This window comes from Melitaea cinxia, chromosome 30, assembly GCF_905220565.1.
Source record: "Melitaea cinxia chromosome 30, ilMelCinx1.1, whole genome shotgun sequence".
NCBI lineage: Eukaryota > Metazoa > Arthropoda > Insecta > Lepidoptera > Nymphalidae > Melitaea > Melitaea cinxia.
Window position 1 is genome coordinate 6,951,997 of NC_059423.1, and position 123,576 is coordinate 7,075,572.

Sequence of the window (123,576 nt, forward strand, 5' to 3'; positions counted from 1 at the left end):
GAGTAGCTCAGTTACTAATTCGTAGTTTTTGCACTTTGCCAAGTCTGCGCCTGTCATCGAACTACACTTTTTCATCCAGACAACTTCTTCACATTTTCCAATGACGTCACCTTTGTTCAAGCAGATCTCGCGATCATCAAGGTTCAAAACCTTGACCACAGCGTTACTGCTTCCACTAACAAGGGTTCTCGCCGTCATCAGTTTTTGCGCCGATGTCTTGGTAGGTGTGTCTTCGATCAACACGCATCTGTTTGACTTTTTCTTTCCAGTTGTCGGTAGTTTCACCAACACCCGAGCTTCCGCTCTTCCAGGTAAAATGACTTTCTTCACACATGCAACTTTCCCGCAAGCACCACCAAGAATGAAGATTTCTTCTTCACCACACTTGAAAACTCCGTCAGTGACATTAATTCTGCAGTTGTGTTTCTTCATGAAATCCAAACCCAAGATGCAATCATCCATAATCTCAGCCACGATAACGTTATGAGAGTATGAGGACCCCCCTACATACATCGTAACAGACATTTCTCCCAGGACGGGTATTGGCTGACCGGAGGCCGTAAGAAGCCGACAGTTAATTCTCCTCTTGTGTCCCCTTGCGGCTTTTACCAGCTTTGGGTTCACTATTGTTCTAGAGGCTCCTGTGTCTAGAGTCATTTTGCAATCCGTCCCGTTAATAGTCCCCTGAATCGCAAGACTATTCCCTCTGCATGCCTGGGACATAACAGTTATTGGGGCTCAGCGTCAGCCAGTACTCGCCCCTTAGTCCTGGCTTTTATTCGTTTCCCTGCTCCCGGGCAGGGGACGAAGCCCCTTGTTTCTTCAGCTCCTCTATTTGTTCCTCGATCCTTTTCATCCTTGCTATCTGGGTCTCCTTCTGCGGGCAGTTGAGCTGAAGATGGCCCCTTTCGCCGCACTTGTAGCACATGACTCCATAGCTTTTCTTCGTAGGAGCCTTGACCTCCTTAACTTCCTCAGAGACCTCGCGAATCTTATGAGTCTGCCGTATGTCATGGCGAACAGCTTCTACCTCCAAAGCATGCGCCAATGCTTCCTTTAACGAGGTATGGTGGCGAAGCCTCACTGCAGCTCTGACCTCCAGGTCTTTGATTCCGTCGACAAATGCTTGAACAGTATTCGTGTCTACCATCTTGGTGTCGGCTCCTGGTGTGCCTTCCTGACGAGTTTTTCAATTTCCAACGCCCATTGTTGTAGTCCTTCTCCTGAGTGTTGGACTCTGTCACGCAGTTGGGCACGGAACACGTGTTCCAGGTGTCGCTCTCCGTATCGGGATTCAAGTGCCTCCATCAAGCCGTGGAACCCGTTTCCTGTATGTGGCAGTGCTTCCAGAACCGACAAAGCTTGCCCTCTGAGCGCAACAATGAGAGCGGTCAGGCATTGCTTTTCCGTCCATCCGTTGGCAGTAGCAACCGTCTGGAATTGTTGACGATAAGCGTTCCACGGAGTAGTGCCGTCGTATGGAGGCACTTTCACTCTTGGTCCTTGCGCCACTCCGGTGCTTCCACTAGACATCGCGACTCCCGTGGTTTCAAGGCGCACTACTTTCTTTTGTAGTTCAGTGAGGCCGGTTTTCACATTTTCAACATCCAATCCTAACCCGGTAACTCGTTCTTCCACTACGTCGACATCTTTTCGAAGTTTAGTCACCGCGTCACTAACATCTTTTACAGCCCAAAGCGTTTTTTCTTGGAGCTCTTTTTGTTGCTCATGTAATTCTTGCAAAGCACGAATTTCAGCCTTTTGTTGCTCTTGTGATTCTTGCAATTTGAAACTTGTTTGCTCTTGTGATTCTTTCAAAGCACTACGAATTTCAGCCCTTTGCAGCTCCATTAATTTAATTAAATTTCCTAATTGAAGGGCCACTTGAGGGTCTGTAGAAGTTACTGTGTCACTGGTGGGCGTCGTAAGGTGGGCGGGTCCGGTGGGCGGGGCTTGAGACAAAGTGGGCGGGGCCTGAGTCCGAGTGGGCGGAGCCTGACTCTGAGTGGGCGGGGTTTGAGCCCGAGTGGGCGGGGCCTGGTGGGCGTGGTCAGTGGGCGGGGCATGGTGGGCGGGGTCAGTGGACGGGGCTTGGTCCACGGTGGGCGGAGCTTGGTCCCCAGTAGGTGTGGCCTCCGCAGCTCGTTGCGTCCTTGTCCTGACGCCCTTGAAGTCCTTAAAGTCTTCTCTCGGAGTCAATGGCATCTCCAAATCCCACTTCTGACACCAGTTGTTACGTGTTAGGGCTCGAAGGATTTGGAGAGAAAGTCCTGCTGACTCTTTTCAAGACTTTATTCACTAGCACTAGGTCCAGCACAAAGCACTAGGTTCAAACACTAAGCACTATCGATGTCCTAAGTCGTAGCCAATGTCGTAGGTTTCGCTGGTACCACTCTTGATCACCCGTTTTCACTCTTGAAGTCGCCTCGAAGATCGCTCAAACTGAACTGAACTCGTTCGCCTCGCTGCGGCTATTTATATCGGCCGAGACGAGGCCCAGACCATTCTGGAAAGTTCGCGCATGTACCCGGTTTTCGAGACTATACTTCTATATAGTTCCACAGTAGTTCCTCTAACGCCATCTAGTATTGAGTAGAGAGTTTCATGCGGTCTCTGTCTTTGCGTGGTTTCAATGGTTGCCGCTAGATGGCGCTAGTTTCTTTGTGTGTTCGTAACACTAGTGTTACCGGAGCGGCAAAAGGGCTATATGACTCCTCAATTAAATTATGTTTTAGCAGTTTTGATATTTGATGTTCAATTTCTTTCATATCCTCAACAGAACATCTATACGGTCTTTAACTACAGTATTTATCTATTAACAAATCAATATGCGCTTCATAGCCTTTTACAGTACCTATATCATATTTATCTTTAGCAAATACTGAATTATATTTGCGTATCAATTTATTAATTTCATATTTCTTTTTTATTGTCTAAATTATTTAATGAAATATCAAAATTATCGACTATTATATTTTCATTAAAGTTTATTTTATACTCATTATTTATAGTTTCTTTTTCATATTTTTTTGTAATATTTACACCTTTTTTCTCATAAGATTTATCTTCTTTATTCTCTATATCACTGAACCTACCTGAACTGCCAGGAATTTCTTTATCTTTTATGTAGTCTTTATTATTATTGCTGATAGCATTTTGAGTTATACTTAAATTCTCATTTTGAGTTAAATGATATTGTTGTATACAGTCTAACCCAACAAGAAAATCATAGTCGAAGTTGTTTTCATCTACAACAAAAACATTAACATGTTTTTCAATTTCAAAAATTTTAATTTTTAGATTTACCATTCCTATTGATTTTTTTACGCCATTAATAGTTTTTAAACCTGCATTTTTATCATAAGTATTTATTTTTTTCAAAGATTATAACCTTGAATTAATTAAAGACACATTAGATCCTGAATCATATATTCCTAATGTTTCTAAAGTGTCATTAATTAGTAATTTAATTTTTATTAATGGCGGCATTATTAGTTTTTTTGATCGATTTCATTGAATTCTACCTCTAATTCAGAATTGTTAACACTCCTTATTTGAGCTTGTTTTGGATTATCGTTATTTTTATTTTTGAACCAACATAGGGATTCAGGATGGTAACGTATACCTTTATTCTCTTTTTCACAAATTTTACATGGGCTAACCAAGGGCTTCACATTTTTTTCTATAGTTTTATTTTTCGAAATTTCTATTTTTTTATTAAATACTTTTTTTTGTACCATATGCTCTAAGCTTCTTAATTTATTAAATAAGTCTTCAGTTTCCTTTAAACTATTCCTATCAATCATATCTGCAATAAAGTTCGGTAATCCGGTGGCAATCAGGTCAATTATAGTGAGTTTATTTATGGACTTATTTATTTCTAATAGTAGTCTCTCTTTCTTTAATGCATACTCCAGTAATGAGCCTTGTCTGTATTTAAATAGCATTGCATACCTGATCGGCGACCAACCTTTATCCGCATATGTTTCACAAAATTTCTTTTTCCACATTGCCCATTCTGAATTTATTGTATGCTTTATAAGCATGGAACTATACCAGTCTAAACAAGAATCTTCCAAAAATAACCTAAAAATTTCAATTTTTTTGATATCTTCTTCTATTCCTATACGGTTACATTCCGCTTCAAAGGTAGTCATCCATTGCGACACATTGGTAATCTTGCTATTAAATTTTTCTATTACAAATTTTTCTACCACTTTCCCCATATTAAAAGGTTTTACTGAATCTTTCTTCATGTCAGCAAATTTTTCTATGATTTTTGCTAGAGATTCTTCTGAAAACCCTCTTGTAGTTTGTGGTATTGTTTGTTCCTCCAGTATGAATCCCATAAATTGTTTATTTCCATCTTCATCACAATAAGCCACTTTCATCTCCGGATTCATGGATATCCATACCTGTCGTTTCTCATGCCGTTTTTGTAATGTGGACTTTACTTTCTGATATATTTGGGTATGTACTATTCCATCGTGTAATTTTACTGGTTGTAACTTATCTGGGATCGCAAAAGTCCGGCCATCTAAATCCGTGATTCTAGGTACACAAATAATATTTGTTTTCATATCTTCACTGGCTTTGACTATGAATTCGAATTTTAATTTTTCCATCTTTTCTGGTAACAAGTTGTAGAAATGTTGTTTTATAATGTTTTATTTTACAATTATTCTTGTATATTATGAACAGTAAAACAATAATTGTGTTGCTCTGAAAAGAGAAGTTTTTTATTTTAACATATAAACTAATTTTCAAAATATTATTTATTATTAAATTATTTACAGACTAACCTGAAAAGAGAAACAACATTTAAAGCTATTGCTTCACCAGTTCTTAATAATAACTATTATTTAAATATTTACAATTACAATATAATTCTTACAATCGTTTAATATGAAAAAAACAGCTTGTAGTCGATAAAGAATCAAACCACAAAAATGTTTTGTATAATAATGTTTTTTTATAGTTTTATTGACAAAGAATAATGATGTATCATTCGACAATCGACAGTTCCTTTCTTTTTTTTAAATCTAATTTTTTTAATATTCAAAATTGACAGTTCGTAGATAATCGCGGTAACGAGACGGTAACCTCCGTGGTCTCTGGCGAGCAGTCGGTGGCGCTCGCTCGTGTTGCCCGCGTTACATCCTCCTCCTCCAAATCACGATTTCGCCCCGAAAGTGAGTTGGTGTAAGTGTGTCGAGGTGGAGTGAGTGTGGATGGGTGAGCGTCTACACGAGGTGTTACGGGGGTGTCGGGTTGAACACGAAGGAGCCCACGTAATCGACGAGGCTGTACAGGAAGGTATTGCCCCCTCATGCCTATAAACGGAGTAAGGTCAGAGCTGTGGAAACGTCCTAAGGTTTGCCCCTGCACGTTGCCTATTTCGTATATGCATAGACTAACCACACGTTGTACCTTATATGGTCCATCGCGTAGAGGCATGAACTTTATTGTCACTTCTGCACGTTACTATGGACATGCGTCGTCAGTAATACGAGGTCACCCTCTTGAAAGTCATGCGACAATCGACAGTTCCTTTTTTTTTTTAAATCTAATTTTTTTAATATTCAAAATTGACAGTTCGTAGATAATCGCGGTAACGAGACGGTAAGCTCCGTGGTCTCTGGCGAGCAGTCGGTGGCGCTCGCTCGTGTTGCCCGCGTTACAAGCTCCATAGCAACCAATTCGCAGATCAAATGTCCATCAAAGAACAATTACAAATTATATTAATAACTACTTAAATTAAGTGTCACGCACTTTGTTTACATCACATATTGGACATTGTGTGATTGTAATTAGTTTCATTTTATTATTGTAATTGTATTTTTCCAATTGTCGTGACATTTATTAATTTTTTTTAAGTTGTATTTGATTATAAGAATTGAAGACAGTCAAATTGTTTTATGGGTCAAATTGTTGCCTGAAATAAAGAATTATTATTATTATTATTATTATTACTGTAATGGTATTAATTTAATAATATTAGCTAATTCCTTCTATACGCATTTTTTAAACTATTCCCGCCATCTAGTGTCATTCTACAAAACTGCTTGATGTCTGAACGCTATGCGAACAGGATTTTATTTATACAAAAATGTCACATCATTCTTTTTCTTAACACTAGAGGGCGGACCGATGTCAGTTAAAACTAATGAAATTATTAGTAAAACTAAAAATAAATAGCACATGTATATTCCGTTTTTTTTGGAAGAGTCTTATTTGGTAAACAAACCCCTGACAATCGTAATTCACGTTTTTTCCGCATTTATCACTCACTTTCACAACACATTAGATGACGGACACTTGTAGAACTCCATTTACTATTTATTTCACTAAAAACAAATATCAATTTATCATTTTAAACACATAAAAATTATATATATTTTCAAAAATGACATTTTAATATCTTTTTTTATGACGCAAATAGGGATGTGATCATAATATTTTTAGAGGTGAATGAGTATAAGAGAATGAAAGGCATGAGCGACTAAATGGGCCGTGTTTTTTACTTATATTTTAAATTTTCACGAATCATAATTTGTTAGTAAGTTATAAAACAATATTACCGTAAAACGATTTGTTATTATGTTTTAGATATTGTTTTTTTTTATGTTGAGCGTACTCGTAAAATATGCTGACAAATTATTCTGCTGATTCGGAATATTGTCTTGCAGAGGAGTAGAGCGTGCACAGCAGCCTCTAACCTTTGTTAGATGTATCTTATGTCTGATCTATGTCTGTATCTTATGTATCTTAGAATTATAATGTTAACCACTGACCAACTATATGAACTGAGTCGTTTACTAACCGTTAGAAAACTTTATGTAACGCACATTATTTTGAAAAAACAAATCTCTACCGAAGGACTTACATTTATAAAATACAAGTAGAAAAGATAGAATAGCATATACCCCAGGAAACAGAACTTTAATTGCTAGCATTCAATATGATTCACATTCATGCTTTTTTTAGAATAAAATAAATAAGATATATATATATAGGTCATCAGGCCATTTTATATCATGCATGCAAGATGAAAATATGACGACGAGTTGGCACATCGGTCACAGCACTGATTTGTGCCTGTTGCACATGACAAACAATACAAGTTGTTTATCATGTACGGGGCTCGAACCCGCAACCGCCAGCAACAAACCAGCGCTGTGACCGTTGCGCCAACGCGTCGTCGTATTACATTTACCTTGTAAAAAAGTTTCGTTCGAGACCCAAAAAAAAATATTTGATTGGCCTTTGAAGATAAGTAAACATTTCTAACTTCAAAGAATTCAAAATATATGTATAAAATAATCATCATTACAACTCTACATTGAACGTTATAATAAAACAAGAGGACAAGTTCTGTACATGGAACTTAGAAGATAGTTTGTAGTAGTATAGTAGTAGAAATGTATTAGAGTGTTCGATAATATTATTGAATATTATAGAAGTCAAAACTATATGATTCATTTTTATGTGTTTATCAATCTAATTTGAATGAAACTTGGTATAAGTAACCTAGTGGAGACTACCTGTTAGCATACACAGCTTAGGACGTCCCCCGGCGCGATGGACCGACGCGACGGTCTGCGTAAGATCGCCGCTGGAAGCTAGACGACGATTGCCCGGGATGTTTGGTGCGAGATTGCGGAGGCTTTGACTGGACTGTTTAAGTCCATAATTATTACGAGCTAGGTATACGAATTAGGCTAAAATATGCAATAATTTTACGCACACTGTGTAATAAGTTAATAAATGAATAGGACATTGATTTTATTTTATTTTTTTATTATAATTTTTTTTTTTGACCTTAAATGCTTTTCATCCTAAGATTTTGTTAGATTTTCTCTAAAAGAAGGAGATGGGATAGAATAAGTTATCCCAAGTGACGTCGCGTGTAAACCTTGTTATTTAATAAAAATATTAAAGATTTCTTGTAATATTTTCGAGACGTCACGTACGATAACTTCAATTTGACCTGAAGACTTTAAGATAAACTTAATTTGTAGCAATAAATTGTAAAACTATTTCATTCGTTGATTTATTGATGCGTAATTTCCTGTTTTTAACAGAGAGATTTTTAAAAATTTTAGCACACAATCTATGTGAACTGAGCTAGGGTACAGCAGGAATTTCCTGCTCAAAATATGGAGCAGCCCGACTGGGGTAGTACCTCGACCTTACAGAAGATCATAGCTAAATAATACTGGTTTCAAGCAGTATTGTGTTCCTGTTGGTGATTAAGGTGACCAGAGCTCGTGGGGATTGGGGATTCTTCTTTTGGTATTTCTTCTGGTATTATAGGTGTCTATAAGCTACGGTAATCTCTTACCATCAGGTGAGCCGTACGCTTGTTTGCCGACCTAGTGATATTAAAAAAAATGTCTAAATTTACTGTAATTTTTCATATTGTAACAGTTAATAACATATGTTTGCTACAAAACAGAAATAATACATATCAGATTGATTTTAACAGATTATCATAAGGTACAAAAGTCGGCCTTATCGCTAAAAAGCGATTTCTTCAAGACAACCTAGGGGCAGAGGAGATGCTATTGGGTCGGTGTAGGTGTACAAATTGTGACATGAACGTGTGAATATATTTACTCAATCATATAAGTACTACATGCATACATACAACATTCGAAGACTTTTATCCCCACTAATATTATAAATTAGACGAAAGTGATGGTGTTTGAAAGAGATGAGGCAGTGACAGACTGCAATATCGTGATTGGAGATGAACAGATTGAACAGGTGAATGAGTTTGTGTATCTGGGTTCAAAGTTTACAAGAGATGGAAAATTTGAGAGTGATATTGAAAGAAGAGTAGATGCAGAAAACAGGGTGAATGGAGCTTTGCACTCCTTTATGAGCAGTCGGAAGGTGTCTAACAAGGCTGGTTTGGCTGTGCATGAGGGGGTATTGGTCCCGACACTCATGTACGGAAGTGAAAGTTGGGTATGGCAGAAGAAACATGAAAGCAGAATAAATGCAGTTGAGATGAGAGCGTTAAGAAGTATGATAGGAGTAAAACTGAGATAAGAAATAGTGAGATAAGGAAACGTTGTGGTCTGAAAGAAGATGTAGTTACAAAAATTGAGAAAGGTATGCTCAGAAGGTTTGGCCATGTCGAGAGAATGAGTGAAGAAAGATTGACGAAAAAAGTATATAATGCGAGTGTGGATGGAAGGGTTGGAAGGGGTAGACTTAGACGGAATTTCCGAGACCAAATAAGGGACGTCTTGAAAAAATGTCAGGTCAAGAGTACCCTAAACCGAAGAGCATGTATGAAGGGAATAATGAAAGTGGACGAAGCGAAAGAAGTATGTAAGGATCGTAGCAAGTGGAAAGAAGTGGTCTCTACCTACCCCTACGGGAAAGAGGCGTGATTGTATGTATATATGTATATTATTAATGTGAATATAAGTTTGTTTGTAATGCTTTCACGCGAAAACTACTCAACCGATCATCATGAAACTTTGTATACATATTCTTGTAGGTATAAGAAGTAACATCGGATACTTTATATGAAAAAAAAAAAAGATATTTTACCAAAAAAAAATTGTCAAAAAATCTCAAAATCTAATTACTTTAACGCCATCTAGCAGTCCAGTAATGAGGTTCCAACCCTGAGTACTGTAATACCGTTGCACTGTATTAGCGACGGTCACGTCAATATCCAATCCCATTGACTATAGTTTCAGCTGTTTGGGATTTTTCTATATTTATTGTTATTTTTTTCTGTCATTATATAGAACATCAGCTCAGCCTATTGCAGTCCACTGCTGGACTGTATCCCAAAGTTCGCGCCAGACATCCAGGTTTTCCGCAATCCTCATCCAACCTACACCGGCAATACGGAAGCACGGAAGGAATTGAATTGTAATTCAACTGAGTCTCTAGTTGGACTGGCCAGGACAGGGTTGGATGCCTTTAAATCTCTTTGGAATTCGGCTAACTTAGAGGTGAAATGTTCCCTAAGGTCAGCCAGAATATTCTTTGAAGATTCTATTATGTGTATGTGTAGAATTATTTGCACAAATAGGCACAGTGATGCTGGCAGGTTTGAAGAAATCACAGGTACTAATATTATGAAAATTATTTTACGAGAAAAAATTTGCAACCTGTCAGAAACGCGCATTCACGCCGAAAAAAGTATTATTTTTAATTCCTTTTTTTAATTTCTTAAACACTTATAGTTCAGCTTATAATTTTTTTTCCAATGCGATTATAAATAAGTAATATTATCAAACAAATTAAAATTTAAAGTGAAGGATGATTAAAAATAAATAATCAACTTATTTACGTAATATAATAAAAACAATAATAAAATGTATTTATAGATTTATGATGCAAAAAAACAATAATTAACTGTTTATTATTGCTGATTATTTTTATAAAGTAAATTAATTTAAGAAATAAAAAAATTTGATTTTTTTTATACAACCAGCGTCGAAAGGGCGGCGTACGGTCCACCTTATGGTAAGCAGTTAACGTATTTTATAGACGCCTGCAACAACAAAACAAGTACGTTGCCGACCCTTCCTTCGACTCTCCCCAGGAGTTCTTTACCTTACTCTCCACAGAAACACAAATTGAGAGCATAATTAGCTGTGATATTCTCTAAGATTTTTAACCGACTATTAAAAAAGGAGGAGGTTCTCAATTCGACTGTATTTTTTTTTTAATGTATGTTACATCAGAACTTTTGACCGGGTAGACCGATTTCGACAAATTTTGTTTTAATCGAAAGGTGGTGTGTGCCAATTGGTCTCATTTAAATTTATTTGAGATCTAACAACTACTTTTCGAGTTATATCTAATAATGTGTTTTTACTTGACGCTTTTTTCGTCGACCTACGTTGTATTATACCGCATAACTTTCTACTGGATGTACCGATTTTGATAATTATTTTTTGTTGGAAAGGGGATATCCATAGTTTGGTACCGTGATAAGGAAACTAGGATCTGGTGATGAGATCCCAGAGGAATCGAGGGAAACTCTCGAAAATCCGTAATAACTTTTTACTGGGTGTACCGATTTTGATAATTTTTAATTTAATCGAAAGCTGATGTTTATCATGTGGTCACATATAAATTTTATCGAGATCTGATAACTACTTTTTGAGTAATCTTTGATAACGCGTGGTTGCTTGACTATTTTTTCGTCGATCTACGTTGTATCTGTCGATGTAATTGAAGTCGGTTTTTTTTTCGTTTGCGAGCAAACACAATTATGCTATATTTCTTTAACCGGGCTGTTCCAGATTTTGATGATTCTAATTTTGATTTATCCTGCTATGACCTACCTCAATTCTTGATAATGTGTGTATAAAATCTTATGTCTCAAGAAAAACCTCAACATTCATTTATTAAGGTCTTATTTTTCCATCTTTATTTATTTACATTAAATAACTAAATGCGCAATAATATTTTATTGCTTTTCTTCTCACAGCGCTGCTTTTGTAAATAAAGCGTGATATGATGCTATTAAGAACTTAGGTATAATTATGTAAAATATTGTGTTATAAATAGAGACAAAAAAATATATTTTTATATGAGAAGGGTTTTTTTATACAGCTAAGTCAGATGGTAAGCGGTTACCGTAGCCTACATAATTATGCCTGCAACAACAGAAGCATCGCAAACGCGTTACTTTTTCATCATAGCTTAGATGGTGAAGGAAGGAAGATTGATGAGACTTCGTTAAGCTAAATTGCTTTGTCTAAAAAATTAAAAGGATTTTGACTTCAACTTTTAACAGAACTTCAGCCTTTTTCAGCCCCAGCAGCCCAGAGTCACCTCAACTGCATGACGGATGGCGTACGTGATTTAGCGTGAAGATTATGTGTCTACACGCCGCCAGTTTTGTTTTAATTTTTTGACGAAGCGTTGGCGCAACGGCCACCGCACATCATATCATGCGTATCATGCACACCTGATAACAATCGTTACTCACAGTAGGAAATATATCCGCCAACATTGGAGTAGCGTGGTAGCTTAAGCTCTGATCCTTCTCCTACATAGGAAAGAGGCCTATGCCTAGCAGTGGGATATTATAGGCTGAAGCGTATGCCAGTTCAGACGCAGGGGGCGAAATGTGGTCCCAATAGTAGTTCGTGGGAACTGATGAAGATTGTGTTATAATGTTAGATTCAAATGTAATTTTGTATTTGTTAATTATGTATTGGTGTTTTTTTTTTTTAATATTTATATTTTTTTATTTATACAAAATATTATACATATTTACAATTCACAACTTAAGAACTAAATATTTACAGATAGTTTTGGTATAAATCATGTCCGCGTGGAATTGTGCCAAGAATGCTGGCAGCATTTCCCCGTTGAATCGCTATGCCGATTCTCTGGCCAAAAAATGCACCAGCCCTCTTGTCACCAGTGGAGGCAATAAGGCGAGGTGTTATCTCATTTAAAAATTTTTTAGCACTGCTACTCCAAGGTCCAAGTGTTTCGACTGCAAACGGCACAAAGATGTAATTTGGAAAAATTTATTTATTTTATTTATATTTCATAATAAAATATTTATTTTATTTATTTTTTTGTATTGGTGTATAATACTTTTTTGCAACCCGCAATGGAGCAGCGTGGTGGACTGGGCTCCGACCCTTCTCCTACATGGAGAAAGAGGCCTGTGCTCCGTGGATATTACAGGCCGAATGCCAGGCCGGTGGGCAGTGGGTCGGGGAATCCGTCGTCCGCATTGCACGGTCCCGAGGGGGAAGCCACACTTCGTGTTCGAGTGCGCCTTCTGAGGTGCTCTGCACCACGGCGTACCCGCAAGGGCAGGCGCCGGTGGGGTTTGCGGAAGCATGCTACAGCGTCCCCGCGACCCCGCCACATAGGCGCATCGGAGTAACACACGTGGCGGTTTTTATTCAGTACGAGTCTAAATCCCAAAAGGTAGTCCATATTTAAAGCATAAATAGTTTAAATGGAAATAAATTGTTAATTATCTCACGCTGAAATCGTATTAACAATCAAAATCAAACACGTTAAAGTGACAACGGGTCAAACATTGTTAGGAATGTAAATGGATGCATGTAATGTCGGTCACTGACCTGACATACATGCATAGGGGCAGGGGTGCTAAATACAGTAGGTCAAACATTTCTGACTTCATTTACTTAAAATAATTGTATCATTCCCAGTAACACGGGATATCACCCAATCAGGGTTTGATGAGTATAAGCTGTGTTACGTTAACCGCAGCATTTAGACTCCGTTCCGATCACATTCCACTTTAGACTCACTCAAGACACACTTCACTCAAGACAGACAGACACTCACTTCCACTCAAGACACCATCTCCGTTGTGTACCGAATGCGGCATAATTGAAGATGCAGTTCGCATTATGGTGGAATGTGTCCGAAATGAAGATATCAGAAATGATATGCTGCAAACAACTCAAAGTTTTGAAGAACTTGAAGGTTGTAATTCAATTTCGGCTTATCCACTCTCAGAATTGGCTAAACGATTGTACAAGATTCATTGTTATGTGACGACGACCTCATTAATTTTCTTGTGACATGTGTGATGCTCCTATTGAGTGACGTAGTCCTTATGGACTAAAACTCCTTAAATGAAGAAAAAAAACTCAAAACAGTAAAGTCTCTGGGTTCTTAACAATGGGTTATATTTTAAACTTAGAAATTAGGATTTTAGTCGGTTCTGACAACCCTAAATAATACAATTCATGAAACAAACGAATAAATTGTGATTTCCTGCGAGTTTTAATCTGGACGTAGATGGATTAATGTAATAACACGACAAGTGTTATTACACTTGTCTTGCCTTACAAGATAAATTCGTATAAAAAAGAGACCTCATAACAATATTCATATATGTATGTCGGAGACAGCGTTATTCTCACTATCATCATACATCGGTGGAACAGAGAGATAATCGAGCAAAGATGCTACTTCGTAAATGCTAAAGTCTTCGCTTTAATGATTTTCATACATTTCTTCTCAATCATGCGACGCGTCGACATCTTGTCATCTTGACCACTTAGCGCGACAGTGCTCCCACCCTCAGGGCGCCGCTTCAAACTTCCTTTCTAACCGACTTTAAAAAGGGGGAGGTTTCGCAATCGATATATATATGAGTTCGCGGATAACTTTGTTGCTTATGAACCGATTTTGATGATTCTTTTTTTGTTGGAAAAAAGATATGCCAAGGGTGGTACCATGATAAGAAAATCAGAATCTAATAATAGCATCCTGGAGAAATCTAGGGGAACATTCGAAAATTGTGGTGACGACTAGTGCTTTTGTTAATTTTTTTCGTTAACTTACGTTGTATTAAATATCTGTAAATTTTTAATTAGTAATAGCAACTTACTTTTACGTATGTTAAGAATTTTTGAAGAGACCGCGTACGATACACCATCGTGCTACAAAAATGGGGATGGCCACAGAGATACTTACAACCATAAAGAGGAGGAAATTGGAATATTTTGGACACGTGATGCGCAACACCTAAAAATATGAACTCCTTCAACTTATTATTCAGGGGAAAGTAGCAGGCAGAAGGAGGCCTGGCCGGTAGCTAAAGAACTTGCGCCAGTGGTTCGGGAAGAGTAAAAGATCACTGTTTAGAGCAGCGGTCTCAAAAGTTGAAATCGCCCTAATGATTGCCAACCTTCGCAAGGAGACGGCACCTTAAGAAGAAGAAGACCTTACTTTACTAGACTGTACCCATCTATACTGATATTACAAAGCTGAAAAGTTTGTTTGTTTCAACGTGGTAATTTCAGGAACTACTGGTTGGACAACAATATATACAGGTATGTACAAAAGGTATTGTTGATATAAAATTTGTATTTATAGGTAAGTATAGTAATACTTATTTAGTTCATTTGTTTAATCAAATAACACAAAAATATTACAACGAAATATTAAAATCAGTACCACAACCTTTGATAACACCTGTGCATAAAGATTTTGTTAACTGTTCGTCTCAAATGTTTTAAATTTTCTTATCAGTGAAAGAATCAAAATAATTTTTATTTTCAAATAGGCTTCTTCAAAAGCACATTTTAATCGTCATTTTTAAACGACTTCCAAAAAAGGAGGAGGTTCTCAATTCGACTATATTTTTTTTATGTATGTTTTTTCAGAACTTTTGGCTACCAACTAGTTTTCGAGTTATATCTAATAATGCGTTTTTACTTGACTATTTTATCGTCGACCCACGTTGCATTATACCGCATAACTTTTTACTGAGTTTACCGCTTTTGATGATTTTTAATTTAATCGAAATCTGATATTTATCAAATGGTCACATTAAAATTTCATCGAGATCTGACAACAACTTTTTGAGTAATCTTTGATAACGCGTATTTACTTGACTATATTTTCGTCTACCTACGTTCTATTACTTGTCGATGTAACTGAAGTCGGTTTTTTTTACGTTTGCGAGCAAACACAATAATACAAATTAATATTATATTTGTTTTTAATTAATTAATAATTCTTAAAGAGAAGCTCCCTCCGATTCGGAATGGAGTCTCTGGCGATAAAATGCGGCAAAAACCTCCATAATATCCAAAAAACTGTCAATAATTATAAACTTAATCACGTCTTACATGATAAATAGCGCCACAAGTCCACGCACATTTATCATTAATAGTATGCTTAAGCTAATATTTTTTTATCTAAATTTTAAATTTATTAAGTGCCAGCTGTATCTGCGACTTTGTCTGCGTGAAATTTAAGTTTTTGTGTTATACACGGTACATATACCAAAATAATATTTTTTTTACAATTTTTGTCTGTCTGTCTGTCTGTTTGTTCCAGCTCATCTCTGAAACGGCTAGACTGATTTCGACGAGACTTTTACTGGCAGATAGCTGATGTAAAAAGTAGTAATTTAGGCTAATTTTATTTTAGAAATTTATTTATTTTGTAACTCTGCGAACTGAACAATATTTTTTTTAAAATGCTACGCGGACGAAGTCGCGGGCACAGCTAGTTCTTAGTAAAAAACGTCTACAAACGTTTGTTATCAAAGGGATAAAAACATAAAGTGTTGTCTGCTATTGACTACGTTCAGAAGAATCGGAAGTCATAACGTTTGAACGTTCATCTTATCTATATGTTTTTTTCGTTATCACTATTAACTACCAACCCTTCTGATAAATGAATAAAAATAACGTCAATATTGTTTTAGGATTATAATCGGGAAAATGACGCCCTGGTGTTAGTCTATTGTTATAATTTTTTTCATAATGATAAACTATCGATTTGTAACTCTGCCATCACTGTATTACAGTATATATTAATACGCTTCAGCCTGTAATATTCCACTACTGGGCATAGGCCTCTTTCCTCATGTAAATGAAGGCTCAGAGCTTAATCCACCACGCTGCTCCAATGCGGGTTGGCGGATATATTCCCTACTATGAGTAACGATCGCTATCAGGTGTACAGGATAACAACCGGGACCGACACACAACCACACAACACCGGGGGACTGCACAAACACCCAGACCACAGCAAACACCTGTATGGCCAATACAAATGTTTGTCGTGTGTTTGCACCCCTTTTTACGAAAATTGCGCGGACGGAGAACTATGAAATATCGCACACTTATACTTTATAATTATAGAGAAGGATTGCAGAATGTTTATATATTTTTTTTTTAATTATCCAAAATAATACATTAATACAATTTAAAAAAAAACATTACACTAACATGTATTTGACACTCACACACATGTGTACTCATTTGTTTATTATGATAGAAGTATAGTCTTTGACAACAGACTCTTTAATAATGTTCGAACTTATAATTTAAATTAATTATGGTCGAAATTCGATCACTAGGCGACCGTACTTGTGACATCGTGGTTAATTTGAGGAAAAAACATACTGAAATATTATATAGCCTATTATAGCCTTCCTCGGTAATGGACTATCCAACGAAAAACATTTTTTTTCTAATCGAACCAGCAGCTGCTGAGATTAGCGCGACCAAACAAAGAAATTCTTCCGTATAATATTAATGTAGACTTATTTACGGTCATCTGTTCCTAGAGTAGGAAATGTGTATGTGTATACAATAAACAATCGCAGATACATCAAAAGAACCCAATTATAAATAAAAAATTAATGATAACAATTAAGAATGATTCGGAATATTTTTAGGTTACTCGAACAAAGATCATCGTACACAAAACAAATATAATTAAGATTTAAAAAAAAAACAGCCAATTTATCAATATCCTCAGTTGTTATCAATTAGTTATGATTCTTAAAACATCTATAATAATATGATAAAGCTGAAGAGTTGGTTTGTTTCTTTGCTTGAACGCGGCAATTTAATAATCTACTCCCTGCTGAAAGTTCTAGATAGATTTTAAAAAAAAAACGATGATCGATGGGAAGTTGTCGTACATTATTTGTGTATTTAAAACAGGGATTCAAATTTGATACGTTAAAATATAATTTTTATCTCAGCATTTTTCGATCCAAATAGATCTATCAGGATCCCCAGTGGAACTTAACATTTTATATCGGAGTTTTTCCACAGGGCTTGTTCGAATTTTTAACTGAGGTAGGGCACAGCAGGAATTTCCTGAACGAAATATGGAGCAGCCCGACTGGGGAAGTACCTCGACCTTACAGAAGATCACAGCTAAAACTGTTTTCAAGCAGTGTTGTGTTCCTGTGTGAATAAGGTGACCAAATTTTCTGGTAGGAAATTGGGGATAAAATCGGCAACGCGCTTGCGATGCCTCTGATGTGGCAGACGACTATAGGTTACAGTAATCGCTTACCATCAGGTGTGGCCATACAGTTGTTTTCCAACCTAGTTATAAAAAAATATTATTTTTGTGTTTGATAGTGTTGATGTAAATACCTGAATGCTATGGGCTATAATTATAATAATTTAGTATGTTTTCTTTTCAAATTAACGCGAGTGGAAGCAAGGTACAACTAGTATATATCAAATGTATGTATACTGTATTCATCCAATGATATGCAATCACTCAATCATAGGTATTTAAAAGGAGAGAGACTGTATGATACAAATTCTGAATTAAAAATAGTGTGTTCAACTCCTACACGTGGCTGGGGATTATTCTACTATAGGAATACCCTACCATACACCTATAGGCATATATATCCTTCTCTTACATGGGGAAAGAGGCCTATGCCCAGTAGTGGGATATTAGAGGCTGAAGCGTACACCTAAAGGAATAGCAAGCGTCGATTTATGTTTGGATTTTAAAGTTCTATTGTTTTAATTAATTATACTTTGATTAAAGGACGTCTTATTTTTCAAATCTCATTGTAACCGTTCTTAAGAAGTAAATTCCGATCAGATATCGGATCTGACACACACACACTTTTGAAGTGAACACTTCTTTTGGCGCACCGCACACATTTTTTTGTAGGTAGTAAGTTAGGCTGATCCGTCACGCTCTGAGATGAAAGGCTCGATCGGGTGAATTCGGTATTTATTGCGTTATTGCTTGATTGCGATTGCTATTAAAGTTTTCACGTCTGCTGTGCGGTTTTAAGCATGCACTCTAATTTTTTTTTTTATTTAAGTGTGATGTACTTTTCCTAAATAAATAAATAAACATAACGCTTGCAAATTAGTGAGAAAAGCCTTGGTATAGATAAGAAGAGAAATGAAAAAAAAAACACAATAAGTTAGTCTCGGATATCTGATGATCTATTTGTTTTTCAACTCGAAAAAATAGAGATCACATGTTACTACTCTAAAATAGCATGAAACAATTATTGTGTTTACTCGCAAACGAAAAATAATGGACCTCAATTAGATCGACAAGTAATACGATGTACCTACGTAATCGGTAGGACATTCAATTGAATACGTATTATTACGGATAACTCAAAAAGTACTTTTTAAAGCTTAATCAGATTGCAATAGGAACACATGACAAGCACCAGGTTTCTTTTAAAAAAATGAAAATTGAAATAGTAATAAGTAAAAAAAAAAGTCGAATTGAAAATCCTCTGTTTTTTGAAGTCGGCAAAAAATATTATTTATTAATTAGGTAAACACGTAACACGTACGTTTGCGAGTAAACACAATTATTGTTTCATGTTATTTTAAAGTAGTAACACGTGATCTCTATTTTTTCGAGTTGAAAAACAAAAAGATCATCAGATATCCGAGACTAACTTATTGTGTTTTGTTTCATTTATTTTTATACATTGTATTAAAAAGTTATGGAAAACAAGACAAAAGGATAAGCATATCTGTATCTTATAGGGAGGTTATAACAAGTTGAAGTGGCAGTGGACCCGTCATGTGTGTCGCAGGACCGATGGTCGCTGTTAACATTCGCGTAGATGACGGGTGCTCTGAATTTTTTTTTTTTAATTTTCTGACTAACTTTTTTTTTATTTCATTAGGACCTTCTTACAAAGAATTAGAGAACTAAAAATAAATAGCCAAATCGATCCAGCCGTCCTCGAGTTTTGCGCTTAGGAGATGATACTACATTTAGCGGTTAATTTTTGTTTGTAAGCAAGTAATTTAAAAAACTAAGCTAGTCTATGATTTATTTTTACTGTTTTCACATTAATTTAACGATAGTTTACTTAAAAAAAAAAAAAAAAATACTTGGGTAACAATATCTGATGTACCTATATATTATATATATTCTATTTATAATATAATTAGCGACCCGCCCCATCTTTGCACGGGTGCAAAAACTATCAGTGTTCCTCTACTATATTATGAAGGTATTATACATATAAACCTTCCTCTGGAATCACTCTATTTACTAAAGAAAACCTCATCAAAATCCGCTGCGTAGTTTTAAAGATCTAAGCATATAGACAGCGGGAAGCGACTTTGTTTTATACTATGTAGTGATATATATTCTTTTTATATTATATAGAATTATATAATCAATCAAAGTATAAAAATGAATCACAGAAATATACGTTCGCGCTTAACTTCCAAACGATTGTATCAAATTGAATAATTGTTTTGTTTTCGTATTTCAAAACGTGTTGGCGTACGTGACAGCTCTGGTTTTTTTACTTGCCGTTGCAGATTCGATCCCCGCTCATGACAAACATTTGTATCGGTCATATAGATGTTGGTCGTGGTCTGAGCATTTGTGCTTGTGTATGTTTTTGGATCCCCAACACAGCAGAAAATTATACTGGGGACCGTTGAGTGTGAAGCAATTATTGTCAGGACAAGGTAAAAAAATAGATATATTCATAAAAAATTGCGGTATAAAATTCACCATCTCAGCTACTTATTATATATTAATAACTAGCTGTGCCCGCGACTTCGTCTGTGTGGAATTTAACAGAAAAGTTATTGGTCAGTTCGCAGTTTAAAAAAAAAATTCTAAAATTAAAGTAGCCTAAGTTACTCCTTATGACATCAGCTATCTGCCAGAGAAAGTCCCGTCAAAATCGGTCCAGCCATTTCAGAGATTAGCCAGAACAAACAGACAGACAGTCAAAAATTTAAAAAAATATTATTTTAGTACATGTATCACGTATACCGGTATATATCCATATGCATTTAGTAAAAAGCGGTTATTTTAATATTACAAACAGACACTCCAATTTTATTTATTTGTATAGATATATATGAATATACGATGTACATATGTATCTTATTATTTATGAACTGATAATGTCAGTTCAGTTCAAGATGATATGACCCGATGACCAGTCTGCTTCAAGAGTCCGTCCCAATCGGACGCGTCGCCGGCTCAGAATTAACGTCATGATACAGTGATAAAAATGGAGCACCAAAATTTAGAAAAAACGACCTCAACAACGCCTATGTTATCGAAGGATGATAAGGATAAAATTGTTATAATAACGCCTAGTAATGGGGCGGGGAAGATATTGATTAGGGAGGACACGATTTTGGCTAATTTGCAAGGCTGTGCCGGTTGTGGTAAAACTCAGTTCGCGTGTGCTGGTGTCAAAAAACAGTGGTCTGCGCTTTGTTGGGGGAGACCATCGGATAGAAAATATTATTGCAGTGAGTATACTTGTAGATTTTATTTTATTTACTTAACAACCGCTCTGGTGTAGTGATGTGTGTGTCACGTACGTGTTGTACGACGCTAATTGCGGGTTCGATTCCCACTCGAGATGTATATTTGTATTTGTACAAATATTTCTTTTGGGTTTTGTGTCCGTCCTTGTGGGTCTTACTGTAGTCCCGATTGTTATCATATACTTTTTTTTTAATATATAGACTAGCGCTTGACTGCCATCTCACCTGATGGTAAGTGAAGATGCAGCCTAAGGGGGTGTGCGCTTGCCTAGAAGATGCCTATTCACTCTTGACTTAAAGATACCCAAGTTATAGTTAGTTGGAAAATAATTTTTAACAAAAAAAAAACCGACTTCAAACAGGAAACTAAAAAGTGTAAAATAAATTTACTTAGTACAAAGTAATTCGTATTTTAATTTAGTTAATCAGAAATGATTAAATAAATATTTTATAATTTTGAAGTCGGTGCCAAGTAAATACTACAACAACATTTCTGATTAACTAAATTAAAATACGAATTACTTTGTACTAAGTAAATTTATTTTACACTTTTTAGTTTCCTGTTTGAAGTCGGTTTTTTTTTTGTTAAAAATTATTTTATTTTACAATTTTTAGTGATGGGTAGACCTAACAAGGATGCTTTTTCTCTTGTGTCGGGGGTCCGGAAACATGCACAATACACAAGCACAAACACCCAGACAATGACAAACATCTATATGGCCAATACAAATGTCTGTCGTGCGCGGAGATTGAACCCACTAACGCCAGCGCAACAGCTGGTGCTGTGACCGCTGCGCTAACGCGTCGACATACTATGAGTAAAGTTCGCTATCAGGTGTACGTAATAACAAGCGGGACTGACAGCCTAGCGTGTTCTCTGAGGCTAGGTTGGAAGAACCATAAAGATTAACAACTAGACCGAAAATAAATATTTGTATAAACATAAATATCCTCTCCGAGCGGGAATAGAACCCGCGACCGTCGGTGTTTAGGCGCCGCCGACACGGCACATGCACCATTATATCAAAGCGGTCGTCAAACAGCAAAAGGTAACTGCTGTAAATTGTTGAGAAATTCCCTCGAGTGTTTATGGGTTCCATCATCAAACCTGGTCCTGCGACACAGATGATCACACAGCAGGTAATTGCTATAAATCGTTGAAAAGTTCCCTCGACTATCTTTCGTCTTCATCATCAGACTGTAATGGCACTTGTAACTCATATATGTGCAAAGTTCTCATCAATAGAAACGAATTAAGTTCAAACAGCAGGTAATTGGTATAAGTCGTTGAAGAGTTCCCTCGACTATCTTTCGTCTCCATCATCAGACTGAAATGGCACTTATAGCTCATACGTATGCAAAGTTCTCATTAATAGAAACAAATTAAGTTCAAACAGCAGGTAATTGCTATAAATCGTTAAAGAGTTCCCTCGACTATATTTTGTCTCCATCATCAGACTGTAATGGCACTTATAACTCATACAGGTGCAAAGTTCTCATCAATAGAAACAAATTAAGTTCAAAAAACAGGTAACTGCTATAAATTGTTGAAGAGTTCCCTCGACTATCTTTCTTCTCCATCATCAGATCGACTCCAGACCTTTATTAAATAGTAGTGCTTTATAGTACTTAATGAAAACATGATTAAATTTACTAGTCACCCTTACGATTTTTGAAAGTTTCCCTCGATTTCTCTGGGATCCCATCATCACATCCTGGTTTCCTTATCATGGTACCAAACTATGAATATCTCCTTTCCAACAAAAAAAGAATTATCAAAATCGGTTCATAAACGAAGAATTTATCTCCGAACATACATAAAAAAAAAAAAATATATATATACGGTCGAATTGAGTAACCTCCTCCTTTTTTTGAAGTCGGTTAAAAAACGGAAGCCGGAAGGGCATTCCAAATTTTTGCGGTGCGTATTAGAACGAGGAAGCAAAGCACTTAGTGCGAGATCGTGGGATTTCAACCACGTAGCGGTGTAGATTCATACGATGCCTTGCGGTTCGGTGGTAGAAAGGTGATATACACCTGATAGTGATCGTTACTCATAGTAGGGAATATATCCGCTAATCCGAGTTTAAAAAGCATGGTGGATTAAGCTCCGATCCTTCTTCTACTTGGAGAAAGAGGCATATGCTCAGCAGGGATGTTACAGGCTGAATGCGTAAAATACGAGCTACTCTGGCGAAGTACTTCTACAAAATCGTCCAATACTATTCTTATCTTATAATATTCTTAGCCCCTAAAATGTCGGTAAAGTGAAATATTAATAATAATTTAGCATACATATCCTGGGAGGGATGGGGGATAGGGTCGGCAAGGCGCTTGCGATGCTTCTGGTGTTGCAGGCGACTATAAGCTACGGTAATCGCATACCATCAGGCGAGCCGTACGCTTGTTTGGGATCTAGTTTTATATATCTAATACAAGTAAAGAACAATAAATATGGGAACAATTTTTTTTCTCGTATTTTATCGACTGTTTCTCGTTGTAAATCATCGCCGCGCTTACGCAGTCACGCGCTGCGGATCATGCGAGACTATCAAAGTGGCTCGTTGTAGTAAAAATGTACTAAAATTTAAAAAAGGGCTAATTTTTTTTTCATTTGAAACCCCACTGACCAAACAAAAAAACCCCCATTTGAAGAAACGCAGTTAGGAGACGACATCTATATATAATTTTTAGTCCCAAACTCGAGACAGGACTCGAAGTCACAACCCTTGTGGGAAAGAGAAATCACTGATCCAATGTGCCTGTCATCATTAAAACGGCATATTTGATTCTTCTCAAATCATCCAATTCGATTGTTAGCTTGTAAATTTATGTTTTAATTTCCAATAAATATTACCGCAGTTCGCTTAAAACGAAAATAAAAATCATCATAATAAAAATTTCGCTCTAGCGGGTACATCGTTCCATAGCTTAATTGGCTAGAACGCCGACACGGTCAGTCGGAGACGCGGGTTCGAACCCCGCTGGAGTGGTCAATTTTTGATATGATATTCAAAAATGTTTAAATATTACATATACAAAAATATTTTAATCATTCATTAAATATAAATTGTCAACTTTACTGAAAGTAATCATTAGTAATAACGGAAGTTTGTATAAAATATTGTTTAATTTACTGTAATACATCTTGTATTCGGACTTATATATATTTTAAAAATATTTTTTATTATCTGTTTTTTTTTATATAAATTTAACATCCATAGGCTCTTAAGTGCCAATGCCTTTTTTATTTACATTTTAATTTTCTAAGCGTTGAGGCGTATTATTTTCAACATTGCATGCTCAAATTGCGAACTAAAGCTTATTGTCTCTAATTCGATGGTGAGTCCAAAACTGACCGTGAGAGTTATATACACCTATATATACATATATATGTATATTATCTGGTATTTTGTATTAACAGTATTTTAAGTTCTTTGTAGCTCAATTTTATCTTCCGAGTGTTTTGATGAAAATATAATTTATTAGTCAGCTGAATGCTTTTATATCTTTCATTTTTAACCGACTTCCAAAAAAGGAGGAGGTTCTCAATTCGACTGTATTTTTTTTTTTTTTTTTTTTTTTTTTTTTTTTTTTTTTTTTTTTTTTATGTATGTTACATCAGAACTTTTGACCAGGTAGACCGATTTCGACAAATTTTGTTTTAATCGAAAGGTGGTGTGTGCCGATTGGTCCCATTTAAATTTATTTGAGATCTAACAACTACTTTTCGAGTTATATCTAATAATGCGTTTTTACTTGACGCTTTTTTCGTCGACCTACGTTGTATTATACCACATAACTTTCTACTGGGTGTACCGATTTTGATAATTCTTTTTTTGTTGGAAAGGGGATATCCCTAGCTTGGTACCATGATAAGGAAACCAGGATCTGATGATGGGATCCCAGAGAAATCGAGAGAAACTCTTGAAAATCCGCAATAACTTTTTACTGGGTGTATCGATTTTGATAATTTTTACTTTAATCGAAAGCTGATGTTTATCATGTGGTCACATATAAATTTTATCGAGATCTGATAACTACTTTTTGATTAATCTTTGGTAACGCGTATTTACTTGACATTATTTTCGTCACCTTACGTTGTATTATACCTCATAACTTTTTACTGGGTGCACCGATTTTGACGTTTCTTATATAAATTAAAAGCTACTATTCGTCACGTGGTCCCATTCAAATTTAATTGAGATTTGATTCGTAATTTGTGAGTTATATCTAATATTGCGTATTTACTTGACGGTTTTTTCGTCACCCTACGTTGTATTATACGTTATATCTTTTTACTGGGTACACTGATTTTGATCTTTTTTGTATAAATCAAAAGCTAATACTTGTCATGTCGTCCGTTTTAAATATGATTGAGATATAATGAGCAATTTTTGAGTAATCTTTGATGACACGTATGTATGACGATGTTAAGACGATTGTGGTCATGTTCAATACTTTGCCACAACGCCATCTATCAAAATGTCATGAAATTACTTCGTTCACTATCGATCAAATTACAATATTCCACTAGAGTAGAGAGTAGCAGTTTATTCGTTATAAATATATTTGAGCTTTTAATTTTTGAGTTATCGCTAATACTGGGTATTTACTTGGCTATTTTACGTCGACCAACGTTATATTAACCTCATTACTATTTTACTGGGTGGACCGATATCGATGATTCTTTTTTTAATCGATAGGTGGTGCTTGTCATGTGGTCCCATTTAAATATAATTGAGATTTGACTCGAACTTTTTGAGCTATATCTGATATGGCGTATTTACTTGACTGTTTTTGGAGTTTTCTCCTTAAGAATCGATTTTCATTTAAGGCCCCGGAATGAAAAAATTGAACAGTAAAATCTACTGAACGAATGACCTTGTTAGAGATGGCGTTCAGACGTTTTCTAATAACGCAATTAGGTTCCGATAGATGGCGTTATTGCATTCATTTATTTACAATTTGATATAGTAATAATATATTTCTTAGACTAGTAAGCCTTTTTGTGCCTATTTAGACAGTTGATCTGAAGGGGTAAACTCCAGTCGTGCATCGGAGCTGTGTGAAAACATGAACATTACATATTTTTAATAAAAAAGACATAAACCGTAATTCAATATAAATCCGCTTCAACTAAAAAACCCGCCGTAATAAGCGATGTCAGCGCTTCGCGCGAATCGACGACGGGCCTTTTATGAAATTTCTGCCTACAATCGCTAACAAAATGTTAGAAATAACAGTAGAACATTATATAATTCTACAATTTTATAATGTCGCGTTATATGGAATACGAACAAAGTATTACTATTTTTTCGTCGATCTACGTTGTATTACTCTTCGATGTAATTGAAGTCGGTTTTTTTTTCGTTTGCGAGCAAACACAATTATTGTTTCTATAAATAACGAGGGCTTCATCATCAAGTTGTTTCAACTAAAAATTGGCGTTAAAGGGCATTATAATAAAACTGTATTTGAAGAAGAACAGTCTTTTTAATTCTATAATACTACAAAAGTTGAAAGTATTTAACACGATCAACATTACTTTAAAACATGTGTTATTTAGATATTTATTCATTATGTATTTTTATATTATCTTTATTTTTATAAACTTTTAACCCCTGTTATCATCCCTCTTATTCATCGGTCACGGTTACTGACTATTGCGTTATTGGTCGCAGCTTGGATTCCCGATCATTCCAAATCTGTCTAAACCAAGTTTACTACGACGACTCGCGCTAGCTAAGCGGTCACGGCACTGAATAGTTGCGCTAGTAGTCGCGGGGTCGATTCCTGTTCAACGAAAACATTTTTACAGGCTATACTGGTGTTTTCCTTGGTCTGGGAGTTTCTTCTTGTGCATTGTGTGTTTCTGAACCCCAGACACAGAGGTATATCCTACTTGGGGCCGTGGAACAATCCAACTGGGGAAGTACCTCGACTTTACAGGAGATCACAGCTAAATAAAACTGGTGGCCAGAGCTCCTGGGAAAGGGTTAGGGGAGGGTTTTTAACGCACTTCTGATGCTTCTGGTTTTGCAGGCGTCTATAATGTTATATTTTAGGCGTCTATATTATAGTATTCAATAGTCGCCCAATGGTAATGACGTAGTTCATATTAATTGTTATGATATAGCTTAGTATATATATGTAATAATTTTTTAAATCAATATTTAATAAATCATTAATTAGCTCTGATTTGGCACATCGGTAAAATTGTATAAAAAAGGTAGATAATCATTTTAAGCGTTCATTGTTATTCGAGTTGTTAATAACGCTACGCTGTTCAAAAATATAGAGAGATTGTGATAATCGCATTGGCTATTTAATTTACAAACCCACTAGTTATTATTACAATAAGCTACGGTAATCGCTTACCATCAGGCGAGCGTGAGCCGTACGCTTATTTGCCGACCTAGTCGTATAATAATTGTGTTTACTCGCAAACGAAAAAAAACCAACTTTAATTACATCGATGAGTAATACAACGTAGATCGACGAAAAAATAGTCAAGTAACTTCGCGTTATCAAAGATTACTCAAAAAGTGGTAATCAGATCTCGATAAAATTTATATGTGACCACATAATAAACATCAGCTTTCGATTAAATTAAAAATTATCAAAATCGGTACATCCGGTAGAAAGTTATGCGGTATAATACAACGTAGGTCGACGAAAAAAGCTTCAAGTAAAAGCGCATTATTAGATATAACTCGAAAAGTAGTTGTTAGATCTCAAATAAATTTAAATGGGACCAAATGACACACATCACCTTTCGATCAAAAGAAAATTTGTCGAAATCGCTCCACCCAGTCAAAAGTAAACATAAAAAAGTATCATTAAAAAAAAATACAGTCGAATTGAGAACCTCCTCCTTTTTTGGAAGTCGTATAAAATACTAATATATAAGAGGTACTTATATATTACATAACATTTGTCTAATAACTACGATAGAGGCAAATATTTGTAGATATACGTATGTCATATCAATTTGAATGTTAAAATTAATGATATACCTTTAAAAAAAAAGATTATCTGAAGAGTACCTATGTATGTATTATTTATTGACCTACCAATATGTTTTTATGTGTATGACTTAATATTTTTGTACTGATGTACCGAATTTTAACCGACTTCCCAAAAAGGAGGAGGTTCTCAATTCGACTGTATTTTTTTTTTATGTATGTTACATCAGAACTTTTGACCGTGTGGACCGATTTCGACAAATTTTTTTAAATCGAAAGGTAGTGTGTGCCAATTTGTCCCATTTAAATTTATTTGAGATCTAACAACTACTTTTCGAGTTATATCTAATAATGCGTTTTTACTTGACGCTTTTTTCGTCGACCTACGTTGTATTATACCGCATAACTTTCTACTAGATATACCGATTTTGATAATTCTTTTTTTGTTGGAAAGGGGATATCCCTAGTTTGGTACCATGATAAGGAAACCAGGATCTGATGATGGGATCCCAGAGAAATCGAGGGAAACTCTCGAAAATCCGCAATAACTTTTTACCGGGTGTACCGATTTTGATAATTTTTAATTTAATCGAAAGCTGATGTTTATCATGTGGTCACATATAAATTTTATCGAGATCTGATAACTACTTTTTGAGTAATCTTTGATAACGCGTAGTTACTTGATTATTTTTTCGTCGATCTACGTTGTATTACACGTCGATGTAATTGAAGTCGGTTTTTTTCGTTTGCAAGCAAACATAATTATGATGATTCTTTTTATATTCGAATACTGGTTCTTGTAGTTTATGCGCACACTTTCAATTTGAGGTATAAAGTCCTTAGTTAATATGATAAAAATTAAAATAATTGTGTTTTCTGGCAAACGAAAAAAACCGACTTCAATTACATCGACAAGTAATAAAACGTAAGTAGATGAAAAAAATTAACAAATAATCCTGGTTGCCTTATCATGGTACAACCCTTGAGATATTTTCTTTGTAACAAAAAAAAAATCAGTAAAATAGGTTCAGAAACCACGAAGTTATCCGCGAACACATAAAAAAATATATATGGTCGAGTTGAGAAACATCCTCCTTTTTTGAAGTCGGTTAATAAATAGGCGTAGTCCTAAAGAACATCCTGTCAAACAAAACAGACAAACAAACTTCTTGAATTTATTATATATTAATTATTCCGCTCACCTTCAGGATGGTTAGGTCGTAAATCAATGTTTTCAATGTACTCGTATTGTGATAATGATTATACTTAACGGAAGGAATGTTTACATATGTACTATATACATATCTTCTATACTAATAAATGGTGAGCCGGTTCTTTTTTTTTGCTCGCTTATACTGCTAAAATTACTGAAGAATGTTTTTGTGTATGATATGTTTGTGATTACTTATCGTCTAATAATTCATACACATACTAAATACATATATATATATATATATATATATATATATATATATATATATATATATATATATATATATATATATGTATTTTATATATATATATATATATATGTATTTTATATATATATATATCATCATCATATATATATCATCATATATATATATATATATATATATAAAATATATGATGATATTTTAAATTACAAATAAATAAAAATACTATGATTCTATATTATACTAACTGCCCGGACAGAGTTCGTTCTGTTAAAAGTTAATAGTTATTAAATCTTTTTTTTATGAAATCCTTCCGTGGGACTTAAGGAACATACAAAAAATAAATTAGCCGAATTGGTCGAGCCATTCTCGAGTTGTGCGCTTAGCAACGTTCATTTTTGTTTATATAAGATTATTATTTTATTTATTTAATTTAAATTGACTCTAAGTGCAGCGTAGTCTCGATGGCATACCAAAGCAAAACCAGCAGTTATGTTATAGTAGTAAAAACAATAAATATAAAAATAACTTTTAGTACTGAAACAAAATAAGACCGACTTAAATTTACATCGACCAGTAACAAAATAAAAGAAATAAGAAAGAAAGAATAGTTTTATCTGTATCTGTCTGTTACGATGTTTTTAAACAATTTCACTTCAACCTATCGCAGTCCGCTGCTGGACATAGGCCTCCACAAGTTCGCGCCAAAAATGCCGTGAACACAATTGTGTGTTGTCCACAGTCACTCATAAGGTTTTAATATAAAAAAAATTTACTACCTATTAACTTTTGACAGAACGAAGTCTATCCGGGTAGCTAGCCTATACAAATAACTAAAATTGGAGTGTCTGTTTGTAATATTAAAATAACCGCTTTTTACGAAATGCATATGGATGAATACACGGTACATATACCAAATTAACATTTTTTACAATTTTTGTCTGTCTGTCTGTCTGTTTGTTCCGGCTAATCTCTGAAACGGCTGGACCGATTTTGACGGGTCTTTCACTGGCAGATAGCTGATGTAATAAGGAGTAACGTGGTTTTATTTTAGAAATTTATTTATTTTATAACTGCAAAATGAATAATAACTTTTTTGTTAAATTCCACGCGGACAAAGTCGCGGGCACAGCTAGTTATAATGATACAAACAACAAAAGAGTAATACATAAAGTAAATGAGGATATAATCGACGCATCTATAGTAGAACCTCCTAATTTTTTGGAAGTCACTTAAAAAACATTCAATCATCAAACCATATCAGCTCAATGCTGTGTGCGTTGTGTACATAGAGTGTTAATATAGTATAATTTAATATACACAATATGAGGTGCCTACATTTAAGTATGTTTTATTACGTAAAAATATTTGTAATACCTATATATATATATGTTAATAACACGAGTACATAAAACGTAGGTAAAATTTATTTTTATATACATACATAGGTATTATAATAGGTAGCGGCACCAATATTGAACGCTCGGTGACAGAGTGGGGGATCGCTTTGGGCAAAGTGCAGCGGTCGCAAACAGAAAATACTTTTATTCAAAACAAAATTTAATAGGTTCATTGCCGGAATTTAGCTTCATACAAAAAAAAATATCCGCGATGCCAGTTACTGTTTTTTATTTTAAATGTGCACCTATATAAATAAAAAAAGTAAAAACAATGTTACAAAGCATATAGTATATACATATAAGTTATATATATATACAAGTACCCACGAGGAGTCGTCGGCAGAGCGCAAACATTTTTCCACTGAGGCTTAGAAACGTAACGGCTAGAAATCCCCGCGCGGAGTCAACGGCACTGTAAGGGATTTCCCGCCAACTCCGCGCAGGGATTCCGGCATTCAACCTGTTAAAATAACTAAAACTATTCCTTAAACATCTGAATCTATATGATTAAACATTGAAGTATACTGAAGGACTCGTAGTAATAGCTCGGTTAGATCAGGTATATCTATACATATAGCTGTGTGGTTACGGCAGTAAAGAATGTAGCCACCCCTTCTCTTCCTGTGGGTGTCGTAAAAGGCGACTATGGGATAACACAGTTTCACTACCACCTTGAAACATATAAAGCCGACCGATGGCGGGATAAGCTGTGGGAAAATCCAACTGTTGGCTATGAAATACACAGTCCGAAGACGGGCAGCAGCGTCTTTAGTGCGACAAAGCCAGCCCTGTAGTCACCAACCCGCCGGCCCAGCGTGGTGACTATGGGCAAAACACATGAGTTCTAAGTTGGGGAGGCCCATGTCCAGCAGTGGACTGCAACAGGCTGAACTGACTGACTGACTGACTAAACTACTGCTTCTATCGACTGATATCTGGTACATAGCTGATAAATAGTATGTAGTGTATATAGTTTAATTTTATGCTTTTCATTTCTATCCATTATGTACTACTTCAGCCTATCGCACTCCACTGCTGGACATAGGCCTCCCCAAGTTTGCGCCAAACATCGTGGCGCGACATCTTGTGTATTGTGTGTCTGTCTTATTTGTATCCGTTATGTAGGTATATCGTCTATATATTAATACGTGAAGCAAAAACTTTGTGCCGCTTTTTACGATAATTGCGCGGACGGAGCAGTGTGAAATTTCGTACACTTATAGTTTACTATAGAGAAGGAGTGCACAATGCTAATATTTTTTTAAATTATCCAAAAAAATACATTAATACAATAAAAAATTACACACACTATTATGTATTTGACACACACATATGTATACTCTTCTGTTTATTATAGAAGTATAGTCTTTGACAACAGAACCTTAATAATATTCGAACTTATAATTTTAATTAATTATGGTCGAATTTTGACCACTGGCGACCACTGATAAAAGTTTAAATTGTAAAGGTAACATTAACATACTGAATAAATAATTATTGAATCATAAAACTTTTTAATAGTGTCAAGATGCAATGCGTCATAAAAACAACGTAAATTTCTACATTGTAGGTATAACATAAAAAATACTCGTGTACGATTTTAAACAACATAATGTTGTAGTTAGACTGGCGTATTAAAGATACATCAATCCGGGCCAATTAAGTTTGCCGCCCGATAAATTAAGGGAAAAAATTAAAAGCAGCAGCGCATATATTAGGGATGTAACATTCGGTAAAAATCAATTAGTAAGCAATCGATAATTATCTTTGGTAAATAAGTCGCTTTTATTGTCAAACTAGCTGTGCCCGTGACTTCGTCCGCGTGGAATAAAAAAAAATATTGTTCAGTTCGCAAAGTTACTAAATAAAGTTCTAAAATAAAATCAGCTATTTGCCAGTGAAAGTCCCGTCAAAATCGGTCCAGCCGTTTTAGCGTTTTAAAAGAAAATTATAAAACATGTTATTTTGGTATATGCACCGTGTATGTACATCATCAAATCAAGTATTACAAACAGACACTCCAATTTAATTTATTTGTACAGATAATAATCGATTCACTAAATTAATATATATATTTAGTTTATTTAGTATAATTTATTTATTTAGTTTTTTTTGAATATCATATCAAAAATTGACCGTTCCAGCGGGGATCGAACCTGCGTCTCCGACTGATCGTGTCGGCGCTCTAGCCAATTAAGCTATGGAACGCTTTTTTTATATAACTAGGTCGGCAAACAAGCGTACGACTTACCTGATGGTAAGCGATTACCGTAGCTTATAGACGCCTGCAATACCAGAAGCATCGCAAGTCGTCGCCAACCCAATCCTCAAGCTCAGGTCACCTTACTCACCAACAGGAACACAACACTGCTGAAAACAGTATTATTTAGCTGTGGTCTTCTGTAAGGTCGACGTACTACCCCAGTCGGGCTGCTCGAATTTTTAGCAGGAATACACCAGTTACCTTATATAATTTAAAAGGAAATATAAAACATACATATTGCTGAAGGTCAGCGCTCAATATCAATACCAATAACTATACGAAAATCTAGACTTTGGTCACTAGACTCTAGTGCAATAACATGATTCTTACGGCATATTTCTTTTTATTTAATATATATTTATCGAAAACAGCTTTATTACAACTATCGTAAGACATCATGGTGGCCAACAGTTAGATAATTGAGCAAAGACTCTACGTCATAAATGCTAAAATCTTCATACATTTCGTCTCAATCGTGCGACGCGTCGACGTCTTGTCGTCTTGACCGCTCAGCGCGACAGTGCTGCCAGCACCAGGACGCCGCGCCAAACTACCTTTTTCGTTCAGGGTATTACTTACTACATGACTAGGTGAACTTTGTAACGTATTTTTTTCGTGGATACAAGTTTTTTTTTTTAATTTTCTTTGTTCACAAACCTTGTGTCAAAGAAATCTTAAACAGTAAAAATAATAATTATCCAATTCGTTGCAGTTTTTCGGAAATTGTGCGTGTAGACACACGCGAGACGCGAGGTGGGGGGGGAGGTGGTACTCACAAAGGTGCGCCAAATGGTCCGCAAAACAAAAAATTGCTGGACATATTCGAATGGGGGAGGGCGCTAAAAAGATATTGTGTCCCGGGCGCAATAACTCGCTACGTCACTGCTATATATATCTGTAAGAAGTTTAAATATCGTTAATAACGATTTTTCCATCTGTTTGTTCGTAAGATTACATAATCACAGTTTTGTGTTTACACTTAGTAACAGTTTAGTCATTTTAATCAATACTGTTTTTAACCTTATAAGTTACAAAAACAGACATCGTACGATCACTTGTTTATGTATAATGAAGTATATAAATATCGAGATATTCTTTCATTAATTTTTATTTTAATTTAAAGTCTAATCGATTATTCATTTTTATAAATATACTAGCGACCCCCCGGCTTAGCACGGGTGGAATGATACTAAATATAAGATACTAGCTTCTGCCTGCGACTTCGTCCGCGTGGAATAGGAACAATTTACAACAACACAAACTTATTTTCCTCATAATGTAATCTTCATCAAAATAAATAAATATTATTATTATTAAAAAAAAAGTCAGTCATGCGTGATTTTTGCAAAACTTTTACTGTTTACGCAGGGCACGTAGCGGAAGCTCTCAAAAGGAAAAACAAAGCCGATTTTGAAACATTCTTGATTGGTGCCCCGCTCCTATCGATCATAGAGTATAGTTAAGAGTAGTTAGTAGAGTATAGTTCCTCGATAAAAGGGCTATCTAATACTGAAAGAATTTTTCAAATCGGACCAGTGGTCACTGAGATTAACGCGGTTAAACAAACAAACAAACAAACTCTTCAGCCTTATAATGTTAGTATAGATGAAATAAATATTTGCAATGTAAGCGCAAAAAATGTGTTTATTTACGACATCACATTAGAAACTTCTAAAACTATCACTGTTTCTCTACTATATTATGCATGTATTATACATATTATAAACGTTCCTCTGGAATCACTCTATTTACTAAAGACAACCGCATCAAAATCCGTTACGTAGTTTTAAAGATCTAAGCATACAGACAGCGGGAAGCGACTTTTTTATACTGTGTATAGTACATATGATTAGTATGGTATTTTATCTATTTAAATGATGTTATTTTTTTAAATCTGGGGAATCCCATAAATATGTATCAATTACGCGTCACGTTGTTTGTCCGCGATGGACTCCTAAACCACTTAACCGATTTTAATCAAATTTGCCACCATGTGCAGTTTGATCCAACTTGAAAGGTAGGCTAAATTTTACTTTGATATAAAACTATTATATTTGAGAAGAAAAAAGACGGTGGTACGAAGTCCGATAGGTCAGCTAGTCTTAATAATATATATAAAAGCGAAAGGTCACTCACTCATCACGAAATCTCCGAAACTATAATACCTACAAACTTGAAATTTGGCAGGTAGGTTCCTTATAAGACGTAGGCATCCGCTAAGAACGGATTTTACGAAACTCGACCCCTAAGGGGGTAAAACGGGGGTTGAAAGTTTGTATGAAAGTCCTATGTTTTTGAAGCAAGAGACTTGAAATTTAAAATTTAAGCTCTTTAGATGGTGAAAAGGTTTCCAAATAATGTATCTTTAGAAATCAACCTCTTTTTGGGGTTAAAACGGGGGATCGTAGGTTGACTCACTGATCACGAAATCTCCGAACCTATAATACCTACAAACTTGAAATTTGGCAGGTAGGCTCCTTATAAGACGTAGGCATCCGCTAATAACAGATTTTACGAAACTCGACCCTTAAGGGGGTAAAACGGGGGTTGGAAGTTTGTATGAAAGTCCTATGTTTTTGAAGCAAGAGACTTGAAATTTAAAATTTAAGCTCTATAGATAGTGAAAAGGTTTTCAAATAATGTATCTTTAGAAATCAACCTCTTTTTGGGGTTAAAACGGGGGATCGTAGGTTGACTCACTGATCACGAAATCTCCGACACTATAACACCTACAAACTTGAAATTTAGCAGGTAGGCACTTTATAGGGCGAAAACTATCGCTAAGAATGGATTTTACGAAACTCGACCCCTAAGGGGGTAAAACGGGGGTTGGAAGTTTGTATGAAAGTCCTATGTTTCTGAAGTAAGAGACTTGAAATTTAAAATGTAAGCTTTACAGATGGTGGAAAGGTGTCCAAATAATGTATCTGTAGAAATAAACTCCTTTTTGGGGTTAAAACGGGGGATCGTAGTTTGACTCACTGATTACGAAATCTCCGACACTATAACACCTACAAACTTGAAATTTAGCAGGTAGGCTCTTTATAGGGCGAAAACTACCGCTAAGAATGGATTTTACGAAACTCGAACCCTAAGGGAGTAAAACGAGGGTTGGAAGTTTGTATGAAAGGCCTATGTTTTTGAAGTAAGAGACTTGAAATTTAAAACGTATGCTCTATAGATAGCGAGAACGTGTTCAAATAATGTATCTTTAGAAATTAACTCCATTTTGGGGTTAAAACGGGGGATGGTAGGTTAACTCACTCATCACGAAATCTCCGAAACTATAACAGCTACAAACTTAAAAATTGGCAGGTAGGTTTCTTATAGGGCGTAAACATTCACTAAGAACGAATTTTATTAAACTCGACCCCTAAGGGGATAAAACGGGGGTTGGAAGTTTGTATGAAAGTCCTATGTTTTTGAAGTAAAAGACTTAAAATTTAAAATGTATGCTCTATAGACAATGAAGAGGTGTCCAAATAATGCATCGTAATCTATATATATATAAAAGAGAAAGTTCACTTATCATGAGAACTCAATAACCACTGGATGGTCCATCCATCCAGGATGGACAAAGATGAAATTTGGCAGGGAGGTAGATTATAGTTAGTAGACGTCCGCTAAGAACGGATTTTGTGATATTCCACCGCTAAGGGGGTTTAATTGGGGTTAGTAGTTTGTATGAAACATATACAGCAGCTATAAGTTCGCCTGATAGGTTATTTATACTGCAGCCTGAAAATAAAACTAAAAATGTGGTTTATAGAGAGGTGTTATAAAAATAACTATTAAATTATACTAAATTGCACCTTTTAAAAAGTTACTCAGTGTGATAAGCACTTCAAATGACTGAAATAAAAAAATAATTTGCGTTAAACATCTTAATAGTAATGCATATCTTCATAACCACGCTAACGTAGTCGCGGGCAACAGTTAGTGTATTATAAAACAAAGTCCCCAAAAGTGTATGTGATCGATTCCCTCAAAATCTACTGAACGGATTTTCATGCGGTTTCACCAATGGGGAGAGGGCTTCAAGAGGAAGGTTTACGGAACGGCTAAGCCGATTTTGACGAGAGTTTCACTGGAAATTTACCGGGAAAACGTTGTGACACACTGATTTACACGCGGGCGAAGCCGCGGGCACAGCTAGTAATATATATAAATGCGAAAGGTCACTCATCACGAAATCTCCGAAACTATAACACCTACAAACTTGAAATTTGGCAGGTAGGCTTCTTATAAAGTGTAGACATCCGCTAAGAACGGATTTTACGAAACTCGATCCCTAAGGGGGTGAAACGGGGATTGGAAGTTTGTATGAAAGTCCTATGTTTTTGAAGTAACTTAAAGTTTAAAGTGTATGCTCTATTGATGGTGAGAAGGTGCCCAAGTAATGTATCTTTAGAAATAAACTCCCTTTTGGGGTTAAAACGGGGGATGGTAGGTTGACTCACTCATCACGAAATCTCCGAAACTATAACACCTAAAAACTTGAAATTTGGCAGATAGGTTCCTCATAGAGCGTAGACATCCATTAAGAACGAATTTTATGAAACTCGACCCCTAAGAGGATGCAACGGGCGTTAGAAATTTGTATGAAAGTCCTATGTTTTTGAAGTAAGAGACTTGAAATTTAAAATGTATACTCTATAGATAGTGAGGAGGTGTCCAAATAATGCATCGTAATCTATATACCTATATAAAAGAGAAAGGTCACTGACTCACTCATCACGAGAACTCAAAAACTGCTGGATGGTTCATTCATCCAGGATGGACAAAGTTGAAATTCGGCAGGGAGGTAGATTATAATTAGTAGACGTCCGCTAAGAACGGATTTTGCGATATTCCACCGCTAAAGGGGTTTAATTGGGGTTGATAGTTTGTATGAAACATATACAGCAAGGTCGGTTTAAAGCAAAATAACCGCGTTGCAACCTTATGTGTTCAAGAAACATTTATATTGATCACTTATAAGTAGTACAAAAAAATATATTTTTTACAATATCTAAACCTTTACGTTGCTAGGATACTTTTTATTTATCCCTGTCGTCACGGAGTCACGGAAGAGAGTGTGTTACGCTATTCCGTGGCATATATAGTTACGTAGAACCATATTAAAAACTAAATTGCATGCAGTATATTTTAAACATATTTACACTACAATACTATATTATTACTACATTATTTCATACCACAATTCAACGAACGAATTCAACGAACCATTTTGTTAAACGCGACGCGCGCTTCACGCGGACGTAGTCGCGGGCAACAGTTAGTGTATTATAAAACAAAGTCCCCAAAAGTGTATGTGATCGATTCCCTCAAAATCTACGGAACGGATTTTCATGCGGTTTCACCAATGAAGAGAGGGCTTCAAGAAGAAAGCTTACGAAACGGATAAGCCGATTATGATTAGAGTTTCACTGGAAGTTTGCCGAGAAAACTTTGTGTCACACTGATTTCAACGCGGGCGAAGCCGCGGGCACAGCTAGTATTAATATAAAATTATGCCAAGATAAGACGCAAGCGAATATAATCTCCACTATAAAATACAATAACATTATACTACCTATGAAGTCAATCGTAGCGGATATATACTATTAAGTGGGGATTTTTTTATACAACTTGTCGGAAAACAAATGTAGGGCCACTTGATGATAAGTGGTTACCGTAGCTTATAGACGTCTGCAACACCAGGAGCGTCACAAGCACGATGCTGACTTTACTCCCAACACTCCTCAGAAGCACTATCCTGATAGCATATACATACCTGCTACAATTGATCATGTATCACTACATAGTATAAAACAAAGTCGCTTTCTCTGTCCCTATGTCCCTATGTATGCTTAAATCTTTAAAACTACGCAACGGATTTTGATGTGGTTTTTTTTTTTAATAGATAGAGTGATTAAAGAGGAAAGTTTATATGTATAATAACATCTATTAAATAGTGGAGAAATACTGTTATCTTTGAGGTTTCTAATATGATGTAAATAATTAATTTTTTTCCGCTTACATTGCAAACGCAGCCTAAACCCTAGATTTATCAAAATAATGTACTAAGTATTGTACACATTGAAAAGGTCTACAGAAACTCCGCTATGGTATATGTCTATCTCTTATGGATATCCCACAATAACATTTTTTTGTCATTTACTTTTTACGACAAATAATGGCTAATTTTCAAAGCGATTTTAACCAATACAGCATTAATCCTTATCTACTTAAATACCTTAAGTACATTGTTGATTTAATATAGATCTATATGGCCCTTTACAGCATATGATTTAAATGAATATTTACGAAGATATTACAGATTTAAAAATTGCGGTACGTAGCGTTTGCGGCGGTTCTGGCCGGCTTTTACTCTAAAGTTAACGCGTGCGGGCCACGGGCAGTAATGAATAAATCAAAACTACTGGATCGATTTTAATCATTTTTTCAGTGAATGACATAGGCTATAATTATATTTTATACCCGTGCGAAGCCGGAGCGGGTCGCTAGTCTATGATAAAAAAGCCAACAGTCTTAGGCGATCTCCGAATTATTATATATTGTATTCCCTACTATGAGTAACGATCGCTATCAGGTGTATGTGATAACAACCAGCATCGACCGTTTAACGTGCCCTCCGAGGCATGGTGATTATGATGGTGACCCACAAGGACACTCAGACCGGGGACACAAGTGCAGACATCCAAATCGGAAAGAAATGTTTGTACGAATACAAATGTCCATCCCGAGTGGGAATGGGACCCAGTACCGCAGGTGTTTAGGCACCTACTTCCACCATTACACCAGAGCGGTTCTGTTGTCAAATTTTATTAATCTTTGTCTCTTATCTTTCAGTGTTAGTGCTACTCTCTGCGACGTTCGCCTTGAGTCTAATAGGAACTGTGTTCTTCTGTTTCACGAACACAATCAATGATGCAATTATATCGGTTGGTACTATCCTTATTTTATATTTTATTTACCAAGAGATTAATAGGCATAGTTAATTATTTTTTTTTTATATTTAATACGATGATACCAAAGACTAAAAAGACTCCGCAGTTACATTTAAAAAAAGACTTTCGATCATATAAATTTATTCCTTTCCTATGCGTGTACATTTTTTATAATACTATTTTAATCATCACTTCATCACTTCAGCCTTATGTGTGTTGCCCATAGTCACCACGCCGGGCAGGCGGGTTGGTGGTTGGTGATGGCAGGGCTGGCCTTGTCGCACCGAAGACGCTGCTGCCCGTCTTCGGCCTTTGTATTTCAAAGCCAGCAGTTGGATGGTTATCCCGCCATCGGTCGGCTTTTTAAGTTTCAAGGTGGTAGTGGAACTGTGTTATCCCTTAATCGCCTCTTACGACACCCACGGGTAGAGAGGGGTGGCTATATTCTTTACTGCCGTAACCACACAGCAGCTTTGTGTAGTTAGTATAAACAAATCATTGGTTTATGTTAGATTTAAATTTTTTTAGCGATGGGAGAAGCATTTACGCATTTCTTTCTGTAATCCACTGAATTAAAAAAAAGTTTTTGTTTTATACAACAAGACCGAAAAAAGCGTACGGCTCTCACCTGATGGTAGGCGATTACCGTAACCTATACCTGCAACTCCAGAAGCATCGCAGTCGCGTTGCCGACTCTACCCCCACTGCCCCCAAGAGTTCTGGTCACCTTACCACAATACCACGACACTGTTTGAAATCATAAAAATTTAGCTATGTATTTAAGTTCCAATCGATTGATTTAGATAAATTTTTATTATGTAAATTGGAATTAAATATATATGTTACAATGATTTAGGGAAACGATATATATCTAAAATACTTTATATAAAGATATACACGTAGTCTTATCGTAAATTAATAAATAATAAGAAATAAATACATTTCCTTGTTTTTTCCTTTGTAGGAAAACTCCACTGATATATATTTTTTTTTCAGATTAATATCCATAAATACAATTATACATATTCGAATTCGATTCGAGATTCGAAGCACGAAACCCACAAACCTCTGGTCAGAAAGCAGAGTCACTGCAAACTCTGCCAACACGCTAGTCAAATTACGTGACCATTTTCACTTATAAAGCTAATAGTATTTTTTTTAATACTATCGAATTGAGAACCTCCTACTTTTTTTTGAAGTCGGTTTAAGTTTATACAAAAATATAATATGTCAATAAAATTTAACAACTTAATAAATATCATTAAATAGATAGAAAATTTGTAACGTAAATTTTAAAAGTTTCTTTTTCCAACAGAACATGGTAATAAGAAACAACAGCATCGCTTTCTCGATGTGGAGACGGCCCACGGTACATCCTTTGATGAAGGTTCACGTCTTCAACTACACCAACTGGCAGAGGGTCAGGGATGGATTGGATGAAAAGCTACACGTCGATGAAGTTGGACCATATGTATATTCGTAAGTATACAAATTTTATATCAAAATATTCTGCTAAAATATAGAGCAGCCCGACTGGGGAATTATCGTGAACTACAAAACATTGCAGCCAAAATGATACTGGTCCCAAGTCGTAGCGTGACTCTGTGTACGTGTGTGTGCACAGTCACAACAGGAGTTGTGAGTGAGATAGTCAGAATTCTTGAAGTAGGTCGGGGATATGATCGACAATGCGCTTGCAATGCTTATGACAATTGAAACCATCTATAGTCAACGTTCTAGATTGTATCAATTTCATCACTAGTTTTTGACGACTTGTATAATTCACCGTGATAATGTAACGTATTATAAAAATGGCGTCCTTTCCTTTACGGCACAGCTGAAATTATACTTGATAAAAATTAAGCACTAGTATGTACAGCTCTTTACATGAAAACATTAAAATCGACACATTTGAAGAACATACGAAACAAACAACGAAAAGAAAACGAAAAAACCAAATTCAATTACATCGACAAGTAATAAAACGTAGGTAGACGAAAAAATAGTCAAGTAAATACGCATTATCAAAGTAATTACTCCAAAAGATGTAATCAGATCTCGATGAAATTTAAATGTGACCACATGATAAATATCGGCTTTCGATTAAATTAAAAATCATCAAGATCACACCCAGTAAAAAGTTATGCGTATTTTTGAGGGTTTCCCTCGATTTCTCTGGGATCCCATCATCAGATCCTGGTTTCCTTATCATGGTACCATACTTAAGATATCTCCTTTCCAACAAAAAATAATTATCAAAATCGGTTCACAAACGACGAAGTTATTCCCGAACATACATTAAAATATATATATATCGAATTGAGTAGCCTCCTTCTTTTTTAATTCGGTTAAAAAGTGTTGGGAAGACATGAGATAATTGTGTTTGCTCGCAAACGAAAAAAAACCGACTTTAATTACATCGACGAGTAAGACAACGTAGATCGACGAAAAAATAGTCAAGTAACTACGCGTTATCAAAGATTACTCAAAAAGTAGTTATCAGATCTCAATAAAATTTATGTGTGACCACATGACAAACATCAGCTTTCGATTAAATTAAAAATTATTAAAATCGGTACACCGAGTAAAAAGTTATTGTGGATTTTCAAGAGTTTCCCCCGATTTCTCTGAGATCCCATCATCAGATCCTAGTTTCCTTATCATCGTACTAAGCTAGGGATATCTCCTTTCCAACAAAAAAAGAATTATCAAAATCGGTACACTCAGTAAAAAGTTATGTGGTATAAATACAACGTAGGTCGACGAAAAAAGCGTCAAGTAAAAACGCATTATTAGATATAACTCGAAAAGTAGTTGTTAGATCTCAAATAAATTTAAATAGAACCAATTGACACACACCACCTTTCGATTAAAAAAAATTGTCGAAATCGTCCATACGGTCAAAAGTTCTGATGTAACATACATAAAAAAAGTATACAGTTGAATTGAGAACCTCCTCCTTTTTTGGAAGTCGGTTAAAAAGTGGCCATAATTAGGTGATTGGACTGTAAAACTGTCATTGACACGACACTAACGTACACATGACGGTAATTTTATAACTAGCTGACCCCGCAAACGTTATTTTGCCATGTATGTATTAGTCCCCCTTATCCCCCCCCCTATTATAACTTAGCATATGAGAAATAGATGTTAGCCAATTCTCAGACCTACCCGATATTCACACATAATTTCATAAAAATCAGTCCAGCCGTTTCGGAGGAGTATTGTAACTAACATTGTGACACGAGAATTTTATATATAAGATTTTTACTAAATTTTTGTTTAATTACAATAAAATATAGGTTATGTCAATCCTGAATAGTGTAGCTTTCTGTTAGTGAAAGAATTTTTGTGATCGGATCAGTATTTACGAAGATTACCCCCTACATACAAACAAAGTTAGAAACTTTACATCTTTATAATATTAGTATAGATAATTATTTAATAATAAATTTTATTATTTTTCCATATATGCAACTTACTTGCCCTAATGCTTTAATAAAAAACAATATAATTTATATGTTGGTTATAGAATCGATTCTGATATCGCAGTTATATGAAAAGACGCCAGTTTAATAATGCGTTGTACAGAGTAAGAAATGATGTATTCATTTGTTTCAAGACATTGCGATTCAACATGACATGTCAATTCTTGTTTCCTACGAATAGACGGTAATTACACGCTAACATAATAAACACTGTACGTCGTTATGCTAGAACTATTGATGATAATTACTTATGTTTCCATCCGATTAAGATTTTTTCTAAAAAACTTCCTTATTACTGACAACGAAAAACTATTAAAACTATCACATTGAGTGTATGCTACCTCAAATTGCTTATTTTCCACTCGGCAGGATGTCCATATCTTCAAAACTACTGAATGTTTAAGTTTGAAATTTATGTATGGTAAAGTTCAGGACATAAACTATCTTTCATATGTTTTGAAAACACGATTCCATAAAATTTTCTCGATACAAAAAAATCACAAAGTTATCTCTATTTTTGTATTAAAACCTTATTAACTCAGTAAATATAGATGAGTTATGGACTTGAGATTAAGCATGGTAATTGAAATAAGTATGAAGAACATTTTATATGTTACGTTTTTTAAAAAATAACTATTGGTAATGATTGTGGGGAGAAAATACATATAATTCGCGCGATGAACAACTAAGCGCTCTCAATTCTCATGTGTAATTAGTACGGGTGAAATCTGAATTCGAGCTGAGGTAGTGTAGCCCCTTAAGAAAAGGCTGACGCTATTCACCGTTAAATAAATAAATGCCTCACACTTAAGGACAAAGATTTACTCCTGTGTGCGGGGACATCGTTCCATAGCTTAATTGGCTAGAGCACCGACACGGTCAGTCGGAGATGCAGGTTCGAACCCCGCTGGAACGGTCGATTTTTGATATGATATTAAAAAATGTTATTTTGGTACATGTACCGTGTATACATCCATATGCATTTATTAAAAAAGCGATTATTTTTATATTACAAACAGACACTCCAATTTTATTTATTTATTTAGATATATAGATAATATGTATGTAATAAATAATTTGATACTGATTAAGTATATTGTTTTAATATTAAGAGATAAAAAAAATCAATTTTACATGTTTTAATGAAATAATAGTGTCACCTTTGCAATAAATTATTTATTATCAATACACGATTTCAAATATTGAGTAGTGTAAATATTTTGTATTCATATGCTTGTAGATAATTACAACTAATACTACTCGTATCTTTGACTATCAGAGGGGAAACTCTGCTTATTATAAACTATATTAGTAGGAGAGCCGAACTTGAAATAATCTTCACCAGTGGCGTAATTTGAGATTGGACGCCCCGGGCTAATAAAGTTTGCCACCCCATAAAAATATAACTAATTAACAAAATTTTCGTTTTATTTTGGTTCAGCTTAACTGTTTAGTCCGCCTATTCCGTATAATTTTCTTATAATCCTTGACGAAACTAACAATACCCATTATACCTATTTCGGCTGACGATTTTTTTAGGCCGCCTGTTCCATAATTTTATCGAGTAAAAGGAAAATAATATTCGAAATATATTGCCGCTGACTTTCAGGTACAAATCGAGTATAGCAAATAGTTTTCGATTCTTATATACGTACTAGCGACCCGCTCCGGCTTCGCACGGGTATAAAATATAATTATAGCCCATGTCATTCACTGAAAAAATGATTAAAATCGATCCAGTAGTTTTGATTTATTCATTACTGCCCGTGGCCCGCACGCGTTAACTTAGAGTATAATTGTGTTTGCTCGCAAACGAAAAAAAAACCGACTTCAATTACATCGACGAGTAATACAACATAGATCGACGAAAAAATAGTCAAGTAACAACGCATTATCAAAGATAACTCAAAAAGTAGTTATCAGATCTCGATGAAATTTAAATGTGACTACATGATAATCATCGGCTTTCGATTAAATTAAAAATCATTAAAATCGGTACACCTAATAAAAAGTTATTGCGGATTTTCAAGAAGTTCCCTCGATTTCTCTGGGATTCCATCATCAGATCCTGGTTTCCTTATCATGGTACTAAACTAAGGATATCTTCTTTCCAACAAGAAAAGAATTATCAAAATCGGTACACCTAGTAAAAAGTTATTGCGGATTTTCAAGAGTTTCCCTCGATTTCTCTAGAATCCCATCATCAGATCCTGGTTTCCTTATCATGGTACTAAACTTGGGATATCTCCTTTCCAACAAAAAAAGAATTATCAAAATCGGTACATCCAGTAGAAAGTTATGCGGTATAATACGACGTAGATCGACGAAAAAAGCGTCAAGTAAAAACGCATTATTAGATATAGCTCGAAAAGTAGTTGTTAGATCTCAAATAAATTTAAATGGGACCAATTGGCACACACCACCTTTCGATTAAAAGAAAATTTGTCGAAATCGGTCCACCCAGTCAAAAGTTCTGATGTAACATAAAAAAAAAAAAAAAAAAAAAACAAAAAAAAAATACAGTCGAATTGAGAACCTCCTCCTTTTTTGGAAGTCGGTTAAAAAGCCAGCCGGAACTGCCGCAAACGCTACGTACCGCGATTTTTAAATCTGTAATATCTTCGAAAATATTCATTTAAATCATGTGCTGTAAAGGGCCATATAGATCTATATTAAATAAAAAACATATTTAAGGTATTTAATTGGATAAGGATTAATGCTGTATTGGTTAAAATCGCTTCGAAAATTAGCCATTATTTGTCGTAAAAAATAAATGACAAAAAAATGTTATTGTGGGATATCCATAAGAGATAGGTATATACCATCGAGGAGTCTTCTGTAGACCTTTTCAATGTGTACAATATTTAGTACATTATTTTGATAAATCTCGTAGGGTTCAGCCTGCGTTTGCAATTTAAGCGAAGAAAATAATAATTATTTACGACATAACATTAGAAAACTCAAAAATAACAGTATTTCTCCACTATTTAATGGATGTTATTATACATATAAATCTTCCTCTTGAATCAATCTATCTATTAAAAAGAACCGCATCAAAATCCGTTGCGTAGTTTTAAAGATTTAAGCGTACATACATATGCAGGGACAGAGAAAGCGACTTTGTTTTATACTATGTAGTGATGATGTTCAGCTTCCCTGCTGAAAGTTCCAAATAAAAACGATGGTTGAATGGGAAGTTATTATGTTATTATTTGGAACTTTCAGCAGGGTTACGCCACCCCTCGTGTTTGGTTCGCGCCGACCATCACAGAATGCCGCCTCGGACCATGACCCTTTTGGCCGCTGGAAAAATACGCCCATGATCTCCACTCGTCTATATAATTGATAATTATTATTATATATCTACTTTAATATATATATTAAAAAAATAAATCACGTACGGATTGTTGAAAAAATCATGGCCGGGATACAAATCTTTACTAATATTATAAAGAGGTAAAGTTTCTAACTTTGTTTGTATGTAGGGGGTAATCTTCGCAAATACTGATCTCATCATGAAAATTCTTTCACTAATAGAAAGATACACTATTAAGGAGTGATATATGCAATATTTTATTGTTATTAAACAATCCCTAAAATAAATAAGAGAATAAAAAAAAACAGTGAAAAATAATAGTAAATGTAAATCAAGTCGGAGAAATGCGAACGAGAAGAAAACTTTTCTACATATTTACATTAAAAAAATAATTAACGCCCAATGAAGTGGACACGGGTTGGCTAGTTATTTAAATATTTGGAAAATCCAAAAGAGCACGCCTCCACGCACTCTTTTAAAACTATTGTTTGCAACTTATACTTAGCAGTGCCTTCTAGTAGTTTGTTTCTAGAAACTAATTTATTTATTTATTTATTTAAGCATACTAACAATAAACAATATACATATTTTTACATTGATATAAACACATTATATAGTGAGGTCCTTAATACATATATCAATAATTAGCATGCATAACATTCAATTTTCTTTTCAGCTTGTATAACATAAAATATTACACAGATTAAATATAAATCTATACAGTTAACATAAAAGAGACATAAAATCCTTTTTAGCCGTTAAACGACAGGTCAATGTCGTTTCTAGATAGTTCAGATTGTAACCAATAATACATAACTAGTGGTCGCCCAGCTGTCGAAATTCGACCGTAATTAATTTAAATGATAAGTTTTAATATTATTAAGGTTCTGTTGTCAAAGACTCTACTACTATAATAATAAACAAAAGAGTATATATGCGTGTGTGTGTCAAATACATGGCAGTGTGTGTAACGTTTTTTTTTTTTTTTATTGATTTAATCTATTTTTTATGCATAATTTAAAAAAAAATATTAATATTTTGCAGTCCTTCTCTATATAAACTATAAGTGTGCGAAATTTCATACTCCTCCGTCCGCGCAATTATCGTAAAAAGGGTTACAAAGTTTTTGCTTCACGTAATAATATACAGATTATTATTATTATGACAAAAAACTACATAATTATGATTACAAGTCATAGTTGACATGATTCATTTGATATTGATATAATTTTAAAATCAAAAATTACATTATCAAACATTCTTCAAAGGCACTTTTGAATCGTCATTTTATAATTTAAAATTATATTTGCCTTAATTAATTAATTGTATTTAAAAGTAATGCTACCACAGAAAAACTAATTTATTATTTCACATTTACACAATAGGTATATGATATTATTAACCTCATAAAGCCCGGTCCTAATTTCAACAACAAAGTAATTTAGATATTGCGGCCGAGTATAGTTCCCAAATCTTAAAATTATATTCAATAGTTATAAGCTATACTTGCGACGTCTAATATCAACTCTCTTTATTCATTTAAAATTACATCGATATTAATTCCTTACTTTACTTCAGCATAAAACAAAATACAAAGAATATGTTTTGTTTTTGTGTTCACCTTTCATTGATTATTTAAATAAACGAGCGACCCACCCCGGCTTCGCACGGCTGCAAAAACTATCAGTGTTCCTTTATTATATTACGCATGTATTATACATATAAACCTTCGTTTTCAATCACACTATCTATTCAATAAAAAAACCGCATCCAAATCCGATGCGTAGTTTTAAAGATTTAAGCATACATAGGGATATTGGGATATAGGGACAGAGAATGCAACATTGTTTTATACTATGTAGTGATGATAGTGAAATTGATTGACCCTTTGTACGTTTAAGGGTAGATACCTATATTTTTTTAAAGATACATACATACACATATTAAAACTATATTAACTATAAAAAAAAATACAGAACACATTACATAATAATAAAAATTTGTGCAAAATTTTATGTTTGAATTAAAATTATGTGAATTATGGTGCACAATACGTCAGCTGTATAGCTACAGATATACTGTTATAAGCATGTCGGTGACGCGAAACCATAAGATTTTCCCCTGACAAATGTGCGCAACGCGACTAAGGAAATTTTCACTTCAAAAATATTTAGAACTAGCGACCCGCCCCGGCTTCGCACGGGTGCAATGCTGATACTAAATATACTACAGAATGTCTTTATTTATAGTATGAAGCTAGCTTATAGCATAGTTATTAACATAATAACGACATTCAAATATGCGTCGTTAGATTACACGTTGTTACAGAATGCGTTGCAGAAATAAAGGTTCACTGCTCGTTCCCCGTAGGTGATAGCGTGATAATATGCCTATATGTTGACACGACTTCTTAATAATATTCGTGCCAAAGAAGTAAATCCATGCAGTACTTTTTGAGTTTATCCCGGACATACATACAGAAAAATAGACAAATAGACAAAACATTTTAAAACTATATTTTTGGCTTCGGTATCGATTGTAGATCACACCCTAAGTATTCTTTAAAAAAAATCAATGTACAGTTTTGACTTTCCTACCATTTTATTATAGATATGTATAATATAGATAATATGTGGATTCGGAGATATCACGCCACATATAAGTACGAAAAAGCGTCAGAAATTGGGAGGGTATTCTATCTTAATAATAAAACTTACATAGAATAAACAGTTCTCGTCATAGTTATAAACTTATCAATCATTTAAAAATGATTTTCTGTGTAGAGTCGTGGACGTCCGTTGATAATTGATAAAAATTGTTCCTGGGAAGTGACTGATAAGGTTTAATCTTAATTTTTTATTAACAAAGAGGAAGAGACTCTCAATTCGACCTCATAACTTTTTCGTGCCGATTTAGATGATTCTTTTATACAGAAAAGTTGGTGCTTCTCGTATAGTTCCATTTAAATTTGAGCGAAATCGAACGAGTACTTTTCGAGTTGTCCTATGAGGTAACACGCATAAAAATACAACATAATTGAGAAACTCCTCCTTTTGACGTGACAACGTCTAATAAATCTATTAACGCCGGCGGCATGCACTAAAAAGAATGGCTCATTGCGTTGCGCTCATTGTCCCATTACGTTCAGTGACAGCTGCGCAAGCCGCATCTATCTATATTCCACATACTATCATTCGATTGGACTATCCGTCCGAGGAGATGTTTTCTTATGACGTTGTCACGTTAAACCATCGTTCGTAAACCAACTATACAGACAGCCTTTTTTTATAGTCGGTTATAAATATGGCGGTTATAATTCATCGAGCCTTCTAAAGTCTCTTAATGATATTGAAAATCAGATTTTAAAGGACAAAACGATTGTAACGACTATTGACACTCAATTTAATTTCAATTGCAATTTCTCAATAACGCACCGATCGTTGAACTCATCCTGATGCTTATGTTCACATGTGCATGTGATTTTAAATGTGCGTGTTTACGCGTGTGCATGCGCATTGCGTGCGATTGTGTGCGTGTATAAAAATTGTGTCACAGTAACTTGTCAAACGTCTTTCGATGAGTACGTCTGGTTTACTTTTTAATATAATAAAAATATTTTTGTTAATTCATTCCCGCCCTAAGAGTGTATTTGAAAAAATTAAGTGAAATTAATTTTTTTATACTATTTATGAAAAAAAAAACGTAATAAAGAGCAAACGTCACATTTCTTCGCCTCCCCTTCACCTTGTCATGTTTCACCAAACTCCTTAATGAAGTATATGTTATCTTAAACATGGTCTAGACTAGACTTAACCGTCATTGCATTATCTCATTCAAGTTAGCATAATATTCTAAGACTTTAGACAAAACGTCATTACAATATTACTTGTTACAAGAATATTATACGTGTGTTTGTTTATTATTTTATAAGTCCAGTTCAGTTAAAAACTTTGTTTTTAAAGATGTAATCTTTATTTATACTATAAAAGTGACAAACAAGCGTAGGTACAGTCCACCCGATGGTAAGCGGATACCATAGCTTATAGCCTGCAACACCAGAAGCATTACAAGCGCGTTTCTGACCCTGCCTCTCACCTTCCCACATGAACACTACTTGAGAGTTATTTTTTTTTTCTTTTTGCAACAATAGTTTATTAAACATTATACATATTTACAATTCACAACTTAAGAACGAAATATATACAGATAGTTTTGGTATAAATCATGTCCGCGTGGAATTGCGCCAAGAATGCTGGCAGCATTTCCCCGTTGAATCACCATACATAGAGTTAAATAAATATTTATTCGTTTATTGTAAATATTTTTTAATTTATTGATTTCAGGATGCTAAAACTTTTTAAATTATTCATCTTGTACTATGCCGTTTAGTATTTGCCAAAAGTAGAACCTCTTTTTTAGCAACCCATAATTTTTTTTGAAAGTCATCCATATTCGTAATGGTACACAGTAATGCTCAGGTCTCAGCATCACTGTTCAGCGTTCACTCGATTTCACTCCACTTTTCTTTCATACTATACACGATGCATACATCTTTTCCCTGCAGTAAACCCCGATTAAGCTATCGACGCTTTTTATGTATAATAGTATATATATATATATATACTATTATACATAAAATTCCCAATTAAATATATATATATATATATTTAATTGGGAAACAAAATCAACAGTACATTCATACACAACATACCACTAACACATTTTTCAAACAAGTTTCCACTAATAATTGTAACAATTACATTAGCAAAATAATTTGGTGATAAATAACAAAAATTTTAAGGTCTTTTAAAAATATAAAAGATACAAAACAAATACAAAAGTGTTAAAACAAATAGTATTAAAACTATTTTTTAAACAGGCAGAACATAGAAAGAGTTGAAATTGAGTTCGATGGCGACAAACTGAGCTTCCAGGAACGAAACATCTTCAAGTATCTCCCCCATGAGAGCGTTGGAGCGCATTTCGATCAAGTTTACGTCCCTAATCTGCCATTATTGGTAAGTTAGAAAAAGTATGTTTTATTAACCGTAAGTTAGCAAAATTATGTTTTATTATCAAACTTCAAAAAAGAGGAGGTTGCTCAATTCGACCGTATATATTTTTTATGTATGCTCGGGGATAACTTCGTAGTTTATGAACCGATTTTGATCATTCTTTTTTTGTTGGAAAGGAGATATCCTTGGTGTGGTACCATGATAAGGAAACCAGGATCTGATGATGGGATCCCAGAGAAATCGAGGGAAACTCGAAAAACTCGCCGCATAACTTCTTACTGGGTGTGCCGATTTTGATAATTTTTAATTTAATCGAAAGCCGATATTTATCATGTGGTCATATTTAAATTTCATTGAGATCTGATTACAACTTTTGGAGTAATCTTAGATAACGCGTATTTACTTGACTAATTTTTTGTCTACCTACGTTATATTACTTGTCGATATAATTGAAGTCAGTTTTTTTCGTTTGCTTGCGAACACAATTTATTATTAAGGTAGAGAGAGTACTTATAGCAGGAAATATCTTGCACAAAGAGGAGCAACCTAAAAGATCACAGCTAAATAAGACTGCTTTCAAGTAGTTTATGTGTTATATGGTAAGGTTCCTTTTTGAAGTAAGGTAGCCCGAGCTCCGAGGTCGAAGTAGTGCCATGTATGGCCCTTGTGATATCTTCATACAAGGCTTCGACTTCATCGTCAGAGTGTGCCGAGGTCGGCGCATATACCTGTATCACTTTCAGGGAGTACCTGTCGGTGAGCTTAAGTACAAGGTACGCTACCCGGGTCGACACACTACTGACTTCCACAACGTTGTTAGTGAGAGTCTTGTGAACCAGAAAACCGACGCCACCTTGGGAAAGCCCATCACCTTCACGGAAGTAGAACAAGTGCCCGGAGTCCAGGATCATCGTGTCCTCTCCCTCTCTTCGGACTTCAGACAACCCCAGTATGCTCCACTTAATGTGACTAAGTTCTACCTCAAGTTCGGTGAGGTGATGGTCCAACCGTAGCGTGCGTCCATTATACGTAGCCAGGAATATTTTTCTATGGCAGCCTCCCGTACCCCGGTGATTCTTAGCACCCTCTACCCCACCGTTACCACGGCCGCTGCCGTAGCCGGGAATAGTGGGGCTGCCGGGAACTGAGGGCCTTATTTTTAGGTTCGAACTCATGGGGGTTTTTGCCCATAGTCACCACGCTGGGCAGGCGGGTTGGTGACCGCAGTACTGGCTTTGTCGCACCGAAGACGCTGCTGCCCGTCTTCGGCCTGTGTATTTCAAAGCCAGCAGTTGGATGGTTATCCCGCCATCGGTCGGCTTCTTAAGTTCCAAGGTGGTTGTGGAACCTTGTTATCCCTTAGTCGCCTCTTACGACACCCACGGGAAGAGAGGGGGTGGCTAAATTCTTTAGTGCCGTAGCCACACAGCACTATATATAGTTCGATTATATCACTAGTCGTCAATATGATGTCTAAAGATAATTAGAATGACGCGGCACTTTATACATAGTCTTGCCCTAATATGTAAGTTTATTACTATTACAGTGTGTTCGTTTTGAATATTAATATAAAGCCATTAAAAATATAAAAAAATTATTCGAAGTAGTCTCCATTGGCTGCAACACAGTCCTTTGAACTTTGCGGCCAGTTATCAGAATAAGCACGCAATTTTTCAATGAGAAAATTCTTCACTGCCAATCGTATGGATAGCTTTAGGTAATCCAAATTATTTTAGCATTTAGAGCTGACCATACTTTTTAAAACTGCACCATGAATCATAATCCAGCGGATTAAGATCGGGACTCATGAAGTCCGGAACGTTGGTATATAACTAAGATTGGGTGGATCGAGCTTTATGACCCGGTGCTGAGTCTTGCTGAAAAGACCATTCTTTGTTAATGAACATGGTCTTGTTAAGGGTCTTAACTACCTTCTCAGTAATGGTATCTTGATACACTTGTGTCGATGTTTTGATACCTTTTTCACAAAAGTATGACTCAGTCACTCCTTCACAGCTAACCTGATACTACGCCACTTAGCGCCACTTCTATTACTTGAGTCATTCTGACGTGTATAAAACGATCGGTGCAACCGCGGCTAAGAGAGTCTTGACTCTGGCTTGGCACGGTGCACTTTTTATATCCTGCTAGTAGCTTAACCTAGACTATTTCAATAATTGATTGTACAAACGAATTAATTGTTACATATACTATATTACGATCTATAATTTGGCTAGGTAGGATGGACAACTCGAGCACTAAAGGTGAGCGTTGATATACATCTCAAAGGGGGCCTCCTTAAGCCTACACCTAAGTTGCAAGTCCTAGGAACTGCTCTGAGCTTCTCCATCTGCCACACGATAGACTAGGCACCTACATGAATCCATCGAATGCTAAGAAGTTAGTCTCCGCCCCGTTAACTAATAACTATCCCGCGTTCCGTGCTGCGAACCTTTCTACTAAAATAACTACCTTTCTGCTAAGTGATTCCTATATTATAAGAAATCGGTATCATAAATTGTGTTTACTTGTGCCAACATTGACTACTGAAGCCCACAGTAAACCGAGTACTCAGAAACGACGAGCGAGAAAAATCTACCTCTTTCCGACATATATATCATTTGATAGAAATAAAAATTATTGGCTTTATATATTTTCCTCGTTCCCCCCAACCCAAGGTCTTAAATAATAAAAAATAAAAATTTTAGTACGTTGGGCCCTAGTTAATAGGTACTTAAAATTAGGTTGAGTCTTTATTTCGAATATGTCATTCTCACATAACTATCCGTCACATAATAAAGTTCGTCAAATTGATAAATTATTAAGAAATTCTTGCATACAAATTTACAAATAACCTTGAACTTATTTTCATTAATTTGTAACCGTATTGTGTTGTGGTAACTCAGTCGGTCTTATCTATTAGATATTTACAAATATCGACCTTTCACGACCTAAACGAGGCGTTAAGATAAAAAAAATCAATCGTTTATTTTACTTTACTTAAAGATCACAATAATATTTTTTATTTCATCATTTTCAGTCTATTACGATGAAGGAACAGTCAAAATATTAGACCGCGATAATTTAACGCGATAAACTTAATAAGGGTTTGCCTTTTGAACTGTTGTCCTATATAACACATGAACAAAAACAGATAAAGAGTACTTTAGTGTTATGATCTGCTTGGTCTTCCAATTATATCGCTTTGGGAAACTCTACGCTGACTACTAATGTTTATTGTGAGATTCCAAGAGATGGCGTTTAAGAGCTTATATTAAATTAAGAAACTATTTAAATGATAAACTTATGACTTTCTGATATTTTGCAACAATTCGCACATAATGCATCGCATCGCATATGATGTCAAGGGCCCGTTTCCCCTCCAACTGAAAAATCCTAGCAAAAACTAGTCTTAGCCTGTGGAAGAACTTTTAATCTAGATAAAACCGATTCCATTCGGATTAATCTTTACTTAAACTAACAACCCCAAGTGATAATAATAATACACTTTATTGTTACTAAAAACAGAAATATTAGAATAGATTTTTTTTTTAACAAAGTATCATAAGGCTACAAAGTCTTACCGCTAAAAAGCGCGACGACACTAGACAGTTGGCATAGAAAATGGTCTAGTGTCGGCACAGTAAGAGTTACAATAAAATAGAATTAGGATATTTCTAACTAATCTAACCATAAGTTTTTCGATAAATAGATAAACAAATCACAATAAACCACTATATTTAGTTAGTTGACTCGATCTGTGTGCGAAGTCCCGATTTTCAAGAATCTGGTGACATGATTTTCCTTTGGGCGGAGCTTTGAATATTTAGAACTTTGGTTATAAAAATAATGTTTGTAAATTTTTGAGCAACCTTTCTTATGTTACGTTGAAAACGTGATTGTGATACCTGGGATTACTGCATTCTACTGTTGAAAGTTTTCCAAATCGGTGCAGTAGTTCGTAAGAGGAGCTTCAACAAAACTAGAATGAAATTAATAAACTTTTTATATTTATAATATAAATTTTAAATATCATAAGCACATAGAAGTAATGTGCTCGAAGATAGTTTTACTATATAAAACGTAATATTTTCAGGGTGTTCTTGCCAAGGCAGCCAACTTACCATTCTTTGCGCAGCTGACTCTAGCCACAACATTGTCAACCGTCGCCAACCATAAGGAGGCTTTTCTGAAACTGCCAGTACAAAGGTGAATTTATTTTTATTCATCATTACATCGTCATTACAGCCTATACAGAATACTGCTGGACATAGGCCAAGCAGGCACAAGTTTACGCCAAAAACAACGTGAACTCATGTGTCTTGCCCATAGTCACCACGCTGGGCAGGCGGGTTGGTGACCACAGGGCTGGCTTTGTCGCACCGAAGACGCTGCTGCCCGTCTTCGGCCTTTTGTAGTTCAAAGCCAGCAGTTCGATGGTTATCCCGCCACCGGTCGGCTCTTTAAGTTCTAAGGTGGTAGCGGAACTGTGTTATCCCTTAGTCGCTTCTTACGACACCCACGGGAAGCGAGGGGGTGGCTATATTCTTAGTACCGTAGCCACACAGTACTCATCTCATTTTATTATCACAATATAATCTGGAGCTGAACCTTAGAGAAGATCACGTTTAAATAATACTGCTCACAAGCAATGTTGTGTTCTTGTGGTGAGTAAAGTGGCCAGTACTCTTGAAGATATGCTATGTTGAAAGTGAGGATAAGATAGCATTACAAGCGTCCATAAGCTACGGTAACCGCTTACAATAGGACGGACAATATGCTTTTTGGCATTCTAGCTATATATATGTATATATATATATATATATATATATATATTAATACGTAAAGCAAAAACTTTGTACCCCTTTTTACGTAAATTGCGCGGACGGAGGAGTGTGAAATTTCGCACACTTATAGTTTATATAGAGGGCAAAATGGTAATTAATATTCTTTAAATTGTACACAAAAAATTCCTAAAATCAATGAAAAAACATTACTAACACTACCATGTATTTGACACATACGTATATTATATACTCTTTTGTTTAATATTCAGACTTATAATTTAAACTAGCTGTGCCCGCGACTTCGTCCGCGTGGAATTTAACAAAAAAGTTATTGTTTACTTCGCAGATTTATGAAACAAATAAATTTTTTAAAATCAAATTAGCCTAAGTTACTCCTTACTACATCAGCTATTTACCAGTGAAAGTCCCGTCGAAATCGGTCCAGCCGTTTCAGACATTAACCAGAACTAACAGACAGACAGACAGAGAGACAGACAAAATTGTAAAAAATGTCATTTTGGTATATGTACCGTGTATATCCATATGCATTTAGTAAAAAACGGTTATTTTAATATTCCAAACAGACACTAATTTTATTTATTTGAATAGATTAATTATGTTCGAATTTCGATCACTGGGCGAACACTAGTATAAATAATTGTGTTTGCTTATAAACGAAAAAAACCGACTTCAATTTACGTCAACAAGTAATACAACGTAGGTAGTCAATTAAATATTAATTTTAGGAATAATTCAAACACGTGGTGTAACGATTTTGATGATTGTGGTCACATTTAAATTTAAGCGAGATCTGACGAGCACTGTTTGAGTTTTTTTTTTAAATATAACTAGATCGGCACACAAGCGTACGGCTTACCTGATGGTAAACGATTACCGGAGCTTATAGACGTCTGCAATACCAGAAGCATCGCAAGCGTGCGCAAAGCGCGATCCTATGCCCACTCCCCCCCAGGAGCTCTGGACACCTTACTCACCAACAGAAACATAATACTACTTGAATTGAAAACATTATTATTTAGCTGTGGTCTTCTGTAAGGTCGAGGTACTTACGGGCTACTCCATATTTTGAGCAGGAAATTCCTGCTGTGCCCTACCTCGGTTAATCGGAGTTACCCCAAATAATGAATAAGTTGACTTCACAATGTTGATATAATTCTCACTTTATTTCTTATCATTAAGTGGGCAGTACGCTTGTTTACCAACCTCACTTATATAAAAAAAAACGTTTTTAAAAATAGTAAAACAACAATCTTTAATATAATAACAATAGCTGATTTATATTTTTTGCAAGCATATCGTGACTTTGATAATTTCGTATGACCTTTAACCAGTCTATATAAACATGTTTTTTTTTTTTTTTCTTAGAGAGAGAAAAGGAAAATCTTTAAAAAATTACTTGTCCGTGATCGTTGGCAAGTAGTGTGGGTATATAAATAATATTCTAGGATTAGCGTGTACAAAGAACCAAATAAGAAGCAGTACGTCTCGGTGACTTTTGCAGGCGTCGCAAACAGTACCTATAATACATAGTTTTGTTCAGTACTAAAATAAAATTAAATAAAAAGTATTTAGTACTCATTAATTATTTATCTATACCCATAAAATTTTGACGTAAAGTAATAACTTTTAATTACAATTATTTGAGCGGTTTGTTCGTGAAAAAAAATTCAAAACACGTCCAAACGTTATACGACTAGGTCGGCAAACAAGCGTCCTAATGGAAAAAATCGCATAAAACATGGACAAAAGCAGACAAAATTCTCATACTGGGTTATGAGAGTCTATGAGATCTGATAGATTCTTATAACTCGGTATGAGAATTTGCTCTGAATTTGTCCATGTTTTGTGAGATTTTTTCCATAGGGGTGCGGCCCACCTGACGGTAATCGGTTACCGTAGCCTATAGACATATGCACCAATAGAAGCGTCACAAGAGCGTTGCTAACCCTATCCCTGACCCTCCCCAGGAGCACCCCTGGTCACTTTAGCGCGGGAACACAACACTACTTGAAAGCAGTATTATGTGTCTGTGATTTTCTTTATGGTTAAGGTACCTCACCAGACAGGCTGTTCTAAATTTTAAGCAAATATATATTCTGCTGTGTCCTTTTTTTACGTGGGGAAAATCCATCATGGATACCCTCCAGCGCGGAGGCGCCAGAGGGTAATGTCAGACTCCTACTGACTAAAAAACCCCCACCTGTGAGCAATCGTCCGCCTGGGTGGGGCAAGATGGGGACGCGCTAGCATTCGCCACCTCGCCCCCGTTTCTGCTGTGTCCTACTTCAACCTTTGTGAACAGTGTGATTTATTATTTTTATTCAGGCATAAAATGTATTTCCACAAAACAGTGGACACTACTATTGTGAATTTATCTATCAAACAGTGTACTTTGAAACAAAGATAAAACAATTATGTTAACTGGGTATTTGTGCTTTGATTTTGCTAACAATTCATTTCCATTGAGATAATATCATAACATTATTTACGTAAACGAAACGAAATGTAAATCAACACATGTTTAAGAAAGATGATCCATTTGAAGATATTTTTTAATTATATTTTTCCTAGCTAGTGGCTCTCCTTCAAACAATTTTTTTGAAAAGTTTGGAGTGTCCTTTCCCAAGGTCGAATCTACTGTTGTACCAAATATTATCAAAACCTCTTTAGTGTTCAGTGTTCCACACATGAATCTAGTTTAAACAATTATTACGTTTTGTTTTGAATTCTCTAATTTTATTCATTATTCATTTCGTAAGAAGCTACAAAGTGTTTGAAAGCTTGAAATAATAAAAGAATTGATTTTCACCTCAAATCTCGGTGTTATTTATATTTATTTACATAGGCCCTTTTGTAACAGTACTATGATGTATTAGACAGAAAAACCTATTATTGGCCTTATTATTGTTAATATTATGTTAAATTTTATATACAGGTGTGGCGTAAATAGTGGTCCACCGTTAAGGATTCGATAAACCAGGTAATTTACTATAACATATTATAATTTTATCCATTTTTACCCAAAGGTTCCGGATTTTTTTTTAATTTTTATTTTTTTACGATATTTGTACCCCTTGTTACAAATTTGGTTGTAGTTTTAACAAATACCATTATTTTTTCATTTTGATTACTGGTAATTACTGCTGAACACTAGAGCTATCGTTAAATAACATGTTTTTAAAGTAAATTTGAGGCTTTTGAAGAAAAAAATTGGTTTTACTCTACTTTAAACCCAAATTTTTAACATATCATGCTAATTCAAGAGCGATTTTTGTAAAAAAAATGTACTAAGCTGTCAGTGCCCATTCATTTAAAAATATGCCTACTAAATACCAATTTCAAAATGGTATCACAATAGCAGATCCTTTTGTTTAACAGAAAGATATCCAATTTTAATTGAAGAAAGGAAGATTTTCATTAAAATACATATTAAAATTTAGTTGCGTTAATACTTATGATTTTTGTAAAAAAAAGTAACTACACTGTCAGTGCCTATTCATTTTAAAATATTCCTACTAAACACAGATTTTAAAACGATTTGCTATCCCATTAATAAAAAAAATTATTGCAACTTTAATTGAAAAAGACTTAAAATTAAAATAAAAAATTACTACTGTTACAAAGTGATCTTGGCCTAACCTGTAAATTAGAACAAGATATTAAAAAAAAACAAGTCATACTGTCATCGTTTATTATTTATTATTCTTTGACATGATTACAAACACTAAAAATTACTCCAAATGCTCGAAATGGCCCCCATTCGCAGCTATACATGCTCTGCAACGTCGAATATACAGTGTTTGTAATCATGTCAAAGAATAATAATAAACGATGACAGTATGATTTGTTTTTAACCGACTTCCAAAAAAGGAGGAGGTTCTCAATTCGACTGTATTTTTTTTTAATGTATGTTACATCAAAACTTTTGACCGTGTGGACCGATTTCGAGAATTTTTGTTTTAATCGAAAGGTGGTGTGTGTCAACTGGTCCCATTTAAATTTATTTGAGATCTAACAACTACTTTTTGAATTATATCTAATAATGCGTTTTTACTTGACGCTTTTTTCGTCGACCTACGGTGTATTATACCGCATAACTTTCTATTGGATGTACCGATTTTGATAATTTTTTTTTTTTTTGTTGGAAAGGGGATATCCCTAGTTTGGTACCATGATAAGAAAACTAGGATCTGATGATGGGATCCCAGAGAAATCGAGGGAAACTCTCGTAAATCCGCAATAACTTTTTACTGGATGTACCTATTTTGATAATTTTTAATTTAATCGAAAGCTAATGTTTATCATGTGGTCACATATAAATTTTATTGAGATCTGATAACTACTTTTTGAGTAATCTTTGATAACGCATAGTTACTTGACTATTTTTTCGTCGATCTACGTTGTATTACTCGTCGATGTAATTGAAGTCGGTTTTTTTTTTCGTTTGTGAGCAAACACAATTATTTTTTAATGCCTTGTTCTAATTTACATGTTAGGCCAAGATCACTCTGTAACAGTAGTAATTTTTTATTTTAATTTTAAGTCTTTTTCAATTAAAGTTGCAATAATTTTTTTTATTAATGGGATAGCAAATCGTTTTAAAATCTGTGTTTAGTAGGAATATTTTAAAATGAATAGGCACTGACAGTGTAGTTACTTTTTTTTACAAAAATCATAAGTATTAACGCAACTAAATTTTAATATGTATTTTAATGAAAATCTTCCTTTCTTCAATTAAAATTGGATATCTTTCTGTTAAACAAAAGGATCTGCTATTGTGATACCATTTTGAAATTGGTATTTAGTAGGCATATTTTTAAATGAATGGGCACTGACAGCTTAGTACATTTTTTTTACAAAAATCGCTCTTGAATTAGCATGATATGTTAAAAATTTGGGTTTAAAGTAGAGTAAAACCAATTTTTTTCTTCAAAAGCCTTAAATTTACATTAAAAACATGTTATTTAACGATAGCTCTAGTGTTCAGCAGTAATTACCAGTAATCAAAATGAAAAAATAATGGTATTTGTTAAAACTACAACCAAATTTGTAACAAGGGGTACAAATATCGTAAAAAAATAAAAAAAATAAAAAAAATCCGGAACCTTTGGGTAAAAATGGATAAAATTATAATATGTTATAGTAAATTACCTGGTTTATCGAATCCTTAACGGTGGACCACTATTTACGCCACACCCTGTATATACGAATTGTAACGCTGTTGGTTTTCGAATAAAGTAAATAAATAAAATAAATAAATAAATAGTAGGCAATATACCCAAAAACCCGCAGTGGAGCAGCGTGGTAGATTAAGTACTAATCCTTCTCCTACACGGATAAATAAGCCTATGCCCAGCATTGGTATGTTACAGGCTGAATCCGTGAATTGTGACATATAGATCAGATATGTTTTTTTTTTGTTTGGGAGAGGCTCTCAACTCTTACTGAACGTACCGATTTTGATGATTCTTTTTTAATCGAAAGCTATTACTTTTCATTTAGTGCCGTTTGAATTTGATCGAGGTTTGATTAGTACTTTTTGAATTATTCAGTGGTTTAGTTTAAGATTCAGCACTCAGGGCCAATAAAGTCTGCCGCCCTGAATTTTTCTGCTGACCTTTTTTTAGGCTACTTATTCCGTATAATTTTTATTTAATGCTCCATGATGCTAACAATACTCATTATATTCCGCCTGGCCTATTTTTTTTTTTTTTTTTTTTTTTTTTTTATACTAAGTTAGGCTTGCGTTTGACCACTATTTCACCTGATGATAAGTGAAAATGCGGTCTAAGATGGAGCACGCTTACCTAGAAGTAACCTATTCACTCGCGACTTAAAGATCCCCAGGTTATAATTTTCTGGAAACACAGACGCTGGTAGAGAGTTCCATTCTTTGGCTGTACGGATCAAGAATGTACTAGCGAATCGCTTAGTGCGTATAAGGGGAATGTCAACCATATAAGGGTGGCGTAACGCAGAGCGTCTGGTTGTACGATGATGGAAGGGGGCAGGGGGAATCAGGTTATGGAGTTCCTGCGCACACTCTCCGAAGTGTATCCGATAAAATACCGACAGGCCGGCCACCCTCCGTCGATGATGCAAGCTTTGCAGCTTTGCAGCGACCAGTGCATCATCACCGATGAGCCTCCTGGCTCGTCTGTTAATCGACTCGAGAAGCTCCAGCTGGTACTTGGCTGAGCCATCCCAAAGATGAGAGCAGTACTCCATGCATGATCGAACTTGCGCTTGATATAAATTTAGAAGCTGTTCCGGAGTGAAGTACTGTCTCACCTTCGAGAGGACGCCCAGTTTTCTGGCAGCTGTTTGGGCCTTTGTCTCTATGTATGAGCCGAAATTGATGGTGGATGACAAAGTAACGCCAAGAAGCTCTAGGCGGCCGGTTATGGGCACGGGTACACCTCGGAAAGAGGGAGTCAGATGGAAAGGACTCCGCTTTGCCGAAAAAAGACACGCCTGGGTCTTAGAGGCGTTGAACTTGACCAGGTTTGCGTCACCCCAATCGGAGACAGCTTTAAGGGACAAGTTCAGACGCTGAATCATAGCTTCCCTCAGCGACTGGATCTCAGACCCACTCGCTCGTGCGTTGGACACGTAACGCTCGACAACGGTGCTGTCATCTGCATACCCAAAGGTTCCGGGCTTGAGCAGGTCATTGATGTGCAGCAAGAATAGCGTTGCCGAGAGTACAGACCCCTGAGGAACCCCGGCATTGATGGCCAAACGATCGGAATCGCAACCGTCTATAACTACGGGGATCGATCGATCCCTCAGGAAGTCAGATATCCAAACACAGAGAGAAGCGGGTAGGCCGTATGAAGGAAGTTTGCTAATAAGGCCGTCATGCCAGACCCTGTCAAATGCCTTCGAAATATCGAGCGAGACCGCAATAGCTTCCCCGTGTTTCTCGATAGCCTCACTCCAAATGTGAGTGGCATACGCCAGAAGATCACCCGTGGACTGACTATGGCGAAAACCAAACTGTCGGTCGCTAAGGAGATCGTTCTTCTCAAGGTGTGCCAGGAGCCGGTTATTCAGTATACGTTCCATACTCTTACAGAGTATGGACGTTATGGAAATAGGTCTGTAATTGACAGGGTCAGCTCGACTGCCCTTTTTGGGCACAGGCTGCACGTTAGCTTGCTTCCAGGCTTTCGGCACTTGTCCTGTCGCTAGAGAGAGACGAAACAGACGTGTCAGGATTGGAGACAACTCAGGCGCACAAGTTTTGAGTACTATGGCAGGTATTCCGTCAGGACCACTAGCTTTATTTACGTCCAGATTGCGCAAGGTTTTAAGGACCTCTTTTTGACGGATTCGGACTTCAGGCATAGACGTCTCGCATCGAATCGAAGAAGTTGGAGGTGTGGCGCTGCCTAAGTCAAGATGCGAAGATTCCGCAAAGAGATTTGCAAACAAGTTTGCCTTCTCCTCAGCGGTGTGGGCTAGTGATCCATCGGGTTTTATCAGTGGAGGTAGTGAGGGGCGACAGAAGTTCGATTCGACCGATTTGGCCAGGGACCAAAAGGCTTTACTACTAGGTGGGTATGACGCAAGTCTAGTCCCAATTCTGCCAATGTGGTCAAATCGAGCCTTCCGCAGAGCCTTCTTGCAGGACTTAGCGGCTCTGTTATAGGCTTTCTTCCGCCTGTTGTCTTGCGGTTACGAGCGTCGACCCAGGCCAAGTAAGCAGTGTTCTTTTCTGCTTCAGCACGAGAACAGTCAGAATTAAACCAGGGTCGAGCTGCCACGGATGCTGATGCGTCAGTGAATGGTATGTAATACTCCAATCCCTGACGCAGAACATCAGCCACAGCATTCGCACAAGATGAGGGATCATCGGAGGAGAAGCAAATCTGTCGCCATGGGTACGATGCAAAGAAAGAACGCATCTCATCCCAGTTTGCTGACTTGTATCGCCATATTCTACGGGTGCCTTTGGAGCAGGGTAAGGGCGGTGAATGGACGGATATGGACTTCACCAGACAGTGGTCGGAGCTGCCTAAAGGCGATGAGACCGAAACCGAATAGCGGTCAGGATCTGTTGTTAGGAAAAGGTCCAAACAGTTGGCAGTATGCGAGTCAACATCTGGTACCCTAGTTGCTTCCCGGACCAGCTGGGTGAGATTGAGCGCTAAAGCGAGATTGCGAATCTCTCTACTAGCGTGGTCAGTGTGCTGGTATGGGAATAGCCACTCTTGGTGGTGGGCGTTAAAGTCCCCCAGCATTACCAATTGAGCAGTAGGATACCGGTGCTGAGCCGCATTAGCCGCCTCACTAAGGTGTTGAATAAGCCTGGTTGTCTCCAGATCTCCGCTGTGCGAACGGTAAACACAGACATAAAGAATTTTCTCCACTCCTGTGTCCACCAAAACCCATAAGTTAGAGAAGCTGGGATCTTCAAGATTACGAAGACGCCGGCAGCATATGTCGTCGCGGGCATATAAGCAAACACCCGCGTGTGGTTTAAAATTATGCTCCAAGGTATAACCCGGGTAACACAAGTATGCTGAGTCAGACGGGCTGCCGATCTGCGTCTCCGAGAGGAACAGTAGGGCCGGTTTCTCAGTCTCAAGATGGTGGTGGACTGCAACGAGATTGGAGTGCAAACCTCGAATGTTAGAGAGGTGCACTGAGAGTGAGAGGGAGTGCAACCGCTGTGCTGTCTTGTTTTTACTGTTACTCCTATTCATAATGGCGAGTGAAGGAAGGTGAGAAGAAGGCAGTGAAACGAGGCTCCACACTACTAACCCTCAGACTTTCACCGAATCACTGCGATGGAAAAGGGGATTGGACTGGAGACTGCGGGGACGCCCGAGCCCCCCCGGAGATGTCCACCGGGCCCTCTCATCCGGTCGCCAACCGGCACGATGGCGCATCCCGGGATTTTTCGGCAGTTGGCGGGGCAGCCTTTCGTGTGTGGCTGGCACATTAATTGGGCCCCCAACTACCTGCGGTCGGCCAGCGGTGCACCGTGCCTCGGATCCCGCTACCCTCCAGAACCAATCACCACAACGCAGCGGCACCAGTGCTAGTCAGACTGGCCAATTCACGCGGAGCAACTTTTTCGACCCAAATTCTCAGTCGGCTACACCGATCAACGTACCGAAACACGAAACCGCTTGACGGTACGACTTTGTTCAGTGGGTGGTCGCGAGCCGTCGGCCAGAGCCTACCACCAGTATGTCACCTGATTGGCACCACCCAGGGACCACGTGTAGGGTTTCACAACGGGGTATACACCTACGGACGAGGGTGACTCAGTCCCCAATTTTTTAGGCTGCCCATTCTATTAATTCATATTTTTTCAATTTTTTTACAACCCTAGTACGTATAGTACGTATGTTCGGCTTATGCCGCCCCTCGCAGAATACCGCCCGGGCTATGACTTTTTTGCCCTAGGGTAAACACGCCCAATCCTGATAACGCGTAGTTTTTTTTCGACTACCTTGATATTGCATATTACTTATCGATGTCTATTGAAGTCGGTTTTGTTTCGTTTGTGACCATTATGAGATAAACTATTATCTATTTTGATTTCAGATTCCTCTGGGGCTACGATGATAGCATCATAGACTTGGCAAAACCGTTTTTAAGTCTTCAAGGGAAGTTAAAATTCGATAAATTCGGACTTTTGGTAACTGTAAGTATTTATTTTAAATATTTAATTTGGGCTTGTAGCTTGCGTCCGAAATAAAGTACTACTTTTTAATTGGCTTCAAAATAAGAAGGAGTTTGTCAATTTGACTGTATTTCTTTGTGTGTTACCTCATAACTTTTTTCTTGGCCACCAGTTTTGATGGTTTCTCTTTGTGTATACAAATTTTTTTTTTATATCACTAGGTCGACAAACAAGCGTACGGCTTACCTGATGGTAAGCGATTACCGTAGCTTATGACGCCTGCAACACCAGAAGCATCGCAAGCGCGTTGCCGACCCAATCCCCAATCCCCCCAGGAGCTCTGGTCACCTTACTCACCAACAGTAACACAATACTGCTTGAAAACAGTATTATTTAGCTGTGATCTTCTGTAAGGTCGCGGTACTACCCCAGTCGGACTGCTCCATATTTTGAGCAGGAAATTCCTGCTGTACCTTACCTCAGATATTGAACTTGTCGTGTGATCCAATCTAAATTTGAGCGACATCTGACGAGTCGTTTTTAAGGTATCCCTGATAATGCGTATGTATATCGTGACTAAACTAGTTTTTTGTAGTTTACTCTTTAAGAATTGATTTTCATATAAGGTTCTCGGTAGGAAAAAAATATGAAGAGTGAAATCTACTTAACGAATGACTTCGTTACGTTATTTGCTTCTTTTATTTACAATTATGCGGTATACATTTTTTTTCTTAGACAAGTAATTTTTTTGTGCATATTTAGACAGTCGACCTGAAGGAGTGAACTCCAATCGTGCGTCGGAGCTGACACACACACTTTTTAACCGACTTCCAAAAAAGGAGGAGGTTCTCAATTCGACTGTATTTTCTTTTTTTTTGTATATGTTACATCAGAACTTTTGACCGTGTTTACCGATTTCGACAAAAAAATTTTTAATCAAAAGATGGTGTGTGTCAATTGGTCTCATTTAAATTTATTTGAGATCTAACAACTACTTTTCGAGTTATATCTAATAATGCGTTTTTACTTGACGCTTTTTTCGTCGACCTACGTTGTATTATACCGCATAACTTTCTACTGGATGTACTTTGTACTACGATTTTGATAATTATTTTTTTGTTGCAAAGGAGATATCTCAAGTTTAGTACCATGATAAGGAAACCAGGATCTGATGATGGAATCCCAGAGAAATCGAGGGAACTTCTTGAAAATCCGCAATAACTTTTTACTGAGTTTACCGATTTTAATAATTTTTAATTTAATCAAAAGCTGATGTTTGTTATGTGGTCACATATAAATTTTATTGAGATCTGATAACTATTTTTTGAGTAATCTTTAATAACGCGTTGACTATTTTTTCGTCGATCTACGTTGTAGTACTCGTCGATGTAATTGAAGTCGGTTTTTTTTTTTCGTTTGCGAGCAAACACAATTATTTATTACTATTATCGTTTATAAATTTTAAAATACATAAAATAATGAAAAATAGCAACTAAAAACGTTAATATACGATGATACGACTTTGTATTACAGAGTACATGTCGATGTAGATTATAGTGGTTTTTTTTTTCATTTGCGAGCAAAGAATTATTTAAAGTAAATATTTACAAAGGGATATTAGGAATTATTATTATTGTATATTTATTATATAAACACTAAGTATTATGTATTATAAATATTCTTTATCAATTTTGTACGTTCTACACTGTTTCTAAGATAAAGATGAATGCTAGCGTGTGTTCGTGTATACACATGATTATTCGCATGAATGTATATGTGTGAGTTAACTTTATTATTTACTATTTATTTATTTATTATTTATTTATACATAAAAAATTTAAAACTAACATTGCAGTCAACTCAATGCGCTACTTATTATATTATTAAGAATAGTTATGAATTAAATTACTTATATATATATATATATATATATATATCAACGTTAAAACTATATAATTATAATTATTTAAAATTACAAAATGGACACAAGTAATTCTAAAAAGACTTTCTCTTCTCTTCTTTTATTTTGCTGGTCAAGCATTTATCTCAATTGTCCTCGTGCTTTGTTTGGCCTAAAATAACTAGGTATAGAAAATTTATTTACAATTCACGACTTAAGAACTAAATATAAATAAATATAAATAATCTGACCACGGCAAACATCTGTCGGTCTTACTTATAAACGTTTCTTAATTTTTAATCAATTGCTTAGCAACGGATTAGCAAAAACCTCACTTATAAACACTATTTAGCGTTAAGAAGTCGTTAAGTAGTGTTTAAATAGCCGTCAAATTTAAACACTGCCGAGGCATAGTTTAACTCCTGCTAAGCGGTAAGATGGCGGATTTCACATAAATCAGCTGTTATATTGTGACGTTTGATCTACTTACTTGCGTGTGTTTGTTAGAAAAAAAAATTATCATTCTTTGTTTGTTTCTTAACTAAGTAACACCTAATCAACGTTTATAAGTAAACAAAAGTTAAACATGGATTTGTAGCTTAAGAGCGGTTTAACTAAGCGGTGGCTAAGTATTGCTTAGCGAGATTTTTATAAGTAAGACCGTGTATGTCCAATCTAAATGTTTGCCGTAAGCGGAGATCGAACCTCTAACCGTTAACGAAACAGCTAGTTGCATGTAAAAAAGAAATCTTTGTATATAAATAAAATAACCACAGAATCAATAAAGAATACCATATAATTTCCTTTAAAAATTCTTTTTAACGAAGTTTCAACACCGGCGGTTTGCGGGTCTATCCGGCTTGGATGTCTGTCCTTATGGGTCTCTCCACCGTGCTTCGGAAAGCAAGTAAAGCTGTCCGTTACGATTGTTATCATGTACACCGTGTAGCGATCGTTACTCATAGTAGGGAATATACCCGCCAACCCGCAGTGGATCAACGTGGTTGATTAAGCTCCGATCCATCTCCTACCTTAAAAAAGTTCTTCGCCTAGCAGTGGGATGTCAGGCTGAATCGTGGTTATGGCTGTTGGTAGTAAACTACCAATATAGATAAAAATAAATTTTTATCTATATCTTTCCAGAAAAACGGCACGACTTCCGACCGGTTCACAATCAACACAGGAGAAAACGACAAAAACAAAATGAACCTATTTGAATTGTTCAACGGGCAACCAGCACTCGACTACTGGAATAGTCCGGAATGTAACAGGTAATATAATTATATATAAAAAAATAGAATAGACATGTTACACGTAGACACGCTGTGTCCTATATGCCCAAAGGTTGTCTGGAAGAGATCGCTACTCTAGCGATAAGACCGCCATTGTACACTGCTTTTTTTTTGTAATATGTTATTGTGTTGATTGTTGTTGTTTACAATAAAGAGTATCTTTCTATCTATCTATCATGTTTTTATTTGGCAAACGGCGCTCGTCAACTGGACCTATCCGTAATGTAATAGAAATCAAGTAAAAAATTTGAAGAGAACAGAAATATCATTATTTTGGAACAGGTAAAAATGGAATTTGGGTTGCTGGTTGCGGATCTTGGGTACGTAATAAACTGTGATGTGTTCGTTTGATCTCCGCCACAACATACAATGTTTAAATTATCTAATATATAATAATTTCTTGTCACATTTTAATAAATTACGGAACACCTCCGAAACGGATTTAAAAAAAAAAAATATGTTTGTTAATGAAACTAGAGAATAATTGAAGAAAATTAATTTTATCGACTTCCAAAAAAGGAGAAGGGTCTCAAGTGGATTGTATTTTTTTATGTTATATTGTTTCCTGAGAACTTTTGTCTAGGCGGATCGATTCTGATAAAAAAAAAATCGGAAGTTAGTCCGTGTCATGTGGTCACATTTAAATTTAAATGAGATCTAACAAGTACTTTTTTATTTACATTTAATCACGCGTATTTACTTGACTATTTATACGTTGACCTCAGTTGTATTGTACCGCATAACATTTCAATTGATTCTTTGTAATTGAAGTCGTTTTCTTTTGTTTAATAAAACATTATTTAATCAATAATACATGTCATGTATATGATATACATACGCCGCCACTTATGCAACTTAAATACATGTGAATGAGAGTTCGCGGTATCTCAGTTCAAAGTTTATCTTAAAGATATCAGACGCCATTGAGCAGCTTTTTTAAATCTCTCATACTTTATTGTATGTTATTTACAAAATTATTTTTATATATTATTATGTATATGTATATCTATCGAAAAATATTTACCTACAAAAGTCGGCTGCTACCTATAACACAAGTACCTATATTAAGTTGCTTACCTTAGGAACAGCCGACCGTGTGTGTTTGTTAAAGATATTTTTAAGATATTTAATACCAATTACTTATTTATAGATATAAAACTTTTTAAGGATTATTAACTTATTGGAAAGGGTTTTTTTTACTTATACAGTAGTGGATTTTTGACTTTGAATTTGTTTGTATAAAAGTCTTAAATTTATATAAATTAAATACAACGATTATACTATACCGTTTCAACTGCATTTTCCTGGGACAAGTTTCAATGACGTTCTCTGACCCAGAAAATCCCCTTCTACAAAAAGTTATATCAATTTCGTGCTCGGTGAAAAACAAAATAGTGTGTGACGATCCGACATGCGCCTAAACTTTACTTTCGTACGGTTACTGGTCCGGGATTGCACCCCCAAGTGCTGAAGCCGACATACGGTCTAGGAATGCCTACCCGGGCATCCTGGATATCACCCGTAAACGGGTGCCCCTGCGATAACAAAAAAAAACGGTTACTGGTCCGGGAGCCAGATCCAATCCAGGTCAATTATTTCCTACAAATCGAAACTTCGCAAAATGCATTAGGGAGTTATCTTATGAATATTCGCGTTTTTTTTCCTTCAAAATATTAGATAAACTATAATCCGACAAATTTTAATGTGGGAGAAAATGATCACTGCCAGTCCCAGCCATAGAGTCACAGCTGGCGGTCGCGAATATTCATAATATAAATCCCTAATGCATTTTATAAAGTTTCGATTGGAAGGAAATTGGTCATGAAAATCTGTCACTGGCTCCCGGACCATACCACGAATTGCAAAGGTTATGATGTGACAATTAATATTTTATACTTAATCACTTTTACAGTATCGAAGCGTCGGACGGTACGATCTTTCCGCCGTCTCTGCTCGACAGGAACTCTACGCTGTACGTGTTCTACCCCAACCTGTGTCGGCGACTACCTTTCAAATACATCAAGGATGTTGAAGTAAGTTTATTTATTCTTTCGTCAAAAAGTCTGTTTATAGTAGTGATGTATTGAAGGTGCATTACTTTCTTGAAAATGCCTGATCAATACCGCTTACGATATCCCCATCATTGTTGGGAAACGGAGGCCCAGTAATGAACACAAATACAATCAATCCGGCTATCACCATCTTTGAAGCGGAGCGCTTATGGGCTCTCGAAGCAAACACTGTATGAGAAAGAATGAGCCCAATTACATTATTATACTGCCAGTCCTATGATAAAAATTTTAAAACAAAATTGGGTTTTTCGATTCACCTGCGCTAGCGTTCCAGAAGATTGGCTATATGTATAGATTCGCCTGTGACGGACACGCCAAGGAGGATATCATCACTCTCTCATCTCACTTGAACCACTTCTTATTTGTCCGCCCTTTTTTGTAGTTGCCAATGGATCCTAATCTAAGGAATGTCCAATTACATTCAAATCAGAGTTCCTCGGGGTTCACATCTAGGTCCTGTTTTATTTATTTTTTGAAGTAAAACTTTTTTACGCACGCTTGACTTGGGGATTAAAATGGTAAATGCATGACGAGAGCGTTACAAAAAGTGTGATCGGGCGTGGCGAACGAAAGTTGAAAGGGAGATATTATTTAGTGAAGATAGAAACAGAGAGTTTTACTTCAGTCGCGTGGCTTTAAGCACACTTGTTGTTTATTTATTAGACTTTTCAATAACTTATTTTATTTATACTCAAAAGTATAGTTTAAAAAGTTATAAAATAACTTTTTACTTATTAACATTTTAACTTACTTTTCGTTGTTTGATTTAGATTGGTGATGGCATACAATTAATGCGTTATGGCATGCCAGATGACGTCTTCGATGATCCTGTCAGCAACCCAGCGAACCAATGCTACTGTGAAGTTGACACCGGCGAATGTCCCCCACGAGGCGTTATTAATGTCACCGAGTGTGCTATGGGTTAGTGGTTTTATTTTACATCATTCGTTTAAAAATGTTTGCAATTTCTATCGGAATAGGGCACAGCAGGAAATATCTCGATCATAATTTAAAGAAGCCCGACTAGGGAAACACCTGAAACTTACACAATATCACAGCTAAATAATACTGCTCTCAAGTAATGTTGTGTTCTTGAGTGAGTAAGGTAGCGAGAGTTTATGGAGAAGGTTGGGAATAGGGTCGGCAACGCGCTTGCGATTCTTCTAGTGTGCAACGCCCTAAATTCTCAGAATAATTCACAAAATATAAAATAATGATTTTATACTATTCGAAATAATGATTTCATACAATTCGAACGCTCTTTACCCTTACCGTAAGTCAAATGTAATTATCACTGCCGTTAATCTCACAGCTGAGCAAAGCGGTCCGTAGAAATCACAAGAATATTATTCCAACGTAATGGTGCAATTTCTAGTACAATTATATATTTACAGGTGCTCCAGCATTGGCCTCATTCCCACATTTCCTTAGAGGAGATCCTAAGCTTAGGGAGGACATTAGTGGCTTAAACGCGAACGCGGACCAGCATGAGTCCTATTTAGACATCCATCCCACATTGGGCATCGCTTTAAGTGGGAAATCTAGGTAAATATGCTTAGCACGCGTTTATGTACCCACAAGGATAGTCACTTTGGTGGTACTAGTAAATGATTGAATTTAAGCTCTCCTTATAAATAAAACTATTTCTAAAATATTAACATACTTAGTGTATGAAAAATAATCAAGATATTTTATTACTCAATAATACTATTACAAAGCTGAATGGCTTATTTATCGAGAAAGGCTAAATAATATCACGCTATGACTAATAGGAGCGGAGCATCAATAAAAATATTGGTAGCATTTCATAAATATAAATTATTTTTTCGAAACGAAGATTTCACTGGCAACAATTAGTAAAAAAATAATAATAATATTGTCATATTTAATATATAAATGTTGAAATACTAACAAAAATTTATGTAATGACAAGATAAGCAATTAAACTTTGTCCAAATTATGAGAGGTGTAACCGCAGCATGACATTTCCTAATTAGATATAATATTTGTTTTCTATTTCTTTTTAGTTTACAACTGAATATTCAAATAAGAAAAACAAACTCATTCGGTACCCTGAATTTCTTGAAGCAAGGCCTTGTACTGCCTATAGCTTGGATAGAAATGGTAGGTATAAATTTTTATTACTGGTGTAAATATACTTCTGTGCCTTCTGTGATGAGTTATACAAGTCAAGCTATATCCCGTTTGCGATTTTAACGTGGGCATTATCAGAAAAAATAACGAAGTTTTTGGTATAATTAGCATCCTGATATCCGCCATAGATACGGATTTTTTTTAAAGTTATGTAACTCTGTTAAAAAATCGTGAATATAGATATTTGTAAAGTTATACCCCTTTGTCTGTAATAAATCACAGGAAATGTGGTGGTATTGAATTTCACAATTAATTTTCAGTACATTTTCGACTTGTATAACTTGTCACAGGAGGCACAGACTTTTTTGAACGCTTCTTTACACTAATCAGTTGAATAATTATTTAAATGATCTTTTTTAAATTATATTTTATATTTTACTTATCCCTCAAAAAAAATCTGTTTATTCACAAAAAAAAACAAAACGACTCTAGCTTACAACCCCAAGTAATAAAATAAGTACATCGTGTTCATTATGGAAGTCATTTAAATACACATTATTATTGGGGATAGCTTAAAAACTGTTCATCCAATCTCTATCAAATTGAAATGGGACCAAATAACAAGCAATACTTTCGAATATGAAAAGAATAATTAAAATCAGTTCAACTACTAAAAAGTTATGAGGTAAAAATTTTAAGTTAGTTATTTATTTATTTTTTTTGTAATTGTGATTTGCTAAACAGATATAAAATTGTAAATGTTACGCATATAATCCTTATAAATAAATAGCTGTTAATTACTATAAGGTTTATTATTAACTTATATGCCAGATAAATTTTAGCAGCAACTAATGACACATGCACAAAAAAAAACGTTTTAATTTTATTTTCAGTCTGTGGAGGAGCTACCAGAGAGTCTCCAAACACTGGTGTACCACGGGACATATTCGACAGCGGCAGCGCAACTTGGTCTAACAGTGTTTTGTATAATAACATTGACTGTATCTTCAATCTGTCTGTTCGTCATGATCGTGAGGAGGAAAAGAAAACCCTGTGCGACCTTAAAAATAATACCAGTAGATACTGAATTGAAATCTCAACTGACAAAATAATTACGATAATTATTTATAGCTGCTAAATTGAAATTATTACAGGGTTTTTTCTATGTTTTTTGTGAAAACAAGATGTATATAAATAAATTTGAAAATAAATGTAGCCTTTTTTGTAATCTTTAAAAATTACTTAAACCATTCGTCGAATTGTCAAATTTCAATATTGTATTTTATTTATTGAGGAGTATGGAGGGTAGAGGGGAGGAGAATCATCTTATATCTGAGAAAATATGAAAAAGCGCCCAGCTGTATGCTATAAATAACAGTTTAAAAACCTTCCACAATCACGCTGCTGTAGACAAAGGATATGGTATGAATGTAGCAATTGTAGATGAATTGAATTTAATATCATTGTCAACTAAAAAAATTCAACAATTTCTGTTGTACAAAATAATGTAGTAAATATAACTTTAAAGAATTATTATAAGGAAACGTGCATCTAGAGTGATTTTATCCCGTAAATTGTGAATAGTACGCTAATCGATGTATTAACAACCAACTATAATAATATTTCCGCATTGGAGCAGTGTGGTGAATTAAGCTCTAATCTTTCTCCTACATGGGGATAGAGGCCTATGCCCAGTAGTGGGATATTACAGGCTGAAGCGTAACTCTAATAATATTTGGCGCTTCCTTTAAGATTTGCCATGATGCTAATGTGGCACCACCATTGTTTATTGCATTTCGACGGACACTTTCTAATATATAAAGATAATTCTCCTCCCCTCTACCCTCCACACTAAGGAGAAACAGGTCGTACTGATCTATTCTACCTCCCGTTGTCAAATCTATTTCTAGCTTCGTCGAAACAAGCCCTTAGGGCGATATAAAATATAACTTTAAAATTAATATATGCGAATAGAAATATCTCATAAATATAATAAAATTCGATGGTAAACAAGAATAATGAACCAAAAACTTTTTACTGTTGGATACTGACATCCATCAAATAGAGTTATCCACAACTGATGAAACAGGCCTTAAATCTATTATAATTTTGTATTTGTTAAAAAATATAACATTCTATTCTGAATGAATATTTACTATAATATTTAAAAAAAAATGTAATTTTATTATGGTTGTGGCAAAATGAATTTTGGCACTTTTTGAAGTGAAACTTTTTTAGGCGCGTGAGGGTAATTTTTTTTCGGATGAAACGGCAACGTTTTTGTCGATGGTGCTGGAACGAAAATTTACAGCTTTACATTTGTATAGATATAAACGAGACTTAAAAATTAGTTTGCTTAAGAAGTTTCACTTCTGACATGTTTAGTTTGTACGCACGCACTTTTTTAAATAATTCTACCGCAAAATATTCTGTCACCTTCGTGCTTAAAGAGCATAAATGTTTCATGCTTTGGTATTTTTTCATAAATAAATTACAAATATAAATTAATAATAAGAACTTTGTTTTTATCGTATCCGTCCGTTTGTTTGTGTATAGAAACAAAATTTAATCTATGCTCATCTAAATTCAGTTACTACGAATAATGGTCTGTTCCACCACCTACTGACAAAGCTTATCTTTCGTATAAGTTACTGATAGGATTTTACAACAAGATGCAAAATAAGCGCTTTGTTTCAGTTCAAGTAATAAACTACAATTTTTCTTCTATCTACAAATAAAAAATAGTGTAAATAAGAAATTCATATCGTAAAGTTTTATCTGTTTGATACTGCTATACGCTAGATAGCTTTTTATCAGCAATATGTGAAACAGACCCTTAGAATTGTAAAGAAATACATACAAAATTAATTACTTTTCTATTTGTAAAATACATATTTATAAATATAACTAATGTTTATGTGTGCAAGGTATAGCATAGGTTAAAATTAACTTAGTTTTTGGTAATTATTCAATGTTACCCGCACGAAATATTTTATTTTTTTGCTGGTAGCATTTGTTTCAAATTCTCGGAACCTTTATTTTTTTATATTTTTAATCAAACTTGCCAGTTTAATTTAAAAAAATTAACATATTCATTTAATCATTACAATTTTAAATTTAGTGAAAAAGTGTGATTGTGTTATAATATATACATATTGATATAATTAATAATATATATTTTGTAGTATGTAATTAAAAACCGTTATATATAATTTTTATATTAAACTAATTTATAAATAAAATTATATATTAAATATTATTCGAATTAACGATGCTTTATTTTTTTGCCATTACAAACATAAGTACTATCTGTTTCATGAACCCAACAGCTCTTTTCAGAACTAGGTACTGCTTCTTTTTCGGTAAAGGTCATTTGGTTTGAGGTTATGACGGTAAAGTGGTATTTTGAAGGTAAATATAACATTAAAGTTAAGTGGCTAAAAAAGTAATCGTTTCAGGTAAGTTGTGGTAATATTGTGGTAAAAAAGTAATCGTTTCAGGTAAGTTTCAGTAGCGACAAAAATATTAACTGCATCATGAATCTTCTCCATTACAACAAGTTATGACACAGCTAATGGGAGAATTAAAGAGGAGCTTTGAGTTAAATGAGAAGAAAAAGAATAACCATGTACCTAAAATGTCCACACAGAAGTTATAATTTTTATTAACATTAAAAAAAATCTTATTTTACAGAGTGATAACGAATATGTACTACAATACTACATTATTATAATTATCTTCCTTAAGTCCCTAAATTTAATTTCAATAGAGGTTTATCATTGAAAAAAAAGTTTGCAATAATTAATCGATGATTACAAGTTTTATCAGTTATAAGTTATTTTATTAATAGTTTATCGTCCACTTAAATAAATAAAATAAAATGTAATGGATAATTTTTATTTATTTATTTATTTCCGTCGTCATCGTACATCAGTCGGCTTTTTAAGTTCAAAGGTGGGAGTTCCACTACCACCTTGGAAAAAAGCCGACTGATGGCGGGATTAACCATCCAACTGCTGGCTTTGAAATACACAGGCTGAAGTCAGGCAGCAGCGTTTTCGGTTCGACAAAGCCAGCTCTGCGTTCACCAACCCGCCTGCCCAGCATGGTGACTATTGGCAACCCACATGAGTTCGCGCCATTTCTGGTGCGAACTTGTGGAGGCCTATATCCATCAGTGGACTGCAATAGGCTTAAATTGATGATGATGATGATGATATATTATAAAATTCTCGTGTCACAATGCTAGTTACCATACTCCTCCGAAACGGGCTGTCCAATTTTTATAAATTTTTTTGTGCATAGCGGGTAGGTCCGAGAATCGGCGAACATCTATTTTTTATACCCCTAAGTTATAAGGGCAGGGGAATTAAGGGGGTTAATAACATATATGGCAAAACAACGTTTGCGATGTCAGCTAGTATTCCCAAGTGCCGTTACTGTATATTTTTGACGTAATATTGTCAAACTAAAAAAAATATGAAAAAATATTTTTATATTAAAATTGATGGTCTGTTAAATATTATTTAAAAGCAAATAGCATTTTTTATACATTAAAACAATAAGTACGGACAAACAAATGTAAATTTAAATTTTAATGGTAACACTACTAAAATCTTAGTTATCTATCTGTGTCATTGCAACTTGCAACGAAATTATAAAAAAAAGAAAACAGGCTGAAAAAAAATATAATAACAATATGTGTTTGGAAAACTATCTGTCATTAAAAAATATTGTAAACAGTACTAGATTACTTTTCAAAAGAAAAAAATGTGATGGTTGGAGAAATTTCTGCTCCTCCTTATCTCGTCATACTCCTCCATCAGATGTATGGAAAAAGATAAGAAGATTCAAATCAGCATATAATACAACCCATTCTGTATCACTCCCCAGTAGTATAGCAAATGATTTTCTTGATAAACTTGCTCCTCCAACAGTTAACATAAATATTAACCTATTAGACAAAGATAGCATAACAGACGAACATGCCGAATCTCCAGGATTAAATTCTTCCTTTAGCAAAACGGAATTGAAAAATGTATTATCTTATGTCTCAGACTCTGCCCCTGGACCTGATGGTATATATTACTCATTTATTTCCCATCTTAATGACAATAGTTTGACAATATACCTAAAAATAATAAACATTATTTTTCAGTCTGGCAATGTCCCATTAGAATGGAAATGTCAACTTATTATCCCTATATTAAAAACAAACAAGGATCCTCTCCTTCCATCCTCATATCGCCCCATAGCTCTTTCATCAGTCCTTTTAAAAATAATTGAACATTTAGTTAAAAATCGTCTTGAGTGGTTCGTAGAAAGTAACTCTCTTCTTTCTTCGTCCCAGTTTGGTTTTCGGCGAAATAAAAGCACGTACGACAATATAGGTATACTTCGGATATAAGATTAGCTTTTTCTGTAAATAAATTTGTGCTTTCAGCCTTCCTAGATCTGTCGAATGCCTATGATAATGTCATTGTATCAATACTAAGACAAAAATTATTCAGTCTTAAAATCCCCAGCAAAATTATTTCATTTATAATAAATATCCTTACTGATAGATCAATTATTTTTTACAATAATAACCAAAAATATTTAAGAATCCTCACCAAAGGTTTACCTCAAGGGTCAGTTTTAAGCCCCTTGTTGTTCAATTTGTATACCCATGATTTAGATTTAGCAATTGACAAGAATGTTGATGTTTTGCAATATGCGGATGACTTACTTTTATACATAAAAGGAAATAATATTGATGATGCGTCTGCGAAATTAACGGAATCTCTGTGTTATCTTAAACGGTGGTTAGATAATCATGGTCTCGATTTATCACCATCAAAAAGCTCCGTCGTTCTTTTTCATCGAATGCGTAGAGCTCCATTACTTCATGTGACTTATGACAATAGTATTATACCGCAAAAAAACCATCATAAATTTTTAGGTATTATTTTAGACGAAAAGCTTTCAGGAACTCCTCACTTTAATTTTATTATAAATAGATGTGAGAGAAATTTAAATATTATGAGATGTCTTGCAGGTGTATGGTGGGGTGCCCATCCTTTTTACTTAAAATTGATATATAACGCATTAATACGTAGCATATTAGAATATGGCACCTTCTTGCTAGAACCTAGGTCTATGTCGGGATTTAAAGCATTGGACAAAATTCAAAGTAAATGTCTTAGGATCATCTGTGGGGCCATGAAAACTAGCCCTATTAATGCTTTACAGGCTGAATGCTGTGACCCTCCTTTGCATTTACGTCGTCAATATTTGGCAGACTGTATGAGTACGTGCGCGCCTGATGATCGCGTAGGGCGCGGGCGACGCGAAGGGGCGGGGAGTGCCGGCGACGATGCGAGCGCAGCGCCGACGTATTAAAATTGTCATCCGCGACGCCGAGCCGTCAACATTAATATTCTTTTATTCGCGACGCCAAGCCGTCCATAGTTTTATATATTTTTATATGTTAAACAACAATATACGATACAAAAAAAATACAGTCCACTTTCATTAACCAGCATCGGGTACCAGTTTTCCCTAACCATTACGGCACAGGGCACTGGCCCCAACATATGGTTCATCGAGCCGCATAAAACATCGAAACGGCTACGTCAAAGGTCGAGCGAAAGTCACCGCCTTGCATTGTTCCTGTTCAAGTTGTTTCGCCGGAGTGAACATTGCTGCACTCATAGCTGACATTCCCGGACAAGAAGCAATTCACTAGTCAGCAGGAATACATCAGGTCTTGGATACGACAGAAGCTGCGATCATCATACATCCAGGATACACGTGAGATCGTTCCATATCCTAGTGTCATCCTATCATTCATCAATCATCATTTCATTTTCGATTCATTTCATACCCTTTTTATAATTTTATTCATCTCATTATTTCGTAGTCTTAGATTCGTTAGATCATCATAATCAGTAACTAGATTATTCATCCAATAAAATTCTATAGATTAAATCATAATATTTTACGTAAATATTTTTATATTTTAACTTTTATAAATTTAGCATCTACCTACGCAAATAAATTATTCGCCAGCTTTTTAAAATCATTAGCATTACTATTCATTAAATAATAGCTTATATCATCATTTTCATTAGTTGTAGCTCGCATTAAAATTGATTTTTTAACAAAATTGCTAATTTATAATTTTTATTACAGGTCGGTATTTCAAAAATAAAATTGTACCATTGTAGTTGCAATATTAGGCGCCTAGCTATTTTAAATAGCAATCGCATATACTAGTAGTTGGTTGCTTTACTTTTTCATAAGGATTTTTAACTCAAACAAATTGCTTTTAAAATTTTAATGAATTGAAGTTTAAATTTGTTTCTTACGTACTAAAACCTTGCTTGCCTTTGCTTAAAAAACAATCTTTAAAATAATTATTGCAAATTAATTACTCATTGTTAATAAATTATAACAACTGATAAATAATATTAAATATTTTAATCAAAGTTAATAATGAGTGATAAACAAATAAAACATTTGATTAAGAAGCGAGCCATAATTAAGGGAAAGCTTACTGGCTTTAGTAGTTATTTGAAATCGCTTGCAAATAGCAAACAAACTGATGAATTACAAACACAAATAGAACTTCAATTGCGTTTGGATAGAATTGAGAGCTTATACGATGATTTCGATGCTTTTCAGAGTGAGCTGGATGAGTTGTCGGATATGCCTGAGGACGAGGCAAGAGAGCGTGAGGCCTTCTATTCCCAGTACTACTCTCTCGTGTCTGCCGGTCGTGCCTTGATCCAGAGTCATAGCAAGTCGCCCCCTGCGCAGGACACTGTGTCACCGGTTTGCTCTGAAGTACATTCACACAGACGTAAGGTTGTTGAATTACCTAAGATAGACTTGCCACATTTTAACGGTGAATATCAGTACTGGCTTGGCTTTAGGGACACGTTTAATTCTTTAATTCATTCGGACAATACTCTTGATAATGTGAATAAATTTCATTACCTCCGGGCTTCTTTGAAGGGTAATGCGTCTTTGATTATCTCGGGTTTAGATTTTTGTGCCGATAATTATGAGGTTGCCTGGAAAACTCTATGCGAACGATATGATAACAAACGTCTTCTAGAAAATCACCATTTGAATTCTTTGTTCAAAATAGGATCCATACAAAAGGAATCTAGTGTAGGCTTGCGCAATTTGATCGACACAATAAATAAAAATTTAAGAGCATTATCTAACTTAGGCCAACCAGTCCAATACTGGGATACATTAATCATTTTTATGATGTCTTCTAAATTGGATAATGTCACAAATAGGGAGTGGGAATTCCATAGGAACAACTATAAAAATCCCCCCACATTGGAAAATTTCACTAAATTTCTTTCTGACAAAGCAGATCTTTTAGAAACTTTAGATACAGCAAAGATGGATAGCTATAAATCAGATATCAGTCTTAACAAATCCAAAACTTTTGCGATTTTACCGAGTAAATCATTATCATGTCCCCTCTGTAAAAAAGGTCACGCGCTGTTTCAATGCGAATCATTTAGGATGCTACCGGTTGAGATGAGAATTCAAAGAGCGAGAGCGTTTGGAGTTTGTTTAAATTGTTTACGTTTCGGTCATACTGAAACCAAGTGCAAGTCTTCTCATTGTAAATACTGTACCAAAAATCATAATACCTTATTGCATACAGAAGAGTCACCTTCTCAAAGCGTGGCACTGTCGTCTAGTGAGGTTCATTCTAATTCTCATCAAACTTCTACTGTTCTGCTTTCAACAGCTTTAGTTAAGGTCCTTGATATCAATGGAAAGCCGTATGCTGCTAGAATCTTGCTTGATAATGGAAGTACCAACAATTTCATAACACTAAATTTCGCTGGTAAGCTAAGACTTAATACTATTTCCGCTGAAACTAAGGTGTCTGGTATCAACAATCAACTTCACAATAGTTCACGGTCGTGTTCTCTTACATTGGAGTCCTACTTTAGTGACTATAGGGTGAAGATTGATTGCATAATCTTACCTACCATTACAACACTTATTCCTTCTACCTATGTTAATTTAAGTAATATACAAATACCATCGGGTGTTGCATTAGCTGATCCGTCATTTCACATTCCTTCTGTAATAGACATATTGGTAGGTGCAGAAATATTTTGGAATGTGATCGGAACAAATCGCATAAATTTAGGCAAAAATAAGCCCACACTTTTTGAAACTAAACTAGGCTGGCTTGTTTCTGGTTCTATCATAGATAAACATTACGATAACGATCAACAACCTATATGTATGTTAAGCAACAATTTAGAATTTGACCTTACTCGTTTCTGGGAGCTTGATTCTGTTTCTTCTAAGCATATTTTTTCCCCAGAAGAACGCGCATGCGAGGAACATTTTGTAAAGACTACAAAACGCAAGGCAGACGGACGCTTTGTTGTTACGTTGCCTCTAAAGGAATCCCCCACGATCTTAGGGGACTCCTATCATCTGGCTGAGCGTAGATTTTTATCCTTGGAGCGTAGACTGGACCGAGATACTACTATGAAACAGCTTTATATGGAATTTATGAAAGAGTACCTCGCCCTTGGTCACATGACAGAATCCCAAACAAATGGAACTGTTTCTTGCTATTTACCACACCACGGTGTTTTGCAAGAATCGAGTTCTACTACGAAGTTGCGTGTTGTTTTCGATGCTTCGGCGGTAACAACGTCAGGTGTTTCACTGAATGATATTTTAAGAGTAGGGCCAACACTACAAGACGATTTATTATCAATCTTATTAAGGTTTCGACAGCATAAATACGTTGTGACTGCTGACATCGAAAAAATGTACCGACAGACGGAAGTCTGTGAACACCAGCGCGCACTTCAACAAATTCTATGGAGGTTCCATCCCTCTCACCCCATAAAAAGATATCAGCTCAATACTGTCACTTATGGTACATCGTCGGCATCTTTTCTTGCTACCAGATGTTTACATCAGTTGGGTCGGGAGTCTGCAGATCCAGATATAAAACGAGCAATCTGTAAGGATTTCTATGTCGACGATTTCTTGTCGGGTCATAACACTATAACCGAAACGATTTTACTATGTCAGGGGGTAAGTCGTGCTTTAACGTCGGCTCAGTTGAATTTGCGTAAATGGCATTCAAATAACAATAAGGTGTTGCTCGCTATTTCCGGCCAATCTGACGTGTCTGGATCCGTGGACCTTAGCAATGACTATCTGTCTAAAACGTTAGGGTTGTACTGGACGTGCTCGGCGGATACTTTGTCATTTCCAATCTCTATTCAATCGAAGGACGTTGCCAATAAGCGTTTTATTTTATCAACTATTGCTCAGATATTCGATCCTCTTGGCCTTGTTGCGCCTAGTATTGTAGAGGCTAAACTATTGATGCAGCAATTGTGGAAGGAAGGGTGTAGCTGGGATGAGCCTGTTCCGGCTCATATTGGAAGGATTTGGTCTGATTTTGTTACTTCATTGCCAACATTAAAAACCTTAAGTATACCAAGGTGTGTTATTTCTCAAACACCAACTAACATACAACTGCACATATTTACAGATGCTTCTGAGAGGGCGTACGGCGCATGCATATACATTAGATGCTTAGACGTTGATGGCACTGTTAGTATCCGCCTTCTTGCTTCTAAAAGTAAGGTGGCTCCATTGAAAACGGTCAGTATTCCCCGATTAGAACTTTGCAGTGTACTACTGGGAGTGAGACTGGGTATCAAAATCTTGGAATCTTATCAATTACATTTAATAAATGTATATTGTGGTCAGATTCCACAATCGTGTTGTGTTGGCTCAGATCTTCTCCAGGTCAACTGAAACCATTTGTGCGTCATCGTGTTTCCGAGATACAGGAGGGTTTTTCCAATTACGAATGGCGTTATATTCCTTCAAAGGACAATCCAGCAGATATCGCTTCACGAGGTTTAAGGGCGGACATTCTTAGTAAATCTTCCTTATGGTGGTCGGGGCCTTCTTTTCTTCAATCAGAGCCAAGAGATTGGCCAATCCAACCTAAACAAGAAATACAATTTTCCGACTTACCAGAGACAATTGGATGCTTACATGTTGTTCAGGAGAGTAATATATTTACAGAATTAATTACAAGGTTTTCAGTATTTTCAAAATTACAGCGTGTTGTTTCATTCATATTCAGATTTATCAATAATTGCCGTGGTAAGTCCGAAAAATTAAGTGGTAATATAACAATTGATGAACTTGGTAATGCCACTAATTTTCTCTTGAGGATTGCTCAGCAGGATTCCTTTCTAGAGGAATATCAGTTACTTATAAATAACCAAAACTTGCCTTATAAAAATAGACTTTTGTCTCTTTCACCATTTATTGACGATAATAAACTTATGAGAGTCGGTGGCAGACTCGCTAACACTAATTACGATTTTAATGTCAAGCATCCTATATTACTTTGTAGTAGGCATCCTTTGTGCAGGTCTCTTTTCGTAATGCTGCATATTAAGTACTTACATTCAGGTCCTCAATTATTACTAGCCACAGTAAGGCATAATTATTGGGTGTTAGGAGGTACTAAGTTAGCAAAGAGCGTCGTCCGTTCATGCGTTAAATGTTGTAGACTTAAGGGAAAAACACTTCAACCGATTATGGGTAATTTGCCTCAACAGCGTGTTACTTTAGAATTTCCTTTTCTTGATACAGGTGTAGATTATGCCGGGCCAGTAATGATAGCAAACCACAAGGGAAAGGGTTGCAGGCATATAAAGTCCTACATTTGTGTGTTTGTATGCTTAGCAACAAAGGCGTTGCACTTAGAACTTGTTTCGGACTTGACGAAGGAAGCTTTCATAGCAGCTTTAAATAGATTTATATCCCGTAGAGGTAAACCGCGAAACATTTATTCAGATAATGGGACTACATTTGTTGGTACATTCCATGAGCTATCTACACTTCTCAAGCGGCTTTCACCGGCAGACACGACTGAGGAAGGTATAAGGTTTACATTTATTCCAGCTTATGCTCCTCATTTCGGCGGTTTGTGGGAATCAGCCGTTAAATCTGTTAAGCATCATTTACGACGTGTTTTGAGTCTGACGTTTCTAGACTACGAGGAAATGAATACCTTATTAATTCAAGTGGAGGCAATATTAAATTCACGTCCCCTTACACCTTTGTCCGACGATCCTTCTGATCTTTGTCCTTTAACACCAGCTCATCTCCTTATTGGACGATCTCTTTTATTCGCACCGCAGTCTGTGATCACTGTCACTAAAATATCATCTCTTGCGAGATTCAACAGAATCCAAGTACTCAAGCAACACTTTTGGAATCGATTTTCTAATGAATATGTCACTTTACTTCAGCAGAAAACAAAGTGGATGCAATCGCAGGAGACGTTGAAGGAGGGTGCCTTGGTTGTGATAAAGGACAAGTCCAGTCAACCAATCATGTGGTTGCTGGGGCGAATTCTTCGAGTGCTTCCGGGTGAAAATGGAGTTGCAAGGGTGGCAGACATTCGCACCAGGAAGGGCGTAATCAGACGGGCCTTCAATATGATTTGTCCCCTGCCGACTGTAAATATTGAAGAAGACTCTTCGACGCGGGAAGTATGTATGAGTACGTGCGCGCCTGATGATCGCGTAGGGCGCGGGCGACGCGAAGGGGCGGGGAGTGCCGGCGACGATGCGAGCGCAGCGCCGACGTATTAAAATTGTCATCCGCGACGCCGAGCCGTCAACATTAATATTCTTTTATTCGCGACGCCAAGCCGTCCATAGTTTTATATATTTTTATATGTTAAACAACAATATACGATACAAAAAAAATACAGTCCACTTTCATTAACCAGCATCGGGTACCAGTTTTCCCTAACCATTACGGCACAGGGCACTGGCCCCAACACAGACAAATACCTTTTTCGCTGCCTTCAACTCACTGATCATCCAATTATTGCAAAGCTCCAACAACTTGCTTACTTTGTTTCGAATAGTTCGTATTGGATAAATAAACCAAACCCGTGTTTAGTTACAAGTTATTTTAAATTGAAATCTCTTTCCGCTCCAATTCAAAGCTCTTGTAATTTACCAATTTTCTCTTGTTCATACAATGCCCTTATTTCTATTCCTAATGTTGTAAACTTTGACATAGAAAAAACTAATTCTTCTAGGGCTGATGAAAAATTTAAAAGAATAATTGAAACACGATTTAGCGATTATCATTATGTTTTCACAGATGCGTCAAAACTTTTTGCCAATAGTAATGTCGGAGTAGGAGTTTTTCACTTTCAATATAATATTGTTCAAAAAATCAAACTCCCTCCTGAATGTACAGTATTCTCTGGGGAATGTTTAGGCATTTTTAAAGCTTTAGAATATATCAGGTTAGCTAAACTTAAAAAATCCATAGTTTTCACAGATTCATTAAGTTCTATTCAAGCTCTTGTCAAGAATCCTTTTAAAATTAAACAACAGCATCCTTATATATTTGGCATTAGACAATTATTAACTGAGTGCACTGAAAAAGGTATTTTAATAACGCTTGCTTGGATCTGTGGCTACCTACCACATCGAACTATTATTACTTAAGTAGTAATAGTAATTCAATGAGGCTTCAAGATAATTTACCTTAAAAATACCTTAACCGTTCATAACCTTAACCATTACCGTTACCGAGATACATTGACGTGTTCGTGAAACAGAAAGTACATAGCTCTGAAAAGAACTGTTTTAATATTCGTGAAACAAGATTGTTAGCTCTGAAAAGAACTGTTGGGAAATAGCACAGCACACCATGCAAGCGGATGCACCAGCAATCACATGCACAAGTCTTCAAGCTAACTTGCACGTATTCTTCATGGACATCTTCACGAAGTACAATCACGCCGCCGCCGAGTGAAGTACGCGTCAGAGATCCGTTCGCCGCACCGATCGCCGCCGAAAAGGGCGAGACGCAGGAACGTATGATCTATTTATAGATATCGCTCTGCGCTACCGTGCCTCCGACTCGCGACGAAGCGCATGAGTAATCGACAGCGGCACGCGCGGAAAAAGAGAGCCACTCGCGAGAAAGAGACGCAAAGCCTCGACAATAAACATCTGCGATTGGTCATAAAAACTAATCAACTAATGTTATACTTACTTTTTATTGTTTATTATTTTATACAAATATTACCATTTTTTTATTCAAATATATTCGATCGACACCTTCTGAGAAGACTTTTATTCCGACACTACAATAGTCCCTAAAGATCCCTAGCTATTGTGGAATAGAGGGAAATGTTAGAGCAGATACTCTGGCTAGAGAAGCTACAATAAGTGGTGACCTTTTTCCGTATAAAATTTCCTACCCAAATTTATTAACTTTGCCCAAACTTTGTATGGATAAGTCGTGGCAAGAGTCCTATGATCATAGTAGTAGGCAAAAAGGAACGTATTATTATAGTCTACAATCTGAAATTTTGGTAAAACCATGGTTTTATAATATGGATTTTAATAGAAAAGGCTGTAGCATAATATCGAGACTAAGGCTTGGTCACACTTGTTCTCCACACCATCTGGCTAGATTTAAAATTATTTCCAGTCCGTCCTGTTTTTGTGGTTATGAAACGGGGGATATTAACCATCTTTTATTCGCTTGTCCACTTTTCAACCGCTCCCGTTTCCTAGAGTCACTGATTGAACATAAAATTCCTTTTCCTACATCTATAAATTGTTTATTGTCTTCTAGAAAGTATGATATATATAAAATTGTATTGGATTATATATTTCTTAATAATATAGACATTTAATATACTGTATATGTTTTTTATTTATTTTTATTTTTTTCTTTTCATCATAAAATATATTATTTTGTTTCTTCCTATCCTGTTCTGAATCCTCTCATAAATTCCTTTTGTCCGTTATCCACAATTTTTGAATATTTTTCTTAATTCCTGCTCGTCATTGGCAATGCACTAACGTGCAGTCCATAAAAAAAAAAAAAAAAAAAAAAAACGAAATTACAAAACTGTCAAAACTCTATTTAAACTCCCTTTTTACTCGAGCTACAGGAGAGGTACGATCTCTAAAATATCTTTCAACATTTTGTGAGACAAAATCTTCGCAGTAAAAGTTTTAACGTTACGACTTATGTTTTAAATTTTTAATTCAGTTTGTGTATTCGTGTTTCAGTGATAATTGTTATCCATCGCCATCAAAATGGTAGCCGCCAAGAAGCAGGTCTGTACCACGTGTGAATAAATATTAAATAAATAAATATCTATCATGTACACATAAAATTAAGAATATTTTGAGTATATACATGTTATATATAGGCAGAAACATGTCTTCATTCGCATCAGCAAACAAAAATTTCGTATGGAATAACCTAAAGGAGGTTATTAATTTGCAAGACCAATCATATTGCTGAAAGTACAGTAACCAGTACAGGACTAATGGCATGATTATTTATCAAACTTTTTATAAATAATCTCCAAAATATTAATGGTCCGAAATTATTTGTATCACGATAGGCTCGCTAGTTTTTTAATTAACGGGGTTGAGAACGTTACAAACATTTTAGGTTATAATTACGTCGTGTAGAGCATATCAATTGATACTATTCTAGTATATAATACTGTCTAAAATAAGTTTTTAACTGATCAATATACTACAAACTGTTCTTTTATTTTACAGAAAAAGACCATTGAGTCAATCAATTCCCGATTGGCTCTGGTGATGAAATCGGGAAAGTACTGCCTGGGTTACAAGCAAACATTAAAGACGTTACGTCAAGGGAAAGCTAAACTGGTCATCATCGCCAAGAACGCTCCCCCACTAAGGTGAGACTACTGAGAAGTAGAGTTCCCTACTTTTACCTATTGGAAAGCATATGGAGTCTTTGGACAAAGAAGTATGGTTTACCTGAAAGTGATTCCGTAATATAGAGACTTAAAAATATTTGTGGTTGTATTACATATATTAAAACACTTATTTGTATTTAATTTGTTTGGATTATTACTGAATCACTATAATATATGGGAACCCTATGGAGTAGTCTAAATCCATTTGCTTCATCAGAGGTGAGTTGTTAGTAAACATTTTTACATATTTAATCAAGGTTGTACCTTCATTTTAGGTTTGAGTCTATAAATATTTTGTGTTTTTCCACAAAAAAGTTATAACAAAGTAATTTCAGCTCGAGTATCAGTTAGTTTTCAGAAATGATGATAAAAAACATAGTTTTTACAGAAACAACAGATTTTCTCTATAACTTCTTTCACAGTCGACTCATGTAATGAGTTTTTAAATGTGATAAAACAGTATCTCTAGTCCGAGGCTGTATAAGAAACCATAACTGGACATTTTGTCTTCAATATATATAATAAAATATTTATTATTTATTTTTATATGGGGTTTACTCCCCCTTTGGTCCCTCCTGTCGCAATGGCTGCCATTTTAAAAATTTATATTCTTGTAGATACCTCTGCCAAAAGATGCAGATTACTATGGACAGAAAGGACATGTAAAAAAATGTTATTAAGGTTAAAATTGCATCTATCAAATAAAAATAAACATTGTGGAAAGTTTTGACTACAAATATCTCTAAAAAAATTTTCAATGCTAATTTACTACACAGGTTTTACATTAATATATTCAACTAACACACTGTAATTAGTAATAAATGTTATGTGCAATAGAAAAAATGTATTTTTTTTCTTCTTTGCTATAATATTTAGGGCAAGACTTACATATAATATAAACTAATGCAAAACGTCTAAAATAAATTGTGTTTTCGTTATTGTTTTCTGATAACTGCTTGTCTTTACAGGAAATCCGAAATTGAGTACTACGCTCTATTGGCCAAAACGGGAGTTCACCATTACAGTGGTAACAACATCGAGTTAGGTACGGCTTGTGGAAAGTACTACAGAGTGTGCACGCTTGCAATTACTGACCCTGGAGACTCTGACATTATCACAACGCTTCCCGAAGCAACAGCGTAGATAATAAATTTATAATAATTTATACACCTCTTTTATTTTCTTATCCTTAGTTGTTATCAGCAAAGGTGTGTATTACAATAATTTAGAAAGACTGCGCACTTTTCGTAATTATCAAAGAAAAAATATTTCAATCTATATATATAAAAATTTCGTCGAACCATTTTTTTTTTTTGACAAATTTTGTAAGCATCTGTAATTTGTTCTAACTTTGGACATAGGGTAGTTTTTATCTCAAATATTGATCTCAATATTTGTTATTGCAAATTAAATGTTTATTATTATAATATGACTGTATTTATCGGTTAGTTCTATAAAATCATTATAGATGGTGGATTGACATCTTAGTTGCACAGATATCCGGTTGATAACGCAGTATTTCTAATTAGGGGGCTACCCGGCCGAATTTACTGTTTTTACATTCCTTATAGTATGCTTGAACGTTGAATAAACAATAAAGTTCTAAAGACAATATTTTAGCTTGATAATTGATCTGTAATTGTGTCTACTGATATATTGAAAAATTTACCTTATCACGAGAAAATGAATTTTTCGTGAACGCTTTTCTCGGTCTAAAATCCGTATAAACTCGCTAATTATGCAACGCATAGACATGAAACTTTAACCAGTAGTGAATAATGCATTACTCTTCAATACTGTCTGCCAATTTTTCAATTAAATAGATAATTTTTGAGAAATCTGTAATATTGAATTTCGTAAGTAAACCGGGCAAGCGGGTGTCTGCGCGGGCGACGAGGAGCATTCGCCTCTCGGCCGTTGTATGAGGACCTTGTGTCGTTTGATGCGACGCGCGCGCATTTATTGTTTATTATTTTATTTTTATTGACCCCACAATTTTGACATTTGTGTGATAGGACACTGTAGACACTTTAGTTTTACAAGTGAACGAAAGGACGCATTTACTTATTTGCTTGTGCAAATACTGTTTATTTAGTTTTATAAGCGAGCGAAAGGACGAAATAACTACCTATTTGTTTACTTGTGTAAATTGAATATGCCGAAAGTATCAAAAGTGAAATGATATCAGCAACAAAGGCTCACGGAAATAAAAATCGCAGTGTAAGTACTTAATTACGTACTGATTTTTTATCGTAATTTTATATTGTATTGTAAGTTTATTACAATACAATAGAACGTATTAATAAAATTAATATAATATCAATAAAATTTACAATATAAATAATCATCTTATTATTTTATTTACAGAGCTCAAAGAAAAAGACAGGTACTACAACAACTCGATGGAAATATAGAAAACCAAGATTTAACTTCAGAAAATTGTCAACTTCGAACTTGCGATGTCACACAGTAAGTAAAATATGCTAAGAGTCACACCGCATTATTAGACACTTCCTGACTGGGCTTTGCGGACTTGGTGCGGTTATAAAAAAAGTAAATCGGTATGTGAACCCGACTGCTTAAATCGCTATGAGTGATTTAAAATCAAGTCCAGTACTCAGTATAGGAATCTAGATTGAGTACTGGACTTGTTTATCTTTCTTTTCAGTTTTTATGCAGTCGGTTTTTATTTATTTCTTTTAATTTCCTTTTTTTACTTAGGATTAGTTTAAATGAAAAATGAGTACCTAGCCAGGAAGTGACATTTTAATCGTAGGCATCGATTACGTAATAGTATAAGTTTTGTGTGTTATATGTATGTGTGTATGTAATTAAGTATGTATGTATGTACGATTTTATTTTTATGTTACCCACACATTATGGATTCTAAACATTTTGAATATCATATCAAAAATTGACCGCTCCAGCGGGATTCGAACCCGCGTCTCCGACTGACCGTGTCGGCGCTCTAGCCAATTAAGCTATGGAACGATGTACCCGCCAGAGCGAAATTCTTGATATGATGATTTTTATTTTCGGTTTAAGTAAAAATCATCATATCAAGAATTTCGCTCTGGCGGGTACATCGTTCCATAGCTTAATTGGCTAGAGCGCCGACACGGTCAGTCGGAGACGCGGGTTCGAATCCCGCTGGAGCGGTCAATTTTTGATATGATATTCAAAATGTTTATGTATGTATGTATGTATGTTATATTGTGTATTCTTTTTGTCTTTATTCATACTATCTAATGAAATGACAGACCTACTTATAATCGACGAATAAAGTATTTGTGTATGTATATTATTTATGAACGTATGTTTTAGTGTGTCAAACATACCTATATAGTACCAAAAAAAATGCAGCAATAAGTGTACTAGTATTTGTTTGCGTGGATGTGTGTGTAGATATGTGTCTTTGTGTTATCTTAATTCAATGTGTACAAAATGTAAAATATGTTATTATCTTAGTAAATGTATATTTTTTTCTAGGACTACCTTCAAAAAAGTGCCACAAGGTCTAGATTTAACTACGCCTATGGCACATAAGAATAAGTTTGCAGAGTCAACTAATGGGTTTAATTCAACCTATTGTCAGGGATTAGAAAGTGAAGAAAAAGAGGTATTTCCATTTTAGTTATCACTGTATTATTTTACCTTTCACATTTTCTTTCTGGTAAACAAATAAAATATGTGTTCAACTTTTTGTTCTCGATTCAGTTATTTTTTTAATTTCAGTATACTGTTACTACGGAACCGGAAGAAATTATATCCGATAAACACGTTGGAAGGAAGATTGTGGCCATATCTCAATTCAAAAATTACTCAACTTTTGTATACATGGCCATCTAGCGTATTCATCGAATGATATAATACTAACAGGAGAAAATCAAAATAGTCTGATATCATTATTTACTTTTCAGTGTAAAATGTATAACGTAACTCTTACAATCGAAAATGATATCTGTGAAGACAATTATTTAAATTTGAATGCATGTGCAGTAGCTGGTACCATCGCAATAGGATGTGGCCGGTCACAACTTGAAGAAGTGTTGTCAGCTATAAATTTGCCTAGTTTCACTGAAAATACATACGACCACAATCACAAGGTTATTGGCAAACATCGTCATCTCATTGAGGTGAAATGTCCCATTACAGCGCATAGAATCGGCATAGACGAAGCTATTAGGAAGAAAAAAATAACCGTCTGGAAAATAAATAAGAATGGTCAATACCACATTAACAAAAATTGGTATTACCAAATTCAAGGTCAATTGTCAATCTCAGTTACATGTGTAACACAAAGCAAAAAATGTATATATGCGGTATGGGGCAGTGAAAATGAATCGCTTAGAATCGAAATTATTAATAAAGACGATAATTTTTGGCAGAAGGAAATAAAACAAAAGTTGACAAAATTCTATATTGACTGCATACTTCAAAAACTGATTGATCCGAACACATTATTTAAGAAATATACTCAAATAAAAGCAAAAATGTAACCGATTCATATTTAAAAATAAAAATCACAATTTTAAATCAATGAGTGTATGTTTAATCATGTGTACTCAATATAATAATTGTGTTTGCAGGCAAACGAAAATAAACCGACTTCAGTTATATCGACAAGTAATAAAACGCAGGTAGACAAAAAATTAGTCAAGTAAATACGCATTATCAAAGATTACTCCAAAAGTTGTAATCAGATCTCGATGAAATTTAAATGTGACCACATGATAAACATCGGCTTTCGATTAAATCAAAAATTGTCAAAATCGGTACATTAAAAAGTTATGCGGATTTTCGAGTTTTCCTCGATTTCTCTGGGATCCCATCATCAGATCCTAGTTTACTTATCATGGTACCACACCTAAGATATCTCCTTTCCAACATAAAAAAGAATTATCAAAATCGGTCGATAAACGACGAAGTTATCCCCGAACATACATAAAAAAATATATACGGTCGTCCTCCTTTTTTGAAGTCGGTTAAAAAGAGTAGGATTTTTTTTAATTTATTCGGCCCGCTGACTAGTGGTCTCTTTACAATCGACTATTTGGCTAGTCGGCCAAAGCTATAATCAGCACATCTATACTAATTAAATTACTTACCAACAAATAGATATCCAGGTATTTCTTTTTAGTCCATCCCTAATTGCAAATTAACTCTGTAGCGTATTTAAATAATTTGCAAAGTTAGTATTCACATATATTTAGAAGTGAATTATAAATAAAATATATTTAGGTATTTTAATCTGTTTGCGTTATCAACTCTCGGCCTATAAAATCGATTGATGACTGCGCGTTGTAATAATACGCAACAAATCCGTTAGATGTCTTATTTTACCTCACGCGCTTAAATACGTAAAAGTTGTCAGGTGAAGAGCGGGAAGGGGGCGGTCAAGCGAGTTGAAACGCGCGAGGTCATTCAGATAGGGTATAAAGATGGCGCATTTGAATATAGAATTTACACATATTCTAATAAATTATAATTACTGAGCCACAGCGACGCGTTCCTGGTTGAAGATATATGAGGAAAAATATTATTGGGATCTTTATCAACACATGTAGTAGCCCCCAAAATCATAATTGTTAGAATGTTTATCTGTGCAGTGGCAGGTTCCGCACTACTTTTCAAAAGCCATATCAAAAATGCAATGGTATGTTTGCACCCTCCTTGATTAGCAGCGCATTTATAACAGACTATACTTTCCACCATTCCTTTATTATCATCACAAACCACCGTGCAGTGATAAGGGAACGTACAGTGGTCTAGCAAGCTTAAATCGCGCCCGGGGCGCAATACCTTTTCCGCGCCCCCCCATTCGAAACCCATTTAATATAGGTATACTCGCAAATTAATAAAAAAACAAAAAAATGTGGTGTCATGGGACACCAGGTAGAAACGAAGTTCCTTCGGATAGTATAGAAGCAACACAATTTAAAAAAATATATTGAATTTTATATATATTTTCTAGTTCTTGATTTTTTTTAATTTTGTTGATTATTTTTTAATTAAGTACATAAAAGTATTTAGGAAATTTAGTATTTTAGAAAATAACAAATACCGTAAAATAAAATTTAAAAAAAATTATAATAATTCAAACCATTACAGTCGTGTGACTGATATTACGTCACTTCCGTTATGTATTTTTCTTACGGTTTTAGTGTCACATTTTTTTCAGTTCGGTCGCCCAGCCAAATGTCAAGCCTGCCGTAAGGAACTTCGTTCCAATAAATAACACCGGGATCACCAGCTTAACGTGCTCTCCTAGGCACAGTGGGGAGACCTACAAGGACTAATAAACAAACCGGAAATAAATTGATGTGTAAACACAAATATCCACTCTAAGCGGGATCGAACCGACACGACACGGCACACGCACCGTTACACCAGACCGTTATATTACGCTTACGCTTCAGCTTGTAATATCTCACTCGGGCGTAGCTAACACCGTATCAATGATATCTAAAGGAGCCCCTAACGTGTAAGCAAAAATTATTATAAAATGTTATCCACGATGTCACCTAATCTCATGCTTCCTGGGAAAAACATTAAAAAACCTGTCATACGTGCTTATAGTTTTTTTGCCTATAGTTTTCACTTCAGAAATGTTAAAAAGTCAAAAAAGCAATCCTTTTTTTTCGAGTTAAGCGTGGGCCCAAAAGCTGATAACATCCTGCATCGTTTATTTCGGCATTCAGTTAATCATTATGAACAATAAGTTAATCTTTTTATAACAATGGGGGTAAACCAGCAGACGAAGCCATCTAATGTTTAACGGCTACCGTCGTACATGTCCTTTAGCAAAAAGATGTATACTACAACGCTTGAAAACCCCCAAATTATAGCGTTCAGGGAAAACCTCATCGAGGAAGATCATTCCACAGTTTGCATGTACGCGGAAAAGATACGCACGAAGCTCGCACATTAGTCGCAAACCATGCATCCAAGAGGTGGATACCATCAGGGCCACTGAACTTCTTGACGTCGAGGGAATGCAGAACACGACGAAAGGCATTTTGCTCAAAGCACACATTACGCATCGTGTGATCGCACCGTGGAATGCTCGATTGTGCTTCACCCTTATCGTCAAGAGTCAAATTCGACGCAAAAAGAGTGTAAAGAATTTTCGCTATCGCTTTCGCAGAATGTGCCAGAGCATTCAATTCGTGCAATGATGGAACTGAAGACTAAAAGAAGGTACCTTCGGATAGCTTTGGCAAGAGACCAAAAGGCACGGGTTCAATTTGGAAAGCCCAATAGTCTATCGCCAATTAGTGTGAAACTAAATTGCTAATTGCATTCAGTTTTCCGAAGCTGTTATTCAGCTTGCTTTCTATTCTTGACCCTTTCAGTTACAACTGCAACAGCTGAAGGAACTTTTTCAAAACTACTTCGATGGAACCAGAACACCTACAACAGACTTGTCACTATTGTCTACTTTAGGGGGAAATAATAACTTATAATTAATAAATATTTATTTCAATTTAATGCAAACATTTTTATTTATTTTGTAAGAAATTTTTACCCTTCATTTGATAATAAGGATAAATTTTAAAACAACAACAGTCATTTTTTATTATCTGTTACAATTGTCCCCGCCATAAGCAAAATATGACAATTGGCAATTGACAGATCCTCCGTCCATAAACACGACTTAGTCTTTCTCAAGTTTGTGTTTGAACATGGCGGTCGGGAAAAATAAAGGCCTTTCGAAAGGCGGCAAAAAGGGCGTTAAAAAGAAGATGTAAGTTCGGAATAAACTTACAATTAAACAGTATAACCATCAAACTATGCGTTAATATAGTGAAATTACAATATACATGCGTGATGTTCGTAATATGTGTGGATGAAATCGTGGCTCGTGTTCTCTTCAATTACAACAATATCTTTTTATTATTTAACTTACAAAACTTGTCAGACTTATTAACGCTCGACTCTTAATACAAAGTTCTCGAAACTTACAGTGTTGTATAATATATTAGCTTTGTTTAATCAATTCATGTGTACAAATATGTTTTAGGTTAACTAAAGTCCTTTTCCCTTTGCAGCGTTGATCCGTTCACAAGGAAGGATTGGTACGATGTTAAGGCACCGTCGATGTTCACCAAGAGGCAAGTGGGAACCACACTTGTCAACCGTACCCAGGTATGAACCGTCATAACCTATAATTTGATAGGTTAATATAATCGTATACGCACTATTTATATATATGTATATCCTTAATTGTTATCTTATCGTTATATACAAGTTATTTTTTGTAAATAAATTGTCGTTTATTTCATTAAGAACCCATAACATCGATTTAACAAAAATTCACTTTAATTGCAATAAGCTCCCGTGCAATCTAATTTGGTAGTTAGATCCATGGATGGATCTTTTAACACGTCTTTACTAAGAGTTCCTAAGATGTACAAAAAATCTCAAAACATGAATGAGAAGAACGCGTTTTTATAAATTTGTAATTACAAATTAAAATATTCCCAAGTCATGTATTAAAATTCAGAATTTTAATTTTACACATTCTTAGTTTTAATGAACAAGAGAAGTTACTATCATTAATTTGTCACCATGTGGTAATCTTTTGTTAGTCCTTTTACCAGGAGGTTATTCTCAAAGTGCTACGAATTTAACCTTTTTAAACAATCACATGCTTGTACCGAGTATTGATCTACACTTCTTCTTGATTACGCCTGTAACATCCCACTGCAGGACATGAGCCGAGTTGCACGAAACAAAAACGAACAAATTTCATACAATTCTTGCGATTAAATTAGCTTAATCACTACTTAAATTTTTAATTTCTTTTCGTGCAACTCGGCTTTAGACCTCTATTCATGTAGAAGGGTGAGAGCTGGCTAGGCTTTAGATTAAAAACCGCATTTGGAAGTTAGATAGGTTAGGGTTTTTTGTTTTTTTGCAACGAAATTATGTCGATGAACAGTCTAATTTGGTAGTTAGATAGGTTAGGGTAATTTTTTTTTTTTTTTTTTGTAAAGATATTATGCTGATAAACGGTCAAATTTTGAGCTTAGATATATCTATCATATGTCAGGTGTCTGATAAAAACCGTGACTGACAATTAGTTTTGTTAGTAGAATAATTCTTTGCTCATTCAAAAAAAAAGTAATAGTCAGTTTTTCCAGTAATACAACTTAGGTAATCAATAAAACAGTTGATTAAATACCTATTGTTAGATATAACTAAAAAAGTACTCATCATGTCTCGATGAAATTTAAATGGGACCACATTACGAATTGTGAACCGCCTTCTTTTGAAGTCTGTTAAAAAATTTAAAGTGGGCAGTATGTAATAAGAACACAACCTGTAATATTGAGACTTCATTTACTTTTTTTTCTATTATCTTCACAATATTTATTTATGCTGTCTTTATACTAGTATAAGCTATAAATTCTATTTATATATGTTTAATATATAAGTAATATAATATTTTAAAATAAGCAAAATAAGTTGACTATCCTCTTGACTCAGTTTAGAGTTTTAGTGACACTGCTTTCTGCTCTGGCAGTTGTGGATTTGATTCAAACCTACATACCATTACATGTATGTTTATCAAAAAAAAATAGCTACATCAGTCTATTGTTACCTATAATATAAGCATTAGGTTTCTTGCCGTAGGGACAGATGACCGTGTGTGTATGTTAAGATATTTTATAATATGAATATACTGAATGATGATCCACCTAGCTCGCAATGACACAAACCTGATGAAAACGTTTGTTCCCTTTTGATTTTAACACTGATAATTAATTAAAATTTAAAGAGAAATGAGAATTGAAAGTCATGTTTTGTCTACACTTTTAATAATTTGCTTACAGGGAACCAAAATCGCCTCGGAAGGTCTGAAGGGGCGTGTCTTTGAAGTGTCCCTGGCTGATCTCCAGGCTGATACTGATGCGGAAAGGTAGGATTTTTAGATATTTAAAAAATGATAATAAAAAGAAGTTAATGTCTGACAGATACGATTACGAGGGCTGGACAATTTAACCGATCAAGCCGGCTAAAAAAGTTAGCTAAGTTAATCAATAGGTTTAGCTAATTCAACCGGTTAAATTTATTAGCGCAGCTAATTAGCTAACGGCTAACTATCTAGACAGCTAATTGTTTTTTTTAGCTAGTCACTGATTCTTTACAGACAGGTTCAAAAAATAATTTTCTTAAAATAAAATTTAATAAGATTCTTTGTAACAAGAATAATGACAATAAAGCAATTTATCATATTAATTAACACAACAATATTTAGCCGGTTACCCATTGGCTAAATAGCAGTTAACCGGTTTAATTTGGCGTTGCCTAAAAGCCTATTGGTTAGCTAACAAATTGGCTAACTTTTTTAGCCGGCTTGACCAGTTAAATTGTAGAGCCCTATAATTACAATGTAACTGTTATAAAAAGTAAAGAGAATTTATTTTGCATAACCATCTGGACAGTATAAGCTAACTTTACTACACATACTACTAAATTTATCTACTTAATGGTTTTTAGAATTGGATATGAATGGATATTGAAAGTTGGGCTTGGATTGATAATTGCATTGTGCAGGGTTCACAAATATAAAGTAATTTTGTTTAGCCCAAAATCAATCACTATCGTGTCTTTATGATAATACACAGGACTGACAGCTTAGGGTGTTTTCCGAAGTGCGGGAGGGACCCATTTTTGTTTTTTATATTTTATATACAGGGTGTGGCGTAAATAGTGGTCCACCGTTAAGGATTCGATAAACCAGGTAATTTACTATAACATATTACAATTTTATCCATTTTTACCCAAAGGTTCCGGAAATATTTTTATTTTTTATTTTTTTACGATATTTGTACCCCTTGTTACAAATTTGGTTGTAGTTTTAACAAATACCATTATTTTTTCATTTTGATTACTGGTAATTACTGCTGAACACTAGAGCTATCGTTAAATAACATGTTTTTAATGTAAATTTAAGGCTTTTGAAGAAAAAAATTGGTTTTACTCTACTTTAAACCCAAAGGAGAATGCCCACCGCAGTATGGACTTTAGTTTCGCTTTGAAAAATTTTGTGCCATGATGATATTTACCACATTTTGTAGGTTCCTTAGTGTACATTTAATTAAAAAAACGCTGTTTCTCTAGCTCGACGGGTATAATGAAAAAAAGTCACAACAAAAGTGGTTTTCTTATCCTTCATTCATTTAGTATTTTTATTTACATTTGAAGTTTTAACTATCTGTAAATGTTTGAATATGATCTGAATGCAAGTAAGTTAATGCTTCAGTTTGCTTAAACTCAAGGTACGTCAGTAAAATGAATGAATTTAGAATTAATGGCTAAAAGAGTTTCAATCAGTAAAACGAAACAGTTTCACATTTGACTTATTTGACATCTTTCAAGTGAATGTCGCATTGTTGCCAGTTGTAGATCGATTAATCGATTATGATTGAAAAACACTACAACAGGATACTTTCAGATAGATTAATCAAATAAACTCATATTATTATCAAATAAAAATTGATTTTCTTTATTATTTAACATGTTATTATGAACTGCCAATTCGATATTTTAATAAAATAAATATAAGTGTATCGATTATACTTTGGTGAGTCGATACGCTCGTACGAAAATGGCAATACTGAGGATTCAAATGTCATAACAAAAAATACTTTGGAATTGCTAGTAAAACGGAAAAGAATAAATTACTGCTTAATATGTGGATTCTTATCCGTCGAAGTTATGGCTAAGTATTTTACGATGGCTAGTGTAAATTAAAAACTTAGTTTTTAATATTAATTTGGTTTAGGCACAACGACGTGGAAGGAGGAAACCACGTATGGGCATTCCCCTTTTTAACATATCATGCTAATTCAAGAGCGATTTTTGTAAAAAAAATGTACTAAGCTGTCAGTGCCCATTCATTTAAAAATATGCCTACTAAATACCAATTTCAAAATGGTATCACAATAGCAGATCCTTTTGTTTAACAGAAAGATATCCAATTTTAATTGAAGAAAGGAAGATTTTCATTAAAATACATTTTAAAATTTAGTTGCGTTAATACTTATGATTTTTGTAAAAAAAGTAACTACACTGTCAGTGCCTGTTCATTTTAAAATATTCCTACTAAACACAGATTTTAAAACGATTTGCCATCCCATTAATAAAAAAAATTATGGCAATTTTAATTGAAAAAGACTTAAAATAAAAATAAAAAATTAGTACTGTTACAGAGTCATCTTGGCCTAACTTGTAAATTAGAACAAGGCATTAAAAAATAATTGTGTTTGCTCGCAAACGAAAAAAAAACCGACTTCAATTACATCGACGAGTAATACAACATAGATCGACGAAAAAATAGTCAAGTAACTATGCGTTATCAAAGATTACTCAAAAAGTAGTTATCAGATCTCAATAAAATTTATGTCTGACCACATGATAAACATTAGCTTTCGATTAAATTAAAAATTATCAAAATCGGTACACCCAGTAAAAAGTTATTGCGGATTTTCGAGAGTTTCCCTCGATTTCTCTGGGATCCCATCATCAGATCCTGGTTTCCTTATCAAGGTACTAAACTAGGGATATCCCCTTTCCAACAAAAAAAGAATAATCAAAATGGGTACAGTCAGTAGAAAGTTATGCGGTATAATACAACGTAGGTCGACGAAAAAAGCGTCAAGTAAAAACGCATTATTAGATATAGCTCGAAAAGTAGTTGTTAGATATCAAATAAATTTAAATGGGCGCAATTGGCACACACCACCTTTCGATTTAAAAAAAATTCTCGAAATCGGTCCACACAGTCAAAAGTTCTGATGTAACATACATTAAAAAAAAATACAGTCGAATTGAGAACCTCCTCCTTTTTTGGAAGTCGGTTAAAAACAAGACATACTGTCATCGTTTATTATTATTCTTTGACATAATTACAAACACTGTATATTCGACGTTGCAGAGCATGTATAGCTGCGAATTGGGGCCATTTCGAGCATTTGGTGTAATTTTTACAGTGTTTGTAATCATGTCAAAGAATAATAATAAACGATGACAGTATGACTTGTTTTTTTTTAAATACCTTGTTCTAATTTACAAGTTAGGCCAAGATGACTCTGTAACAGTACTAATTTTTTATTTTTATTTTAAGTCTTTTTCAATTAAAATTGCCATAATTTTTTTTATTAATGGGATGGCAAATCGTTTTAAAATCTGTGTTTAGTAGGAATATTTTAAAATGAACAGGCACTGACAGTGTAGTTACTTTTTTTACAAAAATCATAAGTATTAACGCAACTAAATTTTAAAATGTATTTTAATGAAAATCTTCCTTTCTTCAATTAAAATTGGATATCTTTCTGTTAAACAAAAGGATCTGCTATTGTGATACCATTTTGAAATTGGTATTTAGTAGGCATATTTTTAAATGAATGGGCACTGACAGCTTAGTACATTTTTTTTACAAAAATCGCTCTTGAATTAGCATGATATGTTAAAAATTTGGGTTTAAAGTAGAGTAAAACCAATTTTTTTCTTCAAAAGCCTTAAATTTACATTAAAAACATGTTATTTAACGATAGCTCTAGTGTTCAGCAGTAATTACCAGTAATCAAAATGAAAAAATAATGGTATTTGTTAAAACTACAACCAAATTTGTAACAAGGGGTACAAATATCGTAAAAAAATAAAAAATAAAAATATTTCCGGAACCTTTGGGTAAAAATGGATAAAATTGTAATATGTTATAGTAAATTACCTGGTTTATCGAATCCTTAACGGTGGACCACTATTTACGCCACACCCTGTATATTTTAACTATTGATTATTTTTAGGTCTTTCCGTAAATTCCGTCTGATTGCTGAGGACGTTCAGGGTCGCAATGTGCTCTGCAACTTCCACGGTATGGACCTCACCACTGACAAGCTCAGGTATGTGAGTGAGATTCTTCCAACTTGATATATATAATTCTTCTGTATGTGTGTTTGTCATCTGTCTAAATGAATATTTCAATGGGTTCCTGGATGGTTTGAAAACAATTGGATCTGGTAGGTGGCACTGTCAGTATATGACAGTATATATCGCCAATTAAATTTGGTAGCTGATAATCTGGGCAGGACATTGTCTGCTGAATTCGCTAGTCTTGTATTAAAATTTTAAAACTACTATCAAATATGTGTATACATATTCTGTAAGAAAATACATTAATATTATATATATTATTTACAAAGAGCAACACGGAGGGGAGTAGCCATGTACAGGCGTTCCCCTCTGTCAAGGTATAAGGCCAAATGGCCATATGCATACAATAAAACTAGTTGTAGCCGCACTGATTACTAGACTAAATCTAGTTGCGCGATTGAATCAACGTCCTTCAAAAAATGCCAAATTGTTCTGTTTTTTGCTGCAAAAAATAAATCTGCCACGTCAAATTTACTAAAACATGGCGTTACCTTTCATACGTAAGTATTTTTTAATCACATTATTACTTGTATACTTCTTTTAAACCTTTTTTAAACTTAAAAATTACGAATATTATCGGTCGTGTTCACTCGATTTGTTTACCAACACAGGCCGCTCGCCCTCATACTATATGCGGATCGGTCGAGCGACTGATCGGAGTCTATTTCCGAGAAGTCACTATCGCCGAGCGATAGTGTTGTTACCGGTTTGTTTGTAGATGGTTATCGATAAAAACGGCAAAGGCAAAAGAGGCGACAGACATTTTTGAGAATTTGATTTATTTAAAATATTATATTGCTAGCTTTTTTAATAAACATAGTTATATAATAAAATTGCATTAAATTAAATATAATACACGTATTATGAGTATTAATACATTTTACTAGAATTACTTAATGTGAACTTCAACCATAATGTTTTATATAAAATTTGGCAGGTTTTCTAAAAATCCAAATTTAAGGGATACGTGGGAAAAATTTGTAATAACAGATTAACCTGGACGCCCACAAAAAATAATGTAATTTGTTCAGATCATATCAATACCACTAACTTTCAAGTGTTGGCGAACAATAGAAGGATTAGTTGAGGGCACCAAACCAACACTAACGCCACACTGCTTTTGTCCCATAAGTTTTTTTTTTTTTTTTTGTCTCATGTACAAGGTAATCAAGATATGGTTCACCTTGGTCATAGTAGTGAAATGAAGCTTAGATTTATCAACTTTGAAAATTAACAATGTCCATCCTTTCAGAGTCATCAACAAATCGTTCAATCTAGCAGATGACTCAAAATGTATGTTAACTTTAAATCGTTTATTGTAGACTGGCATTGTTTGGCACAACAACGTTGCACCAAACGTATTGTGACATAATTGTAATAGTTAGACATATGCTGTCGCGACACTGTATTTTTTTATGTATGTTACTTCAGAACTTTGGGCTGGGTGGACCGATTTTGATGATTTTTAATTTAATAGAAAGCTGATGTTTATCATGTGGTCGCGATCAAATTTCATCGAGATCTGATAACAACTTTTTGAGTAACCTTTAATAACGCGTATATATTACGTATATTGTATTACTTGGCGATGTAACTGAAGTCAGTTTTTTTTTTTTCGTTCGCGAGCAAATACAATTATTGCAGATAATGATGTGTTGTACAAAGTCTTACTACATTATATATTTCTATTATCATTAGTTTTTGCAGCGCACGCAATGTAAAGAATTTTTTAGGTTATTTTTTTAGCCCTTGGGTTACATTATTGGAGTTTTAGTAAAGATCCCTAATATTTTTGAAACTATAGTATAACCTATGTCGCTCAAGGATAGTGTAGCTTCTCAACGGTGAAATAATTTTTTGAATCGGTCCAGTAGTTTCGAAGCCTATTCATAGCTAACAAACAAACTATCAAATCTTTACTCTTTATAATCGTTTATTTTACATGAATATGTTTGATTTGTAGTATATAATAAAATAAGTCTATTTTTATAATAACGTCTTACCTTTGTATCACTTTAAAAACCTTATTTCCCTAACCGAGTACTTGAATTTATCGATAATGCATATCGACAGTTGTTACAACCACGGCTGTAAGCAACTTGTCAGTGTAGTTGCGGCGTGTCATTATACTGTAATGACACGGAATGTATCTATGTGTGTGTGAAAAATGTAAGTGTGATTTTAATTTAGTATGTGTGAGTTTCGTAGTGACAAAGGATTATTTTTGTGTGGGAATTAGATAAAGTGTGCATGTGTGTGATTTCCCCCCCGCAAAAAATGACAGACAATTTTGTATCGGTAACAAGCGCAATGGCAACTCCCCTCCGTGTTGCTCTATGATTATTTACATATAATAATTTCAACAGTTATTTAAATTTTATTATTATTGCTTTATTTGTTTATATTTTATCAGAGTATTTTATCAATATCACTTTGTAAAATAAATCAAATTGGATTCCAGAAGGAAACTATTTGTTGTTTTTATTTTATATATAATTTTTTGCAAATTTTCTTCTCTTTCAATGTCACTTTGTGAAATTCAAGTTTAATTGCAGTCCAGCTATATAACAGCGTCGATCGCTCTTATATCGTTTCAAACTGCAAAAATTATTTTGCTACCACACGATGTAGTGCCCCTACAGATGTCTGTCTGGGCCCTTCTTGTCGTTACTACAATTTTACACTTCATTCAAATAAAAGTGGTTTCTTATTAACTTTTGAAGTGATAATAATGTATTTATTTATTGTACATAAAAATATAAAAAGACGACACTAATACGTACATTTTTTTTTACTTTTTTCTCTGGGTTATTAAGTATCACATAAGTATTGAAGGCAGGTAGGTTAGGTTAGTGTCTTTGTTTTGCTTATTTGTGATGACATGGTGCCCACAGTAGACCACCCGGTCCAGACGCTAAATAAATAAATAAAAATTTTCAACTTAAACCAGTGTCTACTGATGTGAACACTCAAACTAAATCTTCAGCTTTATATTTACCAATTTTACAATATATATGCAAAATATATGCAAAAATTTATTTTCAGTAAAATAACATCATCACATCACACAACCTAGGTACACACTAGGTATTGAAATCAAGATGAAGAAAGTTAAAAAAACTAAAACCCGACTACCACAACACAAATAAGTCGTCACTTTATAACCTTTAGAGTGCGCAATCCCCAATCCCCCCAGGAGCTCTGGTCACCTTACTCACCAACAGGAACACAATACTGCTTGAAAACAGTATTATTTTCCTGTGATCTTCTGTAAGGTCGAGATACTACCCCAGTCGGGCTGCTCCATATTTTGAGCAGGAAATTCCTGCTGTGCCCTACCTCAGTAAATTATGACCCTCCTCTTGGCTTTGCCATAATCTGATAATAAACGTTTAATTTAAAAGACAAGCTTTAATTATAAACTGTTTAACTTACAGGTGGATGGTAAAGAAATGGCAGACACTCGTCGAAGCCAACATTGACGTAAAGACAACCGATGGCTACCTTCTCCGTGTGTTCTGCATTGGTTTCACCAATAAAGACTCGCTGAGCCAGCGTAAGACATGCTACGCTCAACACACTCAGGTAAATACAGATTGTACACCACAACTATGTAATACTTAATAAACACGGTTTATAGATTTTGTAGTACAATCGAAGGAATTAAGGTTTATCCATACATTACGTCACACAAAGTTCATGATTTTTTTGAGCCCTTCCGCTTGCTTGTCACAGATGGTCACATTTATGGGGGACACTAGCCCTTAACTAGTGTGACCTTATATATTTTGCAATTTTAACCTATAAATTATTATAATTGTTAAATTAAAACATTAATTTCGACATTTTTTTTATTTCCTTTCAAATTATTTTCCAGTAATAGGTAAATAAAAACGAGTGTGCTTTAGACCACACGATTGAAGTGAAACTTACGAAACGTAACTCTCTCTGTCTATCTTCACTAACTTGTATCTCCCTCTCAACTTCCGTTTCTTCTCGCCCGCTCACACTTTTCGTAACGCGCATTGTCCAGCTTGTTCCCAAAGTCAAGCGTGCGTAAAGAAGTTTTACTTCAATCAATCTGTGTTTCCGGAAAATTACAACCTGGGGATCTTTAAGTTGCGAGTGAATAGTTACTTCTAGGTAAACGTGCTCCATCTTAGACCACATTTTTACTTAGCATCAGGTGAAATAGTGGTCAAATGTAAGCCTGTCAATGTATTTAAAAATAATAAAATCAACACCAAATTAACATAGGTATGAAAAATAAAACTACTTCATACTATCATATGTTTTGAAATGTGATGTCACAAAATTTTGGACCCCTCTCCACTTCACACACTTCATAAGCCGTCTTAAGGTGTGACGTAATCAATTGATTGGCCCCTTACGACTACTTGGTCATTTAGTAAGTAGTAAGTTAATTGCAGTCCAGCTATATGAAGGATTATCAATATCCTTCATATCGTTACAAACTGCAAATATTATTGCTGCCACACAATATAAACACCGATTTGACGAAATTAAAATAGGTTTTTTGTGTCGTTGCTACATTTTAATAATATTTTTAATTCAAATCATACTCAATGAGAGTAATAATTGATAATTTTTAAGGCCTGTTTGCGACGCGTTGGCGCAACGGTTACAGCACTGGTTTGTGGCAGTTGCGGGTTCGATCTCCGCACATTACAAAAATTTGTATAGGCCATACAGATGTTTGCCATGGTCTGGGTGCTTGGGGGGTCTCCCTACCATGTCTCGGAGAGCACGTTAAGCTGCCGCTCCTGGTTATCATGCACACCTGATAGCGATAGTTAGTTACTCATAGTAGGAAAATCCACCAACCCGCGTTGGAGCAACGTGGTGGATTAAACTCTGATCCTCTCCTACACGGGGAAAGAGGCCCAGCACATTGAAGCGATCACTTGTCAATGTAACAATTACACATTGCTTAATTTGTGTAACAGGTACGCGCTATCAGAAAGAAGATGTGCGAGATTATCACCCGTGATGTCGCCAACTCTGAACTGCGTGAGGTCGTCAATAAACTCATCCCCGATTCCATCGCTAAGGATATAGAGAAGGCCTGCCACAGCATCTATCCATTAAGAGATGTCTGCATCAGGAAGGTTCGTTCACTTTGTTTTTATTTGGTCTTTAATTGTGTGACTCTAATATTTGTTTTGACTCTATAATTATGAAATGTATGTGAAACTTGACTATTATTCTTCTCTTGCAAATAATCAATTCTTTAAAATGAAAAGTAATTCTTAGAAATGTTATTGGCAATATATTAATGTTATTGGCACAGATGTTAAGCACTGAACTTCGACTACTTTATTGATATAGATATTAAATGCGTACTCTTTGAATATTATATCTATTAATATTATAAATTTTATGTATTTTTGTACTGAACAAAAAACTATAAGGGCTAGACCGATTTTGACGGGACTTCCATTGGAAGATAGCTGATGTAATAAGGAGTAACTTAGGCTACTTTTATATAAGAAATTAATTTATTTTTAACTGCGAACTGAACAATTTTTTTTTTTTTTTGGTAAATTCCACGCGGATGAAGCAGAGCACAGCTAGTAAATAATATGTCCAATAAAACAGCTTTCTAAGAAAAGAATATTAAACTTGATGTCACGCGATTACAAAAATGTTTAACTTCAAAACCAAATGATGACACACCTAGCTCGCAATGATACATAACATGATGAGAACTTATGTTCCCTTTTGATTTAAACGCTGATAAAACATACCAATTACACCAGAATGAATTTACCACCGCCATTCCTCTAAATACAAGTTCAATTTCAGGTGAAAGTACTGAAGAGGCCCCGTTTCGAAATCGCCAAGTTGATGGAACTTCACGGAGAAGGTGGAGGTGGCAAGCGTGGGGAAGTGGGTGATAAGTCTGAACGTCCTGAGGGCTACGAACCACCCGTACAGGAGAGTGTATAAGCTTATAATAAACGATAAAATTGAGTTATTTGTGCTTTTATTTATCCTTGATCCTTTTAATCCCTGTTGGCTCGATTTCTCATCCTTGTTGAAAGGCGACGGGCGAAAATGGGCCTGAACTTTACGGTCCGTTACATCATTGAAATATTTATCAATATTCGTTTCAAGTTTTTTCATTCCCAATGGCGAAACGATTCGTTATTTTACCATGGGATAGTAAATTGATTAATAAATTGAAACACTTTTGTTTTCCTGTGCCCTAGTATATTTTTCTGTCCTATTGAGACACTTCAAATGTTGCTAGCTGTGAAAAACGAATTATTGGATTACCGATTCGTTTTATTTGTCTTTATTTTTAAGGTTTTTTATTATGTACTTATGTTGCATAATAAAAGTATGCAATGCTATCATGATTTGCAATGGGTATAATGGTTTTATCTAAAAAAAGAGATTCTAAGTATAAAAAAACGACTACCTTTTTTTTAAGGTGGCAATCGAAGGCGTAAAAACATTAAGTCAGGTGTAAGTCAAGTGTCAAAGCCATTCACTCGTTTTGTTCTCAGCTTGCGGCAGTTATGGCGGCAGTGAATATTTTTGTGTTTTATGCATTTCGTTTGATGTTTTGGTTTTATTTCACGACTTTCGCTACGTTTAACAACAACAACACAACGACGTTTTTTACATATTAGTTGACAATTCTCGCAGAGGATGGGACGCCATACGAGCTTATTATTGTAATTGTGTTGTAGGGAGACGAACAGTAAGGTTGCTGTTGCCATGTAATGTCCGTAATATGGTACCTAGGCTGGTCAAGACATCAAGAAAATCTAATAACACCTGCATAATTTTTAGATAACGTTCTAATAATTTATGATGATGAATAAATAAATGTTAAAATAATTAACCATTTTTTATTTAACTCTCCCCTTTATTATTGACAAATGAAAAATAACAAATACATAGATTCAATTGTAATAAACATGCTTTATCATTGAACCGTAGGTGTCCACAATCGTGTAATTGTACTTTAAATAACATAAGTACTGAGTGATTATAACGATTTGAGGTTATTTTTTTACTAACCAAAGTCATCTTGTAACTTTTTTCTCCCATGAAGGATTTATGTAAAATGTTCTGTATTCGATAAAGGACTATAGTTTCTATAGAATGACACTAAAATCATCAATGTAACGTTCAGGCCCAACTTTCTATGGACGTTCGCCCGCCTCCTTTATGCAATTAATAAGCATCAGTTTTAGAGAAAGATGCCTATAAAATTTTTATATTTGAAACGCCAGGGGGAAAAACGGTCACTAACTTGTCATGTAATGGTCGACCATGGCAATGTTTTAAATAGAATAAATAAAATAATTTATTCGTTTGGATTTCAGTAATTTTCGTGGTTATAAACGTTTATGATTTACGACGTTTTATATAATATAATATGGCCATTACGTAGCCATTTACCTATCAATCCAGTACTTCTTGCGTGAAAGAGTAAAATTTATTTATTTATTGCCTTAAGTATACTACCAATACAGGTATTACCTAATGCGATAATACATACTAAAATATTTAAACCAAAACAACCACTAACCATAAAATATAATAAATAGAGCAGCCCTTGTGAATTCATTCAGAGTGCAATAGAATAGGTCCACCTGATCTGACAGTAAATGTATCCAACTATCATTACAAATTTAGTATGGTACAATCTATAAAAAATAGTCGCGAGACAGCGTGTCTAGAGTCAAAAGTACGGAAAACGCGCCACCTGTACTATTACAGAATATTTCAAGCTGACCAATGGTCGCTAGAATGGAGACCGCGTGTGGGCAAACGCAGTGTAGAACGCCCTCCGGCCCGCTGGACCGACGATCTACGTAAGATTGCCCGTAGAGGCTGGATGAGGGTTACGGAAAACTGGGATATCTGGCGCGAGCTTGATGAGGCTTATGTCCAGCAGTGCATTGCGATAGGCTGATGTGATGATGATTTCGAGCTACTTTTGACCCTTAACTCCCTAAACTTTTATCTTCATACATAAAATTTGATACATTAAGCCCCCGAGCTTGTGAAGAATTGGAATTTCATTAATTTATCTCAAAGGTAAGTAATTGATACAATAGTGTTACAAAACCATAATTTTTATGCGGACTTAGATCAAAAACCTAAATTACTTCTACAAGACCTAAACTTGATATAAGGCAAAAATCTGAAAACCAAGAAATTATTATATGTATATGAACTAACCGTTTTGGTTTGATTGACCATACAAGTCAGAGCTGAACTCACATTAGTAACTTTAAAATTTCATAGATTTACAATTATATACAGCCGACCGATGGCGGGATAACCATCCAACTGCTGCCTTCTTGTGTATTTGACACAGGCCGAAGACGTCTTCGGTGCGACAAAGGCAGCCCTGCGGTCACCAGCCCGCCGCCCAGCGTGGTGACTATGAAAACACATGAGTTCACGCCATTTTTGGCGCGAGCTTAGGGAGCCCTATGTCCCGCCGTGGACTGCGACAGAGTGAAATGAATAAATATAAATTCCAAGCTGTCGTTCCCGGCAGTTATCAAAGTCACCTGATAGCGATCGTTACTCATAAATAGGGAAATATAAGCGCCTCGTATAGAGATCATTATGGCTCTGTAGAAGAGTATCGTCATATCGTGCTATTATACGACTTACAGAACAATTTAATTGTATACCGCAATGATTTAAATGTATCAGGACGACGTTCTGAATATATCGTTTAGCAAAGATAGTCATATTACAAAGTACAAAGCTGTTCCTCTTTTCGAATAATCTTTTGTTAGGCCATTGTAAAGTTTGTTTCCCAATGAAGCTAGATAAATAGATATACGTTTAATAATCGTGACACACGTGAGAAAATGAGGAGGTGATGACTCGATGATATGATGAAGGTCTTTCATAATTTTTATTCTATACAACTAGGTCGGCCAAACAAGCGTACGGTTCACCTGAGGTAAGCGATTACCATAGTTTATAGGCGCATGTAAGACCAAAAGTATCGCAAACGCGTTGCCGACCCTACCCCCAATCCCTCAGGAGTTCTGGTCACCTTACTCATCACAGGAATAGAATACTGGTACTCAGCAATTGGTACAAAAACATTCACGTAGACGATACAGATATTTATTGTAGTCTGGGAATTGTTCTTGTGTGCTGTGAGTGCTGGACCATCTACACAAGAGTAAATTCTACCCCGAGAAGTCGTTGAGTGTCAAAATCAAAATAAACTTTATTCAAATAGGCTTCAAAGGCGCCTTCGAATCTTCATTTTACAAATTAAAAGTTTTAAGTGATTATTATTTTTAAAAGTGACGCTACCATTGATTCGGAATGTAGATTCTGCAGAGAAGAATCAGCAAGAAACTCTGCAGTTACTCTTTTGAAAATAATATATTATAAATTGTGCCTAAGTACAAAATTAACAATATCTTGCATTAAATACAGCGACACTAGGTCCACACATCTTTGTTAACACTTAATAAACAATTTAAATGCGAGAGGTTATCATTCTCTCTATCTTGCCGGTCCCCCATGCCTGAGGATCGTGGTCAGCATCAGGGTTGCACCTGGAGCGGATGATTTGCCTCCACCGGTCTCTGTCCATGGCGTCTCTTACGACCGTATAAAACTTAGTTTATCACTTATTTAGTATTAAAACCATAAGAAATAAAGAAACACAAACTCAATAAAAAAATATAATATATAACACAACAGTTATTACATAATTGAGCCCCTTATTTGATATATAGAAAATAACCTTTATAATTATAGTAAAGAACAATATATCTAATAATTCTTAACGAATTTTACTTATGAGATTATATGGAAAGAGATATTGAAAGAAAAATAATTATTACGGCAGACTACTAATGACATCCTAGTTTAAATTGATACCATTAATATTTATATTGATACTGGCTCGTGTTTATTATTTTGGATCATTTTTATTTTGGCTCATGTTTATTATTTTGGATCATTTTTATTTTGGCTCATTATATTTTTGATAATAACAACTGTAGAATGTTAACCAATTGTTTACATTACAATATCGATACTGGTTCATATTTATTATGTTGGATCAGTATACTCTGGCTCACAATAACAGCTGTAAAAATAATGTTAGGAATTTTGGAATTGTCAAATGTTATCTTCGTTTAAATAACAATGAAATGATACGAGAAGCCTTTACTGTATTTAACAATATATTTTTATTTACTTATTGAGAAATATGACATAACAATATAAAATTGAGATTATTCGGTATTCAATCGTCGAAATTTAAGAAAGCAATAACAAACATTGTCTCGACTTTCCTAACAAATCTGTTGAAACGTCACATCACTGGAGTATCATAGTACCAGCCAATGTAGTAATTTAGTAAAATCTACTTTAATTCAATTATTAAATGCCATTCTCGCTTTTTGTAAAAGAACTAAAAACATAATATTAACTAACACCACACGTAAAAAGTTACAATTATACGACTGTCTCGCGATTATTTTGAGTTGGTTGAATTTGTTTTTCATTCATTATTTTGATTTAGACTAGCTAACAGAAGTAGGACAAAGCAGGGTATGTCTCGCTCAAAATCTGGAGCAGCCCAACTAGGATAGTACCTCGACCTTACAGGAAATCACAGCTAAATAATACTGCTTTCAAGCAGTGTTCTGTTCGTGTGGTGTAAAAGGTGCCTAGAGATCCTGCGGGGGAAGGGGGGATTGAATGTGCTGGTGTAACCATCAGGTGATTTGTTTGCCCACCTAATTGTATAGAAAGAAAATAGACAGTACTATGATAATCTAGTGACATTAACAAGTTCCATTTACCAACGTTTCGAGAAATCATATATCATTTAAAAATGTAAACTTGGTACGGAGTTCTAAATGTTTGTTGTCACCATCTTAAATAACACTTACATAATATGTCAGTTGATCAAATTTCAACACATTGAAATAAAATGAAATTATTATATAAAGAGAGAAAAATTAAGGAATGCATTAAAATTCTATTATACATAATTGTTTATCGAACTATATGGTATTGGTGGGAATTCGAGAAATAATTAATTAAATATAAAACATTAGTCATTGCAAATTGTAATAAAAATAATTTATTTATGACAACGAAAAATTACTAAATAAGTAAAGTAGTATAATATTATGCAATTTTTTTTACTTCCAATTGTATATTATTATTGTGCGTCTTCATTTTTATAATAAAAAATACAGCTCAGTGACAAATACGAAAAATTTAAAATTAATAGTAGGTTTAAACGAAATTTTAAAATCTAAATAGATCATCATATAAAAAAGAATATTTATTTATTGCACCTATTAAAAACTATCAATTTATTCTTAAGGGAACTTAAATGAAGACTTTTCCATTACTTGTATGACAGAATTATTATTACTTATCAAGTATGTCAAAAATAAATACATTAAAATACAACTCCATAATTACACCATTACACACAATAATACCTATTCCCTTACATACATATTTGGCTTTTCCCAATAGTAAAATGACTAAAAATAAATCAAACAAAATTTAACTTCACTAACATACAATGTAATACAATTCATAATTAAATTTATTTAATTTTATAGATCTCATACATCCTGGATCATATTAACATACTGGCTCATACATTCTGGATCATGTTTACATTACCACGGAGTCGATAACTAGGAAGATGAATTATTCAGAACGATAGTTTATAGAAATTGTAGATATAATAAGTCGCAGTTGGCGCGTCATATAAAGTTGATTCGAAATTCTACGTCTATTACCCATCCCGGCTAACACCATAATGAATTCTTGTCTATTAAACCTGGAATAAATATTTAAAAAAAAAATAAGAAAATTGAAAAAAAATTGTTTTTTAGTATACTAGCTTTTCATCCACGAGTTCACCCACGTGGATGTTACAGTTTTAGCTGTTATATTTTCTCCAGTTCCAATGTAGCCTAATAATATAGCATTTTACTGATAAAAGAATTTTTAAAACCAGACCAGTACATTTTAGTAAATAAATTACAAACAAAATTTGGAACAACCACTCTGGTTTTTTGGTTTATCGTCATGTACGGGCTAAACATCGACGGTTTGCGGGTTCGATTCCCGCTCGGGATAGATATTTTTATTTGTACACATATTTCTTTTTGGTTTGGATGTATGTCCTTGTGGGTGGTTCTTCCACCGTGCTCCCGGTTGTTATCATAAACACCTGATAGTAATCGTTACTCATAGTAGTGAATATATCCGCCAACCCGCGATGGGCCAGAGTGGTGGATTAAGCTCCAATCCTTCTCCTACATGGAGAAAGAGGCCTATTTATTTATTTATAAGATTACCAACATACTGTACACTGTTGCTACATAAAATATTATAATCAACAGAGATATGACTAAGTGCCAGCACAATTACAGGAGACGACAGGAGAGCAATTACAGGAGGCAAATGAATAATAGTAAAATTTAGACCGCGTAAGTTACAGTGGCAAAAATATTCTATTTACATAAGGAAAGCAATGTTAAAAAAGAACAATATAGAATAGAACCAGTAGTTAGAATAGTTTTGGGAACAGAATAATAATTCATGATTACTCAAATGATATAAGAATTTTACATAAAGTTATTCAATTTTAAAATGTCATTAAAATTAAAAACTATGAGTTAGAACAAGTAATAAATAAGATTAGAAATGCCCAACAATGGAATGTCAAAGGCTAAATTGTAACAATTTGGAAATTCTTACCTCTGAACATTCAACTCTTCAGCTACGTACTGCCCTTTGACGATTTTGATTCATCAGTTTTTGATGAATTCTAAAAACAAAGTATAATTATTAGAAATATAATGCAACTAGAAAAACAAAAGTGACTATATTTAAGACATCATTTACTTCATAAAGCAAAAGAATTATTTAAAAAAATTACTATGACTAATCTTCGTGAAATGATCTAAGCATACAAAATCACAAATATTTACTTTAAATAAAAAAAAAATTAACGTTCATTTTTTTAAATTACCAGACGGAAGTAACATCGATGATCCATAAATGAATGAGCCACAATACAAATGTATGAACCAAAATATATTTTTCATTTTGCTCGTTTATTTTTAAATCTGTATTAAAATTAAATTAGTTACCAGGCTCTCGTTTATCGCCTGTCCATTCCCAGTGGACTCGCGAAGAGTGTCGTCGTCGTCGGAGGGAACGTCGTAAAACTCTTCACTATCCATTTCGATATCTGTACCTGATAATTTTTTTTTTATCTACACAATACACACACGGTCGTCTGTTCCTAAAGTAAGCAACTTAATGGTTGTGTTATAAGGTAACAGCCGACTGGTATATAGCTACATTTTTTTTTCGATAAACATACTTATTAATAATACATATATAAATAAATATTTATATTACACCCAGACTTGGGGTGGGAATCGAACCTACAACCCTTGGAGCAGAAAGCAGGGTCACTACAAACTGCGCCAACGGGCTAGTCAAACATTATTAACACATTATTTAATTCTTACCTCTAATTCTATTAAAAATGGTACAATGTGTTTGCTTCATGTATTACTATAATCTAGATATCATTATTACTCCAAAAGTCAATCAAAATTCACTTTTATTTGAATGAAATGTAAAATTGTAGCTACGAAAAGTATTATAAATAGTCATAGTCAAGAGGAGCAAGTTAGTTATGTGAGACTACACAAGTGCATTTATAATGGTTTTAGATTGTAGGTAATATATATACCTATTAGGGACTGGCAATCTGTATAATATTCGGAATCCGTAGCGTCCCCCGCTGGAACGACTTCACGTTTCGCTCGAGGCTTCGGTCGAGCGCGACGCATGTGCCTAGAACAGATATAATATACATAATAGTCACATATAACTACCGTAGATCGGATCTGTTATGTAGTACACACACACACACGCGCACACACACACACACAAACACACACGCACAACAAAAATTTATTTTTATTTTATCAAATATTAATTTTTAACGTAAGCCTCGGTGGGTGAGCGGGGTATCCAGTAACATGAGACCGTCCAGTACAGGGGCCCTTGCGACTTGTTTGTTAAAACTTATTACTATCAATAAACCAAAAAGGGGGGGGAGGGGATCAAAACTTATAATATAAATACTATCACGATTTAGCTTGTAACATCCCAGTGCTGGGCAAGTCTCTTTTTCCATGTAGGGGAAGGATTATAGCTTAATCCACCACGCTGCTCCACTTGGGTTGGCGTTTAGTTGTATTGCACTGTATTAATGTGAATATGAACTTACGTTTCCTTCTGTAGCTCTCGGAGGGCTTCCAACTCTGTTCTCATAGAAGCCACTTGTCTATCTAGTCTTGCAACCTCACTTACTGCAGTTAAAAATACTTAAAATTAACAAATTTACATCACATACCAATAGTACTGTTGAAATAACTATATTTTATTTTTATTTATTCAATTTTAGTTAAAAGTAACCGACGAAAAAATGGAGGAGGTTCTCAAGTCTTTTTTATTAAGTATGGCAACGCATAACTTTTTACGAAGTAGTCGCTTCAGCCTGTAATATCCCACTACTGGGCATAGGCCTCTTTCCCCATGTAGGAAAAAGATCAGAGCTTAATCCACCACGCTGCTCCAATGCGGGTTGGCGGATATATTCCCTACTATGAGTAACGATCGCTATCAGGTGTACATGATAACAACCGGGACCGATGGCTTAAAGTGCTCTCCGAGGCACGGTGGGGAGACTTACTACTTTAGGACTGCAACACACAGACCACGACAAACATCTGTATGGCCAATAAAAATGTTTGTCATGTGCGGCGTTCAAACTTGCAACAGCCTCAAACCAGTTCTGTGACTGTGGCACTAACACGGCGGCAATTACATCAAATAAAGGATGGAAAATACTATAAACTTTTAATTAAACTTAAATTAAGTTGCTTTTTGTTTCACAAATTAAATGTAACACTAAGCGATCTCATAATTGTACAGTAAAATAAGAAAACACATGTGAATAATTTCTAACTAAAAACAGTAGAATTAATTTTATTTTTAGTATTTTTCTTAATCTACAGGTAAATCGGCGAACCTGACATGTAAAAAAATAATTCATCATCATCACTTCAGCCTATCGCAGTCCACTGCTGGACATAGGCCTCTACAAGTTTGCGCCAAAAATGGCGTGAACTGATGTGTGTTGCCTATAGTCACCACGCTGGGCAGGCGGGTTGGTGACCGCAGGGCTGGCTTTGTCACACCGAAGACGCTGCTGCCCGCCTTCGGCCTGTGTATTTTAAAGCCAGCAGTTGGATGGTATTCCCTCCATTGGTCAGCTTTTTAAGTTCCAAGGTGGTAATGGATCTGCGTTATCCCTTAGTCGCATCTTACGACACCCACGGTAAGAGAGGGGTTGGCTATATTATTTACTGCTGTAACCACATAGCTACTAATTAAAATATGTAAAAAACAGTAGTCATCTTATTCTACGTGAAATCGGAGAAATTATCAGAGTTTTTCTGGTTTAATTTGAACCCTTTAAATTAATGAAAATAAAGGTGCACGTGAAAAAAAGACTGTAGTTATCGTCATAACATAGAATTATCACAGAGAATGACCAACCATTACTCAAAATCAACATTTTACGAGAGAGAAATGGTCTATAGACATGTATCTTAACCAAAAGTATTTAAACTTTAATATATTACAAGTACAAAGTCCATAATTACTCAAGTTATGTAAGAAATTGGATGAAATCTCACCTAGCATTGCTCGTCGCTTCTCAGCGTACACTTGTTCATATATAAAGACTCCGGCAGCACCAACTATGCCCACAATAGCCGCTCCGACCATCAAACGAGGCGATAAGTAGCTATTTACGTTCATCTTTGATACAAAAATATATCTACTATTCTTTTATTTATTTAATTTCTACTTCGATTATATATAGTACTGTTAATTAGCTATAACGTATATTTTATTACAGGATATATTGGATTTTAATTTTAATAATCAATCAAAATATTTTGCTTCGTAAGCAGAAAACAAAATGCAAGCTTTTATGCAATTATTTTAATTTTGTGTCCTTTTTCACAGGACATATTACTTGTATTCTACTAAATGATGTTAGGTAATTAAAAGTAATAGCAGCAAAGTATTTTGTACGAAATGTGCACGAAATAAAAATTGTATTAGAGCTGTATACTGAGTATGTCAAAATAATAAATTATGTATGTCAAATTTTAACAGTCAAAGTCAATATGAACTTGAAGTCTGAAGCGAAGGGCTAACGGTAATAATAGTTTTATCTCGTAAAAATCGTAAAAAAGGTTTTTTTTTTTTTTAATAAATATGTTTATTTGTTACTATAAAATAAATACTTTGAAATAAATGTTTGCTTCAATTGAGTTATATTGAACTCTGACATATCATAAACATGGCGACGTTTTTAAAGTATTTCGTTTCCGCAACGAACATGTACTCTGTGTAACGCACCCACAAACCCACAATCCACATTGGATGCGTTCTACTAAACGAATGCAACGATCATAGCATGATAGGACCGTCTCTATCGTTCCACCTAAGGCTCGTGGTCGTTAAGAGCGATTGCTCGACGTCATATATGACGTCACTGTTCGCGACCACTTTACCTACGAAATATAAGTGGGTCGGAGTTAGCTTTCATCAAAACGTGGCGGAAATTTGAAAAAAACAATTGTCGACGTCAAATTGTAAATGTCATCAGAACTTGATGAACTTTCCGAGTCGTTAACTCTCATACGTTTCGTCAAAAACGCAACGATATATTCATGGGAATCCATGTTGAATTAAGTTTTTTTCTAATCCATGCGCAATATTTACTCAGAGCCCCCACAGCTACAATTTTTTATCATGGCGCCATATTGCAAACACACACATTTTTTAGAAAATAAAAACACCGCTGACCTCTGGGGTATATCTGTTAAAATTATTGGTACAATTGTTGATATCATAGCACTCCACTTATATTTAACTAGTGACCTGCTCCAGCTTCGCACGGGTATAAAATATAATTATAACCATGTCATTCACTGAAAAAATGATTAAAATCGATCCAGTAGTTTTGATTTATTCATTACTGCCCGTGACCCGCACGCGTTAACTTTAGAATAAATGCCGGCCGGAACCGCCGCTAATGCTACGTACTGCAATTTTTAAGTCTGTAATATCTTCGAAAATATTCATTTAAATCATATGCTACAAAGGGCCATATCTATATTAAATGAACAATGTATTTAAGGTATTTCATTAAATAAATAAGGATTAATGCTGTATTGGTTAAAATCGCTTTGAAAATTAGCCATCAGTTATCGTAAAAAGTAAATGACAAAAAAATGTTATTGTGGTATATCCATACGATATAGACATATACCATAGCGGAGTTTTCTGTAAACCTTTTCAATGTGTACAATACTTAGTACATTATTTTGATAAATCTCGTAGGGTTCAGGCTGCGTTTGCAATGTAAGCGGAAAGAATGTAATTATTTACGACATCACATTAGAAACCTCAAAAATAACAGTATTTCTCCACTATTTAATGGATATTATTATACATATAAACCTTCCTCTTCAATCACTCTATCTATTAAAAAAAAAACATCAAAATCCGTTGGGTAGTTTTAAAGATTTAAGCATACATAGGGACATAGGGAAATAGGGACGGAGAAAGTGACTTTGTTTTATACTATGTAGTGATGAATGTATTATAAGTGATGAGTTTCCTGATTTTATGAAGCATAGTAAAGTTATACCTTTGTTTAGGTCCGGTTGTCATACAGATCCAACAAATTACAGGCCCATTTCTATTCTACCTGCTTGTAGTAAAATATTTGAAAAAGTGATTCTCGGTCAGCTTTTAAACCATTTTACAAGAAATAATCTTTTATATAACAAGCAGTTCTTTTTCACTAAAGGACGCTCAACAACTGATGCCGGTGTCGAGCTTTTTATTTTGATAGTCAATGCTTGGGAGCAGTCGCGTGATACTTTAGGCGTATTTTGTGATTTATCTAAGGCATTTGACCGTGTTCATTATAACACATTAATCAGGAAACTCAGTCACTATGGCATCAAAAATACCGCACTAAAACTTCTGAGTTCTTATCTTAGTGGTAGAACTCAGAGGGTTGAAGTAAATGGTACTAAGTCGTCTGGGTCTCGTATACAGATGGCACAAGGCTCAATTCTTGGTCCATTCTTGTTTTTAATATAAATAAACGACCTACCGTATTTAGTAGAGAGCATGAGATTGTATTGTTTGCTGATGATAATTCATTAATATTTAAATTACGTAGACAAGAAGTCAACTATGACGATGTAAACAATGCTCTCTTTGAACTGGTGCACTGGTTTAGTGTGAATAACCAGAACTCAATGGTGATAAATTGAACTTAGTTAGCTTAACCGTTTTTCTAGGAATCACCATTGGTTCTAAGTTGCAGTGGGGACCCCATATCTGTCAATTGACGGATAGACTGAGTTTTGCAGCGTATGCGGTTAAAAGAATAAGGTTAATAACAGATGTTGATACAGCTAGATTAGTTTACTTCAGTTACTTCCATAGTATAATGTCTTATATCATTTTTATTCTGCAGAAAAGGGCTATCCGTTATATTTATAAAATGGGATTGAAAGGAATCTATGAAAGAAAAATTTAAAGAGATCAACATCCTGACCTTTGCATCGCAGTATAGTTATGAAAATATAATGTACATACAGAAAAACAGGCGTGATCAACATGCCTCACATGATGTAAGACTCAGGAACGACCATAAGTTAATATTTTCTAAATGCCAGCTCAGGAAAAATAGTAGTTCCTTTATAGGAATGTCTTATATAGGAATGAATTATATAATAAGATTCCGGCTGCGCTTCAATCTCTGTCTTTATTGAAGTTTAAAAAAAAATTAGAAAACGAACTTTATGTTGTAAAGTCTATTATAACATCAATGAATATCTTAATGATGAAAAGGCATGGGATTGAATTAAGCTCGACCAGGCTATGTCTTTGATTTCAATCTGTAAATAGATTTAGTAAAAATATTGTGAGCAGGTGACATGTGGTGCTTTCGACACACACGATTGGCTGTCTCGTGTTTGTTCTGATCATTTCATGGTCATGGACATGGACTTTAAACTTTTAAAAGAGTACCGAGAGTTTTTTTCCTCCGGCTTTTTTCACTCTGCCTACACTAGGGACATTACTTTATCTTATTTATTGTAATATTTAATAAAGCCGAAGACATAATAGGAAGGTAATGTCTACCGAGACATTAGAAATTTAAAGTAACTTAATATTTTGATTATTTGGACTAAGTTAAGGTTACACATAACAGTGGGTATATTACCTAAGTCTGTAATGTACCCAATATTAAGATATAAATTTTTATTTTGTTGTTTAATTTTTTTGCTGCCTTAAATTTCTTTTATTATTGGGGGATTTTTTTAAATTTATTTGTATTATTATTTTTGTTAATGACATTATTTTGACTTTCGTTAAGTATGTATATCACCTTTTGACGAAATAATTGTTTTCATTTCATTTCATTTCACAGCATTCAAATATACGTTCCACATATAAAATTCACCAACAAAGCCCGCGGCGTTTTGACGTTAGTGGAACGGCAATTTCAGCGGTCGTTGTTGATCGCATTTGCAGGTCTTAAGTGGAATACACCCATTAAAGTAAGGTATAATGTCCTTTACATTTTCTTAATATTACCATCAATAAAATTTATAAATAACTTATAATCAGCTATAGACTTTCTGTATCTGATTGTACATTTTTAAGTATTCAGTATTACAGTTACGCTTTACGCAGTCACAGTCGTATCAACCTATCGCAGTCCACAACTGGACATAGACCTCACCAAGTTAGCGCCAAACATTCCGGTATTTGCAATCATTAGCCAGATTTTCCCTTACACTTAACTCATTGGAATTTAAATATAAGTAAAACGGAATACTAACCATAATTTATGTAATAGTCTTATTTAAATAGTTTCAGATACATATAATAGATTTAATTTGTTTTAATTCATATAATGGTTTTTAATTGTGTTAAGTTTAAAATAT

General features: G+C 34.9%; 5 protein-coding genes and 1 long non-coding RNA gene across 7 annotated transcripts; 5 read left to right on the forward strand and 1 right to left on the reverse strand.

Moving 5' to 3' along the window:
- Positions 1-20,694: 20,694 nt before the first annotated feature.
- LOC123668190 (scavenger receptor class B member 1-like) lies at positions 20,695-74,905 on the forward strand. Its single transcript, XM_045601980.1, has 12 exons — positions 20,695-21,035; positions 39,955-40,046; positions 41,368-41,531; positions 51,736-51,874; positions 55,968-56,080; positions 66,241-66,340; positions 69,363-69,490; positions 71,424-71,544; positions 72,354-72,504; positions 72,978-73,128; positions 73,611-73,707; positions 74,571-74,905. Exons 1-12 carry the CDS (start codon positions 20,789-20,791, stop codon positions 74,787-74,789), a joined length of 1,722 nt encoding a protein of 573 aa, XP_045457936.1. The 5' UTR covers positions 20,695-20,788; the 3' UTR covers positions 74,790-74,905.
- A 6,233-nt stretch (positions 74,906-81,138) lies between these two features.
- LOC123668168 lies at positions 81,139-86,526 on the forward strand. The gene is made up of 3 exons (XM_045601959.1): positions 81,139-81,461; positions 83,874-83,894; positions 85,937-86,526. The coding sequence occupies exons 1-3, from the start codon at positions 81,154-81,156 to the stop codon at positions 86,352-86,354; spliced, it is 747 nt and encodes a 248-aa protein (XP_045457915.1). The 5' UTR covers positions 81,139-81,153; the 3' UTR covers positions 86,355-86,526.
- Positions 86,527-88,635: 2,109 nt separating this feature from the next.
- LOC123668167 (60S ribosomal protein L30) lies at positions 88,636-90,650 on the forward strand. Its single transcript, XM_045601958.1, has 4 exons — positions 88,636-88,698; positions 88,815-88,862; positions 89,319-89,464; positions 90,454-90,650. Exons 2-4 carry the CDS (start codon positions 88,842-88,844, stop codon positions 90,626-90,628), a joined length of 342 nt encoding a protein of 113 aa, XP_045457914.1. The 5' UTR covers positions 88,636-88,698; positions 88,815-88,841; the 3' UTR covers positions 90,629-90,650.
- Positions 90,651-91,020: 370 nt separating this feature from the next.
- LOC123668266 lies at positions 91,021-93,292 on the forward strand. Of its 2 annotated transcripts, XR_006745549.1 has the most exons (4): positions 91,021-91,705; positions 91,853-91,954; positions 92,975-93,104; positions 93,221-93,292. It is a non-coding gene; the product is annotated as an uncharacterized LOC123668266 (long non-coding RNA). The 2 variants fall into 2 exon arrangements; XR_006745548.1 differs by having other exon boundaries at positions 92,975-93,232.
- A 3,828-nt stretch (positions 93,293-97,120) lies between these two features.
- Positions 97,121-109,423, forward strand: LOC123668312 (40S ribosomal protein S3a). The gene is made up of 7 exons (XM_045602072.1): positions 97,121-97,232; positions 97,537-97,633; positions 99,325-99,410; positions 103,303-103,398; positions 106,867-107,014; positions 108,397-108,558; positions 109,256-109,423. The coding sequence occupies exons 1-7, from the start codon at positions 97,171-97,173 to the stop codon at positions 109,397-109,399; spliced, it is 795 nt and encodes a 264-aa protein (XP_045458028.1). The 5' UTR covers positions 97,121-97,170; the 3' UTR covers positions 109,400-109,423.
- Positions 109,424-114,824: 5,401 nt separating this feature from the next.
- Positions 114,825-119,689, reverse strand: LOC123668215. The gene is made up of 6 exons (XM_045602003.1): positions 119,224-119,689; positions 117,750-117,831; positions 117,207-117,310; positions 116,593-116,699; positions 116,198-116,267; positions 114,825-115,271 (listed from the first exon to the last, which is right to left on the reverse strand). The coding sequence occupies exons 1-5, from the start codon at positions 119,345-119,347 to the stop codon at positions 116,220-116,222; spliced, it is 465 nt and encodes a 154-aa protein (XP_045457959.1). The 5' UTR covers positions 119,348-119,689; the 3' UTR covers positions 114,825-115,271; positions 116,198-116,219.
- Positions 119,690-123,576: the final 3,887 nt, after the last annotated feature.

Bases quoted from the DNA above. Each gene is read 5' to 3' on its own strand.
- LOC123668190 (XM_045601980.1), top strand. From the start codon at position 20,789: ATGGAGCACCAAAATTTAGAAAAAACGACCTCAACAACGCCTATGTTA. The intron at 41,532-51,735 runs GTAAGTATACAA...TTTTTTAAACAG, and splicing joins GTTGGACCATATGTATATTC to GCAGAACATAGAAAGAGTTG. The intron at 73,708-74,570 runs GTAGGTATAAAT...TTTTATTTTCAG, and splicing joins CTATAGCTTGGATAGAAATG to TCTGTGGAGGAGCTACCAGA.
- LOC123668168 (XM_045601959.1), top strand. From the start codon at position 81,154: ATGAGTGATAAACAAATAAAACATTTGATTAAGAAGCGAGCCATAATT. The intron at 81,462-83,873 runs GTCGCCCCCTGC...CGTGGACCTTAG, and splicing joins TTGATCCAGAGTCATAGCAA to CAATGACTATCTGTCTAAAA. The intron at 83,895-85,936 runs GTTAGGGTTGTA...ATCTCTTGCGAG, and splicing joins AATGACTATCTGTCTAAAAC to ATTCAACAGAATCCAAGTAC.
- LOC123668167 (XM_045601958.1), top strand. From the start codon at position 88,842: ATGGTAGCCGCCAAGAAGCAG. The intron at 88,863-89,318 runs GTCTGTACCACG...TTTATTTTACAG, and splicing joins TGGTAGCCGCCAAGAAGCAG to AAAAAGACCATTGAGTCAAT. The intron at 89,465-90,453 runs GTGAGACTACTG...TTGTCTTTACAG, and splicing joins AAGAACGCTCCCCCACTAAG to GAAATCCGAAATTGAGTACT.
- LOC123668312 (XM_045602072.1), top strand. From the start codon at position 97,171: ATGGCGGTCGGGAAAAATAAAGGCCTTTCGAAAGGCGGCAAAAAGGGC. The intron at 97,634-99,324 runs GTATGAACCGTC...ATTTGCTTACAG, and splicing joins CACTTGTCAACCGTACCCAG to GGAACCAAAATCGCCTCGGA. The intron at 103,399-106,866 runs GTATGTGAGTGA...TTTAACTTACAG, and splicing joins CTCACCACTGACAAGCTCAG to GTGGATGGTAAAGAAATGGC.
- LOC123668215 (XM_045602003.1), bottom strand. From the start codon at position 119,347: ATGAACGTAAATAGCTACTTATCGCCTCGTTTGATGGTCGGAGCGGCT. The intron at 117,311-117,749 runs GTAAGTTCATAT...TATCTGTTCTAG, and splicing joins CGAGAGCTACAGAAGGAAAC to GCACATGCGTCGCGCTCGAC. The intron at 116,700-117,206 runs GTATATATATTA...AAAAATTATCAG, and splicing joins AGATTGCCAGTCCCTAATAG to GTACAGATATCGAAATGGAT.